The 144,179-nt window shown below is 40.9% G+C and overlaps 1 protein-coding gene across 1 annotated transcript; it reads right to left on the bottom strand.

Moving 5' to 3' along the window:
• Window positions 1-2,591: 2,591 nt before the first annotated feature.
• On the bottom strand, window positions 2,592-113,777 carry HMGA2 (high mobility group AT-hook 2; the record flags this gene model as incomplete). Its single annotated transcript, XM_082281206.1, has 5 exons — window positions 113,662-113,777; window positions 110,915-111,001; window positions 103,322-103,372; window positions 22,801-22,833; window positions 2,592-2,639 (listed from the first exon to the last, which is right to left on the bottom strand). Exons 1-5 carry the CDS (start codon window positions 113,770-113,772, stop codon window positions 2,592-2,594), a joined length of 330 nt encoding a protein of 109 aa, XP_082137332.1. The 5' UTR covers window positions 113,773-113,777.
• Window positions 113,778-144,179: the final 30,402 nt, after the last annotated feature.

Genomic DNA, 144,179 nt, shown 5'->3' on the forward strand with positions numbered 1-144,179 from the left:
CACACACAGAGCCACTATTTCTGTGTCATCCACTAAATACTGTGGTTTTAAAAAATGCAAAAAGCCCCTCAAACCCCAAAAGGGACTTGATAAGGCTTGATTTGATGCCCTTTGAAGTCAGCCAGATTCCTATTACTGCCTTCAAGTGACACTGGATTTGGCCTGTTAGAGATACTGTATAGCTAGGATTATTTCTCTTTCACTTGATATTATCATGTCTAGTTGTAATATTCCAATAAGCTCTTTCCCAGCAATTTCCATCACTGAACCCTCTGCAGTCTTTCGTGGAGGTCCATTTTTCTTAACACTGCCTCTTGGAAGAAGCCAGTAAGTCGTTATCTTTAACTGCATTTGGCTCCATACTAAAGCCATACCAACAGATGCCTTCCTGAGAAACTACCCCTGGCCCAGTTATTAATATAACGGTACAAAGTACTGACTAAGAAAGAGAGGAAGAAGGGAAATAAAACAGAAGTAGAGAAAATGAAATTGGAGGGGGGGGAGAGAGAGAGAGAAAGAACTACAAAAGTGAAAGAGGGGAGAATAAAAAACCTCTACATAAGAAGCATTTAAAATAAATCTGGCTGAAACATATTACAAAATCACATTTGTGTAAAATACACGAAAATACTTGTCAAGTATTTTCTTACAATCTACTAATTATTTTTTTAAAAACACATATTTGTGATTGCATTATGCAAAAGCTGAGCTTGTTGCTTCCCACCTACAAAGCTTCAAGTTTCTTTGAAGGTTTTTTTGTTCATTTTTTTATTTTTAATATGAAAGTAATTTAAAATGTGTTCATTTTCCACAAGTTATTTTACAAAAATAATTTTGAATTAGGGATTAGTTGCAGTCCTAACTGTTTCAAACTTCTCAAAACTAATGCTGAAAGTAACAAGTTCATTCCATTTAAAGTCTGGAGGTAGGTCTTTGTCAATCAATTAGTCCATTTCTTTAAACAATTCATTTGAGGTACAAACTTGGACAGTAATATTTAAATTTTACAGCTAAATTTTTTCTGTCATGTAGTGTCATTGAAGAAAATTATCCTCACAAACCTATTAGCAATTCAGTACAAAAATATATTCAAGTTAACAGTACATTACACAGAAGTCTAGCAGAGAATAGAATAAGTACATAAAATAAAACCAAACCAAAAAACCCACACAAAAAAAAGGGAAAAAATCAAACAAACCAAGTGAAAGAAAAACACATAGTCATGCTGAAACACAAAAAAGACATTGCTTCCTTAACTGCAGAAAATGTCGAAATAGAAATAAGGGGAAAATGCAGATACTCATGATTATCTACCCAGTAAAAATTTCCTGCATTGAATGCGTATAGCAGCATGTATTTATCAGTCTGTTGAGTTATTTGTAAAAATCAGAGGTAGTATTGAATAGTGGGGTAATATTGCATCTGGTGCTGAAAGTGCTGCTTTGAATGAAAAGATGGAGAAATGCCACTAGCACAGAGGTGCTCAGTGAACCATCCTATGTCAAAATACATTGCTTAAAGTACTGCATGAGCTGAGCTGAGGTACATGGTGTTCGTTCTTACATTGTGACTGATGAGTAATGAGGAACGATTCAATTCTTTCAAAATACTAGTATACAGGGCAAGTGGAATTAGTAGAAACTAAGAAAAAAATCTGGATTATTTTTGTTTAGAAAAATTTATGATTAATTTCTAGGTACCTTTCTGTATGTTTTAAAACAGTTTTATCAATAAAGACTTACTCATTAATGGCATAAGAGTGGTGTCAGTCATTTTTGTTTCCATAGAAAACGCCTGGCTCTAAGAAAGCCAACTCCCTGGCTTCCTATTACCCAGAAGATAAGGACTGTTCATTTTTTTTACTATTGCTTGTGCTGATATGTTTGTATCTGTAACTATACAATGTATCTTTGTCTTTCTTCCCTTTTGCAAAATGAAAGTACCTTTTTCATGTTTTCTTTCTTCTGATTATCAGCTGAATGAAGTGAAAGATCAGCTTTCTTTTTTTTTCCTGAAATAATAGTAAGTCTTAAAAAAAAAAAATCAAGTACAAGTCTACAAGAAGGTTATAAAAGAAAAAGAGTAGTATCTATCCCCTATCTTTGGTGTTCTAAAACAGGGAATTCACTAAGTAGGGAGTGAGTTGCTGGAAGTGTTGCAAGGCGTAAGTGTTACACACCCAGCCTTTCCTATTTCAATGCCCATCATAATGACTATGTTACAAGTTTCTTGTTTATATGCAGTGCAGTGAGTGACATAACCCTGATTTGGAGGTCTTCTTCACCCATTCACCCTTACTTAGCAGCTCAAACAAACTATTAGTAGGTTAGGAAAAAAGAAAACAGTAATTAAAAGTTGCATCATTAATCTGTGTCCCCTTTGTGTTACAGCAGTTTTTCACTAAACCTGGGACTGTGAAGGGATTACAAAGAAGTTGATTAGTCAAATCCTTTTTAAGGTTATGTGATTTTTTTTTCCCCCCAGGCAAAAGTGGAAAGACCATGGCAATAGAAAGTAAGTGGTCAAGGCAGTGTCTTCTCCCTTCAAAAGACCCAACTGCTGATGAGGTAGAAATTGCATGGTGTGATCTCCTAGTCTTCCTCTGCAGACTCTTGTGAGGACGTTTCTTCAGTCTCTTCCTAGAATACACAAATAGGAATAATAAATAGGAATAATAAATACTCTGGTGACCATGCATCTTAGGCTGTCACTTCAGTCATCTCTCACGCAGCTGACAATTACCTCTTGAGCTAACAAAATGCCCTTTACAGCTCCTGTGATATCTAAAGAAGCCACCATGGGGAGGAAGGGAAGGTACCCTGCTCTCTGAGCCCCCCACCTTGCCTTGCCAGGTTTTTCTTCTACTCCAGGAGATGTCCAGAAAAAGTATTCTGCGCCATGCTTTGTCATGGGCCTCTTACGGCCAGCACACATCGGCAGCTAGAAAAGGGAAGCATTTTGAGCACATATCCAATTTAAGCAGTTACTCTGGAAAGCCTTCTCCTCCTCATTGTCCCTAGTGCTGCTTTATGTCTGCCTTCAGCAAGCCTGACCAAATGTGATGTTCTTATGCTGCTTTTTTAACAAATGTGCAGTACTTTTCAGGACATGGATGGTGAACTGGGGGCAACTAACATTTCTAATAAAAGGGGCTGCCAGTGAAAAGTTGTTTTTTATCAAACACTGCACATCATCACCTAAAACGGCACGTGAAAAAGATCTAGGAAGAAGAGGAATTTACCCCCTCAGCCAAGTGAGACCTTTGAAGAATGACCAGCTTAAAACTGCTTATAACAGTCTTCATACTTAAATAGATTTGATTTTCCACATGGCTTCATTTTGTCTGGGTGGCTAACTGACACAATTTATAACTCTCTTCCTTTCCCAGGCCACTACAGTACACCATTCAGCAAAGCTTGCCTTAAAGCTTGCCTGCCTTATACGACCACACTTCCATTCATTAGTGTTTGAAACACCTCAGCTGTGAAGGGCTCCTAAATGCTACCATGTGTGACACTGCTGCGGAGGAGCAGCATCAAGGAAAAACACAGCGCTTTAATCATAGGCCACTGCTCACTGCAATCCCCTTTCAAAAGGGTTCGACCTCCCCCTGCACCTCCCTGCAAGAAAAGGCTGAAAAAAGCTGTAAATCCAGGGAATAAACATAACTATAAATGAATGGATGACAGCTTAAAAAATATAACCATAGCTGCATCAATCCATGAGATTTCACACTGGTTTTGTTTAGTCTGCTTTGGGTTATGTGGGAAAAGTGAAAAGCATGAAGGAAATGCTCCCCCCTCTTCCCTCATGCCCCCACCCCTGCTAAAGCTTGGGCCTCAGATATTTAGGCCAGTAGGTTTATACCTCTTGACAAGGAAACAGGCCATGACCCTGGGGTACTCTCTTGAGCACCAGGCACAAAGAAAGATGTAGCATGATCAAAGCCATGGACAGAGGAGAGAGAGCAAAATCACGTCAGCTACCCTCTGACCCTGGCTTTTCAATTCTTAAATTCCAGATTACACTCATCTATCATACAGATGAATTTTTTTTTTCCTCACAACAACTACTGTCCTCTTGTAGCTGGGTTATATTTGCAGTGCTGCAACAGAAATGATTCTTAACTCATGAAATGATCAAGTAAATTTTACTCTGTCTCTGGTGGCACTGGGGAATCCGAGCTCACACTCCATCGAATCCCATTAATGCATAATGCATTTTTCCTGCTTATCTTCTGTGCAGAACGGGACTGTTACAACATTTCAGTCAAGAAGAAAAATGGTATTTTCAGGCACCTACCAGAGGGCTGCCTGTGGAGAGACACTGCAAAATATGTTGGTTTGAGCCTTGGTAATTCAGAACTCAGGATAACTGCGGCAAACCCCGGCTTTGCCTCCAAGCCAAGTATTTCAGTTAAAAAATTACGACTGTGGGTTCTGTGCTCTTAACATAATACAGGTAGACTTGTTTTGGTATTTGATGATGATCACATGCTTAATTTCTTACAGCACTGTGGTCAGCCCTGAGCCTCTGATTATCATTTCCTGGAAGACGGCAGCACATGTGTGGGTGCGGAGAGGCAGCTCTCTTTGTTTTATGCTTGGCTTGTCAGGACACTACTGAAACCTGATGAACTCATTTTCCATGAAGGTAGACTTCCGATCACAGAGTAAGAAGGATGGGGGAGAGGCAAAGTATGTGAAAGGACATACTTCAAAGCTCAGCCAGGGTGGCCACAAGAGAGCTTTTTTCAGTTAAAAAGTTGTCCACTAGTGATTTTTACTGTGAATCTCACAGTGGTTTTTTTTCCTAGTAACTCTTGCTGTAGTGACCAAGAAAATTAATGAGAAGATCTTCCTTCATGCATATCTGTATGTTTGTGTAATGAAGGAAGTTTCTCTCACCTCCACATGTATGTGCAAATATGTGTACCTGCAGTACCTGGAAGGATGAGAAACTAAAAATCAAGCTAACACCCCCAAATATGTAGATAATAAACTAATTATTAAAAATATTTGAGACTGACAGACTTAAAATTCACATCAGTGTTGGGAAATGCTTTTTTTATGAACAAAAGTTTTTCAAAGGGATCAGATTGTTGTTCATTCCTTGCAAAAGCCTAAGATTGCTCAGTTACAGATGAGTGGTTCTAAGCCAACCTATCCTGTAAGTTTCTTGTCAAGACACAGATGGAGACATGATTGCTGCTCTGAAGTGCTTACAATTCAAACAAAGGGATAGTACAAGTCAGACATATATGCATGGAGGGACCCAAAGGAAGAAATGAGTAGAGGTTCTGAAAGATAAAATACAGAAGTATAATGCAGGAACAGAGAGGGAACTTTTTCACTTGTGAAAAACTGGTTGCAAATATCAGAAGGTTGTGCGGCTGTGACCCTCAACACAACCTCTGTCTCTACAGCATCCCCCCACCCCACACTTTCCAAAAGATGGAGGGTAGGGCAGGCATTTTGAAAACTGTGTAACCTTTAGAAGTTGAAAACTGGCTATATGCTGAGACATTTCAGCCAGAGATTCACTGAAGTGCATTGCTTGGCACTGTCAGGGCACTGGACACCTCAGGGGAAGGATGCTTACCAGTAGAAAGCACCCTCCAGGCACTTGCAAGTCCTCACAGACCTGCCAAGGTCAATGGCATAGCCATGTATCATATTCTCTGAGTCAAAAGTTGAAGGAGGAACTGGGGCTGGAATTAAATACTTTGTGAGTCCAGATGTGCTTCCAATAAAGTTGAAGAGAAGGGAAAAAATTAAGAAGGAAAGCATGGTCATTAGAGCAGACATTAGAAATCCAAGTCACTCAGAGTGTGATAGCCATGCAAAACATAAATTCAGCAACACCATCATAGGATGCACTCAGCCAAGAAGCAAAAGTTTCAGGTTACATGGCAGCTTTAATTCAGGTTGTTCTCACTTTCTAGGTACATTCACTGGAGTTGTGAAAGCAGAATGGTGACATGTGTTAATTGACCATAAATGTGCATTGACAATACACAGTTTTGCCTTGAATGGCTACTCCCCAGGTTATTTGTCTTCTGCTGCAGCAAGCTAGTGGAGAGGCTGGGCCAGCAGACTGCAAAAACAAACCTGAGAAAGCGTCAAACCAGGCTGGATCTGGCTAACAGGGAAGCCACAGCCATGAAGAGCTCAGGGTGAGTAGGACAAACACTCGAACGACAGGGTGAGTACTCATATGCATAGCTCAGGCTTTAGTCTTGCTGCTAAGACAATATCCCAGGTGACTCTCCATGAATCCGTGTGTACATCCCCATACATGTATCCTTGTGGACTGATTGGCACAGGGACATGCTGCAGATGCAGTTTTGCTTGGCACATGATGCCCTTGGTCCCATTCATGGGTCCCATGTATGGGTATGCTTATCCTGAGCTGCTGCAGGACACAGCATGATATTGCATGACAAACACAGCACACTGAGCTGTTTCCACCCTGAACTGCTGTAACTGCCCTGACAGGTGCAGAGTGATGGGGAGCTGCTGTGTCTCCCAGAACAGAGCTGCAAGGCGGCTTTCTCCAAAGCTCCTGTGTGCACAGATGCTTAACAGGTCTTTTCTTGAGGGGCATTACTGGTGAGGGGCATCGCTGGCAAGGGGCTGGCAGATGTGGACACTAGCCTGGACCCTCATCTCTCACCAAGGTTGGCTTCCAGCAGCAGAGGAAGGACAAATATTTTCCAATGACTCATAGCAGGTATCTGCCCTCAGAAGGGCAACTCTGCAGGGGATTGGTACCACAGTTTTTAGCCCTGTTTTAGCAGTGGTGAAGGTAACAAGAAAGGAACAGGAAGCAGGACAGCAGGTTTCAGTTAGAAGTGCCATCTGCAGCATGTTTATTCGGGCTGGCCAACACAGAATTTTAAAATATGACAACCGTGGTGGGATCTGGTTGCCTGAAGATAGCACCTGAGGCTGTTTTAGATGCCCTGGATATCTAATCTGGTAAGATAAGTCAGAAAGGTCTCCTTTATCATGCCCTCCTTCTCTGTGTGGATGCCTGTGACCCCCAGGAACACCCAATGGGCACAGAACATTTGTGTTGAGATGTGGACCCATGAACCCTCTCCAGAATGATGAAGTTGAATCTCTGCTTTGGAAGTCTTGCAGCTGTGGAAAAACAAACTGGTTTATACTGCAGGAATATGTGAAGTGGTAGCCACTAGCACGGGCACCTTATAGGGGTGCATCAGGAAGAGTGTGGCCAGCAGGTTGAGGGAGGTGATCCTCCCCCTCTACTCGGCCCTAGTGAGGCCACATCTGAAGTGCTGTGTCCAGTTCTGGGCTCCTCAGTAGAAGAAAGAGAAGGAGTTACTGGAGAGGGTCCAGCGGAGGGCAGCAAAGATGATTGAGGGGCTGGAGCATCTCTCTTATGAGGAGAGGCTGAGGGAGCTGGGCCTGTTTAGTCTGGAGAAGACTGAGAGGGGATCTCATTACTGCACATAAGCATCTCAAAGGCGGGTGTCAAGACGATGGTGCCAGACTCTTTTCAGTGCTGCCCAGCAACAGGATGAGGAGCAGCGGCCATAAACTAAACCACAGTAAGCTTCCCCTCAACCCGAGGAAGAACTACTTCACACGGAGGGTGGCAGAGCCCTGGAACAGACTGCCCATGGAGGTCATGGAGTCTCCCTCTCTAGAGACATTCCAAACCCACCTGGTTCCTGTGTCGCCTGCTCTAGGTGACCCTGTCTTGGCAGGGCAGTTGGACTGGATGATCTCCAGAGCTCCCTTCCAACCCAAATGATTCTGTGATTCATTGCTAAACCTCAGAGGTGGTACCATGCAGAATGGAGCTGTGCCATAAATGATTGTATTTAAACTTCAGCATCTTTTCAGATCAAAGTCACTCCCTTACCTCAAGAGACTTCTTTCCCACTACATCCCGTGCTGGTGAAATGTAAGTCTACCTGCTGCCCAAGACTTCTGTTTGGTGACCCACACTTGTTTGGTGCAGGCTATTTTTTCTGGAATTACAAGCAGCCAGTAGCATCCTAGTAGCCTGAAGAATAGACATACTTAGTTTGGTCTTTGTACATCCTCTGCATTATTTTTGGTGGACCCCCACAAATCGATAACAACAAAACCTGATGGTGAGACAATCATTGGTGTCTGAGAAGAGCATCTCCCACTTGCAGAAGAGTAACTGTGGTATTTTTGTAAAAATGTTTATTCTGTTCTAATACCCTAGGCAAAACTTCAAGGTTAAATGTCTTTGCCCCATGAAACTCACTGGCAGGTCAACTGGCAATTCAGTTTTTTCACCTTCTGCTCATGAATTTCTGAACAGCAGACTTCAAAACTAAAACCCATTTTGTGAAATAAACTGCAGGATCACAGTAATGCTGCATATGGAGCCTCTGAATTTGTTAGAGCTTTTATTTTATAATGAAGTATTAGCTATTGGCACAGATTTTGCTGGCTGCTTTCTAAGCCCAAGAGGGTATGCTTGAATAGATATGTCAAAAAGAACTGCTGACAAGAGCAGCTTGCAAACTGTGGGCCATTGTCTGCTGTTAACATGTCTGAAATCCCCTGGCATGCAAGCTAATATTTTCAGGAGTCCCTGAAATATAGGGATAGGAATAGATGGCTTCTAGAGCGGATGCCAGGGCCCAGACTCTGCCCAGCTGAGACAGTGCCATCCCAACTGCTCCACAGCCGACACACCAAACTGCTTGAGAAATTCTTACAGCACTAACAGGCACTCAGAGTAGGTTTGTTCTGTGTGAAGCTTAGGGTGGGACCTGCTGCTTTGAGCTCTGCACTCTCTGCAAAGCGCACTAGTGAGCTCAGTGACAGGTGCCACTCAGCAGTAAAATTTAACTCCAGAAGATGGATTCAGAACTCAAATTGCTGCAGGTATACTTCACATGTCACAGTGAAAGGATTTATTAGGGCAGAAGAGATCACTGTGACCATATACAGAAAAGGCCATACAACCCTTCTTACTGCTGGACTAAAAAAATATTTTAAGGAATTATTTCAGTACAAAAACTCTGTATCTAAACACATATAAGTCAGCCAGACCAGAAGCAAGCAATTTCTGTGCACTGCAGCTGTCAGCATGCTAGAAGGAGCACAAATCCTTTAGCTTGGTGCCTAAAAGGACAGTTAAAAACTGCCTACAGAGCAGTTCTGAGACGCCCTGCCTTCTCTCAGCACTGCTTCTGCAATCATAGACTAAGTCATGAGACAGCCCTGGGAGTAGTGAGCAGGTAGGTCTCCCCCAAGGAAGTAAAACTTTCAGTACTTAAATGACATTAAATATAAACAAAGAGACAAATAGAGAGATGGCAGCAGATGGGGCAGTTTTGGGTGGAGATGTAGGGACTGGAAGTCAACATTCTTGCTTTAAATGTGTAACTTCTTACTGACCTAGCCTCTAATACCCCACTTCATTATGTAAAGATGTTGGTCTTCAAAAGACCACAGATTTGGCCACAGCATGATGGCATAGCAATATTTAGATACCAGCAAGCAGCCTTGCTGAGCTGCTGGTTAACTTTCCCAATGCTCAAGTGCTTGCTGGTGGGCGTGTGCAGAGCAGCCTAATGCTCTTGGGAGCTGTCTAAGGGCTATAAAGTATCTTAAAGATTACTTTGACTTAGTGGTGTCATCAAAGTTTTCACACTCAGGAAGGCAATGTGTAACAGACAGCAAAAATAAGACTTATCTTTGAGTGTGCATATATGCAATAGCACTGGATTGGAAATTCACATGTGGACGTGTTTTGAAATCCCCATGCTCTCTGATTTGAAGCAGATATTTCAAGCTGGGTTTTCTACCTTCTAGGAAGAAGGCTCCCCGCTAAACTTCTGTCTATGGAAGATGCATCTTTCTTCTGTTAAAGTCACTCCACTTTTACATAAATAATCAATTATTCTGTGAAAGACAGAAAGGGAGCAGAGAAAATAAAGCAAAAATCTATGCTCTCCTGCAGGTCACCAGCCTGTGGTTTTTTAGCTGCATAGTTAGTAAGTGAATTAAGTGTGTCCTCTCCTTTAACTGCTGGAATAGCACTGCTTCACCAGCAAAAAGGCTGCTCATGGGGATTACTGGATAATACACACCCCCAGCTGTTGGAGGAAGCGAACTAGCTGAGGCAGCCAGAGTGAAGTTGCTGGGGCTGTGCTGGGACTCAGCTGGTAGAGGTCTGTGAGAGTTAACCATCCTTACACACACAGAAACCACTTCTACAGATCCCCTTCCTCTGCTGGAGAAAGTGTCTCGCCAGGCTTGGCCAAGTTTTGGTCCTTAAGCAACAGGTTCAGATAACTGGAGGGGACCAAGACATTGCCTAGGGGGATTCCCACAGGACAGGACAGGATATTCCTCTTTAAGTTAGAACAGCTTACTTAAAATAAAGATTCAAGTCTATTCTTCCTGTTAGATTAAGGGGGAATCAAAAACTTTTGTCTATCTCTTAGCTTATCTCCCACTAGGAGAACTGTTTGATATAATGGAGTGATAATGAGTCTCTCTGGTGACTTCGAGAGAAAGGGCTTATCTGACACAGGAGTTTTAAATCCAGGAGGGCTCACACTGAGAACTTCCAGAAACAGGAATTAGGCGGACTGACATTTAGTTAACCTAAAAAGTACCTGCCTTAGTTTCTGCCTCTCAATTTCTCTTACAGATGGTCTTGAACGAACCTCAGCTCTAGGTGCCCAAGTTTGCCATGGATTTTAAAGCAGGCCTGAAATTAACTCAACAATGAGGCTTCTGCAAGGCAGTAAGTTGCTCAGTGCCAAAGCCTGTGTGGCTGAAGCCTTTTGAAATTGAGACTCAGCTGCCTAAGTTACGTCAGGCCAGATTTCTTAAAACGCGTTTTGGCATCTGAGTACAGCAAGTGCCTTTTTGACCTCAGCAGGTCAAAACACTTTGAAAAAATCTGTTCCCCATGTGATTAAAAGGAGACTGAAAATCTTCAGCAAAATCTCAGTACTGGTCAGAAGAATTTTGCAGGAAACACCATTTAAAGTCTACAAAGCACAGCCCTAAAATGAAAATGGTGCTTGAAGCAATTGCGGGTGCTATGCAACACTGACAGAGATGTATTTTGTCTTGGAGAGCTTCAACCCTACAATATGTAAACATTTCTGGTGGGAAGGAAATAAAATATTAAGAAAAAGAAGGCAGCGGTGCTGCTAGAAACATATACAACTGAGCTGGACTGACCCCAACTTCGAGAAGCTGCTCTTACAAACCTCTTGTGGAGGCTGTAAACTGGAGGAGTGGTAAACTGCTCTGCATTCACAGCCAGAATCCAGACTGGAGCATAAGGCAAGCAGAGGTTCTAATAATAGTCTCTAATCACTAATATGTATGTCCACAATGAGATGAAAGAGCAAAAGAAGGTGGATGCCAACCTTAAAAATCCCTAGACTTGCCTAGTTCACTGAAATGCTGTGGGTGACTGTGTTAGCTCTGCTTTCTTGTGGCAATGGAGGTGGAAAAGCCCAAAAGGATACTGGACCCCACACAGGTAAACCTGAGCGAGTCTGCCTTCCCCCTGAGCCCTTGAAGTACTTGAAATAGCACCAGTTTCTCTGCGTATTTTATGCTGAATGGCAGAGGAAGGACTACAGCAACCGTCTCCCAGAACAGGGTAGGGAAACACTACCGAGGCTTTGAAATGGAGGTCAAACCCACATCATTTACCTTTTGCTCCTCCCTCCCACCCCCAAATTTAGAACATGAAAAGGAATGTAAAGTAAGGCCTGTTAGATTTCTATTCTCCTTTTTTCTCTCCCCCTAAAAACGACCACTTGTTACAGACAGGAAGCAACTGCCAAAAGTTGTTCACCTTCAATCCTTTATCACTTAAAAAAGCATTGCAGCTCTGACCACGAAGCCACTAGCAAGAGTAGTTTGGGAAGCGCTATCTATCTACAATGATAAATAATAAAATAAAACATCTTCCCCTTTGAATCCCAGCTGAGAGATTTTGCCAAGTGATCAAACTTGTCTGAACCTTGGAGCAGCAGCTTTGAAGTAATAAGAAAGAGATTGAAAACTTGCAGCCAAGAGCCGCACACACCTCATTAGGGTCCAGCCATGCGGGGAGGCCAAGCGGCAGCCGCTGGGCCCAGCCCCACGTACCCGCTGGAAAGGGGCTGTGGGAGGGGGAGATAAAAGCGCCTTTCACAGTGGAAGCGCACTGGTGACATTTTTACGAGCGCCAGCCCCGAGGCTGAGCGGCCCTTGCCACGCTGCCGGCCGCCGGTGCAGCCTCAGCAGGACAGGGCGCGTGGGCTCTGCCGCCGCCATTCTTCTTCCTCCGCGCTCTGCCCTGGTTTTTCTCATCCCTTGTTTTTTTGTTTCTGAAGGAGTGAATTTAATGTACAGGGCTCTACCTTGCCCTAGCCATTCTCAGAAAAGCCCTCCAAAATGAGAAACATATTTCTTAAAGATAGTGAGTCAGGCTTCCTGAGTTGGTTCAGCACAGTTCACATGAGACTTTCTAGTACAGTTCAGAAAACGATTCTTTTCTTCTCAAAAAAAAAAAAAAAAAAAAAAAGCCCAAACCAAAACAAAACAATAAAGCTTAACAGACTTGTAAAATGCTTTTAAAAATGTCTGAAGATTTTGATCACGGATCTTGCCACACAGACACTGGCAAGGCTGCGTGCTTCCAGCAATGGAGAGTATTTAACTTTGAGAGCTGAAGTTCTGGGTTTAATTTTCAGTTTCAGACTAAACAGCAGGTCTGCAGTGAAAGGCAGGCGACAGCTCCTGAGCACAATGGGGCAATGGAAATACTTCTCTCACAAACTTTACTGATACTGTAACCATGGAGTACCTCTTTGTGCAGACGAAAAAGCAAAATCAGAGAGGTTTGTGTTGGTTTTAATAAACTCCCCCCATCCCTGCCCCCATTTACTGCAAAGAATTCAGCTGCTATTTTATTATGTAATGCTTCAGGCTAAAAATATACCCCTAATTTAAGCCACCTTGCCAATAAATCTACAAATACCAGGTAATCCAAAAAGGGTAGTTATTGTTTAATGACATACTCTTCTTGTCATCTTAATATGTTGAACTTCTAAAGGATTTAGAGTGATGCATTTAAAGGGTTTTTTTCAACTTCTTGACTATCTCCACACAATCTGGTGGAAAGTGTTAAAAAGTTTGGTCCTCCTCAGTGTAGAGCAACAACCCAACTTTTCTAGATCCATCTGCACAATGATCCACAGCACAAAGCTTTTTATTTCTCTAAGCAAGATAACCTGATTCAAAGTGAGTGAGGCTCTCCAATTTAATAGATAGTGATGATTTCCTTTTGATTATAGAATCTTTTATGGGAATTTCTTTCCCAATTGAACACATCTACATTCTATAATCAAATCCGAGAAGGCATCCTGGTGGAAATGTGTGTTCAAAACATGTTTTCTTTTAGAACTGAGACAGATTTACTGCAATTTATACCTCAATGTTAATCTATTCTCCTCTTTCTAAACATAAAAAAATACTAATATAAATTACAGTTAATGCCTCACTATATAACACAGTTCTCAGGAGACTATTGAAGCTATGTGTAAGCCCCCTAACTTACTGTAACATGTCTTTGCTGTTCTGATTTAATTTTCCAGAATTTGCCTCAAAATAAGCATGAGAAACAGGGAAGGGGAGAGGGTGGAAGCCATTCACTACCCTGAATCTGATATCTCCGGGGTCCTAGAGCTCACATGTTCCTTCCTTCCAGACTCAAGTCTGGTTTCAATGGAGCTCTCATTTTTCTTCCCACTAATCCTGCCGTGAGATCAACCATTGGTAACTCTGTGGGAAATTAAATACCAGGATGTGGGAAATCTGAGATCTGAATTCAAGCAGAATGCGGGTGATTAATTTTTTTATTTCTCTCATTCTCTTTTCCCATGGTTGTTGTGTGGCAAATAACTCTTCAAACCTGAGATCAGAGATCGCCCCTGAATAATGTGGCTACATTGGCAGAGGAGAGGCAAAGCAAGAACTACACCGGCAATATTATATCCCTCTCTAATATAAGCGTTAGTCATTTCTAAAGAGAGATTTCAGCTAACGTTTTCTGAAAACATTCTGGAATTTCCAGAAATGCTTTACAGTGGGATCAGCAGCAGAACTTCATCATAGTGATGCTCACCATCTGCTGGAGCAGACTTCATAAAAAATTTAACATTTCTTGCATTGGGATCCCAGTGAAAAAGGATTCATGAGACAGTTTGCTATGACAATGTGAGTACTACAATGCCCAACAGTCAAGCAGTGGTTTTGAAGGGCTTTTCCTTCCTCAGTGTGAGAAAAGCACATTTTTTTATTTAGGTCCTGTAAGGATGAACTCAAGATGCTTACGAACACTAGGCTGCACAAAGATTTATATCCTTCATGCACTGTTTGGCCAAGTGTTGATGTCTGAAAACCACCTACGTACTTCTGTAGCCTTTAACACGAAGTGCCTAGGACCATAATTCTCACTGCATGGTCTACTATGAGGTTGTGATACTCCTATACTTCTTACTGTCTACTGTCACAGCAGTCCCATGCCTACAATATCCATTGAGCAATCAATGCTCATGAGCTCTGAATGGGCCCCCAAACTGGGCACCCAAAATGGGCACCCTGCCTGTCACAGATGGTGTTTGTCATCTGGGTTGCTTCACTCCATCTCAGCAGTAAGGAACAGTACAGTGAGAGCATCAAAGGAAGTGATATGGGATAGAAGCTCCTCCATGCAAAATGGTTTTAAAGTGTCTATCACAATTGTTTCACACTGATTATGAATCCTTCACCTGAGATGTCCTCTCTGAACTGCAAGGGAAGAGGCATGCTTATAGGTTCAGCCTGTCCATCCTAACCTTAGTGTTTGGCACAGGTGTCACAATCTGAGGGACTGCCCAGGGAGGTCAGATGTCACCCTAGTGTAGCGTGGCAGCACTGATTTCAAGGAACTAAATTCACAAAATACCACAAATGCCCCACAGAGTACTGACAGAGTACCCAAAAAATTCTCGTTATTCTTCTATTCTAAAACTGTTATTTTGGATGACAAGTGGACCTTATAAAATTCCCCAGATGTCAGGGAAAACCCAGAATAAAATAATACATTGTCTTCTTATTGCTTCCTTCCATAACATGTTTAAATATGTTAATAAGGGCCAAGTATACTGCTCCTTTCCCTAGCCAAACTTTATTAATGCTGGTATGTGAAGACTGTAAATATCTATCTGAGCAAATTATTTAACAGACAAAAACTGTATTTTCATTGATCTTAACTTTGATTTTATTTGTGTTTACCTTATTGCACATCCATCGCAGCATACTTAATTTTTAAAATAAAATTTGCAACGGAATTTATGTGGTCCTGAATTGGAACACCAAAGATAGAGCAATTTCCAAGAATGGTTACATAGGTTTGTTTCCCATGTTTTTCAGTGCAAAAAATGATCAAGGATATAACCCTGGAATATCTGTTAATAATATTTAAGTCAGGAAATAGGACACCTTTCAGTGGCTTCAGCTTGATGTGGAGAAGCAACAGCGATGCTGACTTTTGAAAATGCAGAGCCCTTTATGAGAAGCTCAGGAACCAAGCTCTCAGCAAAAAGCACTTTCTTCATGTGCAGCCTTCTGACACTCCTTTGCTAATTAGCATTTTGATTATTTTTATAGCTTTAAGTCCACAGAGCGATCATGCTGGTAATTTCATCTTTCTGGGTATCACTCAGGAAGTATCTTAAAATAATCCCTGTTTTCAGGGAGTAGCCATGTGCTGCTGAAAATCTTGTATGTCTTGTATGAAGGAAGATACCCAAGTGTTAGCAGCACTGACTCTTGCTACTCTTGAAAATCTCAGCCAAAATATGTAGCATGTGTATGCAAAAGCAGCACTGTTTAATTTACTCTTGACTGGCATTTTTTCAAACACTGCCCTTCCATGTTCCTCAATGGTGTTTCCCAAGTACACACCACAACCCTTTCTTTTCTGGCTACCATTAGTGAGATTTCAGATCCTGTCAAATCAGAGCCAAGTTCTGAACTGGGTGGAGTACCTCCCTAAACACCTTTTGTGGCCACAGCCACAGGGTCAAACACCAAGCCACCCTGCCCACAGATGTTGCCTGCCACAAGCAAGGAGTCAGGAGGGAAGAGGTAGGGAGACGTTGAAGATGAGCTTAGGGAAATGTTTCAGCTCACCCCTTCATCCTCTAGCCTTCTACCACCAACTGCAACTCCTACTCCCTGTGCTATGCATGGAGTGGCTCAACATCTGTAGACCCCAAAGTTTTACATCTCTGCTTTTAGGGTCAGCTCTTGCCCAGCACACTGGAAAAGAGCAGGGACCTGAAAGCTTGTCTGTGTTGAATGGGCAAATATGTGACCAGTGCTCCATTTAGAAAGCTGCCTGCTGCCCTAGAGTTTCCCTCAGAGGAATTAAATATTGTGTATTTGAGCTGTTAAGAATCCATTATTGTTCAGAGATGAAGGCTCCTCCTATGTTGAACTAAGTCATGGCACTCCTGCTCTGTGATTGACTCATAAACTGGCTGACAAGGACATGACATCTTCAAGTAGCACACTGCAGCAGGCAAGACTGAATTCCCTAGGTAGTCCTTGACAAGCCATAAAGAAAAAAAATCTTGCTAAATCTGATTCCTTTTTTTGTCACATCAGATTATAAGTGTGTGCACCTTGGTAACTCCCTTATGCAAGAAGGGATCATTAGCACCTCAGTTTTAGTGGAAGGGGAATCAAGACACTGTGAGACTTACCTAAAACGGAACTTACATGGCACAGTGCTCAGAAATAATGGTTTCAAAGGAAGCTGTGCTCTCCTGGCACAGTGCTGACTGGGGCACCTCTGCTCCTTAGGCGGTGTATGGGGCACAGTCACAGGCACCCCAGCCTGCCTTGTGGACCACAGGTGCATTAAGCAAGGGGATGCATAACTCAGTCAGCATTTACTGACAGAATCACGTATCTGAATTTAACAGATCCGTGGACTCAACCAAATCAAATCATGTTTCTCTTGCTTGATCACTCAGTGGCTCTTTGACCTTTGAATCCTGAGCTGCACTGTGTCTCAGGTTTAGGAAGCAGCACTAGGAACACTTCTCCCCTGGTAGCCTGGAGAGCTTGCTGGGACAGGAAATGGGGCTGCTGCTCAGGTATTTCCAATATTTGACTCTTTAAAAGTGACTGAATACCTGAATATACTCCTGCCTTGAAAGGGTTTTAAAATCCCTTTTCTTCCCTTCCTTCTGGTGATATAATATCTCAATTTAAAAAATTTATTTACAGGCAAACTTCTGGAAGCGGCCATCTCAAAAATGTTCCTCTATCATACCTCTGTAGTAAATGACAATCATAAGTATTTAAAACCTTGGGTACCTCAGTTTTACACTGATTTGGGTATTTAAGCATAGCATCATTGAATTACACTATCCAGAGTCTATTCAGAAGTTATATCATATAAGTAAGAAAATATTTTCTGTCAGAAATACCTGACCTCTTCTTCTAGCCCTCACTCTTTAGCCAAGGTTAGTGCTTCATCTGTTCATTGAACTGGTGATTGCTTCTAAATTTCTCCCAGATTCTTTTTCTTATTTTATTTCAAAAAACTGCTCTTTCTTTTTTTTTTTGATCATCAGAAAAATTATTCAGTGTTTTCCTGTCACAATAACACCATTATTAAAATTAAAAAAAAAAAAAAAAAAGGAAGACTGAATATGTCTTCTTTTGGAAACCACACCAGTTGCCACCATTTTGCCTTGAGAAGAAAAAGAAGGTAAGGATGTAAAGCCCAGTGCCCTCCATGAAATTCCATCTACTGCATCCATGAAGAAAGCAAGAGACTTTCCTGATTTCCCATGAGCCACAATATGCTTGCTTAGCATGTGTTCACAGGGTACCCAGAGCCTACGGTAAGTACAAGATGGCCCCTAGCGTTGTGTTTGGGAAAACATACAACATTTGCTTTAAAAAAGAAAAGCTATAATAAAAGAATGGTAACTCAGCCTTTATGAGGATGTTCTGGAGTGGTCTATGTAACACAAATGCATTTATCCTGTGCTAAAGTACAAAATTCCATGTATTATTGGAAAAGAAAGTTTTACCTCTCCAGGATCTGACTTTTTGGGGGTTGCCCTGGGAACTTTCTGACTCTCCATATCAGTAACACAAAGCCCATGAGACACAACACAGCTTGCTGAATGCAGTGGAAAGAGCAATGACACCCCAGGGCACTAGGTCAACTTCCAGGGCAGATTGTTCAATATTTCTACAGTTGAATATGACTGCAGTGTTCCTGGGTTCGCAGGACACAGGGTGGCCTTGGACAATGGCATTCACTCTCTTGGATGTGTATGTGCACCTGCTTGGATTTGCCATCCTGTTTGTGACACTGGAAGCTTCTTTTCAACCAGAGAAAATGGATCTCTGAAGTATTCCTACCACATTTCTGTCTGTGATTTCCCAGAAGGGAAAAAGGATGAATTCACACATGGTGGCTAGCACATAGACAGAACGCCTGAAGCCTGTGGAAGCGCAGATGTGTTGCACGGCACAGAGAGATGATGAAGGATGTGCACCCTGGGCCTACTGGCCGGGGTGTGCCGGCATGTCAGCCCTGCCACAAAGCCCCATGGGCCCCAGGCTCAGCTCTGCTCACAGTCTGCAACTCTGGCTGCAGGTGAATGTGTAAACCACAGGTGTAGCTCCTGGGCTGCAGAGCCTGTGTGATGCCTCTAGCATTGACTGTGTCCTACACTGAGTAGACATATGCAATAGATGCAAATTGAGGTGCAAATATATACTATGACTAATTCACATGCATAACTTTATTGATACCAACACTGAGAAACGAGTTAACAGGAAAACATATAGGAAATCCAGTTCTTCTTTCCCATACAAAATAACACTTTTCTTTTTAGCGTTTATTCTTGTTGGATTTGATTTTTTTGGACATTGTTTTAAAACTATCTACTACATTTAGTATTAGGTAGAGAAGTGTGCTTCACGTGTTCTTTTGGTGTATGTTTTCTGTACACTTTTTTGTGTATACTGTTCTGTGTACAGTTTACGTGTGCTCTTCTGACTGATACACTTTTATTCTGATCTATACACTGTCTTTCTGACTGGTATGCTCTCTTTCAGACTCAGATACAAAGGATTTTCAATGATTTTAGATTTTAAGAGAGATAATAAGATTTTCAAAGGGCTGGTCTATTTTATTATATGTCTTCTCTGCAGAAATGATAAAAATAAAACATGTCCTGTTTCCAGAAAATTTTGATAGCTTTCATTGTGTTTTTCTAAAAACATCTATTTCCTTCATATTACTTAAGAGTGTAACTCCCCCATATGGCTGAGTCAACAGCTGCTACAAATTGCTTAAAAATGAGGAAATGGAGAAATTTCTGTTTGGACTATGTATTTGCACACCTCAGTAAAAATATTACTACATCATGACCGTGAGATCTGGCTGTACTCTCTTTGGAGACAGAGCAGATTTCAAAGAGTCTTGTTCTGAGGTTTAGACAAATATCTACGTGAAAGTGCTAAACTTACCAAAGTCACACAGTTATGCTGGCTCTTTTCTTCATTTCCCCAAGGAAGTGTGAGAATGTGCGTCAGTGATCATCACAAAGATGTGAATAGACCACAGTATTCGAAGGTTTGTATTAATGATACAGGTGTGTAGATTTCCAGTGGGTTTTACTGTAGCTATTTACTGTCTGTGTGATGGTAAATCCTCAGAGCAATGTTTAAAGATATTGCTGAAGTTTACATAAACATCTGTATGGCCCTAAACTGGATAGCTGATATCCATAAAGAGATTTAGAGCATGGCAGAGCCATGTACGATGCTTAAAAGCTGGGAAATGGCAATAGGAACAGAGCTGTTATTTGCAAAATGAGAATTTTACTGGTCCTACTGCTCCTGTATTTTCAAAAGTGACACAAACACAAGAGACATACTTACTAGCAGCAATAACAAGAGTAACAGTGATGTAAACTAATATTCATAGAAATCTTTGAGAATACACCTAAAATTCAGAGCACAGGAGAGCACTCAGGGACCAAACCTGAGCAAGAGTTTCTGCTGCTTTTACCAAGGCAGGCTCACCAACACACAGCAGTTCTTGACTGTAACCTCTCACAGTCCCCACCAAAGAAGAAAGGATACATTTCTAACTTAATCCAGACTGCCACATGGTAAAGCCATCTGGGAGGATATTTTGAAGGAAACAGATGGAAAAGGAAGAGATTCCTCTGAATGTAGTATAAGATTTACATTATCCTCCATGAACTTCCATGTAGTCCCCATGTTTATATAATTTATCACTATTTCCTTAGACAGCTCAGATTAGAAAGCCTGCATGAGCTCATGTTCTTGTTGTTAATTCTGAGTCTGAACCTCCCTACTTTAAAGGGAAATTAGGTACTATAAAAAGAAATCAGAGAAAGGCAACCAGACCTGAGTGAAACCCAGCAGCATGAAGTTCTCATCCCAAGAAGTACACTGTTTTACCTCTCCTTCCTGAAGCCTCAGGAAGATAGTGTCACGAGCATTTGCTCACAGTGATAAATTTTTGTTCTTTGCCATGCACCTATACCAGCAAAACTGCAATGGTGTGGTCATGTAAGTGTGAGAGCAGGGCTGTTGAAACCAGGAAGGGTTCAAGAGAAGTTCAGTGATTTCATTGAACATCCTTTCGTCTAAGGATTAAAAACAGAAATGTTGTCTCTGTAAAGACATGGCATACAAATAATTTAAAGTGTTCTTTCACTACTCAGTTGTGGTAAATGGAGAGATCTAAACAGGCTTCTGTCTCCTTTCATGTATTCTTCTGTGCCTCCTCATGTTCTGCACAAACACTTCCATTATGGGAATGTCAAAGGGCTTTCTTTTCTCTCTCTCACTCTGACTACAGAGATGCTGCTGAGGCACCACTGCAGCAGTGGTGGCATCCAGCTGGTTGACACACGGTACAGCACCCCTACCAGAATCACTGCTTCAGCAAATGGATAGGAAAATCCATGTGGGGAACGCTGGTGCTTCAGTCCACACGCCTACATCATTTTGCCATCAATTAAATCTGTCATTACTTTGTTCTGCTACAAAACAACAGGGTCCAGGTCCACTCCTTGTCCTCCTACACCACAGCCCAGCTTCAGGACCAGGTATTCTTCCTCTCTTGCACCCAGGGTTGCACACGGTTATTGCGTAAACAAAACACTTGCAGCAGTCAGTGCTCGGGGAGCTTGGAGACCTGGCAACACCACACAGACCTTCTTCCTGCTGACCTCAGTAGGACTGAGCTTTGATACGTACCAGAGGAAAAGGCAACACTAACAGCCTCCCGGGAGCCTCTGCCTCCTGGATTTAGCCTCCTCTGTGCAGCAGGGTTTAGCCTCCCGGTCTCCCAGGTGCCACAGAGGAGATAGCTGGCTTTGTGCCCACCGGCAGATTTACTACCATGTTGTAGTAGGAATAGCCTGACTGTAGCAGTAACATTTGAAGGATATAAGCAAGACAGGGAGAGGAAATATCTTCTATTAGAACAGCTTGGTATGTTTTGAATTTTGTATAGTCAGATTATACAAAGTGAGTTGCTGGGGACTTAGGCTGTGTTTTTTGCATAAGCTGGCCTAACAAAAGACATTACCTCTCCTTGCAAAACTTAACCTTACTTGAAAGTACTGCTACATTCATCCTGTGTGTTATCTCCACCATTCAGAGACATTAATGTTATTAGCTGTGCCACGGATTCATCATTGCTGCAACTGTATTGATTTCTTTTGTAGAAATCTGTTTCCTGAACATGCTTTGGAGAGTCACATCATTTTACCCCTTCAACTCATGGCTAGGATGTTTTCTGTTTCTTATGCAACAGCTCCTAATTCAGACTGCAGTTGATACTATGATAATATACACTTTATAATAATGTACTAGAACCGTAAGGTGGAAAAAGGAAACTACTATTCCTTTCTGAAGGCAGACCTCTTTCCAGAAGAGCAATGGACCCTTTATGCTCTTGACTCAGAAATCATTTATGTACAGGGAGGTACAACAGCACAGCCAATGGACTCCGCTGAGCAGTGATGGACTTGCTCCCATTCCCACAGGTTTTTCTCTGTTGGTGCACATATAGCAAAGTGTCAGAGTTAGGTTCTTGGGGTTTTTAACACAGGGCAGGCTGGGAGAAGCAAATGAAGTGGATTGTAACTGCAGTGATTGACTGGTTTCATGACATCTTGTGGCTTGCATTTTGTTCAAAGTGTTAAAAAAGAATAACACTATCGAACACAAAAAGTTCAAATGTGTTAGTCTTTATGATGGATCCAGTCTAGTTACCAAGTTCAGCCTACTATATTTTGTGGATTTAGAGAACGCTTTAGAAAAGAAGAGAAATGGGTTTTATGCATATGCCCCTCCTTGCTGTAATGCAGTTCCCACCTATCCACATTCAGGACACACAGAAATATTACATGCTGGACTCACACCACGGAGGTGTGCATGTGTGTCTGCATTATCACTGCAAGGTGGCCAATGCAGAAAGAGGACAATTCTGAGCAGGCACTGTCCACTGCTTCCTCCTCTCTTTCCCAAGGGCCAACACATGAATTGTTCTGGTGGTTGTGCCCAGCAAGCCAATAGCTGTTCCCTAGCTCATATGATTGATGTATTTCCCTTCTTTCTTTACAGTAAAGGAGGTCAGTTGAAATACTGAAAAATTATTTCACTTAAAGTAGTCTAAATAATTTAAATTAGTTTTTCTTACCTGAGCAGGCTTCTTTTGAACCACTTGTTGAGGCTGAAAAGTAAAACAAAGGCACAGTGAGAAACAAAATTAACTGAGAGCTTAACTGTGATTTTAGGAGTGCTAGGAAAAATATTTTCAGCAATAGAAATAAAACACAGGAAAAGCTCACATTCAGAAATGGAGACATGAACATACCCAGCTCTCACACCCAGCCTCTCCTACGCATATGTACAACTTTGCTCTGAAGTACTTCACATTACTGTGGATGAAGAGGAGTATGTTAAGTTTGCACAATTAAAACCAAGGTGAAATCTAGTTTAGCATGTTACATCTTTCAGCTCTTCTATGGTACTGCTGCCTTAACTTATCAGACCATGGGACTGGCCTGATTTTATAACTAGATTTTGTTGTCTCCACTGCTGCTGCTCTCTTGTGACACTCTGAGCTGTGAGTGGAGTGTCCTGCTATGGGGAAGCCCTCCCCCCTCATCCAGAGCAGGATCAAAGCTCAGGCAGAGAGATGAAGGACGCATAACCCCATTACTGTGCCACAGCTTCCCACTTGACCAAAGCCAGCCTTGCCAAAATCAGGACACTGGGATGGACAGTGGTTCCAGCCCTTGGAAGCCCTGGTTTGAGACCTTCAGCTGCATGACACTGTGTTGACCCTTGCGAGCCTATTGGTGTGATTATGGGGATGCCCATCATTGGCCAGGTTGGGGGTGTCCACCTGCCTATGCAGGACCTGGTGGCACAGCTGTGGATTCTCAGCAAGTCTCCCTCCTGGCTGCTCACACCCAGGACTGGGAAACACAGTCCTCACATGAGTCAGGAGACCCACCAAGGTCATCCCCACCTGGGAGAAAAGGAGTACCAATTAAGGAACAAGTACAGACGTACTTAAAATACACCACCACTGCCCAGATGATGTGATGACCCTTGTGGGTGCTAGGAGCAGCACAGAACAATAAGACCACAGATAAAGGATGAAATCCTGACACAGAGAAGACAAAAAGGCTTTTCTTACTTCATTGGGACAAAGTTGCTGCCTGCCCCCTCCCCCAGATTTTCTGTTTTCAAAGTATATGAATTGCACCCAATGACTTTCTTCCTGCCCTTCCTTCCTGGTTTTTCCTAATCCCAGCCATGATTTTAGTGCCTTGCTTGGGCAGAAGCCAACATGCCATCCCTCTGCATGGCCAAAAACCTAATTTTCATGACAGTCCAGTAGGAAATAACTGGAATATTTCTGAATAAGCAGTTTAGTGTAACTGGCCTTTCAGAGCAATATTTCAGTGGGAAGGATCAATAAAAATGTAAATTAAATGTAACTGATTCAATTCAGACTGCCCACCACAAGCGTCCCATTTTAACAAGAGATGCTTTGTTTATTTTCAGTCTTTTTCTAACTCAGTGGAATCCTACTGCTCTTATATTTTCGTATGTAACAGGCTCCAAGTTCTGCTCTCAAATAAATATGAGAGAAAAAACTATGTGATGACTGGGTCTGTCTTTAAACTTCAGGGTGGACCCTTTCCTTTTCCATTAAATTCCGTTGCAATGGAGAAGCTATTATTAAGGCACACATTTTATTGATGCCTTCTCCAGGTGGACTGCAGGCCCTGAACTCATTAATGGATATTTTCTGCCCTTGGACAAAGGAATGATTTCTTTCAAAGGAATCTCTCATAATTACAGAACTCATTGAGCTCTTCTGTAATATTCCAATAGTGTTTTTTCACTTTACTTTCTTTTTTTTGCCTGTTGATTACACCTGTACATGTGTTTACTCCCAAACCACATGAAATCCACAGACTTTTTAAAGGCTGACTGTTTTCTCCAGCTCAGAAATCCTCATATATTTTTGGCTGTGCACTCCATGTTCATGTGACTCTCACTCACTACAGCTCAATGAAATCTTCTGAAAGAGCTGCCAACTCACCAAATTTCCCGTGAATTAGGTCCTGACACTTCAATGAGAGGAAAGACAATGTCTGAAACAAGGCCAGCTCTGGCTTTCTGCCTAGTATGTGTCACAGTAATTCTACCAGCTGCCCTTCTACATAGCAGTTCATACTTTTCAGACCACCAAAAAGCCCCTTGAATACTTTCAGTGATAGCTGGGGCTTGAGCTGCCAGCATGTTTTCCCAGCCTCTGGCACCCAGTGGCTCTGGACTGGACCTAGAAAGTTTTTTTGTGTGTGTTTGTTTTGTTTTGTTATTTTTATGAATGGCTTCCACAGGGGACTCTGACTCCAGCACAACCCTATCCAACCATTCATAAAAAGCAGAGGGAAAATATTGTACTTCGCCCAGTTGGAAATTGTCTCTGATACTGACCAAGGCTTTCAAGAATTTTAGTCATTCAAGACCTTTGCTATCGTAGTGCTTCATGTCGAGAGCTCCTTGGCAGCACTTGCTTACTGCCGGCTGGGTTTCCACTGGACTTGGGATCTGGAGTTCAGCATATGTTATGCTTTCTCCCTTAAATGGAAGAAGATCAGCTATGCAAGCCCAGAAGCAGGGCTCAGTTCCTCAGCCAGTATTAGTGGCACACACCACTGACACGCTGGGAGCTGTGCCCACTCACGTCACATCAAGGGCTCCAGCTTGTGGCAGCTGAATCACTTGAATCACTGCAAGTGCCAATATTCAAAGGCATTGCTTTTCCTGCTTCAGCCTGGCTGAGTGGGAAAGGTGGCTGGACATATAAATCCAGTAAGGTCCAGTCCTGTGAGGACTGTAGTGTCTGCTCACTTAGCTCACCCTGACCAGAAGAACTGAGGTGCTCAGGAATAACAAGAAATTTCCCAAGCATCCCTTTAATTTCTTTAACTGTTGTGGTTGTGATGCCTTTGGAACCATTTTGACACACTATAGATACTAATGCTTCAACTTTGTGTTCACTGAGCTAAGAGATCTTTTTGGGGCTTTGAAAGTGACACCTCTGATTCACAAGTGTTGCATCTGCATGTTCAATTAACTGGAAAGAAAGAGAATCTGCCTTGGTTACGGAAAAGACTGGAACTATAAAATAGCCATGGACAAGAGACTTTAAATAGGTGCTCTGGAGAAAAATAAAGTTGTAAGTAAGAAATGAAAGCTCTGAACTATTACGTATTGTCCCTGCCAGGAGCCTGCAGAGTAAGATGGCAGAACTTCTACTCTGTCAGAGGCTCTCTCACTTATGCCAGTGATCTTAAGAGGAGCTTTGTGCAATACAGCCCTTTCACATTTCATTTTTATCCTAGGTTTGAAAAACAGCTATTGACGTTCCATACACTCAAAAGCAAACTTCAGGGTTTTTTACATCATATGCAAGTACAAGCCAACATCAGGTATCTTTTTAAAATATATATATGAGACAGAAAGAACAAGTGACAGTGTTGGAAAAATCCTATGACCAGGTCATTTAAATGTCTATCAAACAAGAAAAAAATCCAAAATGCAGCAGTATTTCTTCTGCCATGCTTAAAATATTAAGTATGTGAGCTAAGGCAAAAGATAATAATTTAAAACTTGAGGATAATATTCCTAACTTTGAAAAGGAAAAACCCACAAAATGCCTGAAAAACTGAGTACACAAAGTTTTGATGGTTTTATCTTTGCTCTAAGTTTAGACTGTTCAAAGCCCAACTGTTTATCTTCTACATTTCTTCCACTCCTCCTCTGTCACACATCCCTCATTTTGTTTTTTTATTTTCAAATTCTGTTACTTTACTTTATGTCAATATCTTACATGTACCCTTACAGCTTATACTGGTCAAACAATTTCTTTGCTTTTTATATGAGAACAAAAGAGCAGCCTCATGTGATGAGTTCATATTCATCTTGTACCAGCAGCCTAAAGTTGTATCAAATTCAATTTGTCACACTTCTCATTCCCAGGAGTCCTTCTTGCCCTGTGACTTTTCCTAGTGTTATAAAGCTAAGGAAGGAAAATGGAAGGATAAGGGTAAGTCTATGTCAACTAGTATGAGCAATGCTGGAACACATTTTTAATGATCAGAAATAAAAGCATTGGTTTGAATGCAAATCATCCCCTGACTGCTAATCCTGAAGCTCCAAGGGCAAGCTGCACACGCACAGTGCACTTAGATTTTGTGTTCATGTCTTCCTCTTCAAACTGAGTATTATGAAGATGTCTGACTGATGCATCTTGGCAACAGTGACTCTTTGTTTTTTTCCAACAGCTTGACGCAGATAAGAGATTTGCATGGAGGTAGCTCTGCTGGTGAGACTAAATGACCATGATGGAAACTAATACCCAGTTAGGATGACATTTATAGTGCTGACAGCTCAGTGTTGTGCAGAGATCATTAAAATAATTTCATAGGTCATCCAAACACTTGTAGTTCTAAATTAAAAGATGAGTAAAACCATATTTAGTCTTTTTGTCTACATAGCCTTGAAAAATCAGGAAGTTCATATTATACCAGTCGAAACCAATATAATCCAAAATAAATCATGTCTTACAAGCAGTTCCATATGACAGCAGAGTAACTACCATTCTGCCCTACAGCTTTAATTGGTTTGAGTCCAGCCTTTCTCTCCCTCTTTCAGCACAGAATTATACAGTGCTGGGACCAGCAGCCCACACAGCCTGCCAGGAAACCCTCACCTTCCAGCAAAAACCAGTTGCAGCTTCCTGATCATCAGCAGAAATCTTTCTGAAATTGCATGGGACAATGTGCCTACCATTCACTCCTCAGGTCCAGGTATGCTCATGGTTTGCTTTAGTAATAATCTCCCTGTCAAGACAGTAGCAGAACTGCTTTTTTATCCCATCAGTAGTGAGGGGGCTTGTGTTTTGGAAGCACAGGTCATGATTTCTCCTGCCTCCATCACATGTTTGCAGTCAACTGGCAACCGTGGTGTCTGTGTATGCACACTGCTGTGGGTCATTAGAATCTAACAGCAAAACCATCTGGCCCTTAGAGTTCAAAGGAGATTTCACAGTTCTCTGTGCAGTCTCATAAAATAGGCTAATAGTAATCTGTGGAGAATTCTGGCAAAATCTGTGAAACTATTCTTTATTTTCTATCCTACTTGGCACTCCTCTGAGTTTTTAATACAAAGTCAGATCATTGCAAAAATATTTATTAGCTTTTAAACTGACTTTCCCTGACTGATGCTGGAAAAGTCTGCAACATGTCAGAAGCTGCAGAGTATTTCTATTCCACTTGCTGGGGAGAGCAGAGAGCATCAGCATTTTCCAAGTACACAAAGTGACTTTTAATAGTTATTTGACAGGCACAAAAATTTTATATTCAATTTGGCAAATTCAAAGCACACTGCTTCAAATTACTCTTTCGGTAGTCTTAAAATTCAGGCAGTGGCACATATATCCAGTTAGGTATGTATATATCCAATGGAAGTAAAGAAACTGACTTCATCAGGGTTAGGATTTCATATATTTTGTTTACAGAAAGCTACCCTCACTACAAAATATCTGTAAGCTGCTTCATTTGGAATGGTTTTATGTTCTGAAGGGAATAAAACAGTGAAAGAAATGTGTTTAAAAATCAAATTCTGTTTTCTTTTATGCTCACATAATCCATTATTTCTCTGTTGCTTTGACCCAACCTTGCTCCCACAATTACTGATCTTGACAAGTACAAATTTAATGGTTAGAACAGGAAGGGAAAACCCATAATTTTTATTCATCTGCTAGCTGAACTGTTAGTTCAAGCATAACAATATTCCAGTGAGTTTATCAAGGATATAATCAAAATTCAAAGCACAGTAGCAGTTAGTTCAGTGTTCTGGATAGATGCGTAGTAGGTTATTAATTTTTATGTTTCAGACAGTATTGGTTACATTTCCATAAAATATTTAGGGCGGTGCAGCTTATGAAATACCCATTTAATGGGCCTTGTATCTGTGTTTCAGTACAGTAAGCAAAGTTTAAACTGGTGTTCTCATCTAAAATCAATACAGCTTGTCAGCAGAAGGATCTGCTGTTGCTGACTGCTCTTCTTCAGAGCCACTGCTGCTCTGTGGGGTTTCCCTGTTACTTCATTATCATCTGTCACGTACTTGATAAGCTTTCCTCATGCATTTTGCTTAAGTTTAGTTTGGCACCCTGTGCATTTTTCTGCTAAACTATTAAAAAGTATTTTCTGTCTTTCAGAATAATTCTAGCACACAGTTCACCATTGAGGTTTCCTTGATATACACCTAAGGAAAAATAAGCTGGCTCTTTTGTCTGGCAAACGTCATATGTGTCTGTCTATTTATAACTCCCTACACAGACAGACTATTGAGAAAGCCAGAGGGGAGGTTTCAGTCATTCTTAGCTATAGTGCAAAGAAAAAACCTTATATTTTAGTAGACAGAAATAAATTATAAGTTATTTGCAAAGAAACCAAGCCCTCATTATTCAGGGATAAACTGATCAGAAATTATTTAGCTTTATACCTTGCATACCTGTCCAGACAAATAACTATTGTGCAACTGTTTATCTCCAGACTATCTTGTCTGTTTGGATACAGCAACTCCTATGTTCACCATGCATTTCTCTTGGCCCGCGTGGAAATGATTTTTGGTCATTGGTAAACAGGCTAGATTTGAATTGATGACCTAGAGGTGGAAAGCACTGTATCACATTACAGTCTGGTTCCAACTTTGGTTTTAGAGTCTTCTCTCTCTTCTTGCTCAGGCACCTCCCACCATACGGACTGAAAATCCAGGGCAGTTTCTGCTGCAGAGGTCATTCCCAGCGGAACCAGTGCATGGAGCTGATCAGAGCTGCAGGACTGTCAGCAGTGGACTCATCTCTGGACCTGACTGCCAGGAGCTCCCAAATCCTCTCAACCTTTGCACTGATTTCCAGTGAAGTAACAGAGTAAATAGCATAGGGAAGTCCCATACAAGCCAATCTGCTGCAAAATCCACTGCTGTTTGGAAGCTGGACTCTGAACGTCAGTGGTTTTGCTCAAAATGTAACTATAGTCAGATAACACTTCTCTTTATGGCCTCTGATGTTCACTCTTCTCAATTTTAAGGTCACAAAGACATCAACTCACTCAGTAAAGTGTCCTTGTGTCATTTAGAAACCTGAAATACGCGCAGCCCATTTTCCACAATATAGGCTTAGATACAAAAAAAAAAAAATCAAATTAATCAAATAGATACAAATCAAAAATCAAATTAATTTTCAGGCCTATGAAAGCTTCTGCCAACAACAGGTCCAAGCCTAGAAGCAGGAATGGAAAAAGAACTGAAGTGGCAGTGATGGAAAACAAAGGGTAAACTGCTCTGCTGGGCAGCCCTGGGATTACAGCAGTGTCCCAGCAGTATCAGGTGGTAACTCTGTCCCCCGCTATACACCTCCACCAAGGTGATGGTGCAAATGGCTATGCCACAGCCCCAACCTGTCCTTCTTAAGAAAGAGGATACTGATGAAAATACAGAATGCACTTCCCTTGTCCTTTTACCACTCTGGAAAGGCAGCCATTCAAGCTACCTTGAAGGTAATGAGTTCGAGCCGAGCAGCCTGTGACCTCCTTTGGATATTTCCCAGTGGCAGCCTGTGGCATGTCTCTTCAGTTTAGCTGCATACTACAAGAGCTGCTGCCTCCAGAGATTTGCACTTCTTGCTTTAGTGAGACGCATCTCAGCCAGAGGAGGACAGCATAAGAGTGGGCACTATGGGAAGGCAGGTGCAGGAGACTGTGATCTGCCTAGAAAACCTTAATACTTCACCAACAGGAGAAAACAATCCAGTCCAGGACCTCTGCCTGGCTTGTAGCTATACCACCTTTCCTCCAGACTGCCTAGAAGGAAGAGCCCTGTGTAGTGCTACTTCCTTAATAACATCTGTTACGTGGCAGAAGATGGTGAAGGAAAGAAAAGCTCCCAGCTGCACAGCACAGAAAACTGTAGGGCAGTGCTTGAGGCTCTCTGTGTTCAGGCACTGTTCAGCTCACTGAGCACAGACACAGCACTAGGTACTGGTAGCAAGAGCTATCTGCCCCCTCATCCACACAAACTGGGGTAAGGATACAAGGGATCTTAGGCAGCCATTTCTGCACAGCCATTTCTACTCCTTCAGGGATACAGAGCATCTTGTACAGAACTTACATGGTCAGCCCCAGGCACAGCCCTCAGCTCCCGCAGGAGCTTCCCCTTCCCATCCAACCCATTGTCTCCCTGACCTCCCATTGCCCTGCAATGGCTGGGCAGGGTTTTCCTCCAAAGAAAAAGCACACAGAGCAAGGAAGGCAAATCGACTGTGCCTGGCTGATTTTCTGCAGCTGAGGATCTGGCCTGAGGCATTTCTCTTGAACTTCTTTGTCTGAGCAGATCCATTGGTAGCCACATGGTTGGCTGGGGATGTTTTTGTATGTCTGGAATATACAGATGTCTGATAGCTGTCTGTCTATCGAATAGATTTGATAATTATTACTGCCTCCAGGACACTGATGCTGCTGAGAGTGTCTGTCAGAGTCCAAGCAGAGACTGCTGACATTCTGGCATAGTTTCATAAAGAAGTCAGTGTCCAAAATAGAAATACATTTTCCATGTACTTGAAATATACCAGGGGCTTGGTGGCAAGTTGTTGCAATTAATCCACTTCCTGGCTTGATATATTTTGGGATCATTCTGGTGTGTCTTGTGTTAAATACTGAACTCAGTTCATATTCTCATTTTTAAATGGAAATTGCATTCATTATGTCCAAAGGCATGATTTCTAGGTCCTTCTTGCAAAGCAGAAAAAAACCCCACCGCTCCATTGCATTTCTGGTGTGATTTTACTCATTAAGAGCGATTTCATCACATGCATCATTGTGAAATCCATGCAACACAGTAGTGCATTTTAAAAGACAGTAGCAAACAGCTTTTCTTTTTTATCTAGCTAGAACCCATTTAATAAAAGATTGGGAAGTCAACATCTATCCTATTGTCAATATCCTGTTGTCAGCCTCTTAACAGCAGCAGAAATATGAATAGCGTCTGAGTACACATGCTTCCCTTGGTCTGAAAGAGAGAGAAAAGAGGGGAAGAGAGGGAGGAAGAAAGAGATTCTGCTCTTTGTAATCCTGGTGTAAAGTTGGAGTTGTTCTATTTACATCCCTGGACAGACTCTGAATTTAACCCAGTCTAGGAGAGAAGAATTTGACTGTAATTTTGTAGGACAATTACCAGACTGTCTAGCTATAGTTATTTAATAGTCTTTTAGAAGCTACATGTGACCTAAAGATCCTATTTGTTGCTTGGATCTAACAATGTGAACATCAAAGGTATGTGTGTAAGGTATGCCTGCAAATCCCCTGCAGATTTTTTCACAATAGTACTGAAACCTGACACCACATCAAGAATGCAGCGCCTGGAGCACCCTACTACAGCCCCACTCCCCTGTAAAGTTTAACGCAGTTTCCTTGCTCCCAGAGCTCCATCCACCACTTGGAAAGCAGCCTGCTTTCAAATGTTAGGGATGCTAGGGAGAGCTTGTGAACATTTTAGCAAATGCAGGTCATTTCAGAGAATAGGACTGATGGATATTGACCCTCAGTTCCCGAAAACTCAGCCATATTTTGTTGCTTCTGTTGCTGAAGTGACAAAACCTAATTTTTTGTGCTGCCAAAAACACAGCTAAATCCTGTCCTTGGCTAAATTGTGTCCTTAGTTTAGTCTACCGAAAGAGCTAAATGCTTCCATCTTCCAATTAGTTACATTTTATTGTGCTTGGAACCTGTGTGGTTTGGGACATGCCAAAAATATACCAGTTGGTAGTATCCGTGGCTAGGTGGTCCTGGCAGCAGGGGTGAAAGCAGCTTGCTGGATGAAAGAAGGAGGAGAGCTGGCCTCCAAATGCTGCTGTAATTGGCACAGACAGGCATACCCTGTCTGGGAATTAGGTGCACTGGGTAGATAAAAGCTTGTTTTGCAGCTGAACATAATCCACCTTGGTGAGATCAGGTATTATGTCAACACCAGATCACTTACCAGCAGCTGCAAAATCATTCTAATATTGGTAGCGATGTGGCCAAGGATACTCTGAGACTCTAGATATTGACAGGTAAGGGTGATGGTGTGAAGCAAGGTCCTTCTGCTGCTCCCAGGCATCTAAATATCCCCACATTCCATGGCTGTGACTGCCCAATCACAAGCAAGACTTTCTCTTGAGAAAGGACCCTGGGAACACAACAGTGTGCCTTAAGGCAAGCGCCATGGACACCAGAGCTGCTGTGAGCTCACTGCTCTCCCAGGCCATCCCCATGGCCAGCAAAGAGGTCACCAGCTAAGGAAGGACAACAGTTGGAGGAGGAGTGAGGAAACAACAGTATTGCTTGTATCATCATGTGTAAACCTAGGAGCTTCTGGAAATCTTTGGCTAGTAACAGCACTGGAACAGTGCTGGGAAGTTTTGGTAGGGTTGCATAGTGGGAAAGATGCAAAGGGAGGGGATGGAGGAATGAAAGCGGCAAGGAGAGATGTCAGGAAAGAGTGGGACCAACACATACCACTTTCCCTGTTTACACACAAATGGGAACAAGGTCTCTGCACTGACATTTATGTGCAAGGAACTGAGAGAAAAAACAGAAACACATTGTTCATATTTCTATTCCTCCACCGAGCTCACAAGATGGCTGTATTGTTGTCATACTTTTGGCTTTTTCCATGCTCTGAAAGTGTGTGCGTTACTGACATACTTTGAGGGTTCTGTGGCATTTTTAAAGAGAGCAATTGGGAAGTCTGGTTAGAAAGAAATCTTTTTAGGTACCAGTGGGTTTTTCAGATTTTAGAATCAGATGCATTTTGGTAGGCTTTATGGTAGTGCTTCATCTTCTCAGATCACAAAAAAGGACAGCAGAAATACAAAGGTCCTGGAGCTGTACTTCCCTGGGGAGTGGAGGATTTCACCCCACCCGCAAGGCTGATGACAGCAGAATCCACAGGAGGATGTGCTCTTCCTGAAGAACTCCAGCCATCTCTCCGCACAGCCGTCCGTGCAGGAGAGGGTCTGCTTCAGCTTTTTGGCTGGATGCACTGGCAACAGGACAGCCAGGACATTCACTGTTTATTGTATGAGCACTTAAAAAGGGTGGGAGACAGTGATGGGATAAGGAGTTGCCCATGCCACTTTGCCTTTCATCACCTCTCAGGAATGTCTGCCTTTGGGGCTAATTTAGATGCATTTACATAATAAATGTGTGGCCTTTTCAGCCACATTTTTCCACTTTAATTTCTGCCTGCCCTTGCTGACACGTGCCCTTGGCAATTTGTGGTTATTTTCCTCATTCTGCACTGTAGAATTGTCCTCTATTACGGTTTTTTCTTTCATAGATAAGCAAATACATAGCTCATGAAAGTGACATAGTCTAGCTCTATTTTACTTAGCAAATACTGTGGGGTTTTATTTTCTTTTTTTTTTTTATTCTCTATTGAAAAGACAATGCTTTGCTGACTTTAAACTGGTTTGCAAGCCCAAAACAGATGATATCATGAGTCTTCCAGATGCATCAGCACAGTTTCAGACAGCTTCCTGACTGACAAGAAAGCCAGACCTCTCATGAGATCTCCACAATGGGATATTATTAATAAACATTCTGTACCTCAGAGGCAACCCATCCAATAAGTAAATTCTATATGGCTCTTAGAAGCATGAGTCCTCCCTCTTCTTACTCCTAAGTGTGATGGGCTCAGCTCTTGGGCTGGGATTGGTTGAATGGTCCCTTACAGAGGTACTAGAGGGCTTTAGGCTCAACACTAACCATGACTTAATACATGATGACAAATCTTTCACATCTATGCTCATCCCATGACATGATGATGTCTGTTTAGACCAACTGACAGACATCAGATCAGATGTCTGATGAAGAGCAGAATCTACACATCCTTGAAGGTATGGCACAGTGAAAAGGGCCTTCAGAAAAGAGAATGCAGGATAATTCTGCACTGTTGAGAATTTTGGAAGATCCAGCCTAGATTTAGGATCTTTAGATTAACCTACCCTCCCCCAGAAAACAGTCCAGTTAAAATTTTGCACAGTGACTTATAGCACTGGCCAGTAATACCTGGGAGTGCCCTTTTCCTCTGCTTGTCTCAACCATGATACACTCCAGCTACAGGGCTGCCAACGTCCTGGGAGTCTTTAGTGTGTAGGTGTTATGTTCCTCGAAGATTAGATGCCAAGGAACCACAGAGACTTTATGAGCAAAATGTCTAATACAATCCCTGAATAGCATCCTGTACTAAGACAAATATAGACAAGGAGACTGAAGACTATAGAAATAATCACAATCTGAACCTGATCTATTAGTGAATAGTAGACAATGGCAAACTTCAAGTGAAAAAACATGGGAAGTGCCTGGACACCACCAGGACAACCATGTTTGTGTATCTTCTCAGTGGTACCACTCAGGTGGATTTCTTTTGGTTTTCTTTTCCTCAAGAATATTTTCCTTAACCCTCAGTGTTCCTTTAGAAATGGAAATGAACTCATTACCAGTCAGTGAGTCCTGTGTGATAGGTCATACCAATACTACTCAATTCAACATGCACTTTCCTATCAAAAGCTTAGGAATAGACAACTAAAAGCAATCACAATATTTGAATATGTAATTTTATATCTGAGTATCCTTTTCATCTCTCCAGATCCTAAAGTGATTTGCACACTTGAAGTCACATAAGAACATTATAAAGGGATCTCTTTCACTCTGCTCTGCAAAGGAGCCATTTCTGGGATGAGGTGTGGCAGCACATTTAACAGCACAAGACAGTGTTACATACAGTTCAGACTGTATGAGGTGATGAGTAGCATATTCAGTGTACCTGGCAGGGAAGGTAGGATGTAATTATCCAAACTGGACTTTGACTAGTACACCAGGATCAAAACTCCAGTGCCATGGGGACTCTGATGACCACAAGTGGTCAGGGCCTTGATTTTACATCTCATCTGAAAAGCAGCACCTCCAACAGCAACTTTCTTGAGTACCATACAAAATCATTCTTTCTAAGTGAATCAGAAATAAAAGAGCATCCCAGCACAGCAGCTAGGGATCCCTGGAGGTATTCACTTTGTTTCTCAGTTAGCCTGTATAATCTGATAGCTCAGAGGACACATACAACCCCATTCACATCACTGGTGTACAGACAAAACAGCACACTGCTTCTGTTCTGCAGAAACATCCACAAAGGAGTTCCAGAGAAATCAAACAGTAAGTTATGAGCAAGAAAAAACTGAAGAAGTTGACACAAAATCCACTAAGACAACATGCACAAAACTAGAAATCTCAAATTTGTTTGAGCAAACTTAGAGAATTGGACCCAGCTTAAATCCATTGTGCTGGTAGCATGAGTAGGTAGCTCCAGGCAGGAGAGTGCAGGACTGTGGCAGTAAAAAAAAAAAAATCTTGGAGGTTCTACAGCGTGAGCCAATATTTATGTCATTCAGCTATAAAGTTATACATAATGTATGACTATGCTGCAATACATGTTCAGAATCTTTTTAAATCAGTTATCAGTCTTTGCTTTAGGTAGGTGCTGGTTTTGAACACACTTGAGGAAACAACATTACATATGTAAGATCATATAAAATGGATTTCACTCAAATGAGATACAAATGACACTACATGAAGTGAGGACCAGCAAACCTAATATCTTGTCTCCTTTATATGAAATCAGAAACCGAATTGTGAGTTTTGACTGACAGTAACAGATTGTCCTATTTTCAAAGAAAAATCTAGTTAGCAGAAACATAGGCATGTTTTCTCCAGATCTCATTTTAGAAGCTCAAGTGAACACCTGTCTGCCTTGCTGGACTTATAAGTGTTAGTTAACTCATCACTCAGCTATTTTTTACTTCTTTAATAATATTAATGCTATGAATGATTACATACTATTTGCTTATGCCCTTAGAAGCAATTGAATTTAAACATTTTCTCCTATTTCCACTCTGCTGCTGCCTATTCTGTAAAAAGAGGATTTCTGCATCTTAACTACACTCAGTGCCTACAGCATTAGGAAAATCAGCAACGAATATACAAAATCCAAGCCTTCTTTTGCTTGTTCCCTTTATTTAGTTCACTATGCTCTCATTGTTTTATTTTAATGGCTGGAGCTTGATACCATAATCATTTTCCTCAGTCAGTTCATAATATCAATTCCCCTGTAGGTCAGAAACAATACCTCAGGAAATACCACCTGCTATTCAGGGATATTGCAGGAAATTTGCATTTCCACTTTGTAAAGTGTTATTATTTTGGACTGACAACCTAACATTGATTTCATTATCCCAAAGTCTTTGGATCCCTGAAAGCAAGAGAGAGAACGGGTGTCCTGGCTGGCCTCCCACTAGCTTTTCATGGTCATTAACAATCAAGAGTGAGAAGACAAACAACTCACTGCTGAAAGATGTGTGTCTCACAGGCAGCTCTCCTCCCTGTCACCTCCTCTGGAGTATGAGAGCAATTCAGCTGTTTCATCAGTCTACTCCTGCTTTTCCAGCTCTCCTTTGAAGCAGGGCTGCTGCCTGAGTGCATCTTTCCCTCCTCTGCAAACAGCACTGAAGAATGGGGTGGCAGATGCAGCCAGAGGATTTATTCCTCTGAAGGGATACAGGATGCTTGAGCATGGTTTCTGCAGGGAGTTTGAAGTCTCCCATCCACCCTTTTATTCATTGGGTGTGAGAATGTGGTATTTTGGGACCAGCTGGCGAAGGAAAGTGGTCCTCAGTTAGATGCTTGCAAGCCTTGCCACCTTTACAACAGCTGTAGGAAGCATCCCCAAAAAACTTCAGCCTCTCAGCACTTTTTCCTCCAGACAGGCATTTTGAGATGACCACCAATTCAAACCCCAGCAATTGTATTCCCTCAGCATTCTCAGCACAGCCATGAGGTTGGGCACGAAGGAGGAGACCTGTTAAGAGGGAAGCTGCAATCCTACACAGTTCTGATGCATTTCTACACAATATGGAGTACATTCAGCTCTAGTAGTCTTCTTCCCACCACATCAAACTTATGTTTGACTGTTTTGTTTTCTCCTCCCAAGCTTACATTGGTGGGGAAGAGCCATGCCCAGCAGAGCACAGCAGCACCTACTTTGAAGAGCTAGTGAGGCTGCACATTGCATCCCATCATGCACGACAGGGAGCATGTGCTGCTTGAAATGTCAAGTGACAGAAGGTTACTCACTGCCCATCACTTCTCCCAAGGCGATCGCCCTGCCACCCAGAAACACACCTAACAGCCAGCATGAGGCAACTGCGGAAATATCCCTAAAAATGGCTTTATTTGTGGAGATCTGTCCAAATCCTGCTCCATGGCTCAAGAGGAAGCGTGACTGTGGGAACTTTCTTGCACAGTTTGCTCCTTCTTGGCTGACCAAACATATGCCAGAGAATTCACTTCTGGGAGGAATGCCTTGAAGCAATTTTTTGTGTGATGACACTGCTTCATGACGTAGCTCTATTTCAAGCAGCAGCACTGGAGACTGCTGAGGGAGGGCAGTGAGTATTACTGGCTGATTGAAAGGAAAAAGGAAACTTTCTGTTTGGCTGGTTGCACGGAAGGGCACAGATGAGACACAGAGTAGGTAAGAGTGCACTCACCACCAGCTTCCCTGAGTCAACTTCCCTGAGCCCCACCCATGCTGCACCGTCATGGCCAAGCCATCCTGCTGCCGGGGAGCTCTGTGTTACGCAATGCCGGGGTAATCCAGGCTCCTCTCTCGCGGTGCAGGGGCAGGACTGAAAGCTGCTGCTACACTATCAGGTCCAAACTGCCGATGCGGCACTGGCACAAGCAGCTCCAAAGCTATTCAAACTTACATGAGATTGGTTTGCTCCTCTTGCCCAAGAAGATAAAAATGCAAAGAGGCATACAGTCACCATTTCCTTTTCCATATGTGAGGACTATCACAAACCAACTGGGAAGTCCCCCTCCCAGGGAGTCCTGCTCACGTATTTGGATTCAGCAGCCAGTGTCAACGGTGAGGTCCTGCTGGCAGAAGTGAGCTGTGAGCTGGCACTGACTCAGAGGTTGTTTGTACAAGGGCTGTCTTTTAAAACTTCATACTGATAAAACTTATTACTGTGTTGAGAGATGCTCATAAAACACTGAGTCACCTCTTATTCAATTAAGGAAGCTGTCACTGAACTTTCAAGGAGGCCTGAGTGGGTTACTCCCCTCCATGCTGTGCTGAACTCAGAAATATCAATCTGCATGACACTTTGGATGACCTGGGCTGCCAGTCAGAAAGTTCAAAAGGTGAGGAACACCTCTCAACAGGAGTAAACAGTGACGCACATTTGAAAATAACCCTTGTGAATACAATTAGCTATTTTGTACCCTCTCCTGCCTGGAAGCTTTTGTGCTATTAAAAAGCTGCCTAGAAGGGGTGGCAAGAAATGACTGCAAACCAGCTGACAGTCACCTTCAGGGCTTATTTAAAAGTCAGGAGAAGAGAAATGCCAATGTTTAATATTTAAACAGAAAAATGTTTAATTTTAAAACATTTATATTCCTTTTATGATTGCAAAATCAATATTAATACAGAATGTAAACCATTTTATAGACTCCACACAGGACTCCACTGTTGCTCCCTGCCCAAGAAGTCTGGTTTTTGGGCAGATGAGAACTGCCAGTGGGAGGTTCACAAATGCTTGTCCTAATATATAACACCAGGGCAAGACCTTCTGCCCTTCCTCTGACAAACTGCCTAATGACTTCAGTGAGAGTTCTGCCTGAGTAAAAATACCAGGTTTTGGCCCATTACCTTCAAATGGATAGAAGAGTTTATTTGTGGTTTGAGGTGCTTCCTCCTGTCTGAACTTTCAGTTTTCCAGACTGAGTCTGAGAGGGACAAAGGGGGTTTCCCACAATCCCCTCGACTGTATGTTGCTGGGGATCCCAAATTATTCTCTTGAATTTTGTGGCCTGAGTTTGCGCTTGCAACCCCTGCATTCACTGAGCAGAAGCAGCAGTGCAGGTAGAGATGAGATGTCTTGACAATGAGCTTTAACTGAGTTGAAAAATAGTCTTTCTCAAATGCTAGTCTCCAAAGACAAAAAGATTTCTCTAACATTCTTTAGCATTTATTCCCTCTGCAAATTATATACACTAAGATATGCTGTGTTTCTAAAAGGCTCTTACAACCCATAGGTGAAAACCAGAATGGTGCAGAAAAGCAGGAGTAGAAACAACAGCCAATGGCCAAGCTTCCACCATTTATTTCCATGAGGTCACTGCAAAAAACCCTCCAAAGAGCAGGAACTATATATTCATGAGCAAACCTCACACCAGTCCACCAGATCCTGCTAACATCACACGGCTGCTGCCCTGTCCATTCACCTCCTCACAAGTCTGAACTTCATTCATTCGTTCATTTGGGAGAAGGCAGTTCCTCTCCACCCTCCTCAAGCCCATTTCCTTTCTAGGGAGCACCCCAGTGCTGAGGTCTGCAAAGCAGCCCCCCAGCTCCACTCCTTAGTGTCCCCCCACTGTGATCCTGGGAAGGGGGCATGGAGAGGAAGTGGTTCTGACATGTATTTTACTGATGTTTTAAAGCATATGGTCTGAATGCTCTGAATGCCACGGAAGATTACTGTCACATGTTTTAACATTGCCTATCTGTTGACACAGTATCACCTTTCATAAATTGCTGGTACCATTTTCCCACCAGCACTGTTCCAAACACAGGAATTACAGGCAGAACACAAATCCAAACAACCCTTATGTGCTTAATAAAATAAATAACAATCAGTCCCTTAAACAATTCCCCTTTAAAGGAATTTTCCTTATTTTAGATCAAACACTTCCTTAGGATCCATGCTAATTTGTACTTTCCAGTGTCATAAATAACTAGCACACAAAAAACCCCAAAAACAAAACCCCCAGCACATTCAAAATCAGCCAGATTTCTATTTTTGAATTCTAATATATATGCTCATGTCATGTTTTGGATACTGGCATAATTTCTGAATGAACGCAAACAAAGCAAGACACGCTTGAATGCATCTGACCCCCTAATGCATACTTAGCATAGCTCCAGGTCACTGGAGCCAGACCAATTTACACCACTTCAGCAGTTGGCCTTCAGGTTCGAATGAGCATGGTATCTCTGTGAGTATCTCCTTCCTGCCCTCTATCTCAAACCTGTGAATGGGTTAGTGCTCTGTATCTCGGTACACCACTGAATAGTTTGGGTTTGGTTCAGGTCTTGGGCTGTTCAATCAAGCTGGAAAATGCACATGCACCTCTGTCTCCTCCCCCTGCTTCACACACACTTCCACAGACACTTCCTCTCACTGAAGGAGACCTAACATCGCCTTTTCATACAAAAACTGATTACTGATATGTTAGCCCAGCATGGACTATAAAATGTTACATTTTGGGGTTTTCCATGAAGAAAATATCTTCTGAAGTTACCAGGTAGTTTCAGCTCAAAATTTAATTGTCACCTGAAACACTATTTTCTGATGAGAATATTTCAACAGAAATAGTCCTTGTCAGAAGATAACAAAGTTTCATACTCTGCTGTAACAGCTCACCTCTCTGTGCTTCCACTCCTGAAACCTCAATCCCTACACATTTACACTTTCAGTATGGCCTGCAGGTCCATGAATGGACACTTCACTGATTTGGACCCCTGACAGCCCTGCTTTTATCTGCTCATCACCTAAGCGAAGAGGAGGTTACCTCATATTAAACCATCGATTTATTTGCTCACAAATATTCTGGGCACCAGTACATTGCCGTGCTCCAGGGTTTAGACTGTGTCACTGCTGCAACCCCCAAACGCCCTACAGCTAGAGAGTGGTCTGTGGAGGCTGTATGAGGTGTCTGTGGGGGCATCATCCTACTTGTGGGTCATTTATTTACGTCATATTATCCAAAGTAGCTATAGAAACTAAAGAATGGACAAAAACGAAGAAGTGGATTAGTGTCATTTGACATCTTCATCCTTGTTTTTCAAGGCATCTGACAAGCATTAAAGGCCTGTAAGTCAGACTTGCAGGCTTCCTTTGTTAATGACTATCTATTAGGAGACAGTTTGCATCCTTTTCTGGTGTTGGCTACTATATACAGGACATTGGATTTGTGAATCCATGATCTAAAAATGTATTGTACATGTATTTTTTTTAATAAGTAGATGCCTACATGTTACTTGCAGAGTGTAACTGTTGTGGTTTAACTCCAGTAAGAAATAAAGTACCACACAGCCAGCCTGTCACACACCCTAATCCCAGTGGAATGGAGAGGAGAATCAGAAAGAAGGTAAAGCCCACGGGTTGAGACAGGAAGAGCTTAATAATTGATATATTATAATAATAATAATAATAATACTAACAACAATGACAACAATAACAATAATAATAATGTTATAATAATAATTGCAATGAAAAGGGGTACAACAAAGAGAGAGAAATAAACTCCTACCAGAAAGACAAGTGATGCACAATACAATTTCTCACCACCCATTGACCAGTGCCCAGCCAGTGCCCCAGCAGTGATCAGCCCTGCTTGTCCAGTTTCCCCCCACCTTATATACTGAACAAGACATTCTGACCAGTTTGGGTCAGCTGTCCTGGCCATGCTCCCTCTGGCTTCTTGTGCACCTCCTCACTGGCAGAGCATGGAAAGCTGAAAAGTCCTTGACTTAAAGTAGGCACTGCTCAGAAACAACTAGAACACTAGTGTGTTATCAACACTGTTCTCATACTAAATTGAAAAAGACAGCACTGTACCAACTACTAGGAATAAAACTAACTGCATTAATTAACTTCCCAGATGAAGCCAGGACAGTAACAATCCCTATACCCTCATTGCCAGCTGTAAAACAGAATCCCCTTGCTGAGGAGATGGGAAATTATGCCATATTTTCACATGTGGAAAGCCAGTTAAATTGTACACAAAGTCTTTTTACTGTCTAATTCCTTAATTTTGTTATATATAAAAAACCAGTAAAGAATATGATTGCCTATAAAATGTTTGCTTCTGTTTCAGTGAAAGAAATGTAAAATATGCCCCAAATCCTTTTATCTGATTCTAATGAAACCATAGCCAAAACAATTTCCTTCAAAATTTAGGGAGAAGAGAAATGTTCTTGGATCTCAGCTGAGAACTTGCTCACTATATTTCAATCTAGACAGAATTTTTATAGCTGATTTATTACTAATAAACAAAGTTTATAATAGAAACATTGACAGGACTTCTACCAAAAGGATACCAGCAGGAGTAATAAATTCAGCTAACATCTAATAGGAACTCTGATCTCATCACATGCCAGCTAACATTATGCTCAGAAAAAAATTAAACCAGTGTGGACTGTCTGCTGTCAGTTCTTGAAGACTGCCATCCTCAAATTCCTCCCACAGAACAACAGGATTTATAAAATGATGCATCTTCTTCAAATCAACAGAAACTACCAATGCTAGACCAGACTGCCTCTTCATTTGAGCTGATTACACTCCTTTAAAACCTAGAATATCCTGGCTGGCTGCACAAGACCTCAGCCTCTTTACTGAAGTTATGACTACAGCTGACTTTGGCTCAGTAGCTGTTGAAAAGATTAAACAAAAATTAGCAGTTCCTGTAAAACAAAATATTTGGATATTAACCAGAGTTAAAAGTCAAGCCTTAGTTTGCTTCCTGCCTGTCGGACATGCTACACTGAACATCCTTTTTAAATTCCACAGGTAATAAACTTGCACTAAATGAGGCCGCTCTTGGCTCAAGTCTGTACTTATGCCAGCCCCAGCAATCCCTTTCATCTGTGCTGCTTGGCAAACACTGAGGCTGCAAGGCATGGGGGTTCATGAAAAGACACTGCTTTATATGTTCACCAATAACTTGATAGAGCTAATAATGCAATTATTGCTTTCCAGGAGCCCACAAAGTTAAACAGATTTTTGCAGTAGTGGCAGACTAGTACCAGAAATGAGCAGGAAAAACAAGGACAGTACAATGCACAGGATGTGAACTTCTGTTTCCTAGACGAGTAAATAAAACAAATCCTCCTCAAAAGGATGTGCCTGTAACGCAGGCTTGGTCTGGTAGCGGTGCAGTCCAGATAATAACAGTGGAATTCAGGTAGGGACCAAGTGTGTGCAAATATGGCAACAAAAGACCTCATGCTATGAGATAATTAGACATGTAATAAAAGAAGCCTTATCATCCCTTCCTGATGAGACAGTCTCCAAGGTGGGAAGTGAGCAGTGGAGAGGAAAAGTGAGAGCCAGCTTTGAATCTGAGGACACGCATCCTTTTCCTGCAGGACGGCACTGCTTCCAGCTGAGAATGTGAGAGCTGCCACTCTCACCGCTCTGCCACCAGCATGCATTGTGGCACATCTTCCCACCACTTCAGACCAAAGTGACCAGGCTTGCTCCGATCAACCATTTAAACTGACTGAACTAATTCAGCTGATTTTGCTTGGAGCAGATTAGGAAGTGCTCACAGACAGCACCTGGCTGCAGCTGGGCAAGGTCACTAATCTCCGGGTGGGAGGTTGTGACAAGCAGCCGAAGGCAGTGACCTCTTCCACCAGTACAGCTGGAGCTCCATGGGGACATTTTCCTACAGCTTAACTATGTGGGGTCCTCCACCAGCAATGGCCAGCTAGGACAACTCGGCCTCTGTCCTTCACTGACCTCACCTTCTCTGTACCCAGGCAATCAGTTCTTGCTAGCACACAGCTCTGGAAAGGAAGAAGCTTTGCTTTCAGAGAAGTTTTGCTGCTACAGCAATGTGAACAGTCTTCATGGTGCTGCCAGGTGCATCTGGCCAAATAAAGAATTCCTGCTTCCTAATACTACATTGGTGTTAAGGAGTTTTTTATTTTTATTGATTTTTGGTAACAATGGTAACACCAAACTGTATAAAACACTGAACTGAGGCAGTGTACATGTCGAAGCAATTAATAAATCCCCAAGCACACCCAACAGACACCAGTAAGACCAGAAAGTACCATTGCCATTACCTACTCTGACCTTTTCCACAGCACAAGTCACAGAGCTTTGCCCAGCAATTCTTGCATCAACATCATAATTTCAGGTTGAAGTATTGCATATCTTCTAGAAAAACATCCAACTGTGATTTAAAGACTGCAAGTCTTGAAGAATTCACCACATCCCCTGAGCAAGCTGTTCCCATGATCAATTGCCTTCATTCTTCATGTATACCTCATATGCACATGGGAACTGAAAACACAAAAGGTGAGGAGCCAAGTTTTGGTCCCCTTGGCAGGAGTGAAGAATGAACCTCCTGTCAGTTTTATGAGGTTAATATAACTGTACAAGAAGCTATACTATCTTTCTGGAAGATTTGTGCAGAATTTAGCACAAGAAGAACATTTTTCCTTGCTTTGTGAGAACTTTTCAGACTGTGTTTCCTTCTAAAGACTAAAACGGACTTGACAAATTGCATGACTTTTGCACAAGGTACATCTGCAACAGTCACCATGATATTAGCAATACCGTGACTCTTTTCTGGCCACCACACTGGCTTGCCTGCCAAGCAGCTGGGGCTGAAAAGTCAGCTCCTGAAGTTAAAAGAGACTACAATGATATCAAAGAGCTTTCCAGCTACAGCTCTGGTTCCTCCAGAATAACCCAGACAGAGGATGTGCCACTGACATGAAACCAAAGTGAATTTGCCTTGCAATCTGACAATTGTCAGGCTAAGGATCAGAGAAGTGGAAGTCGCTTGATGTGGCAACTGGTATTTCAAAGACTGAGGAAGAAAAGTTTAGTAGATATCCTTTAAAAATAAAACATAAAGGGTTCATGAAACAGAAACATCAATACAATTAATCAACTGGACTTTCTCATTCCATTGGTTTTAAGTGAGATGGGAAATTTCTTGAAATAGACCTTTTGTCTTAGGAATTTCTGATTCAACAATTTAGTGTTTCTGGAAAAAAAAATTCCAGAAATTCCAAATAAGTTCTAGTAAACTTTTACCCAAGCTGAAACCCACACCAGTGCATCTCAAATTTTGCTACGGTTGTAATCACAGCCCTGTGTATAACACAGAGAGAACACCTTCAGGAGAACATCTCACCTTCAGTAGGTGTTGCTCATGAGCTACACCTCTGCAACCGAGAGGAAAAGCAGAGGTGCTGCTGTGAACTCACAGCAATGGTGGGACAGGGCTGCTTACAGCCCAGCTGTGCAGCAGCTGTGGGCAGGAGGAAAGCAATGAGAGTAAGGGACACCTTTTTTGGGGGAAATAAGTGTTGCACATGTTTTGTTTTCTTAACTTGGAATGAAGTCCAAAACAAGCGCTTAGGTATGCTGTCATCTGTTCCTCCCTTGAAGAGGACCTCAACCCTTTAGCATCACTGAGATCTAAGGAGACAATTGTCATTGTGCTCTTTCTATAATGCCAGGTTTTCCCCAATGTAAATCTTACCTCCTACACAGAGCACATATTCTCCTTCAAGTTTTTTTCACCTGGAGGAATCAGACCACTCAAGAGTTTTTCTATGGAGAAGACCTTCAGCAGACCCTCATCTGCTAGTTCACTTCATCCAGCAGAGACAAAGGTCCATTACCTTTTTTCAATGAGCTCAAAGAGGCCAACTGGCCTAAGGAGGCACAGCCTTCCCCCTCCTCATGCCAATATTTCCTATATTTGATAGGAAGGACAGTATTTTACTTGAGTCACCACAGTTTTCAGAGACTTATTCTTACCCTTTCTTGGTCAAATACATAGAAAATAGTTTTGCAGAAAATGTGAGCTTGTTGTTGGAAACTGACCTCTGGAGTGACCCCTTCATGACTCTAGTCTTCAAGTGAACATGAGAAGGACTTCACCTTCAATCACTGTTAACTGTGACCTCATAACTATATTTACCTGCATCAGTTTAGCTGCTGGCCTATTTCTTAAAGTTCAACTGTATAAAACCCCAGATTATTAGACACAATCAAGAATTAGACTTCAAAGACCTTTAGACTGTCACACGGAATTAGCATACTGAATCACAATTAAACCACAATTGGCATTTTACAGCACTAGTTCTTTGAGGACAGCAAAGCTAATTTTTTACCAATAGACTTTGAGAAAAAAAGACTCCATTATTTAAAGGTGCCTCTAATTTCTATACCATTCAAGTTATTCTCAGAAGGTATGAAACATGTAATTTTGAACATAAAGTTACTGTCTCATTATTTCATTATCCCTATGGTATTTTTGGCAATGAGTGTTTGGAAGGTGAATTTAAAAAGAGAAAAAACACAAAATAAAGTTGTCAGTGCACAACTGGAATTATGACTATGCATCCTTTAATCATGTGTCCCACTCAGACCCTGCAACTCCGAGTTCCCATGGCCCGCAGCTGAATCTCCCACCGTGGGCATTAAATGCTGTAATATGTTTAATTAATACACTAAAATGCACGAAGGTCCTTGGATACCAGAGTGACCGGTGCCAAGTAAGTGTTTATAGTTATAGCAACTGTTAATAAAACATCGTGCACTTCAGGTTTGGAAGCTGATATGGAAGAGCTGAGGGGCTGTGGGGCCTTGAGGTCATTCGTATCTTCTGTCTCCTTACAGCTGAGGAGACTGAATTTTTGTCAAGCCAGTGCCTTGAGTCCTTTCTGTACTCTCCCAACTCTCTGTAGCTGCCAAATTTCCACAAGCACACACTAACAGGTGTGGTCCCCTTGGAAACACAGCACATGGAAACTAGTGAAACACACCCAACAGGTCCTGGCTGTGGCATGACCGGGGCAGGTGTTCCACCAGGTGTCCATCATGTCCAGGCCACCCAGCCTGGTTATCTTACACAGCACCATAGTCATTCTCAGCCTGTTTTTCCCTTAATCTGTCAAAGATGCAACCTCGTACTCTCATTCACCTTCATTCTACCTTCGGAGCTGTCAGCTGGATCTATGGGTGCTTTCCATTCCAGTGACTGTCAGCTCAGGCAGCCTTTCTTGTCTCCCAAGTACATCAGAAAAGCCCTGCCTTCCCTGGCAGTTTTGCAAGGAGATGGATAGATGGATAACCAGACGGACTGAGGGAGGAACAAAGGAAGATTTAGGGAGATTTCCCAAAAGAGCTACAACTAGGCCAAATTTCAGCAAATATGTTTTCTTCAACCTAAGCAATCCCATCAGTGCTTAATTTTAAAGCTCTTATCTGAAAAACCAGGAGGGTCTCCAGGATACCAAAAAGAGGAGATACTGACTGCAATGCTTTCACACGTAGCCTGTTGACCTAAGTCTAAGAAGCTCTCTCACATACAGTACATAAAGCTTTTCCCTCCAACAGTTTCCAAACACAGTGCTGTTCAGCAGGATATAAGTGTGAGAAGTCATGTGCAGCACATGAAAGAAAAGGAGGTCATTTCCCTTCTGTCTGATTCCCCCTCTTTTAGGGAAGAAGATTCCAGCAAAAAAATTCTTTTTTCTGAAAAAAGATTGGGCAACTTCAGTAAATTCTGAAACAAAACCAGCTCTTTATGTCCACTCAAGCAATTCATTATCGGCTTTAAACATAGATAATTTAACAAATTAAAGTGGTGAATGTGAAAATTACTTGGTTTAAAACTGACAGTTAGAAACGCAGCATTTTTCAAACTCAGAAATTTAAAATGAAAGGATTATTTTAAGAAAAGTCTTGCAATTTTTATTTTCTCAGAAGGAGCTATACTGCTTACCCAAGCCCAAGAGTGATACTTCATCAGAAAGCATGTGAGATATTTCAGTGAAAGGAGGTGGTAGAAAGAGCAGTATATTGTTTACATTTTATTGGGTAGCATCACCCCACAAATCAGAGCAGAAACAGCTTCAAAACAGAGATGCAGTTCTGCTTTATTTTTGGTTGCTGAGTTTATTTTTTATAAGCTGTTGTGTCACCTCCAAGTATGTTGCTTTTTACAAGGTATCCATTACTAGGACAGTGTAGCACTCTCTAGTCATTTTAAAAGTGACAAGAGAAAAACCTGCACATATGTTGTCTAAAAGACTACAAAATCACCATTACAAATGGACTTAAAAAGCAGAGGCAACTTTGGCTTTTATTTCAATACAAAAGTTAGTCCTTCTACAACTTTTCCCTCCCCTCATTTAAACACTGGTCATTCATTGACAGAAGTAAAACCCATTGATAGGAATGAAACCCACAGGAGCGAAGATGGGATTTAGGGTCTACGCATGCCTCTGCTCTGAAGGTGTATAAGACTCTTGGAGAAAACACCAAACTGCTAAAGCTGTTTGTATGGGTTTATTGTACCTCCTGGGGCCAAGCACAGGCAGTGAGCTAGCCCACTGTCTCCTGAGGTGAAGAGATCTGGGAAGATCTGCCACTAAAAATGGTCCCAGAGACAAAAAAGAATGCATGTTGATAAAAGCAAGGAAATGATAAGGAAAAAAAATGAAAGGAAAATGGAGAACAGAGTGGAACAGAGAGAGAACGGAGAGAGAAAGAACCACACTGCCCTACAAGAGCAGCTTTGTGATTCCTCCAGTAATGTTACTCTGTTTTGTTTATCATGAAAAGACCCCATTAATGCTTCAGCCCCATCAAACAGCAGACCAAGTTCATGAATGGCACCTATCAGAGCCCAGGGTAAATCCAATGATTAGAGGGAATTTGCCAAAAGGCCATTGTAGCTGAGAAAAATGCCTACTCCAGAGAGGAATGCAGAAAATTCCTGGGAGGACAAGCCCTCCTTTGTTGGCAGTCCAGCGGCATTCTGGAGCAAATAAAGGCACACAAAAAATGGGATCTTAGATGCAATGAACATTTGAAGAAATGTTCAAAGACCTCCTTGAAACATTCACACCTCCCCCCTTTTCCCAACTGTACTAACTCTGTTTAGGATGTCTGAACGGGCTATACTCAAAACACTACTACTTCAGGGTTACATAATAGAAATGTCTCTCGACAGCAACAGCTTCACTTAGTTTTTTCTACTGCTTTCTCCCCAGTTAAAACTTTTGTTGACACAAGCTTTTAGGGGCCAAATTCCCAGCCAGTGCAAATTGCTACAGATCCACTGCAATAAAAGGATCTCTGCTGGCTTACAGCAGTACAGAATCCGACCTCAGATTTAGCCTGTAAAATAGAATAAAATGCACCCAAACACCAGAATGGACCTACAGTCAGCGGAGAAGGTACATGGATTCCTCCTCTCTGATTCATCCTATGTTGTGGGATGTCCCATGTCTGTGCCAAACAAATATGCATCACCTGTAAGCTATGCAGGGGCAGCTAAGATTGTGCTGTGGAACAAAAGATTTGCTTGGATAGATTCATTTTAAGAGTATAAACACATCCTGACAGAAGTTAAATCCACAAGATTGGACAAGACAAGCATTCACTTAACAACTGAAAGGGATATGACATGTGATTTCAGACTCACCCACTGGATGATTTTTATTTCTCTTAAGTTAATAACTTGTTCATAAGAAACACATTTAAAACAGCAAAATTATACAGAGATCCAAAGAACTCCGCCAAATATCAGCAAAATTATATTAAAGCTGCAAATTGTTATATAACATTGGTCTTTATTTGCTCACCATGATCTTTTCAACTACATTACAGCAACACAGTTTTTGTATTAAAAGAGCCCCAAACCATACTAGATGTACAGAGACTATATTCTGTCTGCCACAGGCAAGGTTCTAATCTCACTTACATCAGTGTAAATCCAGCATATTTCCAACAATTTTACTGAACACCAGTGAAAGTGAGATCAGAATTTGGCCCTATGCCTCCTTCAGTCTCTTTTCCTCCAGAGAAAACAAAACCATTTTTTGTTATTTCTTTGGTGTGAAAAATCAGATACAAATTTTATGGCTGATTTAAAAGACCTTATCTGCTTCTGAAATCTTGAATTGCATAAACTGCATGTAATCCTCACATAAACACATTCAACAAACACAATTTCCTCCCTCCTCACTTCCTATGCTCTGAACAATCTTAACACCCTTTTTTCTTCACAATGTGCACTTAAATAAATATGCTTCCTCATAAACATTGTTAATTACTTTTATTTTATGTCCTGCATTAAAGAATTTGTTGTGATGATGGAGGAGTGAAGGAACACTCATGCAGATGGAAGTGGGCTCTGTAGGTGGGCATATGTTGCATCTGCTTGTGTGTGTGCATCTGAAACCTAACAAAAATATTATTTGCCACTCTGGAGGCTGATACTCTAAGGTTTTTCAAAATGGGAGTGAATTGTTTGAAAAGGTGTTTCCTCTATTGCTCTTTGTTTTAAATGATCTTTTGCTGGTCCAAGGGGGTCTATATCCACATGGCAGTGCGGTGGCAGTGAAGGGATAAAGACCTGGCTGCACAAAGCAAGCTGGTCTGTGCAGAGCACGACCACGTTCTGCAGTCATGTGTAAAAAAACCAGTGGTGTTAAAAGAGCTCTCCTCCTTTGTTTTTTAATGAATGAAAGCAACCAAACCTTTTTGCTAACCCTAGATTCTGCTTTCTCCTGAATATCAATGCCCCCAAGGGAGGTGGTTAGGGAGCTCTAGCTGCAGCATAGGTGGGAACATTGCCACTGTAACTGACTGCAAACTTGGGACAGTATCTCCTCAGCCGGTAGGAAAGGGAGTGCTGCAGTCTCTCACCCTCATTCTTGCTGGCCTATTTTCTTCAATGGGATTCCTTTGAGAGTAGGATACCACACTGCTCTCACGGGTGAGCTGTCTGAGAATGGGGCCTTGAGAACAAAAATGGCTTAGAGGCAGACAGGCTGGAAGGGCTGCTCGAGCCACTCCACCCCAGGCCCAGTCTTAATGAAGACACTGAGTGAAACAACAGATCTGAACATACATCATTCCTCCAGCAAAGGTATACAACACCTACAGTGACAATTAAATGCAATGGGAAGTGCAGCTTCCAAGGTTAGACAGTTGGCTGTAGTGAAAAAAGAAACAGACTGAGAGATAATCTCCCGAGCATAGTCCTCTAATTGCCACCAGCTGCATAAATCCTAGGAGCATCTTCTGCAAAATAAGTATCAACTTAGAAAACTGGTCATTGGAGAAGTATGCAAAGCCTGCAGAACACAGATGCACACGTGTGCACACTAACCTCCTCCTGCAACCTTGATTTATCGAGCCTCTGCCTAGCAGATGGCTGACATTTTAAAGTAGCCTCCTAAAACTACAGATCTGTTTGTCTGTTTGTTTGATTGTTTGTTTTCCACCAAACGGACCGTAACAACTTCAGCCATAATCCATTAAAATCCAGGCTAGTAGGGTAAATGACTGTCACTGGAAGCCTGACTTGTCACGCTGCCATGGAGCAGTATGAAGCCTTGGGCTTTTCCTCTGAAGCCAGGGTGACATCATCTCACACATGCTCCTTTTACTAGCTGGTGTTTTGAGCTCCCTTCAAAAAAGTCCACAAACAAGGACAGAGATTTGCTTGTTGCTCGGCACCGTCAGGGTCCCTCCCCCGAGAGCAGTTCCTTCTCTACCACAGACTTCTTCTGTGTCTTTCAGAAGACACACACACAGGCATTTAAAGATTTGTTAGGAACCTAAAGGCACAGACAGATGTTTGCAGTAGTATGTCAGTCCAAAAAACCTGTGTTAAACCTGTGCAGACACCTTGACCACTCAGATGGCCCAGCTTAGACAGAAGCACAACCTTTGGCGCAAGGGGTGACAGAGGCTTGGGTAGGAACAATGTGAAACCACCCTGCATTAGGTGGCTGATGGGTGAATCATGGCAAACACAGACAACAACGTGCCAGTGATTTTTGCTCTAAAGTTGAAAATAAAGATGGGCTGTTTAAAGTGGGGGTTTGGTTCAGAAGATTTTGAACTCTCCTTTCAATCAAAGGTTGAGCTATTTGCCACTGCAAACAATTATTAAGTCCTAAGCCATAAAATCCTGTAGTGAAACAAGAATTGAAGCAAGAAATAACTGACCAGCCTAGATTCAGAAGCTGGTACAGGTGACAAGAGAAGTGGATAGGCACCCTGGAGGCATTTTTGCACCCCATGATTTCTGGGATTGGTTCAGCTTCTTTGACAGTCTCTTTAAGGAGTTAGGTTCTGCTCATGTCCATGCTTCTCCTCCAGTCTTTTGGCAAAGCAACCAGAGCCCACAATAACAAGTTAAATTGAAAGGAAGTTTGTTCAACAAAAAAGAAGCAAAAACATTTACAGAGGAAAGAGGAATGGGCAAGATGTCGCTGCCTCTTTCTGGTAACAGCTCAGCATTGCCTCCTGGTTCCCAATTTAGACTTACAACTGAAAAGGAACTATTCCAATTGAAACAGTGGTGCCAAATCAATATGAGACCATGGAGAGGACTGTGGTTTATCAGGGCAGCTTCACAAAAAGGTTCTTCAAAGCCCCAAAGACACTGGCACCACTCCTAAAATCCACTGGGAACCTCTGAAACCCTTACTTGTAAACATCAGATTTTTCTTCCTCTTCTGTCATAGGGAAACAGGGAGACAGCAGAGGGGAAGGAGGAGGAGATGAAGGAGTATCTGGTCCTAGAATACTCTGGCACAGCTGAACTTGACATTGGTTTGGCTTTGGCTTTCATAGCTGTGGCTGGTGTTCACACCCAGACTCATCTGCTGAGTCCAGTGCAGGAGGCAGGAGGAAGCAGTCACCATCAGGGTCAGACAGAGGATGTGGTGATTGCCCCTCTGAGCTGCCCCGGAGTTCATCAGGATATGAATGTCTGTGCAGGAGTAGGCACTGCTTCCAAAATGAAATCTGGACAGTGTTAATTTATCGTGTCTAAGCCTGAGGCCTGAAATAACAGTTACCAGCATTTGTGTTTTTGTATACACTTTGAAAGTTCTGAGTAGCTGAAACTGGCTGGCTTTCTTCAAGAATAAAAGCACTTCTGACCTTCCTTTCAAATATCCTTTGTAAACATAGGGAGATATATAGGCACACATTTACTGTTTTTTGTAGGGGGAAAAAATGTGAACTTAACATAAAGTGAACTGGTAAAGAGAGGGCAGGGGTAGCTCCGAACACAAAAGGTCTTGCTCTATTTCTTAAAGGTTCTCCTGTGCTAACACAATTAGAAAGCTCAGCTGTAATTTCACCCCTCATTCATATAGGACCTTGTCTCACCTTCAGCAGGAAACAGGGACTGAGTTAGGAGAGCCTGAATATAATAGACGTTTGTGGCTGTGTACACTGCTGCCATCAATATAAATCTGTCATAAACACACTCAGGGAGGAAAAGGAACTTCCATACACTGTGGCCTCTACATTTTTGGATGAAAATGCAGATTTATGGTGCATGAGAAGCAATCAGCCTTTGAGCCAATGTGGGCCTTGCGAGTGTGTGGGACTGTGCAGACTGGTGTTCCTCAGCTGAACTGCACTTCCACAGCTGCATTTGTAACCACCTTCTGCTGGAAGAAAGAGCTGGGCCGAAATGAGGCTAAAGAGATGGTCTTATTACGCTGGATTTTCACAAAATGTGGCCTACAAAAGGAAAGCCAGAATTTTTAAGCTCTATTGGAACTGATTTACTAAATGGTCTTCAAACTGCCACCCTGCACTTTCATGCACATTAAATGACCTCTTCTGTTGTTCTCATTCCTACGTGGTATGTCAATGGGACACACATGCAACCCAGGGCTAAGGGGCTGTCCCAGATGAGGAAAGGTAGAAGAATCAGGCCCCAAAGTCATCATGATTCCCATACAACCTTGTTCTCCTTTCCAGCAAACTTCTAACTCCTGATAAAAACTAGAGCCTTATCTAGAAGGAAGTTATATCAAGTGACTGGATTAAGGTGATTACTGTTCTGAACCATGGTATATTAGGAGTGTTTTTGCAAAAGGAGACCTACAAATGAAAGCAGTTTTGACCAAATTGAAAAACAGCTCAGTGTCATTATTAATTAATGAAAAACAATTTTTCCAAGTCAGCCTAATAGAAGGCTTCCTACATGCAACCAGTAACTGATTAAGTGAGTGACTCAAGCAGTAAAATCACAGGCCTATTTTCTTCATCCTGGAAGGCCAAGTTCAATATTTTTCCTATGAGACATGCCTTACTATAAAAAGAATGTGATGTTTGAACGTGAATATCTCTGCTCTCAGTGCTGGCACATGAAGCCTTTCCTATCCCTCCTGCCACATTTCAAGAGTGCAGAATGAATCACAATCATGTGGTTCACCTCCCTGCCAAATTCTTTTCTTCTGCTACCACTGTGAGTTCCTCCCAGACTGCTGCCAGCAGTGGCTGTCCCCTAGCCAAGACCTTGGAGGCGAGTGTCAGTGGGAGAGACGGGACTCCCTCCCTCCCTCCCTCCCTCTCTTCCTCTTTCTCCTGTGAGAATACAAGCAAGCGCAGCCAGAGTTAGAGCTGTAATCACAGGACTGACTAACTAAATAGATGGTGGAGTAAGTCAAGAAGGAGGCTGAAATGGGGGGAGAGAGGGAAAGGGAGATGTGTGAGGCTGGCTGAACGCTGCAACCTGCAGAGCAGCACTGTGAGGTGGCCGAGCACCACATCCTCCCACCCACTCAGAGACACACTCTTCATCTGTCCATCCTGCAGCCATCAGTACAACACTGCTTCCAACCAGGCAGATCTGTGAGGCTGCCTAACTCTATCATGAGCTATTTTCTGTACCATCAGGACCCATTCTACAGTGAATGGGAGAGTGGGAAGAAAAGTACTAACAGAGGAGTCTGAGGAATGTGAGCGCATAGGTCATATCATTTCACTTTGCTAAAGGAGAGAAAAGAGGATATCGTGTCATGCTGTTTTGTGTGCCAAGTTCAGGCTTACAGCTGAGGCAAGAATAAATACACTTCACATGTGAAGGAGGGGGGGCAGGATGCAAGTAAAGCACATGAGCTGGTGGATGCTTCAACAAGCAGCAGACATGTACAGAAACTTGCAGATCCAAAGACAGGAGTTTTTTCTTCATTTCCAAAAGTTGTCAGCCCTGTCACTGGGGGCTGAGGGTATCTTGCAAGAACAGCAAGCACCCTCAGCAAGGTGCAAGAGCATCTCTCACAGCCTCACCTGAGCTGGCCAGCCACCAGCTCAAAATCTTGTGCCTTTAACAAAGATTTTTACCTCATCTGCAGAGATGAATGAGAGGTTTTGTGCCTTTCTCTAGGTTCTTTGCTACTGGCACTGATTCTATGCAGAATGCATCCAGGAACTGCAGTAAGGGTTGAAAACGTAATTCTGAAATAGGGTTTTAAGCAAAGTAAAAAAGGTAGTGCATAGCACTTGCAAGTCATCATCAGCTGAATGTACCCACTAGCTGCTATTGAGTAACTACAGCAGAAAAAATAGAGTAAGTACTCCTGGTAAAAATATAATAATGGAAAATCCATGTACTCATTAATACGGAGCTTTCAGACAAAAGAATCCTGCCTTTCAGATGCTTTTCAAATAACATGCTGGTCTTATCTAGCAGTGCAAAAATCAATGCCCATCTTAGAGAAAATACTTCCTTTTCATACAAAGAATGGCAGTGACAGCCCAGAACACTAGACATATGGGCAAAACTGGAGATTCAGGATCATAAAAGGTTTACAGCACAACTGAAAGCATCTCTACTGGGCCTTAGAGATTACTAGCTTGCTTCTAAACGATTGGAAAATGACCAAGATGAATGCTCGGCCACAGGAAAAGACTTACTAATCTTGGATGTTTTTACGTGCTTTAAGGTAATGAAAATGTTCTAGTTCAATAATGCTGAACTAGCTATATTTTTTTTCCAAATTATTCTGCCCTGATTCTTACATACAAGAACTGTCTCAATCTCTTTGATGGCACTACACTGATTTACACAGAGCAGAAATCTTGAACTTTTACACCTTACCTTGTACCATAAAGAATATGAGACTTAAAATGTTTACAGTAAATCTAGACTTACATTATTCTCCCAGGTTTATTTGTTGTCCATAAAATCAAGGAAGGAAAAGCACACCAAAGGATATTAAACTCTGGAATCTCTGAGCTCCAGTGTTTTGTTCTGCGTACGCAGCAGTATTCCCACACCCAGATACCCTTGGCTCAGGGACATCCCATAAGTGAATGTCCACCTTCCCCAGACATTGCAGCTATGCTGACAATCCCCTTTTTTCTAAGCCTGTTCCCATACCATAATTTTTAAATTAAATTTAATACCCAAATCACATACTCATATCTTAAACTTCCCTTGACAAATGTTTCTAAGGTAGGTTTTTACTACCAACCAACTGCCTCTGGGTCAGTTCAAAACAGGAATTGCAGGCACACAATCAAGTTCCTGACCACATGTTGGCTCACTGATAGCAGTTTAAGTGATGCCGTTTGCCTTCCATCTGCAGCAAGCTAACCACACACATGTGGCTGGTTACTGCAGGTCAGCCAACAGGCAAAACCAACCCTAGCTTCCACTCCTTTGGTGAGTTTTCTCTATGAAATAACACACAAATAATCACAGCTCCAACTGGCTTTGCTGAGAAAAGATACTGAGTAGGAACATGTGAAATGCCCGGGGTCATCTCTTGCTCTTTTCTGTAACATGAGCAGCCCCTTGACTAGATTTTCCATTTTCAAAGTATTCCTTAGTACAGACCTGAGGCAGAAACCACTGACTCACCACATAAGAAAAAGGACAAACTTTGACAAAACGTGCTGTTAGTTTCTGAAACACCTTCATGATAATCTTTTCTTCCAGCTAAGGGATAAAACTTTTCAAAATGCATTGTTTTTCTTGCAAACAATAAGAAAATATAGTATGGGGTTTACAATAAAATATAAACTCCTAAAACACACTTATAGGTAACAGAAACAGTGAAGTCTATCAGGCAGGGAATGTAGCATAGGAATATGCCACCAATTCACTTTCTGCTGCCTAATTTCCCACATGTAACAACAGCATTCTCCTTTATACAATGCCCAAAACGTTTACACATTAAAAATATGGTACATGCAGAGGATATTCAATTTTTCACTTTTGTAATAAGTACTTCCCCAATGAAAGCTCCAGAGGACCAAAACCAAAAATATCAGTGACTTTAGAAGAAAAGGAAACTATTTAAAATGTGGGTCAGTCCATTTAAAATAAATGACTATCAACTTTGCCTAACTACATTACTTAATCCTAATCTAGACTTTTCACAAAGCTGAAATCGTCGTTACCTCTGTCTTAAAGGGAGAAAGCAGTATTTGTAGGTACCAATAAAAGTTCTGACTACAACAAAATCATACTACTCATATTAGAAGTATTCCCTTCTATCATTATTAACAGCAAGTTGCTTGAAAACATAATAGACTGATCTGAGTCTTCGAACTAAAGCTAGTCAGTGGTTCTACAGGGTTAGCACAGGACACAGCACCTTGGGTATACCTTGACTCCCATGGTCATCACATAATTTGGTAGTTCAGAATGAGTGGGTGAAAGAAAAATTGAAAGATTGTTTTTCAGTGAGACGCCCAGAGCAGAATTCAGTTCCAGTATCAGTAGATCCTACTACCAGTGGGGAAGGCTGAGACAAGCCTGTTTCTATCAGCATGTATCCTTTCAAATCAACCCATCCCAAAATGAGGACTACCTTGACAAAAGTCTTTGTGGTAGGAATTGCATTCATATTGCCAGCTCACATTCAGCATCCCAAATGTCATTTCTTGGCTACTTCTCTGGAGGATGTTTTCAATTACTTGGCTGTTTTTCTTGCTTGCCTACCCCCTCTACTTCTCCCAACTATTATTCAGACCCTGTAAAACTATTTCTCTTGAGGCTGTAACTTGGGCATGAGACACATAAGTGTATTTGCACATGCAAATTAATGACTCAGATTCTCTCATTACAGGCTGTTTATAAGATGCTTTTACCGTTTCCCAGTCAGAAGACATATCTGGTTTTTTGCTGTACCAAAGCTCAATTAAACCATCTAATCAACTTGATCAGTTCAGATTGAACTAATTCATCTCCCCCTACATTTGAGTAGTAAGCATCTCAGAGTTTTCCTTCTGGTGTTTTTTGTTTGTTTGTTTTGTTGTGTGGGGTCTTTTTTTGTCTAACAAAATAGCTATTCAGGTTTAGTGAAACATATGCCACATTTTCTTTGGGCAGTAAATAAATTTAATGCCTTTACTGCAGCTGAAGTGGAAGGGAGGGTCTGGGACACTGCTCCAAAACTATTCAATGAACCTATTCGTTAGCACAAACAGCTGATGTGATGGGGTTGCTTTGTGCTTTGTTTTGTTGCTGGATCCACTACAAATACAAGCCATTGGCAGCTCAGTCAGCAACATATGAGAAGGGGCTTCCTCTCCCGCTGTAGTGTTCCTGGCCGTTTGAGCACGAATAGAAAAGGTGGATGAATGCCAATTGGCAAAACAGATAGAAATAGCACTGCATGATTCTAATATAAGCAGCAAAAAGACCAAGCACAAAACATTTCTCTCTCTCCCATTGACTAAGGTTCCTTTTGGCAAACAGCAGCAGGCTTTTGCATGCTTATTTCCCTCTGGTCAGGGAAGATAGCTTTAATTATATGGCCATGCAAGGTAATATCGTTCAGCCTCTGGCGCTGTTCATTTACTAGGGTAATAAATAGAGGGCTAAAGGACTGATTAGCTGCTAGTCAGCTCACAGACACTCCCCACCTCAATTTTCAAATGAAAATCCACATAAGAGACATAACGGAAGGACTACTCACACCACTTACATGCACTGCAGAAATGCATGGGGAAGGGTGTGTCCCTACAGGCAAAGGAAATGTGTCAACAGTAGTGACACAGTAATCCCTGCACATTTATGAAAGGCAAGCTCACTAGGATTCGTATCCTTTCTTCATCAACAGATCTTCATTAACAACTGCATGGAACTTGTACAGAGTAGGGCAGAGGGTGGACAATATTATTTTAACAGTTTTCTTTCTTTCATTCTCTTTTTGAGTGTCCCGCAGGATACTGGAAGCTAAAAAGTAATGCAGACCAAGGCTGAATTTTTAATCACTTTGCAATAAATACTTGAAGGGTTTTTTTTCATAAACTATTCTTAAGATTATGATTGTTATTATTCTTATGACTGTGAATATGACTATGACTATTACTCTTTGCTTTTAAGGATTCTCTGCCCACCCCAACATTTACACTGCGACCAGTGTAAACGGCCAGTTCAGGGACTCTACCTCTGCTTGTCCTAGAACAGGCTACTACTGATTTTATTTGATTCCTCTCACTCCAGTTTTAGGAAAAACTAGTCAAGAGCCAATCCCTACCAGCTCTCTCCACGCCTCTCATGACTTTGCAGACTCTTCTAAATCTCTTCCAGGCTGAAGAGTCCCAGTTTACTCAGTCATTCCTCACAGGGCAGCCTCCTCAGTTACCCATTGGGCTGTCTTCTGTTCTACCACTCACTTTCTAGGATGAACAGACTGGAACCACATGCCTTATTTCTAACAAGAAGCAAAACAGTTTACAGACTCCAACTTACTTTCAACTTGCATGCAATAATTTGTTGGGGAGCTCATACACGGGGAGTCTAATCATAGGAAATGGTACCCTACAGAACCAGAAGTACACAACCTTAATAAAAAGTTTTCTCTGAAAGACAAGACAAATTCAAATACGTCTCTACTACTACCTTGTTGTAGTGGAAATGACTTCAAAGAAATAGTTGGCTAATAAAAAAAGGCTGCACTACACGTACAGAAATCCCATGGTTTTTGCTTGGTTGTGTGGGCAGGTGGGGAAGAAGGATCAGGGTGGACTAACAGAGGGGAGAATGGTGTGGTTTTTTTACAACTTGAGCGATTTGGAAGTGTATGTTTTCCTGTGGGAAGTCCTGAGCTCTATCTCTAGTGATCTAAAATCAGTGCCAAAGGTTTGTGAATGGGTTACAAAATCAGCAGTGGCACCTCCCATTGTTAGCTGTCTACATTTTTGTAACCACTTGCATACTTTTGGTCAACCACTGTAAAATAAATAGTCCTTCCCAAATGTTTTTGTTTTCTTTGACAGCACAGCAATAATTCACATGGAATGCTGCAGAATGTAAGAGCATTTTAAAGCTGTTGTAAAGCTGCATTTTTATGATTTATGCTTGAGTGGTTTTCAAACAAAAAAGATGCCAGAGCTACAAAAATATATGAAATTAGAAGATGTATCATGTGTGCATGTACCTGATATAGATGTAGGCATGTGTGGGCTCAAATGGGAGACACTATTTCAAATAATTCTCATCTTCTGGGGAAGATCTGATAATTTTCCTGTGTCTTTGAAAAATGACTCAATGCAACAGCCAGAGTAACTTCTGCAACTACCAAAATTGGATTAAGATGACCAAAACGAGTCTCTTTCAACATGAACTCTTAGGATCTCATGCTTGCTGTGCCCCTTGAGTAGAAAAACACTCCCAACTAGTCATTCCATCTGACCTGAAGAAACATTTCACAGATGGATCATTGTATGACTGCAAATACAACTGGGTATTATACTCCAGGCTAGAGCAGAAACCTGTGAAAATGACACCTGTGTCTGTTATAGTGCACTAGCAGGGAGCGAGTCTGCGTGACCACAGATGTTTCTGTTCACCAAGTATCACCCTATTTATTGCTCTCATCTTTCTGAAAACTCTTGTCTCCAGCCTGCACGACAGAGACCTTAAACAGTGCTGTAGGAGGAACAGGAATAAGCTATATGTTAAGTTTGCTCTTGAAGGCTCAGAGGTTATCGGTTTGGCCATCACACCTGCATTCCTGACAAACAGCTGGAGACCCAGAAAGGCCTGGCCCAGCTGAGTGCTTCTCCAGCAGAGAGCAGTGATACACTGTCAGTGAATGCAGTCCTGGAAAGCAGGGCAGCTTCCAAGCTGGAGAAAAGGCAAAGCTCAAAGCTGGCAAGCTTGCCAATGTGAATGTCAGAGGAGCTGAACTTGGAGAAAAAGACGACAGTGTGGGGTCATCTGAAGAGAAAATCGTTAAGAGCACCTACAAAGGCAGTGCCTGAGCCAGCGGACCCCACTTCAGGAGGAATACTCACATGAGATCAGAGATGCAATCCTTGCAGCATTTTGCACTGTAACCCCAATGTAGGGGACCTTTGCACCACAAACTCCATCCACCTTCAAATTAATGTCAAATACTCCCTGGTAACCGTTGTTGAAGTTGCATATACCTGTTCAAGTGACATCAAGAAGAAGATGCCAGCCTGCCAACAGAAGAGCACCTCTTTATTAGACCTGTCAATACGGACTTAAAAAGCCAAACAAGCTTGTCTCAATCTTCGTTCTGTATCAAGCTGCTTCATGTATTTCAAAGACTGGCTTACATATATACACAGGCACATGCACACACACTGGCACTTCTCCATTTACACCTCCTGTGTATTTTATCCTTGTGTGTATTCTCTGTATAGCCACTACTAGTAATAAAGTCAAAATGTGAACCCCTCTTAGGCAATAAAAGGTACTGAATGTTAAATTGCGATCTAATTGCTGTGGTCTAAGCAACAGGTAGATGATGGCCCTTTGTATGCCAACCCCAGATGAACTGATCAGTACCCCTAGAAGAAGGCTTACCTAGGTAGAAAGGTTTTCCTTTGTCTCATGAGCTAATAAAATAAATGTTTGGCTTTTCACCTAAAGATACTAAAACATTTCCTAAAGTGAAAGACTGGAGTAACCATTCCTACTTTACACATGATGAAAACTAAAGCACACAAAGTACACTGTCTGGGCTAAGGGCTTGAAGCTGGGCAGGCAGGCTTTGCATTGCACACTGATGCTTCCCAACCTGCTTGTAACCAGGACACCTTGTCACTGCTTTTTTGCCCATCATATGATCTCGGCTTTCTGCCATTGCCACCTCAACATCCCACACCACTTTACTCTTTCCCTTCTGTCCTGTCAACATCAACCGGCTCTGTCCTCCCTGTTTGGTGCCTCATTTCTCCCCCACCCTCCTGTGAGAGCAGCATTGGTGGGGATGCTCATACTCAGTGCTCCCCACAGTGCCCTGACTAGTGAGAGCCACTTCCTTGGGTGACAGAAGCTGATTTAAATCATAACTCATCTCTTCAGGCTTTGTTTCCACAGGTAGATACAAGTCTGCTCTTAACAGTGAAAAAAACCCCACAAAGCATCCAACATATCACACAAATTTTAGCTCTGAAAAGCATTTTTAGCTCAGCCTTAATGTTTGAACTATAACAGAATTTACAATATGGGTGAGGCTGGAAGGGACCACAGTGGGTCGTCTGGTCCAAACTCCCTGCTCAAGCAGAGCACGTGGCACAGGACTGCCTCCAGACAGTTCTTGAATATCTTCAGTAAGGGAAACTCCACAACATCTCTGGGCAAACACCACTGTGTTGGTGCTCGGTCACCTGCACAGTAAAGAAGTTCTTTCTCATGTTCAGCTGGAACTTCTGTGCATCAGTTTCTGCCTGTTGCCTCTTGTCCTACTGCTGGGCACTGATGGCAAGCACCTGGCTCCCTGTTTTTGGCACCCTCCCTTCGCATACTCATAGGCATTGATGAGGTCCCTTCTCAGTCGTCTCTTCATGAGGCTGAACAGGCCCAGCTCCCTCAGCCTTTCCTTATATGAGAGATGTTCCTGCAGCAACTTTCTCCATCAGCCTATGCTGATGGCATGTTTTACCTATGGATCACTCCAGGTGGTCCTGTAGATCATCACATCAGTTGCCTAAATGGTAAGAATAATAACCATGAAAGCAAAAACTAAGGGCTTTATTGCAAAGATCTTTTGCCACACACTGACCCTATGTGCTCCCCTTGCAGGCAACATCTTGGGTTCTACTTGAATTTAAAAATTATAAAAATCTCTCTAATTGTTATCAGTGTCCTGAAATTAAGTTTGGCCCCACCTAAAAAGGTAAAGAGCTTTTTTTTTTTTAATTGTTATTATTATTACAAAGAGAGTTGATATTATTTCAAGGACAGCCTCTGTATGAGGCTGTTGAGAGGGTATCCTCTCAACAAGAGAGCTATAGGAGGCTTCACAGGTACCTGGAAGACATAACAGAAGCAAAACACTCCTCTGTGCACATTGCAGGAAAAAAGCTTTGGAGCAGATGGTTGTCTGCTCTGGAAAAACTCTGGGCTTGATTGGTACTTTCTGTAGTTCGCTGCTCATCAGTACCAGTACAGTTCATACTGGCACATCCTTGTAAGTCTCAAGCTCTTGTGGTGACATTTTCTCCTTTCAGGATAAGCAAGAAAACAAATCTTTTTCATAATGTTGAGGACATTTGAAAGAAATCACCCAAAGTTCAGCTAGAGTTTTAGTTCAGGATAGTGACCCCCAGGACAGTGATGAGATACTCTGTCTGTGACAGCGCTTGTTACAAAGCCTCTAAGAAGCAAAGCAATGCTCTCAATAACCATAACATGTTCCACCTTCAAGGAATGGTTCTGGAACCAAGAACTCAGTTCACCTTCTTAAGTGGAGCATTCAAGGATAAAGTGGAGGAAGAAGAATCGGGGTGGTATATTTCCCAAACAGCACACACAGAGCAAGGTGATTTTCTGGAGGACTGGCTCTTCTCCTGGATCAGGTCCCAGCGGAGGGCTATGAAAATGATTAAGAGAGTGAAGCATCTGTCTTAGGAGGATAGGATGAGGGAGCTGAGTCTGTTCAGCCTTGAGAAGAGACAGCTGAGAGGGGACATGATCAATGTCTATCAGTATCTGAAGCGAGGGAGCCAAGAGGATGGAGCCAGGCTCTTCTTAGTGGTGCTGAGCAATAGGACAAGAGGCAACAGGCAGAAACTGATGCACAGAAGTTCCACCTGAACATGAGGAAGAACTTCTTTACTGTGCAGGTGACTGAGCCCTGGAACAGACTGCCCTCGCTGGAGATACTCAAGAACTGTCTGAATGCAATCCTGTGCAATGTGCTCTGGGATGACCCTGCTTGAGCAGGGAGTTTGGACCAGATGACCCACTGTGGTCCCTTCCAACCTGACCCATTCTGTAATTCTGTGATATTAAGCAACACTCTATGCTACACATTCATCCTTGCAGTCATGACTTCCTGCTGCTATGATTCTCTTTGAAGGGTTCCTACCCCAGGGCCACATTTTTGGGCAGCAGCAGCTTGGAGTCCTACCCCAGGGCTATGCTTTTGGGCAGTAGCAGCCAGGAAATGGTGCTTATCACACCTCCACCCGGGCTCCCCAGCCAGGGAAGAATTCAGGCTGCTGCCTGGGCTGAAAGGCTTGGGAAAGTGCAGCCCTGCTGTTTCATGTCAACATTCCTCCCCCTCTGCCTTTCCCAAGGTCTCGGCAGAAAATCCTTTTTTGTTCTTATCAGTTCAAACAAGAACAATGAATTCCTCAAGCCCACAAGAATGTGACAAGGTGCCAACAAAGCCAACCAGGAAGGTGATGTATGGTCTATAGGCTGTAGCTCAAATAAATCACTTCACACACCCATGCTGCATGGAGAGAATTCAAACAGCTCAGAGCCTCTATTTCTAGTTCTCCCTTTCAGATATTCACCTGCCGACTATCCTGGATAAAAGCAATACGTGTGATGCTAAAATTCCACATGCCCTTTGCTTTTATTACCAGGAATAACTGATTGAACAAAGTGTCTAATCAAATCAAAATTACAGCAGTATGTCTATACAGCCTTGCTGAAAGGCAGCATTGCATTTTCCATTACAAACCCCTATATGCAAGTTTACAATTGGCTCACTGAGCACAACTTGGTGCACACAGTTGTCAGCCAGGGACCAAATTCTTTTAAACCACATTTAAGAAATAATTGTTTGGCTCTCTTAAAATCATACTAATGTTTTGTAAAAAACATTAAGTTACCACATCTGATTGCTTTTTAGTATATATCTTCAGTTTCTACACAGAAACACTGATCTCCTAGTCAACTAGTCTGATTGGGAAAATAAAATAATAATGACCAACACATTCAGTCGTAAAAAGGCAGCTTAGGAGGTGCATATTCTGGTTGTGCAAGGATTCACATGTCTCGTTCCTTGCTTGAACAACATGCCTTCTCACCAGAATTCAGCCCAACACTGAAGAAATTACAATTGTTTCATACTAAATTACATATATGATGGTGAAAATTCACAGCCCAGACAGAATGGCAAGCAGGTGTCTACACATGGGCTCTTCACGAGCCAGAGGGTGAAACAAAGCATGCCTAGCCTTGCTGTGAGGTAGGAGCTCCTTAGCTTGGTTTTCCCTGTGCATTCCTACTGCACAGATGCAGCTCCCAGCCCCATGCAGGCACACTGCATGTGCAGGAGCTGCTCAGCAGTGCAGGCAGCAACTGGCTAGTTCTCTGGAAGAGCCTGGATACTACTGCTGGTATGTAGAGCATAGATCTGGTCATAGGGAGAAAACTTTCTGGAACAACCATCCATGGTTCTCCATAAAACTTTCTGATGTACCACTAGAGTTGTAATATCAAACCAATCATTGGAAAAATAACAGGTGTTTAAAACGGTTCACACTGTGAAACCTTTTCTTGACCAGAGACTTGCATGTTCTTCATGGGGTCAGCTCAGTGTGGAAGGAGCACAGACTGACTGGAAAGGGGGAATACACCTGCCACAGCCAAGGTTCCCCATGGGCAACAATCCTGCACCACTGTTCTCACCTAAGGCAGAGGGGAATAAAGGCTTACAGCTTGCCAGTCCTACCTCCTCAACCCTGTGCCACATCTGTCTGCCCCAGGTGCAGCACCAACAAAATCTTTCATACTTAATATAGTTTAGTGCTGTCTGCCTGCAGCTCCTCAACATAACCGCGATATGGTGCCTCATTGATGCAGACAGCGTCTTCATCACAGATGGATGTTTGCTATTTTACATCACCTAAGCTCAGGAGATGCACTGCTTGGTAGACACTCCAGTACTGCTCCTGCTCCATCACCTACTCCATCTACATCCTGCCCCACCAGTACACATACCACTGGGATGCCAGCTGCAACAGGCACACTAAATCTGTGCTTCCCTGTCTTGCCTGTGTATCTTCAGAAAAGAAAGCACCACTGTACCTCCTGCTATTAGCCTCTGGCAACCAGACTTTGCTGGATTTGCTAGGTCTAATTTGGCTGTACTTGCCATCTAGTGAATAAGAAACACAGTAAGGATGAGGAAATAATGTATCTGCCTGATGGAGCATGATGCTTTTCAGATGAACTTTTACTGCTTGTGCAAATAACTGATAATGCACCAGCAAATGGTCTGCAGAATACTGAAAAAGCCATGGCATCTCTATAATGAGAAATCTTAGTACAGCTTTGGATAACTACATTTCTCCTACCAAATAGGAAGAGTGGCATTGTGTGAGGTTCCTGCCTACTGCTCACCTCTTAAAATGGCTTTGGTTGAAGCAGGACTTGGTCTTCCACCTTTAATAGACAGACTTGTACATATCTGAAGAAGCAGCTTTATTTAACTACACACACATGTTCCCCCACCCCCTAAAAAAAGATCCCTGCCCTAAATTCATATTTTGTACAACATACCAAAGCATTCAAGTAAGTAATTTATATGCTGGATTGAAATGGCTTATTTGGAACTACTGCAGTCTGCTGAGAATGTTGTATGGGTCAGGAAAATGTTCTCTTCAGAGATTCCCATGTAAAAATTATTCTAGTAGAATGGGAAATGTTCCATTCTGACATTCACCTTTCCACTTATACTGACTGGAGTAGTACTTTTAGGCACAGATCTAAGCCTGGAAATACTCATGAATAGGAATACCGCTGGATGATGCCAATCAAAATCATCATTCCAGAAATGCAGCATTTCTGATGAGTGAGGTGTAGCAACAACAGAGGTGAGACGTGGCACGGAGCCCAAGCTCATTCCCTGACACATCATGATCAGGCTGAGCGCTGTGCTGCCTTGGTAGGACTTGGTAAGAGGCAGAGAAGGGAGGAAGAGAGGAAATGATACTGGGGCCAGCAAGGCAGGTTAAGAAGGCAGCAGTTGTGGCTGGGAGCGGACAGGATGCTGAAGAGGAGAGAGGATGGCAATGAACACTGATAGAGGCACAGCTGGGAGCTGCCAGCTTGAAAGACTGGGGCACTAAATTCTGTGATGGGTCCTGTGGTACTTGGAGAGTTTCTTAAACCCTTAGATGCTGGAGCCAAATGCATATATAAAACATTAAAATACATCACCATTAAATTACTTTTAAAGGAAAAGTTTAAAATCCAGAAGGCAAATATAAATACAGCTCCCCTTTTAAATCTCTTACGATTTTCAGCCATTCTTATAAAGACTGGTGTATACGTTCTTTTTGAGAAGAACTTCTGTACAGAAATTGCATACAAAAGGCACTGAGGTACCTTTCAAAATCACATTTATAGGTTTTATACGGGAGAGCTTTTGATGTTTTAAGAGAAATTACAACTAAGGGGCAAAGAAGAGAATAACCAAGGAAGAGAGTTTGCATATTATCACTGTACATTTACATTTTACATTACTTGAGTGTCTCTATTTGCTCTAGAGTCTGCTGGCCCAGCTAAATGGAAATTTCAAAAACATAGAGCCCTTTCAAACAAAATATATAATTTTATTGTACTCAACTCCCTTTTGTCTTTTAGTTGTCATTTAGACCTTACTAAATTCTTCATCTACACCACTTAAAGATAAAAAGAGCCTAACCTCTGAAGTTAGCTCCAGTTTTCTATTAAATCCCTTCTTTTCCTATATCAAGCTTCAAGAACACTGAGGGCATTTTAGCTAACAGACAGTATGTTAATCCATTTCACATCAACTGCACAAGGTCTTAACACATATTACAAGCAGAGATACTCTTTGGCATCGTCTATTCTCAACCTGGCACAAACCTCCCAGCTCAAGAAAGGCTCCAAATGACAAAAACCCAGATGTCATAGGCTGGGGTTGAATTATAAGCAACCTCCTATCATGAACATTATCCCCTGCACCTAACATGGGCATAATTCTGCTGCAGCATCTTACTCAAATAAATATTTGATAGCAAATGAATGCACATTTTTATTATAAACAAATGATGCAGTATGATTAATTACCAATTTTCTCCACTGAAATGGTGTCAAAGAATGTCAACGGACCACCTAGCAAAATTACAACTCCAAAGTAACATTTAACAAAATTCTGTATGCAGTTTATCATGTAGCATTTTTGTGGCATCTGTTAAAGGAGAAACTAATTTTCCATGTGACCTAAATAAGCACTTTCATCTGAGGGGAAGGGGGATAAATGATGTAATCCTGCTTGTTGCCAGTTTGAAATCACTGTGCTCTCAGATGGACTTCCTTCACTGACAACTGACTCTGCAAAGCACTTGGAGCTCAGGGACCTCACAGAGTTTCCAAACAGCTGGAGCAGGGCTGCAAAGGTCTCTCATGATGAAAATGAGTGACTGGTAATATGGTGTGCTTGATCCTCTCCTTTCAGTTACAGTAATACCTTGTTTAGTTGATTACTAGTATCCTGTTATTAGTAAAATGTCTGCATCATTATTCAGATCTCAAATACTATTTTTAATCCATTACCTCTTTCCTAGAAAGATGAGAATGGGCATTTCTGCTACACTATTGAGGCCAGTGTCCTTCTGAAACAGGAGCAACTTAGGGAAGAGCATATGAGTAAGACGAGCACACAGTGGTATTTCCCATAATGGTACCTCAGTTTTCAACTATTTATGGCTCTGGGACCTCCTGAACCTAAGCTGTGGTATTGAATAGCCCAAGAAAAAAATCACATTCTTTGAACCTATGCAAATAATGTTTGAATTTCCATAAAAACTTTCAGTTTTTGCAACATAAGGTGCTTCAATATGCCCTATATGATAAAGCATCTTCTTTTGTTTCTTTCAGCCCTAATAGATACTACTTCCATTAAATGACTCACCGTTCTGCTGCCACAAGAATGAATAAACATTTCCCTTTCTCTGTGCCACAACTGACTTGTGAGATTCCCTAAATGCATCCTACCCACAGTCATGTTCCCTCCTGGCCAAAGAGCTCTGCTCTGTTAGATTCATCACCTGAAATTCATTCTACACCTCCAACTGTTTGGGTTAGTAATAATTCCTGTTGCTCTGAGGTCATGCAACACATGCAAAGTCACCCTGACTTTGCCCTTTACAACTCAATGAAGCTGTGATGCTTTTCTGATGATAGTGTGAACTCAGGCATCCTAAAAACCCAGTGTGCCCTTTCAGCACACTGCTGAAGGAAGAAGCCTGTTGCTGTCTCAACTTCCCTATGTCAGCCACATAACTTTGCCCCAAAGATGGGATAAACTGTTTAGCAATGGCTTGAAACCTGGTGCAGACTGATTCCTTTTGTCTCTTTCCTCCTCTGGCTTGTTGACCACAACCCTTTCCTGTGACCATACAGAACATAGCACATTTTGGAAACAGCTGCCCTGGAATTGCCACACACCAAGTCTCTGTCCATCCCTGTAAAACACCAGCTCAACTGCAACCTTTCCTGGGGACCCCTGGCTTCCCCAAAAGTGCAGTGTGCAGAAGGCAAGGGAGATGAGACAAAACTGCAGACAAGTATGCAGGTTTTATCTTGATCTCTTTATAGGTCTACGGAGATTAACCAGGGGAAAAAAAAATACAGCCTGTGGCTGTTTCACTGAGTCACCAGAGTTTCCAAGACTCTTATTAAGCATGAAGAGTTCATATTCTACCTATTTTATTTTTGTTTATGGTTTCTTTGCTTTTTAAGCAAAGCTAAATTAGTTTTGCAGCAACATACCTTTGCCCTGAGTTGCTCTAAATTGCTTCTCACAATATTTCAGTTGTTTTGGGAAACCCAGGATCTGTCAAATGGTAACAGTCCTCCTGCTGTTAAACTGTTCCCTTCAGCCAAGGGGACAGGAACCTGAAGGATCTGGTTCCTCTTCTGACAGCTGCAGTAACTGGACCTAAATCGGAATTGGAGTAGAATTTTGTGGTGAAAATGGAATCACTGTCATCACATTGTCTCTGCATAGAACTCTGGGCAGATTTGGGCACTTGATAGATTTTTATGTCCACTGAACATCTGCTATTCTCCAAAGAGGTAAAAAAATGGGGAAATCAAACCATTGAGCTATACGAACATGACAGAGGCAGGCACTGCAGAGTTTGGCAACTGTTTTTAAGTCTTGAATTAACCTGATTACAAACATATTTTTAAAAATGTGCAACTGATCCCCCAACTTTATCTGGAAGCTCTGTAAAATATTACATAAATCTACCTTGGCGTGTGCTCAGTTTCACAAATCACTATTCAAGGTTTCATGATTACGATGCAGAAGTTGATGCAGGAGGAAGGACCCTGTAGGAAGCAGGACTGAGAGATTTCAATGCTGTTCCTCATTGTGCTTTAAGACTTTCTATACTCCTCTGAGCAAAACAGTGAATATATTTTTTGCTTACTATAAAAAGAGATAGTACTGCCTTGTATCTATTGCACTTTAGGTCACAAACTTCTATAGAAGTGCTCGGACTTTACTGCAATAGGTAAAGACCATGTTTTCAAATGTTATATGGCATAAAGAGTCTGGCAGCATTTATTAGAAAACATCTCTAATTCATTCAACATTCCACTGACATAAACCAGAGAAAAAGGGAAAGAAACCCAGCCTTCCTATCAGGTGGGAACAGTAACTGTGTCATACTGCAGAACATGCTCTAACCCAACCCTTTCCTGCTGTCCCTGCTGCCAGCAGGATTTAGCCTCTGCAAAGGGAAGTTGCTGCTGCCCTCCCTGTAAGTCCTGGAGGAGAGCTACCCCAGAGATACCTCTCTACCCCATCTGCATGGGAACCTACGCATTGGTTTTGGGGTGGATTTTCGGTTTTTTGTTTGTTTGTTTTTGTAAGTGGAAGAATAAAGTCATAGAATCATTTTAGGTTGGAAAAAACCTTTAGGATTATTGAGTCAAACCATAAAGGACAGCAGTGCAGTAGGTATTTTCTTGTTATGCCTGTATTTATTACATCTCACCTCATGCTGTTGGGATGAAATTCAGTGAATCCCAGTGTAATTTCTACTGAAATATGAAATCCAGTATGTCCACAAGTCTTTCTATGTAATAAGTATGCTTTATTATATTTACCTAACGCTCAACATTTGGAAATGTTTGAGTATTAATACAAAAAGTTTTTCACCTACTGAACTTATTTGCAGTATGCTGAAGGTTATTCTCTCTCACAGACACATATATGTGGGTGTATATATATATATATATATATATATATATATATGTAGGATAATGGAAAAAGAGATATAGATACATTGCTATGGAATTGAAGATGTGCTGATATAGGACAAATCATCCTACACTCATGTTCATTAAAAATACTAATATTTCAATTCAGTGCTCAGAAGGCTTCTCCAGCAGCACACTAACATATACTGGCATATCTAAAGCAGGTAAAGAACAGACAGAAAGCACACAGAAACAACTGTATTTTCTCTGTATATAACAGAAATTATAATCTTGATTTTTGTCACATAAAAAGGTACCAAAGTTGGGAGATACAACTCCAATATAGGGGTCCCAGATACTTTATAGCCATCAAAACATATTCTTTATTGTAGGATATGTTAGAATTACTATTTCAGCTGAGATTTCTTATTATTTAAATATTAACTATAATATAGAAGCATATTGAACTAAAAATTAAGACCTAAAGAGCAGTGAGTCAGAATACAAATATATTTCTAGAGTGATGCCAGCTCAGACAGCAGCTAATAATGGTTGCTGAGGAAAAAATGCGTGGCAAATATGGAATGACATTTCCTGCACTTTTAAAGTGGGAGATGCCATTAGGTCTACTGAGTTTAAAAACACTTTCTGTACGAGGCCTGTAAAAATCGTTTTCCTGTATCTTACTTTTTTCTTTTAATTTGGCTAACAGTTTTGGAAACCAATTTACACATCTGACATGAAGAACTTCTGTGCTAATGAACTTGACAATTTAAATGTGTTGTGTGAAAAAAATACTTCTTCTTGCTTGTTTTACCTAAACAATTTCTGTTGATCTTCTACCTGTTATATTTCAGAAAACAAAAACTAGTTATTTTCCATTCATGTTCTATACAGAATTAATTAGATGTACAGGTCTAGGTCCTATTTCTTCTTAGTTTCTCTCCTCTTTTCAGTTAAGAAGACCTGGTCTGCTTATCTCCTCTTGTGGGGAAATAATTCTGTACCTTTGAACAACCTAACATTCATCTGCACTTCTTTAGATTTATTATTATGTGTAGTGTTCAAATCCATTAAAAATCTAAGTGTGCCACTGAGTTATCCATGCCAGAAGTATATCTGACATTTTGTTCTCTTTCCCTTTTGCAACAGTTGTTAATATTTTATTCCTTCTTCTGACCACTGCCATCACAAAACTGACGGTCTGTAAGAACTATTCCTCATGACTCCAAGTTCCCTTTCCTGTTTGGCAATAGCTGCCTCAGGGCAGAGGGATCTTCTCATCCCCTTGAAGGCAACACAAAGCATTGCCTGCCATTGCATTGCCAGGCCTTTCGGTACCTTCTTCACCTGCTCACCATCTACTTTAGTATTAACTAATTTTTTTTTTATCTTTGCCAGTGCATAACTTTGCATAACAATTAGTTCCAATATCTCTAATTTTGAGCAGCATAGGCCCCATCACAAGTCCTGCTGGAAATATACAGGTATCTCCCCTCCACTGTCGAAATAGCCCAGGACAGGACCTTCTCTCTCATTCCCTGACCATTTATTTCCTTTAAGGCACTCTATGAATAACACTGAAATTAACTATTTTGGAAAACAAGACACATCACATTGATTGAACTGTCCTGAGCCACACACTCAGTAGTTTTCTTTCAGAGAATTCCAATAGGTTTGTGACATACAATTTCTTTCTAAGAAAAGCTTACTGCTTTTCCTATTTTTTTCTTATTTACCTATAAATATTATACTTATCCAAGTCTCAACAATTTTTTTCTGCTCAAGCTTATACCTATTTGCCTGGAGTGGTGATCAGACCTACTGGCATGCAGTTCCAGGAGCTCTCTTGGTGTCCTAATGGCTGCCAACACCTTCTCTGAGGCTAAGTCACTTGTCCTATGACCTACCGCTAGGGCTTTACTGTAGGAAGTTCAGAAATTTTGTATTTCAGTTTGATCTGACTTCTTTGGAGAACAGTGTTTGTTCCTGACAATTTGTCACTACTGATTTATGGATCTGCTTGCAAACTCCTTCACCTGCATTCCAACACTAGACAGCTCCCCCAAATCCTTCCCTGTAATGAAAGGTACTGGTGTGGAAATCTTAAATTCTTCTAAGATGCCTAGAATTTGTATCTTTCTACTGCTGCGGCCTTACCTTACTTGAGCTCTTCTTTAATTTGTTCGAGTCATTGTCTCTATACACTCTTCAATGACCTCCTGTTTCCAGCATGTATTAAAATGGTTTTTTATTAGTACTTCCAAGTCCTTAATGGGTTATTCCTCAGCACATTTTTAGTCCTCTTTCATCAATGCTTCCCATTTAACAATGCTTCATGTTTAATGTAAATTTTCTTTTCACCCTCATTTGGATACGACTTCTACTTTTTGAGAACTATTTATTTAACATTTTCCTGTCCGCTCATCTCCTTAAAAATGGCAACCTCTTCATAATCCTTCTAAAGCAATTTTGATAGCTGGTATATACATACTTGGAACACTTAAGATGTCTGTAAGCAGTCTTCTTGCTGAGTGAAAGCCACTTCACCCTACTGACCCTCCTTTTTAACCTCAGTGTTATGTTGTACCTGCTTATGAACTCAGATATGACTATGGAGAAATTACAGTGAAGCAGAAGAACAAGGATGATTTGGTAGGACATCTTTGCCCAATATGACTATTACTGTATAAATTTTATATATGGTCTTTCTACATAAGTGAATTCGAGGTTCCTTTTCCAAAGGACAAATAAAATGCTCTTTGCTCTGGAATCATACATTTGCATACAGACCCAATGATGAGTGACTGAGTATTGCTGGGCTTTAAACATTGGCTGACTGGCTTCCATTAAATTAGTCTGTGGTATTAAATTCAGCTCCTTGTGGATACTGTTTCTCGGTTCAAGTACATGTTTTTGAGGATTTCAGAGAAAAGACTCCAGAGCCTGTATTAAATCTACCCTTCAACAGCTTTAGACAAACAAGTGCAGCAGTGTGGGCCAACCTGCAATTCTTCTAGCCACGATCAAATTTCTATTTCCCTGCAGAACACTATTTCAGAGGCCATTTATCCATCACCTTTAATTAATACTGTTAGTTTAATTAAGATATCTATATTCTAAACGAAGTTTTTGTCAATACTGGTAATCATCATGTTAGGTCATTGCTTTTCTATATTAGTCAAATATTAGTACCATCATTCACCTAACAAAAACTGTGGCAATAACTGTTCTGCAATAAACCTGATTTAGTGGCTTTGGGCTTTTTGCTGTTACTGAAAGACCATGACCTAATTAATTCTTTGGTTAGAATTCAGCTTCCAGGAATACCTGTAAGGATTATTTCAGGGGTTGATTTTCTAGTTCTTAGATGTTTAACTGTCTAATTTGTAGATGCGATGAGGTAGTTAGCGTTCTAAGTACCATAAATGGCAAACACAATTATTTCCTGAAGTGAATTTCCAGGCAAAAAAAATGAAGGCCATTTTTAAAAACCATACTAGAAATGTGTTTTTAATTGTAGATAAAAGCATCCTCAGCAGTACTAAAATAAAACTAGAGGTAACATATCTGAAGTGGCAAAGGTTAGGTTCACAATTGTTAGATATTGGCTATGTTTAATAAAGCTGTAAATGTTATGTGATGACAAGTATTACTTTAGGCTTGGCCCTTTCAAACCTAAATTATTATGGACTGAAAAAAATCTGAGCAAATGCACCTAAGATCTGTTTGCCTATTTGTTCTTCACTGCATAGTGTCTTTTGCATAACGGGAATAAAAGTGCAGCCTCCACTTCTAATTACATGAGGTTTGAAGACAATGAATCTGGGACAAATGCTACTCTTGAGTCACTCCCTTTCAACTTCTGGCAATTTCAATAGCATCATAAGCTCTGGCCTATCATCCTCAGGTCTTTATATTCTGTAGATTAAAAGAATAAAAGGCAAAGAGCATGCAAGATGGACAAATATAGTCATATAGGTCAGATATATAGATATATACATTGTTACAGCCTTCCTTCTACAGAATATTTGGGCTGCACATGGCATAATGCTTTGGTTATGGGAACTGACTAGTGACCCTGCCAGCAGCACCTACTACAGTCCTGGTAGACCTCAGCATTTCTGCTCTTCAGTTTTCTGATGATTTATTCCAACTTGTAAAAAAATCCCAAAACACAAAAACCAATTCTATTTTTAAATAATGAGTGCACTATGCTGGAATCCTCAATTAGTATAAAAAGTAACACCTTATCAGTTATTGCAGCTTGCTTCAGCTAAGAAATCTTACTCAAATCCTTCTCTACCTCCACTCACTTACAACCTGGCTTCTGCTCACAGAACTTAGCACCTCTGCAAAAAGAAGGTCAGAGTAACATAGACCTCTAGATTATCTTAAAACATTAAACTGTGTCTATAAAATCTTTCCATGGGAATAAAAATCCACAAAAGACAAAGGGCATTTTGCATAGTTTTGCCCTGGATAGCAAGGAAATTACAGAATCAACACTTGAACACAGAGGCAAAGCTTTGTTTAACTTTCATTTCTTTAACACACAGTCTCATCTGTGGAATGTTGGAACTGGAAAACTGAAAGTCTGATTCAATGTAAAGTACTTAATTGTAATTAGATGTGAAAGTGAGGGGTATCTCTACTATGCTTCCTGTCCTGCAACTTTAAATGGAACATATGGCGCAAGTGGGTGGAGAGCTGGTATGTGAAAACACAGATACAGTTCTCTTTCAGAAAAGACCATGAAGAGGAACTTACTGATCAAATGATGGTAGAAACTCACAGCATACCAGATATGGTCAAGGAATGTCAGAGTTTTAGCTATTGTTGATTAGTTGCAGAGACCTAAACTTGCTTACAATTGGTGCTTATCTGGTATCCATTACGGTTAAACACATTATAAAGAATCAACCCATCTCTCTTGAAAGGGAAGGAAACAAATTCAAACTGGAAAATAGTATCTAGACTCTTAGTCAGCCTTTCTAGCTGATATTATTAAGGGGCAGAAGTATGTTGCACTGTTGAGTACCTAAGATAGGAATGCCATCTAAACACTCCTTGAGTGATACTCATGTCTGGTTTGTTGGGTGACGATGCTTGAACAAGTTCTGAGTTACTTCCTTTACCCCTTTTTTCCTTTACCAGGGACACTAATAGCAGAAAAATTCTGTCTCATTGCTCTTATATAGAGTTCTCCTCCTACACCAACAATTTAGTCAGAGGGCAGGTCAGTGGGCAATACATGCTCATGACTACTTCCTTTGCTTCAGAAACACTTGCCAAATTGTAATGGCAAAAGTTCTGCATTTGCCTTTTGGACTGACTGGTCAGAGACTCTGGAAACAAGCCAATGTACAGTGGGACAGCTCTGCTGACCACACTGAGCTCCTGATGAGGCTGTGAGCATTGTCTTCAGGACTGCTCAGTACAGCTTTCCACAGAAATAGTCTTAAACAGTGGATGAATCTCCATTCAAATGTACAAGTATAAACGCAAGAATTGTGTGAGTTTTACTCATAAACTATAAGGCTTCCTCTAGAATTTTGCCTTTTTTATGCCACTCAATCAGTTATTTAATCCATCCCTCCTTTTAGCTCCCCTCCTTCCTTCTGCTTCCTCAGTGTCACAAAACAAGGGTCTGCACTGTGGAAGACTCCTCATCTCCTCTGGTCCCCTGACTGCAGGAAAGCCCAATGACTTTCTAATACATTTTTGTATAATGCAATGTAATCTTTTGCTTTTTCTTACCCCCTCTGTCCTTGCTCCACTTTTCCTTTCTTTTATGTTGTACAGTAGATTACAGCCTATCTTTCTTTCCATTTGTCATTGCTGTCTGTTTCCTCTTTCCTTTTCATCCACCTGTTTTTTCCTCTTTTTCTTTCTGTGATGCCTTTTCTATGCTACCCCTGCATTTTCTCTTCTTCTCTTTCTCACACAATCTTTGCCACTCAATCCTATTTTATCATCCCATCTTCATACCCTAGGGCTCAGTCTCCTAACCAAATACACAGAGGAAAGAGCCCCTGGAACCCCAAGTATTACAGTGATTACTTTTATGTACTTTCTTCAGGTTTTTAACCGTCTAAAGAATACAACTCTGTCTATCCTTTCAGCCTCTCTTTCTCTGAAAGCACATTCCTGTTCACCCCTTTTCTTTTTGTGCATGCTTAGTCCCACCGTCCATGGACTTTTCAGAATGGTCCATAATCACTGTCAGATGCTCTTTCTTACTCTACTTCTCAATCAGATTTTTTTCCAGTTTCTGAGAAGAAACACAGGTCTGAAGAAGAAGAAACATAACAAAAGAAACTAAGTGTTGGGAAAAGCTCTTAAAAATAAGAAAGTGAGTGAGACAGGGACAGGTCTCACACAAACAGCGGGCTTTAGCAGGAAAGAGAAGCATGCTTTCCTAGAGGGGAAAATGTCTCACTGCTGAACTAGCTGAGGCAGATAGAAATTGCCTACCAAAAAGAAAGTGACTCTATGATCAGAAGAGAACAGAAGCACCAGAAAGCACATCATAGACTTCTTACATTCTCTTTCCCCATAAATCTAAGAAGAAACTGAAACAGGGAAATATGTGTAGACATTCTTATTTTGCTTAGGTCTCCATAAGCTAGGTCATCTTATGATACTTTATGTTTAGAAACCCTTATATGTCAATTTTCTTTCATAAAGCATGTGATGAGAATGTCACACTGCTGGCAGGACTGGCCCTCTGGGGTATCATGAATCTGAGAAAGAGTAAGGGGGACTGGTGGTTGCAGGAGCCATCTGGCTTCACATCCGTGAAAAGCTGCAGCTGTAATGCCAGGAGAGACTCAGGCAGACCTCGAGACAGCGCTGTGATGCCTTCTTCCTAGATTGAGAACCTGTGGGACTGCGCCTGCGGCAGCATCAACACTGCAACCTGGCACACTTCTAGGGGAGTGACTGATGGGCAGCAGGAGGAAAAAAAGCACTTCAGATACTCTTCTCCATATTGGCACTCAAGCCCCTGATGAAAAAAATCCCACCTTTAATTACTTTGCACCATGAATTCCCTTATTGTTAAAAAAAAATACCAATAGCAGCAAAAGGAACAAACCCTGCAAAGCTAGTGAACCAAATAAATCATTGTATCTTTGCAGCTGCATTATACATTGTACTTTAAAAGAACATGTTTTTCTATTATTTGTAGTTCTTTTAGAAAAAAAAACAAACTAAATAAACAAATTAAACTCTATAGTTGCATCAGTTTCTACTATAATCCATCATTAATGACTTTCCAATGAGAGTGAGTTTTCAGGCCTGCTTATTTAGCATGTGCAAAATTCCTTCCTGGGAAAGAAAACCGCAAAAATCACTGAAAAAGAAGTACTGAAAAGCAACTACACACCCATTGGGGGTTTTCTGCATTAATTTTGTGACTCATTACTATTAGTGCATCTATTCCTGTTGTTATACTCATTTTTAACACCTAGAAAAAAATTTAAAGACATTAAATTCTGTTACTACTATGTGAAGGAAGTGATTTTAATTGCAACAGGCTAAGATATCTTGGCAGTACTTCTGTCTGACCTACAAATGCCACTCAAAAACAGACAAAAAAAACACTTGGAAGTCTGCCTGAAGGGAAATGGTTTTCTTGTGAAAGACCTTGTCAAACATATTAAAATCAAAGTTTTGGGCTTTAGCTGAACAAACAGCTTTTATTGCTTTGCTCTGCTAACTGCATTCTAATACTAAGGAGACATTTGGTAGTAACAGCAAACTGACAATTTTACATCAGCACCTCATGACTATTCACAAATCTCCACTGACCACCACAGAAGTCAATGTTACTAAAGGTCAAAATTACCATCTATCTACATAATCTCCTATAAGAACCATGCTGTAAAGGATCAACCAGTCTTAATTGTTTAATGTATTTGCAAAAATCTGATTAACCCACACTAAAGTCATTGAAAACACTTCTACAGTTTTTAAATACTTGATTCAAGCCTGAGAGATGAAGGTACAATAGGTTCTTTATCAAATATTTTAGTCTGATATTAAATTATTTCCATTCCTTTCAAGAGTACATTAGCTGACTTATTAAATCCACTAGTTACTCATTTCAAATTACTTCCTCAGTTTGTGGTACTGGGAAATGACTCTTTAACAAGTATTCTTGAAAGAGTATCATTGCTCATTCACTTGGTAAGATAAGTTCATGCCTTTTAAAGCAGCATATCAACTTGCAACTTTTAAAGTAAAAACCGAGGCAGCAATTAGTACTATAAGCATGCAAACAAGTGAAAGACAGGATTGTTCAATTTTGATTATCTACCTAACCTTAACTCTTCTCACTAACCCTGCCAAACATTTACTTTTCATATTTATTTTGTAAAGTGCTACACTATCATTGTTTTCCTGAAAGAGATTAGTTGCAGCAAAACTTCCTTTTCCCAAGCACTTCGAGAAAACCAGTGCATATATCAGCAAACTAAATGGAAAAGTCACAGGGAGCTGAATGCCACATGTAGGACATGCCACATTAAACGCAGCCCGAGCTGCGTGCAGGGAGAGTGAGATCGTCTGTGAAATCATTAAATGTTGTTCTTAGTGCATTCGATACATTTTATGCACTTTGAACATAACATTCCATTTTTTTTATTTCATCATTTAAGGATTTGTATCACATCATTTTCTATTTAGAAAGACAATATTTTGATGACTAAGGACTCAGAACTAAGCAATGATCAATGCTTTTTGGTTGTGTAGGACTTCAGGAACAAGACGGACTCCTTTTTTTGGTAAAAATTATGAAATTAAGTGATTTTGCTATCACTAGGTACAAAACAATGATGCCTTCCTCACAACCTGCAGGCTGAACTTAATCTACAGACAACTCAGTCCCCAGACCTGAGCACGCTCCCCACACAGCTGGGCATCAACAGACAAAACATAATCCATCAGATGAAATGGAGCCAGAAGGTTGGCCAGCTCTCTTTAAATGATACCCCTGCATGCATTTCAGATTGAAAGACAAGCTATTTAAGGATGAAGTAAAAATCACAATTAAAAAGAGAGAAAGAAAAACATCACCATTAAAAAGATAAAAAGAACCAAGTGATTTCATTGGGGAGGTTAACATTTTGCCCCTACTGATGTCTGTCAGAGTTGTCATGAAAAGTAACTTATTGAAAAAAATGGTTTTAGCATTAGGGGTCTCTACAAGAAGAGTCTCTACAAGAAAGGTTACTAAAGTTCTGGTTGTGAGGAAAGGGACATCAGGAGGAGACAAAGCCAACTGACCTTGACTGTTGTAAATGTTCATATAATTTTCCAGCTTTCAGAAATAGTATATGGTCACATTTTGACGTTTTTATTGGGCACATTTTTCCAAATATAACCTGAATTTTCAGTTTTTCGGTCTTAAAAGCATTAGATTGCAGAGTTTTAACTGCAATATTATTTTCTATATTATTTAGTATTTTCTATTTGTATACAATAAAATTTAATTTTATGTACAATTTAATATTATCTATTTCTGTTATATTAATATTTTCTGTTCTCAACATTAAAAGGTGTTTGCTTTGGAACTTCTTTTGTTTGAATGCCTGAATGTATCTGTATATAGAAAAATTGCTCAAATACAGGCACTTCAAAGGACCTCACAAGCTACATACTGGTCAATCTGTTCTTTCTCAGATGGCATCCAATTCACACAAAGGGTATCTCTTTCTGACTTCTCATTCACCATTTCATTCTGACCAAATCAGATCTGACTGATCCTTACACAACTCCTCACCACAGCCACTCATAACCTCCTGACTCCTTCAAACAAAGGCATTATTCAGGTGTTACAAAAAGACTGAGGGCCCTTAAGTATTTTTGCAAGTTACATAAATATACTATAGTGCACTCTCAGCCATGGTGGTTTTACATATGTAACATTTGAAGAATATTTAACTGAATGACAACTAAAATACGTTCCCATCAGTCTCTGGAAGTTCTCCTCCCCAAGGCTAACAGAATGTCATACTCATTGAAGAAAGAGAATCAGTTAAGGAGAGACTAAAAAAAAAAAAGTCAAACCCAGAACATGAGACTAATCTCAATTTTTTTAATACTTAAACCTCCTAGTGAATGTGTTTGTCTCCAATCCTAGCTCCACAAGCTTCAGGAAATTCAGTTTCTATTTTAGCAGAGATATTCTGGTGCTCAAAATTAAATGGAAGCTACTTACTTGGAGGCTGTGAGTTAAGTACTCCCAGCTGTGGGAAGCCCCGATGTGCAGCCAGGCTGCAGCAGAGGTGGGGTATGGAAGATTCTGGCCTACTGCCCCCCATTGCTGCTGTTTGCATTAAGAGGTTTCACATTGTTGCTGGCGTAATCATTCCAGGTACAGTTACTGTGAAACTGAGACTAAAATAACCATCCACAGCATGTCTAAAATATGGCTCAGTGCATATAAATGTGAGTGACTTCACAACAACTGCAGCAGGATTTCAGTGTGCTTCCAGACCAGGAATGCAAAGAGTGTGTGTTTTCATTTATCCACCGACAACCCTAGATTTTCTAGGTACCTGATAAATGCAACAGGTTTTTATCCATTTTGTTCTTTCTGGCATACAAAAACCTCAGCAGACACCAACTGTTGATGTCTGTACACTTCCTCTCAAAGCTGAAGGATTTGCTCTTTTGTCTACAAGGCCCAGGGAAACCAGTGTCTACTAGGGTAAAAATTTCTAGGAGCACCATTCCCATACATCAGGTTTACTTAACTGAACGGGAACTGGAAAGAGAGGCCTACAGCAACCTGCAGCAGGCTGGAAGACGTGGCTCAGAGGACAAAAGGGACAACATGATAGGCAACAGGAGAATGAAGAATAAAACAAGAATCTTACAACTAATCTTCTCATTTCTTCATGGCATGGCTTTATATTTGGACCACAGAGACAGCTCAAGGGATGGCTGACCACCTCTCATTTTGACTCATTACTCATTGAGGAAAAGAGATTAATGACCTCAATTATAAATCTATCCTAGTTAGCTGAATATCACCCACACAAACTGAATACTCCAAATCCCTGAAAAGCTGTCAGTATCTCTGCAACAATCTAGTACATTCACCTTTACACAAACTTAATTTTCAAGCACCTGAAGAAACTGCACAAGGGACAGAGTTACCAAAAATGCCTTACTGTTCAAAAGGGAAAAGGAATCATCTTGACAAATAATCATAAAGTTTACACAAGAAATATGACTTAAATGTTATGCACAATACATCCCACTTCCCAGAACAACTGTTCTCATCTCATCAAAATGAAGAGCAAACCTACACTGGTCGTTTCCTCAGGATGGATAAATCAAGAGTCAGCAGCCCCTCCCAACCAGTCCTGCTGCTCAGGAAAATCCCAAGGCATTTGTTGTTCTTACTCCAATACCAGTTGTGAGAAGACTTTCTGCTCTTTTGGGAGCAGCAAACAGAAAATTTCTGTAAGAAAACCAGTGCACATGACTCCATTAGCAGGCCATGGCTGGGCACAGAGGATGTAATTATTAAAACTCCAGGAAGCAGAGAATCCCTGTCCAAACTTTGAAATGCTAGGGGAAAAAAAGAGACAAATCCTAGGGGAAGTATTTCAGAGAAACTAAGAAATAGCGCCTGTGGGAAACTATAAGGAAAAGGAAATTTGGAAAGTACTTAGAGTTAGAACAAGTGGCTCACACAGAAATCCCTCCTGTTGTTATGAGAAGAGGGAAACAAGAGCAAGACAAAGATGCCTGAAGAACACAAACACAATTAAATAAAGCAAGACCTACTGTAACTTTATTAATTGACATGCCAATAAATATGAAACCTGTCTTGAGCTCTGATATGTCAAGAAGCTAAAGAAAAAGTGTGGAGAGAGGAAAGCTCCACACAGGATATGCTGCCCATTTAATGAAATCTCCACAAACTTGCTATTCCTTTTCAGATGCTTTTTGATAAAAAATGCCCATAGACAGGGAAGGGGGAGAAGGTTGCTACCACAGGGAGATGAAGTGATTGAAGGGTGACGGGTACTCGTCTGAAGTGAGCAGAGGTCATGAACTCTGCACAGAGTCTTCACCCAATGCCAAAGCGTGGACATGGAATGTGGTGGCCGGTGAACACACCTTACAAGGGACAGAGAGTTCTCAGTAAGACAAGTCCCTAGTACCACAAGAACCACTTTATGTTAGGGTGACCAGAAAGGCTCCTCCCAGGATGCTTGTTCTGTTATGTGAATCTATCCCAGTTCGGATTCCCCGGTTGGCTCTCAGCCTCTACCCCTCATCGCTCCCCCAGAGCTTCCCCATTGGTCCCCATTCCCTAGTCCCGCCTTTTTCCCACCCCCAGATAAAACTGTGAGCTTTGGGATCACGTTGGTATTTGCCTCTGCAGCCTTCGGCAGTGTAGCAGCAATAAATGCTGCTGCTGGAACACACGCAAATGCCCTTCTCGACTCTTTGCTACCCACTGTAATACTGAACCCACCCGTGCTTCTGTGAGGGCACGTGGGACCCCACAGAGCCAAACAGGGACAGTATTAATGGACAGGTTCCCATCTCTGTCAGGCACCAGGAAGAAGCATAAGAAACAAGCTCACAAAGTTGCTGTGATTTGTAAGGTTTCCCAACACATTGTCCAAGAAGGAAGAACAAGGACTACAGGGATATGAACATAAAAGCATAGCTCCAGAAACTACTTGGTTGTTGTGAACTCAGTCCTGCATGTCCTGTCTTGTTTAAACTAACAACTCCAGCGTATTGGGGAGGAATTAAAACCCGTCTGCTTGGTGGGGACGTGAGGGGGACAGTCTTCAACACTGAGGACTGTCATTACTATTTCAAATAGGGTTTATGAGTCCCACTAAGCAGCAGAAGGGGAAGAAGAGCTGTAAATCCAAAAGTGGAGTTGAATGTAGGAAACATCATCAAATGTAAAATTACTGCTAGTAGAATTCCTTCACCATGTCCCTTCATTCCAACTGTGAATACATTGAAGTTCATCAGAAATGTCTGCTGCTGATAATCTGAGGAAGCTTTTGCAAGAAACTCATCATGGCTCTCACCTACACATGGATCACATGCACAACAAAGTCCTGGAGGAATCCTTTTTTTTTTCCCCCTTGAGGAAAATAGTGTCTTTTTCAATAATAGTTATACCTTGGAGGCTCCTGTTGTTTTGAAACAACACAAGAGGTCAAGAGGTAACTTTGTTCTGACAAACAGCAGCTTTAAATAGCAACTTGAGCATTTCTAAAGAGATGAAAAAATAATTTCTTGCAGATTCATGTATTTTTTATGTCATTCAAACAACACTATAGCCTCACAGGAAATCCTAACAACTGTTCAGCTTGAATCACCTCTGTCGGTACTGCACATCATCTGTTTGGGGATTTTTACCCAACCCTCTTATTCTTTAGTAATAGGGTCATTTGTCTGAAAACCTGTTTCTTAAGAGTTTGTCTGTTCATTCTGCACCTGAAGTCATAACCCTTTGTTTGCAATCTCACAACTGGTTGCTGTGGAAATCATTATGATGTCACAAAAAATAAGGATTAGTAAAACTGCAAGTAGGGAATAAACAAGTTGAACAGATGAACTGTTAAAAAAGTTTTACTGCAAGTATTCACAGAAATAAAAAAAAGGAAAACAAAAACTTTCCTCCAGACCTGATCTATGACATATGTTCACACAGTGCTCACACAGACCAGGGACAGAAGAATTTTCCTTCACAACTTTTGGTCCAGGGGCAACATTCAGGAAAATCTACTGGGTGGGGATGTATTTGCTATGTTTTGATAAGATACAGAACACAGGACCTTACTTTCAAACTACTGTGAACCACATGCTTCTCTTTCTTTCTAAAAAGAGAACAAAATAACTATTCTGTGGCTAATCTATGGATGGATAATTTTCCCCTAGAAAACAGTGCATTTGGCCTAGTGGTAAAAATAAGCTCCTTGATGGACTTCAGATCAAACTAAAACCGACTCCTCGTTGTGCCTACCTGCTGCAACATCTATCAGAGCAACTGCTGCCCACACATCTTGGCCATGAAACACCCTAATGATCAGACTGGTGAACTCTCTCCCTTTGGCAAGTCACATGGCTGCAGTAAGTCACAGGACACAGCAAAGCTAGCCAGCTGCAGGGTCAACATGGCAGTACAGGCATAAGCTTTCAGCTGAAACTTTTGCCTGATAGGGCCTGAGCAAGGACCTTTCTATCAGATCACTGACCACTGCAACCTCTCTGTCCCAGTCTGGCAGCAGCCACCTGCAGCAGTGGAGTGGCAGATCCGTCAGTCAGCTGTAGCAGGCGAGGTCAGAGCAGCGGAGAGAGGTTGTGGCTATGCATGATCAGTATGGGGTGTGCAGCCCCACATGGGAGCACTTCCCCTCTGAAGGCCTAAAGTGCTGTGGCCAACAGAGATCCCAGAGCTAACTGTGCCTTGATTGCCACCCAGACAGCTCCTGGATCGCTGCAGCTTGGTGTGTAGCCATGCCAGTTCACACTCCCCTGATGCAATGACAAGCTGCCCCTCTCTTGCACAACAGACACAGAAGTGTAGCCTGTCATTGGACATACATGGGATACCTCAACAAGTGCCGTAGAGGAACAAGAATAGTATAAGTTGTCTACTACCTTTATAGCTGATCCTTTTACAGGCAGAGATCCGTGCTGTTTTCCCATTTTCACAGTCCATCCATGTGCTGCCCCCAGGTTCTTCCCCTCACAGACCTCCAGTAGGACTGCCAGGAGCACAGCTTTCTGGCATGTGCCCTGCCTTACCACTCGCAGAACAAGCACAGGGTGCTTGGATAGATTTTTGTCCCCTGGTTCTACTCTTCTACTTAACACAGCAGAAACACAGATGAAATTGCCTTTCGCCTTTGTTTAAGACAAAGAACAGCAGATTCTAAGCACAAGGGGTAAAAATCCACTTAATAATGGGGAGAAATCTCTTTCTCTCAGAAGCAAAGAGCACACACAGTACTGGGATACCGTCTGGCTCTCACCAGAACTTTCCAGAATTAAGGTTATTAGTCCTCCTCCCTTCACTTAGCACTGAGATGGTCAGTTAAAGCAAAGCTGGGGCAACTCTACTATTCATTCCAGGATTGATCTGCCACAAAAGAAAACCTTTAAGTAGCCAAAGCTCAAATACCTGCCATTTCACTACTGGTGAGGAAAGAAGAACACCTTGGTGGCATTTTCAGTCATTAAAATATTTGAGATACAATAGGCTCAAATACATTGACAGGTATGGCATAAAATCATCTAAATTTTGTTTTGAAAGGTGCCTGGAGCTTATCTCATCCAACCTTCTAATCAAAGCTAGGCTGACTTCTAAATCAAAAGTTAGATCCGATTGGCCTGGGCTTTCTTCAAGGAGGGATATTCCTCAGCCTCTCTACAGACGATGTACCCTGCTTACCCCCTTCTGTGGTGGATTTCTTTTCCTCGCTCCATGGGAATTTCCCTTGCTGAAACTTGTGGCCCTTGCCCCTTGTCCTCTTACACCATGACATAACTGGGGAAATGCCGTGGACTCAGGAGACCATGCAAGCAAGGGAGAACCAAGTTCTGTTTCTGTTAGGAATTTGGCTTGTGCATAAATAACACCCTTCATTCACTTGCATCCTCAAAAGCCTCCACTCCCCATGACCTGACTGTACATTATCTCTGACTCCCACCAGGCTTCTAACAGGGAATTCTGTTATCTTCTGAATAAGGGTGAGAAACTTGTGTATCGGTACAACATGTAACATCCCATTTTTCCACGTGTCTTACAAATAATTATTTGTCAAGGTTTGACAAGCACAATGTATTGATGTTCTATTCATACTGTAGATCACTAATTTTAAGGGGTTATGAGCACTCTGCATATAGAGTTGGTGAGGCATTCCTTTGGTAAAAAAAGTAAAAATTGCAGTAATATTTAGCCTTGGAAAAGAGGTGCTAAAATGTTCTTTAAGAGATACTTGCATCTTATTGAAATGAATGTTTCAGCCACACAAGTAACAACCACCCATCTGAAAAAAGGAGACACCTTGCACTTGGTAGCTATTCAGTGTTCATGAAAGCTTTGCAACCTCCTTAATGGAAGACAGCTTTTGCTTTCATTAAATACATATATATTATAACCCCAGTAAAAACCACTCAAAAGACATCAAACACCAGAAAAAATACATTGAAATAACATTAAAGATCTAATATAAATCTATAAAAGCCAGGAAATTCAGAGATAAAGAAAGACTTTCAGACAAGGGAAAACTTTCCAATGTATTAAACTGGAGCATAAATTCACTTCCTCCCTATGCTTGCCATCAAGTCATTCCAGACGTGCGGGTAAGTTCCTCCCTGGGGTAACTCAAGTGCCTTCGGCAGTACTACACCAAAAATCAGTTTGGCCCTACAGAACTACATCTTATTACTTTCTCTGTTTCTGATAATTGCCATTGATTTGAGTTTAAACAGCAGCTTCCTGTCTTACAGCTCATTTTCCCATCGTTCAGAGACTGCATTTGTGAGATCGCAATACTTTCCATGATTACAGACTATGATGTCAGCTGCAGGGTTATGACTTCACTGACAGACTGGCTAAAAGGAGAAACCCTGTGCGAAGGAGAAAATCCACACTCAAACACAAATATATCTGAGATTAGCAAAGACAACACTGCACCTCAGCAGGCATGGACGTTTCCATCTGCACAAATAATATTCTCTACTTTTCACTTGAGCCAAGTATGAAAATGTCCCTTAAAATTTCTGTTTAATTTGTAAGTTATTCATGGTGCTGATGTGTTGCCACCCAAACTCAAGCTTGATGTCAGCAGCAGTTTAAATCATAAGCTGTGGGTCCAACTCTTTGCACTCTCTGGAAGTGCAAAATCATACAGCTTAAGACAGGATATTAAGGGAATGAAGTTATTTTGAACTGCCTTCAAACTTCCCATGATTCTGCCCTCCTCCTCAAGCTGACATGGCTTTTGTCTCTGGGGTCTGCTATTCCATCTCCAATGAAGCAAGATGACCATAATGGACCAGTTACTAGGAGATCCCCAGGTATCTGGCTGAGCAACAAAATCCAAAAAGAGGAATGTAACCTCCTGAACTGTATCTTTCCACATCTAACCCAGGTACTAAGAGAGTTACCCCGAGCCTGGATATACAGAGCATAAACATTGTAAACAAAAGAGCTTTACATACCACTTTTGTTTCTGAAGGAAGAAAAATTATTTTTCCTTTCAGTCTCCTAGACTGCAAGAGGCAGAGGGGCTATGATAGGCATGCAAAGTAAGAGCTGGATAACTTAGGCACTCGCTCTCCTTACACTGAAAACTCTAATGCCAGCATATGGGACACAATTGAGCTGACAGCTGGTGAAATCAAATTCAATCTAAGAATCCAGAAGTGACAATTCCTCACTACTCTAGATCTTACAGAGATTTGGGCTCTTTGTTCCTTCTTTTTGCCTGTCTTCTACTCTGTAAGATTTTCTCAAAGGTTACATGAAATTTCTCATATTTCTCATATTCTCAGTTAGTCTTGGACTAGATGTTTATTTTGTTAGATATCTTCCAAATAAACCCTCAGACATTTTTCTTAATTAACATAATGCTCTTTTCAATTTTTCAACAGCCTGATCATGTTCAAATTACTCAAAATGAGAACTTTTCCAAAGTTTCTATACATGGCATTTATGTAGCCCTGAATGAGGAGAGCAGGTAAGTTAAGGATTCAAATGCTGACTCAGAGAAGACAAACACAGAATGGATACAGCTATGTTCACCCCTGCTTCTATACTTATGCAAAGTGTCTGGAATGCTCACACCACAAGTGCAAAGAAAGGACAGAATTTCTCCACTTTTTTTTGTTTTTAGGTCACTAAAAGCTTTTCTGAAAACTAACAATTCCAAAAAAAGAGAAAGCTAAATAAATCACTAGAGTTCTGCTTCCCATTTATTATATACTCAAGATAATGACTTCAGGGATGTGAAGAAAGGTGTACAGAGCTTTGCAACGCACAAAGCTTGCAAAGAAAACCACTGTGACTTATAATTATGCGAAAAGATCATGATGACTCTAACTTCTCCCTTAAATAGCTTTTTTTAGTGATTTGGCACAATGGAATTAACAACCTCTTTCTTGGAAAGTGATTGCATCTGGTTTGCCTGCAAAGGTTCTGAGACCTACTTCCTGAAATGAACAATGAAAGAGATAAAGTAGCTTTCTGCTTGGAGCAAAATTATTATTAAGGACATAACTTTGAACCATTTCTGTGCTCATGTGTGAACTTCAGCTATAGCATAATTTCTCTTTGTTGTTCTCTGTGCAATGAATATTGTCTTTACCTAAAAGATTTGTTCTAGTTTAAGCAAAAAATACAATGTGCAAACCCTTCTCCCTCAAGATATACTGCAGATTAAAGGGCAAATTCTTTCCCTTATGCAAAACCATAATAGGTGAGTTTTTGTTAACATAACTAAGAAAGGGTTTCCAATTTACATGTTGCCATTTACAAGCTTTTGGAGAGCGAAATCCTGGCTACAACCAAGTAAGTTGGAGTCTTGCTATTAGATTCACTTCAGTGGAGGCACTGCTTTACACAGACTCACCTTGAAAGGAATTTGTTTCAGTGACTCATATACTCTCAGTATGTATCTACCTGTGACCACAGCTTAATGAAAGTTATGCATGTGGAAAAAGCAAGATAATTCAGGCATTTTGAAAACCATATCTTTATATATCTTTGAAAAATTTGCTGAAGGTTACAGTACAGAGGTGTTCATATTTCACTTTTCAAATAGCCCGCAGAAATTATTAAAGAAGAAAAATGCTCTCCTTTTAAGTATTACTGTTTATGTGGCACACAAGTTGCTTTATTATTAAAAAAGCAAAAATAAAAATCTTCTCTGTGTATCTCTGTACAAGTCTAGTCCCCTTGTTACTTGTGCAGTGGCTGTTCAAAACTTAGCTGACATTAATAACAAATTTATCGTATTCACAGATTTAGTCAAATATTGTTCTTGTTATGTAAGAATCACCATAAAGTTTCTGTTGAACATGTATAGATGGTCTTCCCCAAATTGCCTGAGTTTTGTGCAAATATGGTTACTCACACAATTCATAGAGCTTGTAACCAAGCAGCAGACACAGACATATATCACATTAGTGGTAGAGGCAGAGGGGCTGGGCTGAAATCCAGTCAAGGGATTTCATTAGGAGTTTGGCCATTGACTTCAACAAACCTGAAATTTTATCATGCATCTCCTGGCTATGTATACAATCTACTTGACCAGGGGCATCATGTCTCACTGGCAGACCATTTGTCAGTCTACCTACCTCAATCAGACTTATGTGTAAAGCTTGATAAAACAATTGCTAGAATGGTCATTCCTGACTTGAATGGGAAGGTTGCAGAAGTACCTCAAAAACTTCATACACTTCTGATGCCTCCACATAGTTTATGAATGTTAATGAACATTAATGAATAATGCAGTGCATGCCATGTCAGAGGGCACCTTGTCTCCTCTACATATTTAATACTTTGATCCAAGTACTGTACATACTCTGTCAATTGTGTGAGATGTTTCTTTCAAAACCCCAATACACAGTTGTACATGGAAGGAGGGTCCCCAAGCAGATTTCTCAAGGCATTTAACATCATTAACAGGAAACAAAGCAGGAGAAGCAGCCAGAGCCTGAACGGGTTCTCTGTGAATACTGAGGAAACCCCAAGAATATGTTAGCACAATGCAATTTTGGTAAGATCATAACAGTGAAGCTCACAGATGTGTTTCTACTGCATCTTGTAAAAGGCTCCAATTGCTGTCTATTAGGATAATTGATAACAGTCAAAATGGATTTGGGTAATATATTAAGTAAAGTCATGAATTCTGCTGCATACAGAAACTACCAGTCTGACTGTTTTTAAGCTCTCAACAGTTACACTAAACAGACAGGATGTAAAAACCCTAAATTGTGCCAATTCACTCATAATCTTAAGAATCCCCAAAATGGGGACTGCCACCATTAGCAAATCACTGTTAATCAAAGCAAACCAACCTCTGCGGACCAAACACCATTCCCATTGACACCAATACAGATATATAATCAAACTTAATTTATCAGTACTATTATTTAAATCATCGTAAGTAGCACCAAAACCTGACCCTGCAGTTCCACAGTTCAATAGTTGTCAGGACTGGCAGAACAGAATAAAACAAACTGAAAATAGAGAGTTTATTTTAAAGAAGTGGGAAAAAAAAGGAGAATAAAGACATACATTATTCATTACTAGTCTCCTAAAACTGCTATGGAAATAGCACTCACACAGATATATAACCAAACTGCCAAAAAAACCCCCTGAAACTCTACAATACTTGCAATAATAACAGGGAATACAATTTTAACTGGCAAGAGAAGGAATTAAAATCACATGCAAATAGATTGCAGCAAGCTGTTGCCAGCAAAATTCTAGCATCCATGCTATAAAACACACAAATAACATCTTAGGTATGTGGAGATTTCACTAGAGTGACGTTTGATCCATCTATTCTCTGCAGCTATTTCTGGAAGTTCTCTAAGTGCCTAGTATTTTCTTACTAACCTTCAAGCCCTCTTAGTTTAATTAGCTGAACATGCTTAAAATTGATAATCTAAGGCATCAAGCCTTACCTCCCTACTAAAACTCCTTTCCAGGTTTCACCCAACAGCCATCCAAAATCTAGCTCCATCCCTGGAGAAGCCTTCAGAGCTATGTATTACCAGGACAGAGCATAGCACCATTCACAGGGCTCAGGTCCAGCCTGGACATCAGCATCTCTGAGCAAGACTTTTCACAGGGGTCTATCTATTAGCAAATGTGACAAAGGTTTAAATCCACACCTCCTATATAAGTGTCCCAATCACAAGTTCCTGTGTTTTCCTGGATGAGAAGCATTCTCCAGCCCTCCTCTTGAAGCTGAAATGCCATGCAGAGGAGATGCTACAGAATTTTTGAGTATTAATTAAGGCCAGTTTTCAACATTTTGGTTGGAAAAGACTTCTAAGGTCATCAAGTCCAACCATTAATCTGGCACTGTGAAGTCCACCACTAAAAGATGTTCCTAAGGACCACATCTACATGTCTTTTAAGTATCTCCAGGGATAATAAACAGACTTTTAAAATATTTTAGGAGCCTGTCCTGGAAGGGAATGGATGATAGAATCTAAAACCCTAGTGAGACAGGCTGTAGCTTGGGCGTAATGGATTGCCTGCAGTGTCATGCCATGAAAGAAAAGAGATGAAACTGAGATGCCTGTGCTTAGGAAATAAACCCACCTTTTCCTCGCGTGAGCACAGGGTGGCTGGTAGTTGCCCTTGTGCAGAAGCAAGACTTCCTTCCTGAAATGAAATCACTGCAACATCAAAACAACCTAGAAGCAGCCTCCTTGTCTCACTGTACTGTGAAGAAGGAAATCATATCCCACCAACAGCCTACAGTAACAGCAAGGCTAATTATCATTTTCTGTGCAACCAGAACCATTCTGAACAGAGAGCAACACAGGAATGCAAAACAAACACTGCTCTCAGCATTATCAGCCTCCATTCCACAGTTACATGCTTTTCAACATATGACTTTTTCATTCAGACTGTTGTCTTCCCAGGCCTCCATGTTTCCCATTTCAGGGTTCCCCCAAGACTGAAAATATCTGGATTCTCTTGGACCTGAAATGATTTCTTCCTCTTCTAGCAGCAGTGTTACTACTGCATCTTTAAATCATTAAACTGCATATCCCAATCTGACTATTTAAGCAATACAGCTTGTGAAGTCACAATTTTCAAATGTCAGGGTCTTGTCCCTCTACTTTTATTTTGGTTTCCCTTTGCAGTCTGATGAATATCTCACACAGGGACAGAAAAACAGGTGGACTTGTAAATGCTATTGTAAACTATGCTTCTTTTGTATTTTAAATGGGAACTAGCACAAAAGGAATTCAAAACAGCAGAGACAAAAACAAAATATTTTTCTTCACTGGGTGTTGTGTGTTACAGAATTAGAAGACGATTCCTGGTGAGGATATTTTGCAGCTATTTAATGAAGGAAGCCCACTTTCTTGTTGAAAATCTAGCCTCATACCTAAAAGGTAACACTGAACTGTAATTTGATGTGAGGCTTAGACTCAGGATTAAGGAAGAAAAATAACAATACTTGCACTTAAAGCATATAATGACTTTCATTCAAACACCTGGAAGTACTCTCCAAATATTAATTATCACAGTATCAGCATCTCCCCAAGTCTTCCAGAAGAGGATCAACCCTGCATTCCTTTGCCATCCACATTGCCTGCTTCAGTCTGTACAGAATGCAGAACAAAGCCAAAAATATTGCCCATCTTTAATTATTATGGTAACTCTTAATTGACAGGAGTAAATTCACCCACACAGGGACCGAGTGTCATTTATAAGATGGCCTCTTCTTGCAGAGAAAAAATGTGATATCTTCCTGTAGGGCTACAGCACTATGGGGGCTTGCAGTGTTAAGCAGAATTAAATTAAATTAAATTATGTTGAACAAGTGGCACAACTAGTCAGAAATTTTAAGAAAACCTAGGAGTCTTGACTCCAAATCTTCTCTCCTGAATTGTTGGGGAAGATGAAACAGGAAAGCCTTATAAATATGATTGCCTGACAAAAGATTTTGGGAATATGAAAACTATAAGCGACATCGAAATGAAAGCCACCTTTTGAGATACCAAGTCTTAGTTACTGAACAACTGGAAAACAATGGTATGGCCGACTGAAGGTAATCCCCTCTTGATTGAACAATACCCTCTGCTTGCAGGCAGGTCCAAGGGTCAGAGCAGACCCTACTAGCTCAGCAGAAGGGGTCCAAAGAGTAGTTTTTAGAAGTTAAGATGTAACACTCTATGGTAATATAAGAACTCTTATAGGCTGTATGTAAATGCTATAGGATTTGTATCTTGTATTAGATTGGTTAGTGACAATTAGAATATTCAGTACAGAAGATGATTTATTGTATTGTAACCAGGACTTCAGACACTCTTACTATACACTCTCTTACTATTCTCTCTTACTATACACTCTTACTATACTCTACTTCCATTCTCTCTCACTACTTCTTCACCCTCATTCCTCTCTCTCCCCCTCTCTCTCTTTACTTACCCGCTTACTCTCTTGCTCTCTTGGGCCTGCTCCGAGCTGCCAGCTGCAGCTCTAAGCAGTGCCCCTGTACCCACGCCCTTTGCAATAAACCGCATGTTCCAAGATCTGACTACAGAGATCTCTCGTCTCCATCCGTCACCGTCCCGACCGTCCGAACCCGCACCGAGCACCCCCCAGACAAAGCTCCCGCACTGAATCACACATTAAAACATGGGTTTTCATTCCTTCTGCAGCACTACCTTTCAAGAAGACAGGGTATGGAAATACCATCTCTAGATGAGGTGACTTGGAATGGCCCTGTCCCACAGCCTTGGCTCAGATTGGCTAATGCTCAAAATCAGAGTAAGCATATCCCAAATATTCAAGGAACCAGGCATCTTGTTTTGGTGACAATATCTGTCATTTAATCAGTCAGTATTGGACTTCTATGTAATCAAGGTACAAAGATGAGAAAATATCATCAATATCCATCAAATACCCTTCAGGCTTGTATTTGGGATCAGTTAAAAACCCTTCTGGTCCTAAATCTCTTCATTCTATCCTGTATATAGAATCACATAATCACAGAATTATTTAGGTTGGAAAAGACTTCTAAGATCATCAAGTCCAACCATTAATCCAGCACTGCCAAAGCCACCACTAAACCATGTCCCTAAGGACCACATCTACTTGTCTTTTAAATATCTCCAGGGATGATATATAGACTTTTAAAATAACTTACTCCTACTCCTCACTGCCCACCAGCTAGACATATGCTAGAGATACTGAAATAGTCACACCTGAATTTACAGAAACAGGTAAAAAACATCTATTAGTTTAAGATACAAGACTGAAAAGTGTGTTTCCCTCCCTGCCTCATCCAGTGTGCTCTCAAGCAAGCTTTACTGGAGGAGGATGGCCTTGAGCTGAAGGCGCAGGGCAGGCTGCCAGGAAATCCGAGTTCTATTCCTGGCTCTCCTACAGATTTCCTTGGGCAAGGCAATTAACCTTGTGGAGTACACTTTCAATGGAGGTGAGGCCCAGCTTCTCTTTCTGCATTCATAACATTTTCAATGGTGAAAATGGAATTGTAAGGGCAAGAATGAGTGCCTGCACTTTTCTTTACCTGATACATTTTCTCTGTCAGGTATTTCGATGCACAATTACTGATAACTGCTAGTAAAAAACCCCAAGAATTCAAACATTGCAGGTGTAAAAATGCCTCCTGATGTTGCCACAAACAGCCTCAGTGCTCAGTTTCCTCGTAGGTAAAATGAGCAGTGAGGCTAATAAAATCAAAGTACACAGCCAGATGGAAAACTAATTTTTAAAGTTCTTGAACACCTGTTATCTGAGATCATAAAAAGAAAATAGCTAAGAATTTCAGTTTGCCTTTCACTAGAGGTGCTCTAATTTTACTTTATGCATCTTTTACCTGATAAAATTTCCTCTTTGGACCTCAAACAGAATAAAAGGTTTTCCTTTAAGGAGTCTGAAATGTCAGATGAAGTCAAAATATTTTTTTAGCTAAGATGATATCTTTTAATATACCTCAACAGAAGTGAAAGTGAATTAGAGAATGAGTGGAATATACTTTTGCTAATATAAATGCATTTTAGAAAAGAAATATCATGGCTAAATTTTCTGTTATGGTCTCTTTCAAATAAATGCTGCCACATCCACTTATCGCAGCAAAGAACAGGACTCTGAAATTCCAAGGAAGGACGGTGTTTGCTTAGACAAACATCTAAAGAAATGAAGACGAATACCTCTCTGATCACTGGGGAGTCAGAACATATTTTTAGTGATTTTTTAATGCATTTGGTACAAGCATGTAAGATGATTTTTTTCCTTTCGTAGAATGTTGAACAGAAAAGAAAAAAAAAGCAAACAACCAAAAATTGGCAAAGAAAAAAAAAAGAGCATCTGTTAGAGCAGAAAATTTCAACAATCACTGCCTTTGTCAAAATGTCCATGTTTTGAGAGATGATTTCTTTTACAGGTCGTCTGAACTGGAAAGTAAGTGTATAGGTATAAAGATTTTAAGCCTTTTAATTCATGTCCTTCATCCATTTCTTAAGTTTTGGAATTTTAAAGGAAAGAGGTCAACAGTCCTTTTTTCATAATTATAAAAGCCCCTTCAAGCTCTTTAGACCACTGAAACAATGAACACTCTCAGGTGACCTTCTTGCCCACACAGGCATAGAACATGTTCAAGAAAGAAGGTATTTTATATTGCCAAATTATAAAATAGTATCTATGACCTTCAGAGAGAAGCTAAGGTCGTTTGGCAGATTAAAGTAACAGCAACATAGGCAAATTTTCATGATGTGCTTCACATGAAGCAATAACACCACAGATACAGCAGTCAAAAGCTGTAAAGACTCAAAGTAACTGAAATTATGTTCTTCTTGCAAGAATAAGAAACTGAATTTTTATCTGTGCTATCTTCTATAATTACATAAGTAGTAACTTTTTCATTCATCATCCAACATATGCACTTAAATTTTATCTCAATCATGGCTTGCTGCAAATGGACCTGGTAGTACTTAATTTAAACAAATATATGTTCTCGTAACAGCAGAATCTCTAGCCTAGCTTAGGGATACACTGGCAAGCACCACATCAAAGGGAGGAAAGTCTCACACTAACCTAAAAGTCAATTATGTGTCTTATTTTATTGTCAAGGTTGTCTTCATTAATGCCAAAAGATTAATATCTCTAGATGAGAATTCACCACTACTATAACAAAGCCTTCTTTGGAGCAGGATGGACTATGATCGCAGAACATTCTTCTCTCTCTACCTCCCAGTGAAGAAGCCTGCAAATTTAAGCACCTCTTAGACCATTACTTCATATTAAACAAAAGTGACTGCCTGCATGAAAAGTAAGAAAAATTAGTTAAATGACTTCACAGGGTATGTCACTATCAGGCAGAAACTTGACTTAGAAACTTGACTTAGGTGTGGAAAGGCTCAGCGTTCACAGATTCACAGGATATTTTGAATTGGAAGGGACCCACAAGAATCATCACGTCCAGCTCTTAAGTGAATGTCTGTATGGGCATTGAATCCACAACCTTGTTTTTATTAACACCATGCTCTGACCAACTGAGCTAATATGGGCAAGAAATATCCTCAAAACATTGATGATTCCTCTAAGGCAATGGGATTTCCTTGGTATGTATTTCTTCAAAATTCAGAAACTAATTTTCAAAATCTTAATGACCATTAGGAGTCCTTGCCCTGACACAGGAACTGCTGGCACAGAAACATCTCACCAATTCCATGTTTAAGGTTTTGTATCTCAGCTATGTCAGAATTGCGCTGGGAAATAATCTGAAGAAAAAGTTATTATGAAAAATCACTTTCGTAATGATTTTTTAAAATGTGGTTTGACACTGCTTGAACTGGCATTCTGTATAAAGTGAAACTCTGCCCTCATTAAAAAAGTACTATAATCATCAATCATATAATCATCAAATGGTTTAGGTTGGAAGGGACCTGGAAGATCACCTCATTCCGACACCCTGCCATGGGCAAAGATACTTTCCACTAGACCAGGTTGCTCAAAGCCCCATCCACCTTGGCCTTGAGCACTCCCAGGGGTGGGACATTCACAATTTCTCTGAACAACTGTTCCATTGTCTCACCACCCTCACAGTAAGCAATTTCCTCTTAATATCTAACCTAAACTACTCTCTTCCAGTTTAAAGCCATTTCCCCTTGTCCTATCACTACTGGTCCTTGACTACAGGTCCTTGTAAAAAGTCCATCTCCATTTTTCTTGTAGCTCCCTTTGGGTATTGGGATGCCACAATGGTCTGTCTGAAGCCTTCTCCAGGCTGAACAGCCCCTACCCACTCAGCTTGTCTAGATGACCATGACTAGATCAGATTAAAAATCTGCTTAAGGAAATTAATTTCCTATTACCTCTTATCTCCTACCAAACTGAAATGTGCTATCTATACTACCTAGCAGAAAACAAAATTGTTGCAAGTTTTCTGAACAATTCACAGTTCGTACTTGGGCTTCAGTGATGAGATGCGCAAGCAGATTCTTCACATGCATCCTGCATGTCCCTGGTCAGAAGGTCACCAACTATCTTCTACTGTTACAATCATGCAAATTCTAGAATTCTGTCTCTCCATCTTTTAAAACAGCTATATGGAATAGAATCAGCCATCTCTGCTCCTCACCAAAGTCCTGCTCAAGGCTGTAAAAAACTCTGGGCGGTTCCCTGAACATTTGGAACAACTCTGCCATGCCACACAGAGAGTCTGTTGTTCAAGTTAAACAATTTGGAAATGCAAAAATATTTCTACCTAAAGACTCAACAAAAACAATGGAAATTAAAAACAAATACCATTTTAAGCATCAACTTCAAAACTGGGTTTCAGATTCCTCTATTAAACTGATGTCTGAGAGCACTAGAAGACTATGAAATTTCCAGGGCTTTTCAATGCAGTTCTTTGGAACAAACAGCAAGACAATTGATTACATAGTCCTCTGCTCTACTCAAAAACCTTCAGTCCCTTCCTTTCAGTCAAATTATAGGTATACAGAAATTAAAGAAATAAAATAAAAAACCTTTGATAGCTCTTTAAAAAGGGCTATCTGAAGCCATGAGCAAAACCATCGCTGAGTCCATGAGCAGCAGCATCAGGCCTCAATGGCAAACACATGGCCCTGATGAAGTTAATGACAAACCTTTCACTGACTTTTGTGAATGTGAATTTGACTTTATGCCTGTGCTACATAAAATAATTCTGCTAATAAAAACAGGTTGCTTCATAGCCTTTTTTAAGCATCAAAAGCTGTGTCTGCAATCTGGACCACAGGATGGTGCCAAGGACCTAAGGTCCAAACCACACACCTTTCAAGAGGTTTTTATTTCACTCTAGCCTAGTCCTGTGAGTTGAACGTCTACCAGACTGCACTTCTGCAGCACATCTTCCAATTTGGTTTCATTTGAAAGGAGTCCAACCAATGAGCTCTGTGACTGCTACAAAACGCATACACTAAGTGGGGAAAACTAGGAGATGCATTTCCAAAGCATACTCCTGATTTGACCTAACACACTAATGTACATGCATCCAAGGAGCTTAGAATATGTTTGTGCAATAAAACCTCTAAAATTAAGGAGTACTGAGGCCCCCATGAAGAGTGTTAATAGGTAGTGGACTCACAGCACTCAAGGTGTTCCACATGCGTGCAGCAACCTACGGTGAAGATGAGTTTTACAGCAGCAGGCACTGTGTTTCTGATTTCAGCTATGTTCATGTCTCACCTGCTTGACCTTGTTATCTTCAGGACTTTCATTCAATTAGCTCTCCACATTTAGAAAGCTTTTCTATGTGGCTGAATATTTTATTTTCAGAAGATTTTGTTTAGTCTTTACTGTCTGTTCTATTGAAAAGGGTCTTCTTTCCTTTGACAACTTTGCAAAGTACACATTATTGAGTTAAAAAGATCATCTGATGTCTCATATGCTTGCGATAAACTGGGCTTCTAGCCCTCTTCTCTTGGGCTCTCCCTCCCCCTCTCAGTTTTATACTAGTCAGAAAAAATTTACTTCTCTTCTAAAAAATAATATATAAATAAATACACTGTGAGTCACAAACATTAAATACTTAATTTGAACCAGCAGAAAGAGCAGCTACCAGAATTCTACAATGGTCTGTTAGCTCGTATGTCTCTGCATGTGCATATTGAAGGAAACAGCAGAAATAATACTTTACAATTTGATGAACAACATATGACACAGAACCTCTAGACTCCCAAAAAAAGGGTTACAAACTTATGAAAATGTAGAATTCTGCCCTTTCCAAGAAAAAAACCCTACACACTCCTTAATTGCACAGATACTGAACCATCATCATTAAGGCTTCGTAATAAGTAAATTGGATTAAGGAAGAATATAATCATTAAGGACTAAACTGAAGTATGGGTGATATAAAAAGGACGTTTTTGACTACATGTTGGAGGTCTAAACAAAGGATGCTGCTGTACCATCTGCTTTCAGGCAGACTCCTCCCTTGATTTCAACTATAAGCTTTGCTTATAGCTGGTACCATAATGATGGATAATAATTGAATCACGTTTCTTTTTGGAAAAAAATACAACATTACTCTCCATTTCATCATGCACAGAGAAAGAACCCATAAACTTAATTTAAACTGGAAAGACAGGAAAAAAGAGAAGGAGAAAAAATGGCATATTTGATTCTCATGGTCTATAGAATTATCTCAGTGCAAGCTGCAGATTGGAGCATTATCTCTGAAGATTGCAAGAAGCAATCATATCATCGGAATAAGCAAATGAAAATACTATGCTTTCAAGAGGCACAACAGCAAAGTAATATCAAGTTTCAAAATAAGCATTAATTTAAAAAAAATAAGTGAAACTGTTGTAAGTATTGGTCTCATAATAAAGGAATGCATACAACCATATTTCAGTAATTCCCATTTCTGAAAATCAGATTCTTGACCTGACAAATGGCCCATTCCATACTGAATCCTCCACTGATACTGCCTATTCTTTCTTCCCCATAAAGACCAAACACAGAAGGGAAACATTGTAGCCTACAAGATGCCAGAAGTGCTATGTTATCCTTTTTCACTGAAAACTCACCTTAGTTTCTGACTATGAATACTTGGAAGAGAAAATCTTTTTAACATTTCAGGCTGCTGCCTTTTCCCCAAACTCTTCAACCATCCCTATTCGCCTGTCACACCTTCCTGATTCAGTGGGGATGGACTGACTGTTATAAATTAATTACTCTCATAAACCAGGTATTTTTGCTGTTTCCCAAGGATTGCACCCAAGGTGAGGATCAAGCAAGCAACACTCATTATCCACATACGCAAGGTTCAAGCCAGGAGGAAGCAGACAGGAACAGATCCATGTTTTACTGCACTTGGCATTTGCCTTCTCCAAGTGGCTTTTGAGAAGATCACCAGCATAGGCATGTTTCAAAAAGGCACATTTTTTTTTAATGCCAGTGAGCTTCCTAATGTACCTGAAAACTGCCTGACTTAAAAACTACAGGTATAAAGCACTCATCTAGTATGCAGCAGTCTGTTTTCTCCAATGAAATATCCTGTGTTACATTCACTAGACAGTGCAATAGAACTAGTTCTGAAAGTGGCTGCTAAAGCCAACTTTCCTGTGTTTAGTGGCTGATACTCTGGAGAACCTTAGCTGTAGTTTTTGGTACCTTCTGGTGCTGTTTGAGCTTTTGCAAGCATATACTTTCACAACTCTTAACAGCTATGCAAAAGAACTGAACAAAATGGAGGGAAAAATGACAGGACTGACAAGAGGAAAGAGAATACAGAGTGAAATAAGGGGTTGAAATTGAGATGGTGGGGGTGGATTTGAAAAAGAAGTTTAAAGAAAGATGTTGAGCAGGTAAAGAGAAAGGGAAGTGGAAAAGGGAAATCAGAAATGTTAACTTGTGATGAAGCACACAGTTACACATTTATATCTTTTAATACTCAATATCATTTCCCCAGTGACTTCCCAATCACTTTTCTTATGAAAGCCCAAGCACAAGTGAAAAACATGCAGATGAGAGGTGCACCAGGCAGACCCTCATTAGCTATAAATGTCAGTGAGAACACAAAATTTCAAGTACCTAAGACTGAAACACTTCCATAGCTGAAGAACAAAAATGCACATCTGATAGACACATCTAAAGACTAAATGGGGTCAGGAAAAGCAGAAATTTTTAATGTAATATATTACTGGTCACTACACATATATGAGGCATGGTAATTACTCTGAATGGGAAAACTGAATTCTAAGTGCAAGTATCCTGCTATTCATCTGTAGTCTTTCTCACTGGATTTAACGAAAATATGCATGTTTCCAGGCAATGTAGAACAAAAGCATTTCGGTTTTTAAACTTTATCTCGTGCACCCTACCTCCGAGTCTTATCACCCTCTGATGTCTGATAGTGTCCCTTTAACCTTTGTTACTCAATTACTGAACAAGTTATCTCATTGTTACTCTCTTTTGAAGGAAGAGTTGAGCCTCTTTTCATGCTGATAAGATACACATAAATATTCACCTGCAGCAAACATTTAATTGTAAAGTGTCTTGAGCAAACTACCAGAGTCTAAAGGTAGGAAGCCATGATCGACTTCTTTGCTCTCTTAACCCTTTAGTCAATCCACCAGAACAAAGAGACACAGAAGATGAATGCTTTTTTTTACAAATGAAATTACTGTTCTCTAAAAGAATGGACTTTATAACAGTCTTTATAACACAGTAAATAAATCCGGAAGTAAAATACCTACCCATTTTCTGGGCCGGCCTCTAGGTCGCTTTTCACCGGTGGCTTCTGCTTTCTGTAAAAGGAAAAGAAACACAACATATTTTATACCTCGGCATTACTTAACAGCCTCAGTAACCAGGAACTCCTTTCCTGTAACATTAGCTACAGTTATACCTCTTGGGTGGCACCAGGCCCCCTAGCTAATCTATGTGCTTTCTGATAGAATGTGATTATGTTGCTTTTTCTGACGTTTCCTAGCCAGTGTGGCTAGGCAGTGCCACCCCTGCACCCAAGGGTGTCCCCAGCCTTGATCCACACTCTGTCCAGGGGCATGGAGGAGTGTGCCCACACACCCCCAGCTGCTCAGGGCCCTCAGCAGAGCCTGGGGTGCCCTGGCCTAGACCAGCCATCTGACATGCAGGCTGACGGTAGGAACATGGGACAACTGGGAAACCTGAGAACCTCCAATAACATCAAATCTAGTCTTTCACAGGCCATCAAAAAGTACTTGAAGATTCTAAACTAAAAATACAGCCTGTTTCAAGTTTATCAAAGCAGTTTATAGCAGCTACAATTCCTTTTTTTAGTCTCATTATATTCACGCATGAAATTAATTAGGACAGAATATCACCATGAACATGTCTGTGTTATTATTGGGAAACAATTTTCCCTACTTTTCACTTGAAGTGTTCCAGGTAAAAGCACATCCTTAAGCTGTAAGTAAACCTTTTATGGCCCAAAACACACCTTCCCTGTCCAGGTTTAAGGAAACAAGTGGAAGAGGCCCTAAAAGTGACAGCTATATTTCTGTGAGTCCAGCAGTTGTTCCTGGAGCTCAGCTCAAAGTTCTTTTACAGGCTCTTCCACTAATTCCACTGTGTGACATTGTGAATACTACTACTAACAGTATTTATGCAGTACACTAAAAAATTTACAGAGTTTAAAATGAAAAATTCAGGTTATTCTCTCTAACTAGACTATGCCCATCCATTCACTTCACCAGGTAAAAAATCCTGTTCCACTTAGGGTGATGAGGATTTTGCCACCATCTGTAGTCAGGGCAGGACTTGCCACATACAAAGTCCCCAAGAGTGAAGACTTTTAGTACACATGAATTGTGTTGTTTTGGCTTCCCCCCCCCCCCCCCCCCCCAGTTAACTGTATGTGTATTTGATTTGCCCTTAGAAATCAACTGTGAAATCACTTGCTGGTCAATCGCTGTAACATATACTGTAACCTAATGCTGTGTAAATCGGATCTCTCTAAAAGAGAACTTGAGCTGAGGAACTAGCGGAGGAATCTCTACAAAAAAACCTGCCCTGTGAGTTAAATGCAATTACTTTGAAATAAATACCTTGCCAATAAGAAAGCTGTGAAAAATAAAATTCACACTCCTAAAGGGCAAAATTATCACTCAGACTTGTTAAAAGAGTAAACTTGAGCTTTAATCGTTTATACGGACATTACATGTAAGGTGAAACCCTCTTAAGAGAATACTTGTTAAAGTGCATTTGCTATATCCTGTAGCTGTCTATTTCAGACTTTTGTTTCCCTTAAGTATTCAATTTCTTCATACCTTGTAACCTGAAGGATGCAAAAAACCAGATATGGTTTTGTTTTGATAAGCTGTAGCCCCCTGCTTCTATGTTTACTTCATTAAACACTGGTCATAAATCTTATAAAGAAAATATTGGTTAAAATTGTTCTTAACAAATCAACACTTGACAGTTATTATAGCACTAATGCTATTTATTTTCTTCTGTGTATTACTACATCTGAAGGAAAGACCCTTTTCCAAAACTCAATTCAAAAAGAATTAACTTTTTGAAAACAAAAACTGCTTTGGTATTGTAATTAAAGTCCCTACAAACCTGACACAAATTTAAACTACAATGTATCATGAACGTGAGAGATTTCGTTGAAAAACTAATCTTTGCTCCCTGCCATAAACTGCCACAGTGCGGCCACTTGCCATGAGCGGTGCTGAGCTCTGCCATCACTGAAGGTCCGAGTCAGAAGTGGCTAGTGTTCCTGCTGACTAGTTTGGGTAATGGTTTGTCAAGTGCTTGGGGACCTTGCAGATTGAAAGGCACTATATTCCTGCAGTATACGACTTCCACCTCATGTTAGAAGAAAAACATTTCCACAGTTCTTATCAAAACCAAATCTTTCCCAGAGGTGAGCTGAGCAAACATCCAGGCATACCAGAGGTGATGTTTTGGTACAGAAAGATTCTGTAAGTAAATAGCAAGGTTTTCACAGATTAAACTGCAGAAAATGAATGACAAGAACCTCCAAAGTGGAAGTTTTAATCTCCTTTCCAAGAGAAGAGAAAGACAAAACACTTCTGGAACAAACAAAAGGAGTAGTAGCAGCACAGTGGTCATGATAAATACATGACGTTTAGGAAAATATTCCGCCTCCTTCCCTCTGGACTTTTTTTAGCTTGCATTTTGCTAAAATACAGCTTGTATTTTCTCCAACAGCTTAAGACTTTCTTGTAATTGAAGCCCTGAAGAAATGTTTTACTGTGTATCACATCAGTAATACAATGTTTCTCCATGAAAGTGCTAAAACACTGCCTTTCCTCTGAACCGGTTCTTGCATCATCAGAAACTCTCCAGTTTGTTGGCTCTTGCCTTTATTTGATGTGTTGCCTCTAAAGTAGGGGCAAATGAAGAGAGAGCTCCAGGCCACCCAGAGGTGGTGTCTGCTCAGGGGGGTTTTAACATTTGGTGGCTACTATGCTATGAGGCGTGACCTTGCTTTTTACAGCTAAGACATGAAATCACCAAACTTAAAGAAGGGTCAGGTATGTTATCAAACACAAAGCATATTTCATTAAAAATATGAAATTTCTTATAAACAATAATATGAATACACCATTTTTGCAATGTCACACTTGAAGAACAGAACCAAAACTCATGTTTAAAAGCATGATCTGTATGAGAAATGCTTTTTATTTATCACAGGTGACAAAGATCACCATTCCAGTCACTGCTACCAGGAAGCCAGCTAACAGTCCTCAGGAAGATTTGCAATCCACTTAAGCCCTGTACCACAGGGCCATAAAACCCTGCTTCCAAACAGCATCTCTCAGCAACTCTAAGACTTGACTGCCCATGATCTCTGCCTCCCTATTGCAAAAATATGCTGTACCTGGACAGAAACTGAGACTGTACTACTGAAAGCAATTAACAAGACAAGACAAATATAAATAATTGAATGGCTATGAAGTCCTCTTTGGGCATCTATGTATTGTCAAGGAAGACCTCAAATGCAACAGAAGCCAGATTTGAAGAACTCTATCTACTTTGCAGAATGATCTGCTGGAGATCTCAGATAAAATGTGTCAGAGCTGTAAGTCAGGTGAAACAAGTGATAGTTCTCAGGAGGAAGATCACTGTTGTCAAACAGTGTCAAAAGACCTTGCCCAGGAATGTATCCCTCTCAAAAAAACCACCCAATTATTCAGTCAAAAAGTACTCTTTAAAAAACCTTAGGCATTGACTAAGTACAAAAACATCACACTTTCCGTGTTCTGTTTTATCCATTTTAGTTCTAAACAAAAGCCAGTCTTCTGCTTTTCCTATCTTGATCAAAACACCTGATTTTGAGGTCTCTTACTTTTTCAGTGAAATAACCATGCAACAATCACTTGATAAATTTGATCTTGTTTTTCCTTTAAGCCTGTAATGACTGGTGTTGGTGAAAATGAATGAAGCATGCATGGAGAAGCCAACTAGATTTTCGTGAACCAATTCAGGGCAGAGTCCTGATCACATGCGCTTTTCAGGTTGTTTTTTTTTTTTTTTTTTTTTTTACCTTTGGACTGCTTACCCCAGGGACATGCCTTTCTACATACCAAACACTGGCCATGTAATGTAGAGACAATAGCAAGTGTAGTCACACACAGAATCACAAGTTCTAGTTTTCAGAGGATGATGCATCAAGCTCTGTAGGCATTTGCAATGAATCTCACTACACCAGTAACTACAACAAAACTCAACATATTTTAGCTGAAGGTAAATTTTACCAAAGAACTTTTACCATTGTGTATTCCTGGGATATCGGTTGACAATTTCTTTAAAGACAATCATATAGTAGCTACTACTCCTTTTTTAATGTCACAAATGTGTTTCCTGCTCCCAAACAGGAAACTATTTATGTCTATACAGTATTTTTGTCAAGCCAAACTACAGGAGCTTAACAAAAAAAAAAAAAAAAAAAAAAAAAAAAAAAAAAAAAAGCTCTAGAAAGGGAAATGTGACGGGCTGGGAACACAGGTCACCAAACAAAACTCAACCACAGAACACCCAGGAAATTGAAAAGGAAGATCCCTACTACGATCTTCCTGAAAAAAAATAGTTGTGCTTTAGGGAGAAAAAACCCCAAAACTCACTTCACATCTTGCTATTTTTTTTTTCAAATATTTTAAATGAATAACAGAATAACTAGTTTAAAGATGCAGCCTGCATAACAACAACCTAATTGTTGGGACTCAAGTGCAAGGGGATCAGGAGTCTTTTCTGTCTTTACCTCTTCTTATCTGGTAACACATTGTGTTCCTCCTGTTTGTGAAAATTAAACAATTGAGAAATGGTTTGGTCTTCTATAAAGCATAGTTTATTCTTGTGTCTAGTTTATAAAAACTTAGGCATATGTGATATGCAAGGCTTTAAGAAAAAAGCATATTACCCAAAATTAGAGTAATTGCCACATTATTAGCTGTTCAGTTAGTTTTGCAACATTCTGTATGCATTGTCAAGTTTCACATTGCTAATTTCCTAACAAGCACAGTTTGTTTTCAGATGCCCCAAGGCCAGTTTACTAAGACCAAACACAAGCTCTGAACACTAAAAAAAAAAAAAAAAAAAAGAAATTATATAAAAAATTCCTGCAAACCAAGAAATTTTAAATATACAACACAACCACAATTCCAGGGTAAATTGTCCATCAACTGATTTACAAGTATTTCCTTCTTGAAGTATAACAAAACAAAGCTCCAGTTCTGGAGTGTTTTTAACTCACTGCCAGTTTGTGCAATACATTTTTAATTGTGATGTGTAATGCTTTGCAAGAGAACACCCAATCAATTAATCATGAATGCCTTCTCATGGCTGCTCCGTGGGTTCTCCTGGTCGACGTTTATCTAACATGTTGGGAGCACTCTGAAGCATTTCAATGAGCTCCCTTTGAAACACACAGGGCACGCACTATTCTTTAGAAATTCCAGCAAATTCCAGTTGGGTGTATAGTACCCAGGTTCACATGTAGAGTGGCTTAAGCTACGATAGCCAGTTCTCTTCCTGAGAGCTGAGACAGGCTGGAGAAAGACTTAATAAATGTATGTATGCATATGGATGTGTAAATATGTTTACCACAAATTCGAACATATAGCTCACTCCTTTTAGAGGTGATAGCCTCACCACCAAATGAAGCTTTCTTACAGTGCCAAAACCTTCCCACCTCTGTTACAGTTAGAAAAACTACTGGAAACAATATTACATTAAAAGATACTCTGAAATACCTGGTGAGAAGCTGAACCATTTTAGAGAAGGTTAATTATCAATTTGGAAAAAGGGCTAAAATATTTATTTGAAATGTGATATGTCTCTTTCTTCTAGTAAGGCTTTATAAGTGTTTTATGTTTTAGAGCATTTATCAAACATTTATATACTTTATCTATAAACCAAGAAACCAGTAAGACTTGTAATTAAATACCCCTCAAAGGGTATTTTATTATAAAAAAAGACATGTGGTCTTTGGTCAATTTTTTACATTAGCAACACCCAAAAGCTTTAATTAGAGCAGTAACTTGATGCATTCTGAAAATCAAAATGTTACAATGAAATTGCTCAGTTTGCAAATTAGATGAAGAAAGCACAACTATGTACCAGAATCATCTGGAAAACCCTTGATTGGATAAATCTACACAAATAGAAATATTTAAAAATTATTTTCCATTTATACTGATTTCCAAATCACTCATGTAAATGAAATAATGTTAATACTTCTTTTAGAAGCATCTTTTTAAAACACATTTTTACAAAATACTTAAAATGTAATGTTATTATGAATGTTTCTCCTAGGAAAGCCAACACTCCTAGGAGTAATATTTAAAATACTAAAGCTCACATTTGGATTTGCTGGACTAATAAAAAACTGCTCTCTCTCTTTTGAAGAGTGACATATAAACTATTTTAACATGAATCTGAGGAATGCTTTTACTGTATAAAGAAAAAAAATCAACATTTTAAGCACATTACCTTGCAGAATGGCTTTGATAGATTTTTAAATACTTAACCTGTAAAGCATTTTTTACTAATTCATGGATTTCTTGACAGAACATGCTGCTTTTTTTCCAGCCCATAAAGTAAAAAAAAAAAAAACCAAACAAAAAAACCAACCAATTTTGAATTTAAAGACAGTTGGAAAAGTACCTCAAACAAATGTTGAAAACACTTTAAACAAAGCAGACATGAAACCATAGTCACCTTCTAATGATTTAATATTTATCAGTAGTTGCTATAGCAATTTATAACACTGAAAATTATCAAACTTAATATGGTCAGTACCATAGGCATATTGAAAAATGAACCATAATTAGATGAGGACACAAATACCTTCCACAAGTTTTGTCACAAACCTCCTTAAAAGATACTGATACACTTAAGCACTACATTCACTACCAGATTTTGTAAGTTTTGTTTCTAATTTAGTACCTGTAAACTAGTGCTAACTGCTGTATAACCATCAACATAAACAAATCTCTCATATTTGTTTTCAAGCCTATACACAACTATTTGCCTTCACTAAAATATTTCCTACAGAAGGGTATGCATGATTTGCCTTGATAACTCAGCTTTTTAATACTGTGCTTTGTCCAATTCAAATAAAATTCAGTCACATTTTCATGTTGTATTTGTGATGTGAAGTCCATGCACTAAATGCAGTGACTTCAGGGAACTTCTCTTATATCTAAAGGCAGTCAGAACCACCAGAATAAAAGTTTGCTCCCACCACCAAGCAGAAACAGTGATTCAGAAGACTAATAGCACTTCTAGTAAAAGTCCCTTTGAAACTGATTACTAAACAAGATATAACAGGCTTTTACTGTAACTCAAAGTTTACCATCACATTTTAAAGCTGTAAATTTCAATATATGCACTTATTTCCATCAACACATAATTGGATTTACTTCTAATTAACTTATGTTTGACAAAGCACTTAGCTTTAATATACAGATTTGGTCTGTAGTAGTAACAACTGTAAGTGGGCAAGAAATTAATCTTCCTCTTACAAAAATCTTAATGAAGAAAATAATATTCTTAACATTGATTTCCTTACTAGATACAAGACATCTCATGGTTTCTCATGAAATACATTGTTATTTCGCTAATCTGTAGACTACTAAAAAACCAAGATGCCCTTATAGGTTCCGTACTTAGGGTCTTCAGGTTAATTCTAATTTTAAAAAGGTGAAATTCATTCTTTATGTAGCTTCCATTGTTAAAAGTTCCAACCCCACAGTTCACAGCCTAAATGGTTGGATTTTTTGCTACCAGCTGATGAAAAAACAGCATTAGTAATTCTTTCTCTTCAACAATCTCACCTTCTGAGCTGCTTTAGAGGGACTCTTGTTTTTGCTTCCTTTGGGTCGTCCTCTTGGTCTTTTAGGAGATGGTTCACCAGTTGGTTCCTAAATACAGGAAAACATGCTATTGTGGCAAGAGGCTACACATGATCTAAAGGATAAACTAAACTGAGAAATTGCTTAAAACATATGAATTAATAGTATCAATAAATAACATAATATTAATAATGCAACATGAAAAATTTAACAACTCCAGGCAAAGGAAAAAATGTATTTTGCACAACAAAGGAGTTTAACTTCTCTTGCAATTACATAAAAAAAAACCTTTGAAAAGTGTGCGTATTCTAACATGTAAGTTAAAGCAGGAAGCACATTTTTTAAAGATGGCTATGCTTTCCCTCATATAAGAGCAGCTATTCAAAAAATAATACAGTTACCCATTTAATTTCAATTGCATTTCATTATAACGAGATACAATTATCATATGTAGTTTCTAGCATAAACTTTTTTGGGGAAAAAAAAGTTAACTACCAGAATATTGTAAAGTAAGATGAGACTACTTCTCTCTCAAGGGGGCAATTTTTTTTCTGTTGTTCTGCAGTCGGCTTTATATTCACACCTATTCTAAAGATAATTGATTTGCATTAAAATGCAAATGTAAACGCTTATTCAAATAGAACACTAGTAAGCCAAAAAAACTCAACCGAAGAAAAACCTGAGACAAAACCCCAACTCGAAAATGAGTCGATACTGATTATTTTAGCTATTTTCTTAACTAGTTCCTTTGCCTGACAGTAAATAACCAGTCCTTAAAACTGAGTATGAATTACTAAGAGTTCAGATTCCAAATATTTATTCAGTGAATCATAAACACTAAAACTCTTCTAGTCTTGAATATTATACATTTCATTCAGATTACAGGATGTGGTAGAACTAATTAAATGCAGTTTGTTAACTTAAACCAGTTTAAACCCCTTCAGCTTTTATAATTCCCGGGTAGGTTAAGGGGAGGCTGGCGAGGGGACTCCCCAAGTGCTGCAGCTCAGGGGCGAGCCCCGCAGGCACTGCACATCTGGGCTGAGCACGTTGAAGGAGACGCGTTTTTCTTTCACTTCCATACATTCAAATGGTATAGGAGAAAAAAAAATAAGGAAAAAAAAAAAAAAGTAAGGGAATCCTGGCACAAGCCCGCAGGGTCGGTGGGTGCCGGCTGCCGGGGCTGGGCGAGGGCAACCAGGGGGTGAAGCAGGAAGGGGGAGAAGGGGGACAGAGCCCGCAGTCACCGGACCGATGGAATGAGTGTCACCGAGGGCAGAGCGAGAAAACGGGGGGCTCTGCTTTTATGGCTTTCCAAAAAGTACTTTCTGTGCAATTTACAGGACCATATCGGGGCGGGGGAGGGGAAGGAAGCAAAGCAGCCGGGTTTCCCCCAGCTCGGGGCTCTGCTGCTCAGCTCTCTCCATGTTTCCAGCCCCTCGAAGGCTCTCGTGGCAGTGGGGCTGATGCCAAATGAATGGGAGTAAACACGTTTAAAGCCCGCGGAAGCTCGCTTTAAAATGAGCTCCACGGGCAGCCCTACTGCTCAATCGTGACTTCCGAGGGAGGCAGGGAAAAGGCTACGGGCGGCTCCGCGCTGCCCCCGCCGAGCTGCGGGATTAATTGGTTGCATCCGCAGGCAAAATCCTCCTTCGGCGGCGCCGGCGGAGGGGCTGCAGAGCGCGGGGGCTCCCCCCAGGCCCCTCGCCCGGCGGCAGGGGCTGAGCGCGGCTCGGCAGCTCCAGGCGATGCGACAATGGCACTTCGGGAAAGGAAGAGAAGGGGGTGGGGGTGGGAATAACGCACGGATCTAGCAACCTTAGCTCGAATTCAGGTCTTGCAAGTCAGAAAGAGGAGCCCGGCGCGTCCCTTTCGGGGCCCAGGTGGAGGCTGTGGGTGTGGGTGGAAAGGAGCACAGGGCTACGCTCCCCGCGCCCAGACACGGCAGCGTTCCCGTCGCCTCGACCTGCCTGGGAAAGCGTCGGAGCAAAGGCAAAAGGTGTTGCAAATGCAGGGCAAGCCCCCTCCGGCTACCTCCCCCACCTCCGTCGGCAACGGGGGCACCTCTCTCCATACGATGACGGGGGCGAGGGGGGGAGGTGGGGAAGGGGGGAAAGCCGGGGGGGGGGGGGGAGGAAAAAGGCGAAAAAAACTATGCGACTTTCTAGACACCCTCCTCCCCCCCAGCCCCAGCATCTAGGGGCAGTTCAGGGGCCGGGCTGGTCAAGATCGGAGGCGGCAGCAGCGCCCGGTGGGACCCGACACATGCACACACACACACACACGCGCGCATACAGATTGAGATATTGCGAGGGCTGAGAGAGGAGGGAGACAGGAGAGCCCCGTTCCCTGCTCCTCGCTTTCGCAATTTCAAAATCAGCTCGAAATGACCCAGCGAGCGCTGGTTGGTCGGAGCCGCGCTGCTCCATATTCCCCATTTACATTGAAAAGCCGCAGCTCACTCCCTGCACAATAGTGAAAGTCCCGAGGAAGCTCCTCGGCTCAGCCACGGGCAGGCAGCGCCCCGTCGCTCCGGGCTCCGGGGTCCCCCGGCCGGGGCGCCCGACTGAGCCCCTCGCTACGCCTCTGCACCACCTCGCCGGGAAGCAGCGCACAACAAAGCCCCCCCCGCCCCGTCGCCAGGACTGCTTCACTTGCAGCACAATACGTACATGTACATGCCTATAACACTATAGATCTGCGGCTCTACGTATCTATACGATACTGACTTGTGGTTGTTTCCTGGGTCTGCCTCGTCCTCTCTTCTGAGGCTCTGCGGTTGCAGGTTGCTCCTGGGCAGCAGTGGAAGGCTGACCGGGTCCCTCACCTTGTGCACTCATCGTGACTTCTGCTGCTCAGCCTGAAACCAGTCTCTCCAAAGCACCTTGGATGGGGGGGAATCAAAACGAGCTCTTGCTGCTTTTGCTGCTCGCTGCCACCACCACACCGGACGTCCTGGTGCTGCCAAAAAGGAGAAGAGAAGGGGAGGAGGAGGAGGAGGAGGTGATGGTGGTAGTGGTGTTGGTGGTGGTGGAAGAGGAGGGGGAATGAATCTCTCTTACAATTTAGGAATGGTTAGTAACACGAAGCAATTCAAAAGAGGGGAGGTTAAGAAAAAAAAAAAAGGCAGAGTAAATTGCAACCCTGGAAATGCAAGGAGAGAGGGAAATAGTCCGAGGGTAGTCGGGAGCACACCAAGAAGAGGAAAAAAGTCCTACAAATTGAAAGCAAGTGGTGGCTATCGCGCTTAGATCGGATCAGGACAAATTAAGATAAGACACACTGAAAATGGACTGAGAACACTGCACAATCTTGCCAGAAGCATGCACCCTGGGAAGACGGGGATTTCGGCAGCAGCGGGAGCAGCGCGCAAAAGGAGCGATCATTTAAAAATAATAATAATAAAACGATTTGGGAGATTGGGAGGAAAAAAAAAAGGGGGGGGGAGGGCGGTCCTGGGTTCGTGTCTGTGATGCGAGCTGCTGGGACTGGAAATATTATTATGTGAGTCCTGCCCACGGACTAAACTAGGATGAGGGTTAACGGAGGAAAAAAAAACCCAAAAAACACAACAAAAAAAACCCCCAAACTAAAAACCAAGGAAAAGAAAAGAAAAGCCACCTTTACCCGTGAGTGGAAAAACCAAGAGGGGGCTGTAGGGGGAAAGAAAAAAAAGAGAGAGAGAGGAGGAGGCAGAGCGAAAACCCGGCGATGGGGGGCTGGCGGCCGGCCAGATAAAACACGAGCAGCACGGCAGCCGGGGCAGCGGCGGCAGAGCGCGCCGCCGCCTCACGTGTCCCGCACCGGCCCGGCCGCGCCGCCGCCGCGGCTTTAAAGGGCCAGGCCGGGCCCGGCGCTCGCCGCTCCGCACGCGCCCGCGGCCACCGCGCGGGGCTGCGCGGCCGCTGCACGTGCACGCCCCGCGGCCGCGCCGAACAAAGGCGGCCGGGCCGGGCCGGGCCGGGCCGGGGCTGCCCCGGGACGCGGCTGCCCCGGGACGCGGCTGCCCCGGGACGCGCCCGCCGGGCTCCATCCGCGGTGCGGCCGCCGGGAGCGCGGCTCCCTCGCCGGCGGTGCGGCCGCCGGGAGCGCGGCTCCCTCGCCGGCGGTGCGGCCGCCGGGCAGGCGCTGCCATCGCGGCGCGGGCTCGGCGCCTCGCGAGACGGCCGCCGCCGGGGTAAGATGTGGGCGGTGTAACCCGACAGCGGGTCGGAGCTGTCCTGCCGGGAGGGTGACGGCACGGGGAATGACCTCCTGCGGAGAGCCCTGCCCCGACATTGTTCTTCCCATGAGCATGGCGGGGCCGCAGACTGCACCTCTCCCCAGACTCCGTAGGCAGCTTGTCCCGCACAGCCCGCTCCCTCCGCCGGTGTTCGTTCCTCTCTCGTGCAAACCGTGGTTAGGCGCCCCTCCACTATGGCACAAGGAGATGGCCACAAAGGCCAGGGAAGACCCCGCTGTCTGTGCGTCCCCAAAGAAAACGTTCACACCTGGGCTTCATGTGCGACTTGGGCATTTCCTCCAGTCCCACTCCTCCCACAAGGTCTTGCACTTCGGCTGAGAGCCACCCCTGTAACTGTCTGGTGACATCCTTTCTCCCCTGCTCGGGGGTGGACAAGCGCAGGAGAGCGCTCAGAAGGAAAAGTTGCATTATCGTATGTAATACTGAAGAGGGCAGAGAGACTGCTGCAACACTCCTTGTGCTAGCTATCGAAACACAGCCAGTTGTCTTGACACCTTATAAATTCTTATGATTGATAAATGATTACTGATAAATAACGAAGCAGGCAAAAAGTTACTGCAATCAAACATATGCAGTCATTGACCAGCAAGGACTGTGCTGAGGAGACAGCTGAGTTATTTTCTGTGGAACAGAAAAAGTACACTGCAGACAGATGGGCTAAAGAAAGAGTAATCCTAGAACATTTCTTAAGGCTGAAAATATTGCCAAAGTGTTCTTAATCCAATCACAAGACTCCCAAAGCCTGCTTCACTCCCATCCCCAAAAACAACCAGCTATGGAAGATAGACACAGTCCACCTGTTAAATCTAACAGCTATCAGAAAAGCCTTGTAGTCCCACTGCATTTTGTAAAATATTCAGTTCCCATCACACCATGAAGAAATCCATAGGGCTCTACACCTATTCTATACATCAAAAGAATAAGCTGCTGTATGCAATCAGGATTCCAAGCTGAGGTTGTGAAGTCTATAGCTTAAAGTGCAGCAGCACATAACTTTTATAACATCCATTAATCTCTTTAAAGCATATTCATGTATCCATTTCTCCGGAAGAAAATCTTGCATGCAATTGGTAAAAGCCTGTTGCTCTAAAACATCAGTCTCTATAGAATCATCCTATATGGGCTATTAATTGTTCCACTAGTCTTCCCTTGACAGTTCTAGTAAAAATGCTAAAGTTCAAAGACTTTTTACATACAGCCATAAGCAAACAATTTCCACATAAGACCAATATTCTTAAACTCACTGTTTGAAAGCTGTTCTGGTCAAGAAAAGCCTTGACACTTGCACTGTGCCCAGCACAATGGAGTTTGGGTCTTTCTACAATCTGACTACAGATTCACCATCATAAGAATCAGTATCCAAGATCTAAACAACTATGGGTCTTTCATTTATTTGTAACTGTCCTGATTCCCTCCTTAACCAAAAGTCCTTAGATAATAAATCAATGTAATATTCCTTATGGCAATTCTGTGGACACAAAGCTGTCTAGATTAATAAAATCCCCTTGTTCTTATATCATTTATATACCAACTACCTTAGCACAGGTAAGCAAGATGATATCCAGAACCCAGAAAGCCTCACTTCCTCAAGTGGCTGATGGAAGCTGAGAAACCAGAAATAGCTATTGGTTTTGTTCCAGGTTCCTTCCCAAAAGAGATGTGGTAACTGTTCCTTCCACTGTTCCAATACATCCTCTGACAGTATAGCTGTATTTGCACAATATTCAGTGCAAACACCAGTGAATACAACTGTAAAATTAATTGAAGAGACTACTGCAAAGTTACTGGAGTAGACATGGCCTACTTTCCACCAGCTTTGGTCCGAGATTTAAGTATTAAATCTACTGACAGAAGTATTAATTATCAGTCCTTTTATTTTTTTGTTTTCTGGAACCATACATAATAGGGTAGAAAATTTATAGACATAAAATCTGGCCTTGTTTCTACTGTCCATGAGTCTTAAACTCAGGACATTTCCAATGAAACTAGAGGAACTTCCTAGAAGATTAAGAAGAAGACAATGAAAAATAATGTGCAGATTTTACTGCCAACCCAGAACACTTATAAAGAGGTCATTTGTTATTCTGTAATCAGTGTGATGGCTTGTAGAGGGTTAATTTGCCTCTCTTCCCAGAGGAGTTTTTTTAGACTATGCATTCTAATAGCAGCAGTAATATCTTGCATCAGAGCAAAGAACCAAGGTTGCAGGAAAGTATCTTTTAGAAAGACAGAAAATTACAGGTTAAATAGGCCTTGAAGATTATAAATAGCAGCAATAAATAGCTTTCCTTGCTCACTTCATCTATTTCCTTTCTCAAAAGCCCACAGATGCAGAAGAAACCGTGCTGTGTATGGTCACGGGGAGATGTCACCTATAGATAGCAACCTAACACAACCCGTACATAAGTATAACTAACTCCCACCAGTGGAAGTCTGTGAGCTCAGATGGTCTCAGCTGGTAGTGCTTTACACGAGGAGAGAACTTTTTGATTTTTTACAAGTTGCAACTGAAGGTCTGTGATGCGAATTGTGTGATAGGATGTGTGTCACCAACTTTATAATGCCCACTCAACCGTGTACATAGGAGGGCAGAGTCAGGGCACCCCTCTGTTTTGCTTAAGGGGGTCCTGTTTTCTCCACCCTCATTCTCATGGAGGGCAAACTACTCAAAACGGGCAGTGACTGTAAGTTTAAGGCCTTAGCTCGGGGGAAGCAGCAATGTTTTAGCTCTGAAAGAGATCTCTTGCCAGGAATGGGAGAGCAGATGGTAAAATTCAGAATTTTTTTGACTGTTTCCGCAGTATTTCAAGAAGCTTACAGCTCTGCACTGCCCCAGAAAACTCCTTAGAGGAACAGCCTTGGCCTACCAGGACTAGAGGCTGCCATGTCTAGAGGGTTATGTTTTGAGTGGGTATTTCACTTTTGTGGCCAACAAGAGAAGCCAAAGATATTTATGTAGTTAAAGGCTACAGTGGGTACTCAGGGACCTGGGAATCCTGATACTCTCCTTCTAGAGAACCAGTCAGTGCAGGAGAAGTACCTCTTGCAAACACTGTATATATTTGTGGAAAAAGTTAATTTTTGTTTACCCTGATTCTTTTAGAATGTGCTGCCTCTGGGGATACAAGAGAGAGGAGAAGAGCAGACACAGGAACCTTGAGTGCGTCTATGAGATGGGCCAGGGTGTATCACCGTTCTTCCACTCTTTTCATCCAGCTGGTGGGACCAACAGTGGTTGCTGGTTATGAAGCTGGAGATAGCTCTGAGAATGCTTTAGGGAAGCATGACTGTGACTGACGAAAAAGACCCAGAAAAGAACATTAAGGCTCACACACAGGCCTTGTCTGCACTGGGGAATTTCTTCCCTCCTCCAAATTCCCACCACTGCCAATATGAATGCAGCTGCACAATTGTTAGAGATGTTGGGAGCCATAATATATGAGTTTTCATCTAGTCAGCCATTTGCAGCACTGTGTCAATTAACCCTCCTCAGAGCAGGGTTAACTGATACAGTGCTGAAAACGGCTGCTGGAACTGAAAGCTGTCTATACTAAGGTTCCCATTGTTGCTAACTCTGGTGCAGCTGCAGTGGAATCAGTCCACATGGGATTATTTGGTAACAATTCTCCAGCCTAAAAACTGCTTCAAAATGCAACACAGCCACCTAATGGGCCAAAACACACTTCCGCCGTACCTCAACAGCTATGCACCCAGGCTGCTGCCACTCATAATGGAGTTTCTTTCAGTCCAGAAGGTACTTTTTGCATTTCTGTATGAAATACTCAGTACTTCATCTAAGCAAACTGGTGTTCCTGTCACCCCCATAGAATTGCCTCTGCTCATTAGTTCTTACTAGTTCTGGACTTGAAGATGTGTGCTGGAAGAGCCAATTTTCTGTTAGTGTCTTTTCATTGATTCATACATTCAATAATTCAAAATTTGTCCTTTCATATGTGGAAACTTTGTAGTTGATTTTTGGTTTTAATTTCTTTATGCAGGTTCAGTTTTTAATTTATGGCTGGAGTTTCTGGTTCACTAGAATTTTGCTTTTTTTACTGTTAACAAGTAAAGCCTTATTTATGCAGAGCAGCACCATGAAGATTCAAGCTGACTTTTGAGGGAGTAAAGTTCTATTTTGAATGGGCAGAGTTGGCAGAATCAGTCCCACTTATTTCCATGTGCTTTAGGAAGCAGTTATGAAACAGGCTGGTGAAATGGGTATTTCACCCTCTGCTGAGTAAGACTAATACCTCTAAAAAGCCCCTCTCTATCCTTCTCCTACATCCATGTCCAACACTAACTAAAACAAGGAAGTGTTGTTTGGCATTTTTTACACTTTTGAACCACTATTTATCAGACAGATGCTGGCAGTCAGGTTTTTTTAAGTGCGATTTACAAGTGTGAAAATGTTGAAGCCTAGGCTCGGCAAAAATCTCAGTGAAAAACTCTAACTCACTAAAGCCCCTGATTAATGACAAGCAGGTTTCAGTTCATGCATGGCATTTTATGCAAATACAGAACACAGCTATTTGCAGAATTTTGGGCGACTTCATATGCCTATCTACAGAGGCTCAACATACCTGCCCAGGGAAATGGCAACAGGGCAGACCCAGAGGAGATGCAGTCCACAGCTTCCCAGCTATAGCAGTGAACACTAGAGCTTAGCTCAGGGTGTTGGGATGTGGAGCAAAACTGATTTGGCAGAAACTTGGATACAGCTGAGTATTTTGAGAAAGGGGAAAGGAAGTGGCTCACTCTTCCTTCATTCCTGATACTGCTGTGGTGGCTGTTTCTCTCTCCCAGAGATCCCTTTGGACAAAGGGAGTGGGCACAGTAACTGAGTTGCCTGCAAAGCAGGTGTGACAGCTGTCTGTGGAAGGAAGGAGTAGCTCCATACTGACTACCCTTTTAGCTCAGATTGAGCTGTGGGGATGCATGATTACAATTGTCATACAACTTGGTAAACATGTTTATATGTTTGCTTAAACAGATTTCATTAATCTCCTGAAGGATTCTTATAAAAATGCTAGAACTCCCATACCAAATCCCAGTGGAACTGGATTTCTCCTCTCCCTTACCCCTTTCCCTTTTCCCTTCAATATTAGGCTCAGTATCTGCATATGGTTTTATATAAAACTCAGTGATTAAAACTACTTAAGACTTGCTCATTTTTCTCTGCAATGAGTTCAGTTATTTCCTTTTTATACCTTCCAGAATTTACTATACCATATCTAAATATTGGCTGCAGTCCACGTGTTTTAGATCATTCTCTATAATGGTTCTGTTGTTACAGAATCCTTTGTGTGTGTGAGAAAGAGAGAACATGCATATGTGTTGGAAGAAAGACAGGGTGCACAGAATTGTTTGGAAAGAGAAATCAGGGTATACCAGTTCCATAAGGGATTTCTGAACTGATATCATAAAAGAGATAAAAATAGAGAGCACTGAAATTATAGACCTCCAGTTCATTAGCTTCTATGTGTGGTAAGTAATATTTCTGATCCCAACATGTTACTCTACTATATCTATTCTACCAATATATCACTCATGCAACTTTTGTTGCTATATAATTTTACAGATCAGATTCATTGTTGTCACATTTACTCATTTTTACTTGTATTCTAAATGTAGATCCTTTGACCTGAGTCATACGTGTGAGTCAATGGTAAGCTGCATGAAGACAAAACTAAGGCAGCAGCTGAAAGTCCTTACTCATTATACTAAAAACTCATTACCTACTGAAGACTGTACAGAGAACATACATATGTAGGATAAATAAGTGAGCTAAGGGAAAAGCAGAATTTGATGCTTCATTTGACAAATCATAAGCTTTAACCAAAACAAAAAAACCCCTCACATTGTCCTAATGTATGGCTAGAAGTTGTGAGGATGTAACTAAGAAATGCCTCTCTACTCGCAGGACAAAATGAAATCAGTTGTCCTCTTGCAGTGGGTGCCTTTGACTGTTGCCTGTTACTCCACATGTAGGGGATGCATTTAAATGGCAAGCAGACAGACATGGACTGATTTTGTGTCCAGCAAGTGTGCCCTACCTCACAACCCATCAGATAAACCAGTTCACGCTCACAGCAGGCTGGGCATCCTCACAGATGCACGCATGGAGTCACAAAAGTGTGGCAAATTTGCTCTCAAATTTCTTTCAACTTCTCATTGTGGACAAGTCTTAAGACAGCCTGTCAGTGCTGTAAATTCAGACTTCTTTCCCACGTGGAGAAGTTTTCAACCACCCAGAACAGAACAGATGCAAAAACCCCTGCACTAGCTACTCCACTCATGTCTCATCCTTGTAGTGCCCTAGGCTGGAGATTAGGCAGTTAGAGGGCTGAGTGGATATCATTTTCTGCTGGAATGAATTTCACCCAAAGACAGTATACTTAGTTTCTGTAATTTTTTTTTCCCCCACAAGCTAAAGACAAATTTCTTCTTTGGTCCATTAACAATACTTGTATTTTTAGTCAGAATTATTTTGTACTGTATTTTCTTTGGAAATAACAGTAATACCGTTTATGTGAAATACAAACAAATGAGGGAACCATTTTTACCTAAATGTATGAATAGCATTTTGCAATTTGTCATTGTGATATATTTATCTTTTGAACTCTAAGTGAGCTCAGCTGAAAAAAATGCTTCTCTTCATCACATGACTGGAAAATATATTACACCAGAGAAGAATATTGCTGTTTTAGTTTAGAAATTAGAGGCTAAATATAATTTTCCACTATACTTACTTTCACAAAGTATGGAGTAAATTATTTACACTACAGTAAATTCTTAGTACATATTCCAAAAGGTGGTAAATTCAGCATTCTCACTTAAATTAATAGACATTTTGTGAAAGTGCATTAAAACTAAGACCCTTAAGATCTTGTGTTGCACACTGATGCATTAAAACCACTCTAATATAGCTAGAAGAAAACAAATTTTCAACAAAATGAAGGCTGGAGGAAGGAAAAGAAACTAGTATGGAACAGAGAGACACGGACTGGCCAGTGGAGTGTCAACAGAGAAGCAGCTGAAGATTTGGGTTTGCTACCTGCGTGACACCCATCCCCTTCTAGAGGTGCAGGGTATGCTAGTCACTACATGTAGTCTTTCTAACCAAAACTTTGCACAAAGCCCAAGATGCCTATGGTTTCCAGGCAGGCGTGCTGCATCACTGGCCGCAGCGGGAGCAGGACAGCGCAGAAGCTCCATGCCCAGGCTCCCCGGCCACACTGGCTTCCCTGCACATCGACACACTTAAGTCGCTCCCTGCTTCTGAGCTGCCCCAGCAACCAGGGCTGCAGGGAGCAAGCTGCAGCCACAGCAGCAGAGAGTCCCTCAGCCTGTGCCTCGCTGCCTGAGCTCCCCTGCATGGCCCAGGAACCAGGAGGACAGCCGGCTGCACCCCAGAGGAGCACTTCCAGCAATGGCAGCTGCTCCCAGCCGCCATTTTGCCCAGGGGTCATTTGCCTGTCACATCCCAGACATGAAACCCTCTTGTGATGGGAGAGCAGCCAAACAGCCATCAGCAAAGGCTGGGGCCGGGTGGGAGTTGTGGCTGCTGCCAGAACAATTCATCTGACACACAGCCTGTTCCTTACATGCTCCAGAGCTGTACCCAGGGAAGAAGGCTATGGGAACAGGCTCTGGGCCTGATAAATTGTCCCACCTGCCACAAAAGCTGGCACTCCATAGGATGAGAACCTGTTTCCTACAGTGTATGGTCATCACGTTTCAAATCTGTTGGGTTTCTTTGATAATTGGGTTGCTTTTTGTCCATTTTCCCAATGTGAATATATGGAGTGCAAAGGAAGGTCCAGGGTTTATAGCATCAGTTGGCAGCTCAGGAAATGGAGACAATTCCTGTTCATTCTTGTCTGACCTAGGGCAAACCACATACACACAACAACTTGGAAATGTTTGGATACCTACCTCCCACTTAGCCGAGCAAGAATGAAAATCTGTGCCCTATCAGGAAAACACAGATGTGAGTATTCCCTATCTACCAGGGCCATTATGAAGATGAAGGCATTTCTGGTCTACAGAAACCAAGGTAATGGCAGTCATTCAAAAACCATTCATATGAGAGAGGGTAGTGCAAACACTGAGGAAAAGTTGCATGGTTACCTAAGGCAAAGAAACATTTTTAGATGTTTTCAGTTGTGGCTCAGAATTGGAAAAAAGATGTTTAACAAATCTTTATACTTAAAAGCTCTGTCTGAAAACATTCCTAGTATTTTATTTATTTTTTTGAATAATGATATCAGTAAGAGACCATTATATAATCACAAGAAAATTAAAACTCTCCAGGGCATGATCTTAGCTGTGTAATTAATGAAGGTGGTTAAAAGTACAAAGTGAACCTGAAGCAAAATTTGTACAAGAACCACACCTCATTACGTTTTGCTGCTTAAGTCTGTCATAAATAGAGATGTTTATTACGCATCTGCCATTTAAAGTACATATTACACGCAGTGTTATATTTTATTTAGATTTAAAAATTTAAAAGCACATGATGATAAGCTGTGTTACTATTAACACATGCCTGAGGGGCCAGGCTGCACATGCACATTGTGCCGTAGGTTATATTACAGTTCATTCACTTCAGAGTTACAAATCATTTACAGAAGTATATTGTGTCATTAGTGTGCCTAATTTCAGTCCATGGAGTTTCATTGGTGTGAAAGAACAATCAAGCCCTGTATATCCATTCACATTTATTAGGCCAAACTTTGTAGTTTGTCCTTAGAGCATCATTCCTTCCTCTGCTTTCAACAGCAAATGGCATTAAAATCTCCAGAACTTCCCAAAGCAAAAGCAGTTATTTGCGTTTCTTAGGATTTTTTTTCCCCTTTGATTCAGTACTGACTCCAATGTATGGGCAGAAAGGGCAAGAGATGGTGCACCAGTTACATCCTTCATAATTCTCTCTTCTTCAGGTTTGTTTTCCTGAACAGACTGCCCTCCTGGATTAGCTCCAGGGCTGGCTTTGAAGAAATCTTTCACAGAAAATCATCTTGTCCAGGATCTGCATGGAATTAAGTCCCTCTCTAAGCATGTGAGTTATTTCCAGCAGATCCTGAGCACTTTATTTGGCCAGTGAGGAAAAACAAATATAGTTTCTCCCATGCAAAAGCTTTGATGAAGAAAAGCGCCACCTACTAGTCAACGTTTCTTTGTAAGCTGTTTATCCAAATCATTCACTATCGCAATTTTTTAGTTGTCATGTATATTAACTGTGTGTTGGGGTAGGACACATTTATATACATATCTAAGATATATATCTGGATCATGAACACTTGATATTGTGACGCTCTGGATAATGTTACTCAGAACACTGGCAAAGAAAATTAACCTTTAATATCAGCCCTCTCAGACTTTTCTGTAGTGTTTCATAGTATGGATCACCTGGCAGTCCTGACTGATTTCTAAAAAGCTGAAGTAGCAAATCTGAATGCTCCAAAATGAGCCAGGACCGTCCCTTCAGACCAAATCCAGGGAACTACAAAGTACAGTAGCACCTTGAGTGGTTACTTGATAAGTCTTTCAAAGTTTAGTTTTTGACTGATCAATCAATCTGCAAGACCTAGTGAAAGAGTGAAATGCTAGCAATTCATGAAGTCTGTCCATCTGTATACTTCTCCTGATGAAATATAAACACAGTTACCTACATTCCTCAATACCACACTGCAAGCCAGAGCTGTATAAAAGGTAACTGGCAAAAACTGAACACAAGCCATCAGGTGCTAGAAAGGGGCATACATTTAAACAATTTCCATAACAGCAACTTTCTCTACCATGGAAACCTCTGTCCTCAGGTTTTTAACTTAGTTCACAATCTTAGGGTCACTTAAGACACCAAATCATTCCAACAGAAGAAAAAAAATTAAAATACTATCTGAGCTTAACAGCAGAAGATGGAGATGTCCTCACTGGTAGAAAAGCAGCAGTGGGAGCTCAGCAGTCCTCTTCCTATTTTGTCTGTCATCACCCCTTTGAGTGTGCTCCCACTGGTCAGGCAGTAAACATACACATAGAATGCAACCACAGCATATATAGCCCCTTGTCCATTTGATTGTTAGGGTTATGGGGGGAGCTGGGCCAACCACACACACATGGGAGTGAGAGAATATTGAGGGAGAGAGAAAAAGGAGTAGGGAACAGAAGAGGGAAGGGACTACATCTGTGGTCAGGGGTGCTGAGAAGGGCATTTCAAGCACAATGCAGAAAATTGTGTAATTTATCCCACTGATGGCACTACTTGGGATTTATTGACAATATTTTTCAAGCATTTTTTCCTTGCACTTTTGAAGTAGTACTTAGTACCATGGGTCTAACTACCTAACTACTTTACATACTGATGGAAGGAAAAACCCACATATTAACACAATATAATCCTCTTAATATTATCCAAAATAACTTTTCCATACAGCAGTTTAATACACAGAAGTCCAGTGGCAGTTCAAGAGTATATTTCTGTGTGACTGAATATGTATAACAACTAATGCCTTAAGAGATTCTCAGCTCACCTGTAGAATAAAGTTCTACATTACCTGATAGGTTAAAATGGATACCAGAAATTTAACATAGATTGAGGCAGAGCATTGTTTATCCTACCCATTGAAGGACAATATTCCATATATACGGAAAAAGATGAGTGTTTTAATGTGGGAAGGTGTTTTCACCTTCCATGGATATATTTACTTGCAAGGGTATATCTACTTGATTTTGGTCCACTTTCAGTACAGAATAGCCAAAAGCAAGCCACTCCAAACAAGAACTGGTAAAGTATATGCAACATACACAGTCTTTAGTGTCTAAATGTATAGTCTGTAAAGATAAATATCACTACAAAAATATGAACTCTGAGTTTAAGAAACAGAAAGTTTTTCTTCATCCTCAAAGCCAAATGTTTAAACTTCTGTCAGTCTAGTAATGAATGTTTTAAATAGAAGCATAGAAATCACAATTTCATATAGAATTATTTTATAACAGGATATCTTATCTTTACTAAAGGTTAGAATAGGTGCTACATCCATATTAGAACTGGACAAGTAGTAACTGTTTTCTGATTTCTGACAATGTATAAGGTAATATTTGTGCAGTAACATCAGTACAGATGCTTCCATTGAATTGAGCTGGATTCTTGGAGTGTAAATTGTAAAGAAATCCCAAAAATCTAGATGCCAGATGTTTGAATGTTGGTTTATTGCAAGAGTGTATGTCCTTTAAAACAGAATATAATTATCTGACATTATACTCTTCAACAGATTGAACACTTTTGTAAATGCATGTACTTTGTCTGAAGTGAAAAAAAAAAAAAAACAACAAAAAATTGATGGAACATTCATGCATTAATTGGTATAACTAAATAATGGAATAACAGAGCTGCATGAAATATAATACTCTCCTATTTCCAAAAGTCTCTCTCACTCCAACCAAGACAGCTTATTTTCACTGAGAATTCAATTCTTCATAGGCTCAGTACTTTGGCCAGGACCCAGCTGAGTAGGTAATTCTGTTCTTTTCACTGGAGTTACTCACATGCCTAAAATTAAGAAGGAGATTAAGTACTTTGATGAACAGAATACAGAATACTCCAGTTCTTTTCAGAGTCTCATCAGCAGGCTGCATATATTGACACTTTGAATTTTGTTTTGCTGTAAAAAGCTGCATAGATTTGAAAAGTAGAATCAAGAGGGAAACTAGTGAGATTAGAAATAAGGAGTTGAAATTAGTCTCAGTTTTGATCCAAAACTGACCACCAGACTGTTTTTGCAAGATTCTGCCACTGATTGAGAAATCAACTGAAACCATCCTAGTTTTGAAGGTAAGTGCTATCTGTATCACACATTACATTAACATTTAGAGCAAGCTGCAAGGCTCTACATATTTTGCAGGGACTTACTACAGAGAGTGTGGGGAAGACAGCAGAGTACAGGAATATTTGGGAAAGACAATTTGATTCTGGTGTCATGATTTGAAAATTGATTTTGTTCTGTGGGAAGAACAAGCTTCTCAGAATTGTACGCTTTTAAAAGAAATCTCTAGTATGCCCTGCAAAATGGATGGTACTCCACCAGCAATCATGTTAAGCCTGTCCTTCTAAGGAAAAAATCCACTAATTTCAACCATACTTGAAAGAACGAAGTCTCAAAAATAATTAGGCTCCTACAAGTAGCTAAGGGGGATCTAAATGACTGCTCCAACAGAAGGAAACTTGGGCAGAATTCAGGTGTAATGTGTTAAATTTGAGAGTAGCCCTTTATCTAATCAGTACAGATGATTGACTGATCATTCAGAACACCTTCCAAACTTGCTGCAAAACTCCTCTTTTTATCTGGTAGGGAAAGTCAAATGCAGGACTGTTCCCAGCAAAAGGGAGGATGCAGACCAGAGGATAACCAATAACCACAGGGAGTGTGTCCAGGCTTCATTAGATGCTCATAGAACAGTGTATGTGGTTGCTCCCAATTCAGCTGTCATTTAAGACTTTAGAGGGCAGGTGGATAGATATAGAACCCAGTAGTAAACAGAGAGTGTGGGAAACAGTATGAATGAAGCAAAATGGGATTCAAGTGATCAGTGTTTATGGGTAGGAACTCCAGTTATAGAAAGTACATTTTTTTCACACTGAAAACAATAGAACAATACACACTGAAGAAACACTTATTAGATACAAGAAATATGATGCAAAAATAATAAAAAGGAGATATAGGGAGTTATTAAAATGGAATATTAAGAGAAGATGAACCATGTTTATGTGCTAATTTCCTCTAAGAAATTTTACAGTGTTTGAAAATTAAGAATTGCCTTTTGAAAACAACAATCAAGTGTTCTCATGGATTTCCACAGAACAATACTCTGGGACATGATGGACAAGTACAGCGTAGTAAAAGGGTAGACAGACACAGGTGCAGAGTTACTGGCAGCTCTGCTCTGGAAGTCCAGCAGATTCTTCATGACAGGTCTCACTGTGGAATTATCATTAATATGCGTTCTCCCTTTCCAATCAGTTTTGCATTTTTAGGTATTTCTGGAACGCTGCTCGTGTTCCTGAGATATTCTTTTGAAAGAAGATGCCTCAAATTCAAGCAGGGGGATGGTAGCCCAAAGACATGTTCTTTTGGATGTTTGTCTTCTCTGCTTTGCAGAAAGAGGCATGTGCAAGAAGAGCTGAGATTCTTTCCTTCAATAATAATGCCAAGGGTTTCAGCAAAACAGTGGAACAAATTCCTTAGATAAAAATATACTGTGTCTCTCCTGACAGTTTAGATGTTAATATCTTGGGGTCAAAATTTAAAGTTTTAACTTGATTATTCCATTACTTGGGTAGAACTCCATTTATTTTAACAGCTTTGCCTGAGGCAAAACCTCAGGATTCAAATCTTAGAGAATACTGAGTATCTTAAAAATAATCCTAAATGCAACTAAGATCCTTCAGGCCCAAGCCATTCCAGGGTCTACAGGAGACATCATCATAAGTCTTTAAGCAAAAAAACTGAAACATCATTATTTAAGCCTGGGAACGCTGTTTTAAAGCAACAGTCTGTGGTGTTCTAGAAAAATGTAAACAAAAGATGTAATTTGTGAGGTTGATAATTGATCAAGTTTTCAGAGTGCAAAATAGCCCTACAGGAATCTCGTAGAAGTATCTGAAATTACTGTAGGGAAGAAATTTGATCTTATTTTAAACATAATTAAAGCCTTATGCATCTCCACAAAAACCTCCAAAACCCTGGAGATCTATGATGGTTTACCCTCTGGGGAGAACACACAGATATGAATTTTAATAGTGTCTTTTGGTAATGTGGTGGATAAAGACAAATTGATTACAGCAGTCTGGAAAAAAGCAGGTGATGCGTTACCAGGGCCATTGGGTTCACGTTTTCCCAGACATGGTGAAGGCCACCCAGACTGTAAAAGAAAGCTGCTATCTTTAAAAATTTGATTTGGGGCTTGATATGGCTTCCTTATTTCCGGATACACTGGATTATATCAAAAGAAAAATAAGATGTATGGTACAGATTCTGTTCCCATGTACACAAAACCAAATCTAGGATAAAATTTCTGACACCAATGGATCCGCATCAGATTTGTGCCCAGTGGAAGAACAGTGCTGTCCTTCTGATTATAATGTCTATCATTATTTAGTATCTGACAAGCACTGTGAAACCAAAAGAGAGTAAAAGTCTGAGAAATCTGAATTCTGAGATAAGTGTTTCTACATATTTGCATGAAATACCAAACATAATGGTCTTGTAGAAGTCCCTTGTGAAGGTATTTATGCCTGGTCTCAGAGGACATGGTTATTTAAATATTGATTCCAAGAGAAACCAGGGGTGCATTCTGATGGGACATAAAGTGAGTGTGTGGTGATAACCATAGGCTCCTTGCACTCTTATTTCTTTCCAGACCATTTGGATTTATACTAAGACAATTAGAGACAGATGTATGAACTGAAAGGACAATTCACTGCCATGCATGAATATCACAGCAGATGGAAAGTCAGATGACTATCTTATTGTTCAATTATCTATCCTTGAACTTTGTCTAATTTTGCTGATTAATATTTGGTACATGTGGGTATTCACACACCAAGTTTGCACATATGCATCAGGTTGACATTAGATTTGCTTTCAGATCTAGCCACTTTTCAGTACCATAGCTATCCTGCAGCCCACCACAGAGCCATGAACTTGGTGTGCTGGGGAGCCTCATTCATTCCAGTGTTCCATATTAGCCTATATTTGAAAAGAATATGGACTCAATACAAGTAAAAACTAATTGTCCATACAGATGTGTGGCTCCGGAAAGCTCTGCTTAGCTGCATCTAACTGAAAAAAATAAGACACCTCTCTCTGTGCCATGGGAAATCCAGAAACTTCTGCTTTTTCAGATGTGCAGGGTTGTCCTTCAACAGGGCTAGAAATGAAGTAAATCTTTTAAAACATGCATAAAGAGAGAAATCCTGAGTTGTCATCCAGTCTGTCAAGACCATTCATATTTCTAAGTGAATGTTAAGTAGTCCTCACCTAAACCACTGCACCTATACTGAAAACAGTAAGTAGAACTTTCTCATCCACTAGAACAAAGTCATGATTGGCCTTAGACTCTTACTTACATTTTGCAGTGGAAGAACCCTTACAGAAAGAATAGAGAAAGCCCATCTTCTCCTTCATTCCAGTAGCCTTTCTTCTAGCAGTTGAATAGCCCTGCTGGGAAGCAATTCTCTTGGATGTGAAACCTCTCCAGCAGAACTGGGGATTGACCCAGGTCGTCTGTGTTGAAGGCGTGTGCTCAAACCACTATATCAAAGGCAAGATGGCAAGGCTACCAGAACTGGAGCCTCGTTTCAGAAGAGAAATGAGCTATGCTGAGTCCTGACAGAAAGGACCCTGAAAACCTCCTTCAAAAAGTGCCAGGCTGCAGATGCAGAGTGAATAGAAACAGCTCCTACAGGCTTTATGAGATCCACTGGGAGTAGGTGTACAGTATTACCTATGCCCTTAAAATTCCTCAGCTGGCCAAATCCAAGCTTCTAGCACAGCTCAACTTGTCAGCTGTTTTGAAAGCCGGCTCTTCCCCTACTGCAGAGGGAGTGCATGCGTCCAGCACAGAGCACTGAGGAGCAGATGTCAGAAGACTGGTGTTGCAAGAATTAACTTTTAGGCACCTAAGTCCTCACTGGATCTAACCTTCTGCATCTGTGAACCATTTTGAACATGAAACCACTAGCCTAAATTCTTCAGGTCTTGCTCAGCACAATGGTGACTGCATGGCTAAAAAGATCTAGGTCATTCAGCTTGCATTTACAAAGGTGTGCTCGCTTAGCTGCCCATGTCTGCAAGCTGTAGGTATCCCAGTAGTCTGGTTGTATTCTTTTGTCTACCCAAGGAACCTGAGATACAAACAGGCAGACATTTAATTTTATTTGGTTTGGGGTTTTCCATGCAACGTCTGAGATTACACAGGTCTGTAATGGGGATTTTTCTTCTGAGTTACAAGCGAATGACATGCCTTTATATAAATCCTACTTTTTTATCCAAATAGGAGCTAGAGGCTTAGCTGGTATGATGCAAGTTAGTATCAATCTTTTGATCCAAAGCTCCCATTGTTGTATATTTTAAAATAATATTCCATTATGCAATGCTCAATCTGCATCAATCTTACTCCTCAATAAAATATAATGTAGTAACTCACCTCTAGAATAGCAGAATGTTTTCGTCTTGTAATAAGCATCAGTGCATGGTAAACTAGGAGATGATGGCTTTTTCCTACACAACAGAGTGAGTCTTTAACATAAGAAACCAGACTGGAAGAGGACACTGCTTACACACACAAAAATTGTGTAAGAACAGTTGTCGATGTCTCTTCTGATAGATTTAAAAGACTTACTGGCTTCAGAGAGTGACTCAAAAAACAATCAAGACTAACTGAAGCGATACTATGTAATATCTGTTTGTCATATACATATATATCATGGTATGCTTTTACAGCTTATTTGCAACCTAGCAGAGTTTATACAGTTAAAACAGTGATCAGTTAATATAGCATGACAACAAAAAACAACATAATGAAAGTGTCTCCATGACTTAAAGACACAAGGATATGGGTTTCCCACAGAGTCTGTAAACTACAGTGGTTTTTTTCCTTCTTTCTTATTTTGCTGTTGAGATCAAACATTGACTAGTTTCTCCTATCCCATTCCAGCCCTGGATAGCTAGCGTCTAGGCTGTCATTGTTCAAGGCTGTTGCCGGAAACACTGACAAGAACTGCCATACTGTGGCTTTAAACTAGCAGGAAGTTACTAAGGAGCATGCATATTGATGTGGAGTACAATCCCATCTCCCAGAAGGTCATCGACTGATGAAGGATCCCAAACCCAAACAGAAGGAAGCTTGGTGTCATTTTACTGGCATGTAATGCTCTCTGTGCCTAACTGTTTAGGTCAACCACTGATAACTTCCAACAGAATAAGTTCAGCTTCACAAGTTGAGGGTTTGTATTTCTACAGCTCTCATTCTTTGTTCACTGTTTTAAACTGAATATATATGGTTGCAACAATCTAGTTGCTTTCTTTGTGTTTGCTAAGTTCATAGTCTGAAACTTGCAGCAATCAGTTCCTTTACCTAGCTGTTTACCATGTTAAGTCATATTGCAAAATCCATTCACGGTTGAGTGATGTTCAGTTACACTGGAAGCATAAGTATCATATTTGTCTTCCGTGCATTGTTCACTACTGCATACAGCCCTTAAAAAGACACACAATAAACAGTTCCTATCTTGTCATTTGCCTTAGATGGATCTCCCATCTTACAGACATTCCAATGAAATACCCATCTATGCCCTGCTTTCTTGCCTTTATAGCTCAGAGTTCAGATTTGATTGACCTATCAGTTGCTTTGACAAGCTACCATAAAGGAGAAAAAAAAGTCACACACCTATAATTACACATTGCTCTTTCAAAAATGTGTCCAGCTTTCAAAAGCTATCCAACACTGTGAGAAATTCACTGATGTAACAGTACTGCAGCCAGAAAACTAGGGGGAGCAAAATCAGCCAACTGAGAATATTCATGAACTTAAGAGAGAGAACCAGAGACCTGTCTTCGAAGAGAGCAGCAGAAATAATACAATTCTGTAGTATGGTTTTCCTGTGGTGAACTAGCTGTTCCAAAAGCCAGTACACTTTCATAGTCTGCCAAGGCTGACTGAAGGAAACATCCAGTCAAAGCCTGTAACTTAGGACCAAGTTTTCCTATTGCTTGGGCAGTTTCTGACTTGTACAGGTAGCAGTAAAGAGCACTGGATTCATATTTCACAGAGCTCAGGTTAAATGCAAACATCGATGATTCCTGAGAATAATTTGAGGGGTTTGCATGTACTTTTTTTTCTCTTTGACAATACTGGCAGTAATCTGCAAGGAGTTCTTTCTTTGCTCCCTGTGGAAATTTTTGACTGGTTTATGTTTGCAGAATCAAGATCAGAATTGGTGAGGAGAGATAGGGAAAGCATGAAAACTGAGCAAGCAGCAAACAGGTAATTACCAAACTTTGTGGGTACCAAACAAAACCTTACCCATTAGCTTTTGTTTACTCCCCCCATGTAGTATGTGCTCTGTCTCTCATTTTTTACAATCCTACAGATGAGTTAACTGAGAGGGTCTATCTCGACAAAATAGGGAATCCATTTTAGTAGGTTGACTGAATTAGTTGGCTAGTCCTCCCATTGGAGCAATTTGCTAACAGCAGGAGTGTATCCAGCAAAATATAGCTCTTCACACAGACCTCCCAAGTTGTCCCATCTCTCCATCAGAGAAACTTTTGTGAGGCCTAGGGAAGGGAGGGTCCTTCTGTAAAAATAAAAATAAAAATGCCATGTCTAGGTGGAACCCTGGAAAAATTCCATGGAAGACTATCTCATTGTGAACTCCTTCCCTACACACTGTATGCTAATCTGAAATATTAAAGAGCAAGACAGAATATTAGCTGGGAAAGCAAAGAGGCTTCAAGTAAGTGGGATCTGGAATAATTTGCTTTTGCTTTTTCAGATTGTCTAGGAGATCTTGGGTGAGAGACAGCTGCCGTGCCTCACTTTCTCCTCAGAAAATAAAAATTAACTAATTCTAGTGATGTGCCTCCCAAAACCATCTGGAGAGATTATTTACTAGGGTTTATAAAAATCTTGTAAGGAGGAGCAATGTATTTTTTAAATAAGTAAGTGTGGCCCACACTCCAAATGGCTAGTGCAATACACAGAACAAGGATTAACCTGTAAGCATAATCCTTAACATTATTCTGTATGATGTGCATTTCTGCTCGGAAATGCTATCTTGCTGTCTGCATCTTTTCTTCAAAATAGTTACACGATAAAATCTATCTCAAATCAGCTGACTGAGCAGAAATTGAATGTGTTTGATTGGCAATTGTTTTGAAGGTTTCTAAACCTTGACAGTTCCCCCAGAGAATTGCATTAACTTTAGGTAATCCTTAAAGCTAGCAAGAGAAGAGATACACAAAGGCAGATTTGATGCAGTTAAAATGGTTATATTGGGCTGTGCATTCGACTTAGCTTTCAGGAGAATAAAATGGTTTATATGGGCGTGGGTGAGAGAATGACTTAAAAGTGCAAGTTATGCACCTGGACTATTAAGCTATTTGTCTCTGTGTTCCTTAATACCTGGTTTCTGTCTCCAAAAATGCACACAGGAGTATTTTCAGCCTAAGGTCATATTATAGTCTCTCATCAGTTACACAAGTGGGACTGAAAAATACCAGGTTCTCACTGTTTCTTTGCTCTAAAGCCTGTTTCAATAGAGATATGGGTTCTGGGAGCACTGTATAACTTCATGCTTTCTTTTCCAGAAGTAATGATAAAGAAGTAACATGAAAGACTAGCCCAAACAAAATCTTTGAACTAGAAGATGAACCAGATAAAAGATATACATTTCCCAATTCATTGCTATTTGTGCTCGTGAAGCTTTGGCAAAGCAAGTGCTCCCTTGAGTTCCCAGATGCCCTATTCCATTTGAAATCTTAAAGGCACAACCTAAAGTATGGGTGATGTTTCATGAACCAAGGAAATGGGAAAATAGCATCTAAGAATCACCATTTCTGAGTGCAAAGACCTTTTAAATTCATTTTGGTTTGTATTTAAGAAAACAATTTGCATACACACTTGCCAGGATGTATGTTAGTCAAAACGTATTGTGCTTCCCTAGAATGAGCCAGGGAGGGAGAATATGAACTGCATTCCCTGGGCCTCTGCAATATTGCAGCTGCTCTCAATAAAAGTGAGAGGTGGTTTCTAGGGACTGTATCTATGGCATTTATCTTACAACCATTTAAAAAATTATTTTGCAATGATTTTATGAATTGCAATTGCAGCTTAAATAAAGGGGCGTTACAGTAGTGATCATATTGTCTGTATATTCCTTCTGTTGAGAATCCCAATACATATCATGTTAGTGTTAAAGATTTAAGGTACAGCTATCTATGAAGTACCAGGACATGAAGAAGACTTAAATCCATTACATCCACACAAGACACTCTCTGTTGAGGAACAAAAGGAGAGAAAATGTATGTGCTTTCAAAAGCCTAGAGAAGAATACCTAGCAAACTACTGTCACTACGTTCTGCACAGTGGAATACAAACACAAATAAGCCTTGAACTTAAAACTCTTAAGTTTTAAGTGCATAAAATGGGGTTTCTTCCTGCTGCATAATTTTTTCCATCCCCCTTCCTCTGAAGCCAATGGGGAACTTCCATCCTACTTAGTGACCAGCTCAAGCATTAATATTCAAAGACTATAAAAGCACATTCTGGTTAAGAAGAATAAAATCTACTAATCAATTCCGATTAAATCCCAAATAGTTCCCAGAAACAGGTCAATTCATATTTGTCACGTGAAATCACAGCTCATAGCATATGGTCAGCTATCAGATGACCTGTGTTGTAGCATGTTTCTGCTTTTCCCTGACTCTGGATGGTTTTTTAACATTTACCAGCTTTTTTTGTGTGAAAGGGATGGTCATGGCCAAAATTCATTCCCACTGCCCTTTCTCTCATCAGCACTGGCAAGTTGCTACCCCTCCTGTCTGGTGTATGGTACAACCAGGTAGCTCTGTTAACTGCTGAGCACGGTGAAAACACCCACCTCATGCTTATGATGTGCAGTAAAAAAGGAGGCCTCAAACCAAGTATTTTGAGTTCCATTATCCACCCACAGCATCATCCCAAACTTCCGGATGTTGTCCTCTCAGGTATTATCCTGCAGCTCAAAGCATTCATAGGGTCTTGTCCAGGTATAGCATGCTCAGCCCCACGCACAGAAACTGGACTATATGAACAGAAACTAGACAATGTGAGTTCTTGAAGACTCAGGAGGGCATAGGTACTTCTGATGAAGTGACCTTTACAGGCAGACATGAAGGTCCAGAATGAGCATGGTTGGGGAGTCAGTTTGACAGCCAGCTCATCTTGTTCTTTGGACAGATCACAGACGTGTCCCAAGAATCTAATCAGGCTAATCCTCTGCCAGGAATATAATGTGGATTACAGAATATGAAACATAAAAATCAAGTCTCCAAAGCTCTAATAGGTGCAGTAACAGAGGAAAAAAATACTTTCTGTTCTGATCTGCTTTTAAGGAATAATCCTGCCAGCAGAACCACAGAAATGTCAACAAGCCCATCATTTAACAAATACAAGCTTTGCAAAACTGTACTAGTTTAATTCACAGAGTTTTAAAGAAAAGGGTTAGTCCAGAAATGTTTCCCCAATAGAAGCATAAATGATCCAGAATATTTAGTTAGAAGACAGCACAGTAGACATGCCTGTATAATCAGGGATTCCCATTTCTGAATGGTTGAAAACACTTTCTTTTCATATAGCAGCCACTACAGAGAAAAAGGTAGTGACCACAGGTTACTGGTCAGTGTGAAAGAGAGTACTCTTTCCAAACCCAGAAGTCCAAGGTGACTATCGCTAGCCAACTTAATATGAAAAGGATCATTTCTCAAAGCTGCATGCTGCATTATTCTATATTAATATTGAAATAATAACCTCTAATTACAGCACAGCATATTACAGTTGCTCCTGTGCTGTAACTAAATATTTTGGAAGATGAAATAGTTGAGAATTTCTATATTGCAGAGAAAGTGCCAAAGAGCAGAAAAGGCAGGCAGAAGTCTGTGGTTTCAGATGGCCCTGCCCACTTTAAGTACCTAACACTTTTGCAGCCAGCCCTTATTAACATTAACAGACTACAGTAGTATACTACACTGATGTCGCAGAAGAAAAGCATCAGCATCTCTAAAGCAGCTGAAGTGGTGAAAAAAAGAGAAAAAAATGGACAAATTAGTGTCAACAGATGTATTTTACCACTAATGATCATGAAGCCATGATAGTTTTAATTACCCAGACTTCCCCTTATAATAATGGCCCCCATAAAATGTTGACTAAATAAAAAATAACATCAATATACATAAAACAGAAAGCAGATGACTGAGATTTTTGAACCAGAAGCCATTGCTGGAAAAGGACAAATGCTTTTGAGAGTCGGTCACCTCTTTGGCTAGATATATTGTTCTAAAATTAAATCTACAGTTCATGGCAACCAGACAATTTCTTTCAAAGACCTGAATGTGCTCCTACCAATTTGTAAAGAGTGGTCCTATACTGAAATTGGCCACTGACAGAAAGCAAAATGAGAGACAATTCAGCAGCTTCTAGAGCACCGGTTTAACGAACCAAGTAAGTTCTCTCATATGGCCAGTCTTGCAAGAACCTAAGAGTAATCAAACCCTGCTCTCAACAGAATTTGAGGAGGATAAGCACCATGAAGGTTCGGTCCTTAAGACAAAAGGTAAGTCAGAAGCCATTCCTAAAAAACTTTTATGGGGATCTATGAAGATCTTAAAAACATTTAGCAAAATGTGCAGCAATTAGGAAGATATAGAAGAGCACTGCAAATATTTCTTGTCACAGTAAAGAAGTCACCCATTCACATTTAAAGTATTCACTGATTTTGCTGCTTCTTTTCTCCATTGAGGTTTTAGCAGTCTCAAGTGGATGCCACAACTGGCAGACTTCTAAAACTAGTGGATTTACCAAAATTATAGCCCCAGAATGTTTCCCCTTCCTCCCTAGTTTGTAAAAATTACAGCAGACAGACAGCAACATATTTGTATGTTTGTTAGATTTATTAAATCTTAATCTCTTGTTATATTCTCTTCATACTCTGGCAATTGACATACCTGTAATGTATCCTACTTTGCCACAGTGACAAGAGACTGACTGGACCAGACAAACTTTTTAAAGGCAATAAACCAGATCATATTAATTTAAGAAGCTCTCTTCCACTTGAGACTTTCATACAGTAAAGAAAAAAATCATGCCTCTGAAATCTATATACTTAATGTGTTCCACAAAAGCCACCAACAAGAAGCTTCTTTATAAACAATCTAAATGAGTGGCTTCACTTTAACTAGTTAACATATCCTAGTGATAGGGTAGAACCTTAAACAGCAAGCACATTTGCAAGATTTTTGTAATGGATTATAACAAAGTGTCTACATATGTACAGTTGTGCTGTGGCACTGAACAGCCTGCAGTTCGCAGCCAAGGATTAGAAAAGAAAATTTACTTTGTACAGTCCTTTTTTCTTATAGAATGTATTATGTTAGTCTTCTCTTTTCAGATTTCTTTATGTTTACTTGAAAATTGCTAAGCTGTATGTACATGGATAATGAGTTATTATCATTACAAATGCATTCCATTATTAGACAAGTGGCTGCTAACTACCATTTGCATTTCTCTATGACTATGCTTTCAAAACCTGCTCTAATGCAGAGCCCTAACCACCCTTTAAAACCGAGGGGAGAAATAAATCATGAGCAGGTAAGACCTTAGTTCATCTGTTCAGGATTCTATCTCACTTTTTGGGGTCTCAGAAGGAAATGGCAGGGTGACAATCCTACTAAGAGGATTCAGCTTCTGAGATCCCAGGTTATTCAATGCTCAGCAACAGGTCTTTTAGTTGTTTACTATAGGAAAAAATGACGTTGATCAGTTTGTGATTTTTTTTTTAGATAACCACAATAGAGTTATGCCAGGAATTACACACTTTTCAGTGCCTACACATATAGTCATGGAAATGGCTATAATGAACGGTTTTTCCCAATACCCTTCCTTTACCCTTTCTATATCTTCCACCTTCCAACTCTGGCCTTCCAGTTTCTCGTGGCCATCCCCTCAAAGCCGTCAGAAAACTGGGAGACGCATGACTATGCTGACTCTTATTTTCTGCTCATTTCTTCTGAAAGCATGCTCTTCATTTGATTAGGAGTGAGCAAGAACAGACAACCCTCTAAAGTTGCTAAAAGGAAAGTTGCTGTAATGAGAAGAGAAAATAAAGCTACATGAGCATTCAGCTGTACACAGGCTGTGGAGCAATGTTAAACTGCACCATTTGTGGCTTTGTTTGATTATCATTTCACAAGGGCCTGAGGAGGGGACTGGAATTACTAGCGAAAAGGCATAGCATGAAAAATGGGAATAACAGGTGCATGTTTTAATAGCATTAGCTGGCAACACCTGTAACTGATAGACCAGAGTATGGGACTTGTAAAAAATGGACACTGTCCATTTTTTTAATTATATGCTGGAAAATTTCATTTCTAAAATCTGTAATAAATTACTACAGAATGGAAGGCATGCTGGCACCTCTCCAGTCACTGAGCTCTTACCCTCATTTCAGACTTTGCCCAAAGGACCTGCATTAGATAAGCAAAAGATTAGGGTGGATGCATCTGGACAGAATGTGAATGAGGATGGAATACAGACGGCTTGTGTATCTGAAGCAACATCACTATGGAAGGAATTGTGGTTCCCACAGACTAGTGAATATCAAGGCTGATAAATGCATTGAGAAAATGGGGGACAGTGATTTTCTGAGGATAATGCAATGAAGACAAAGATAGTGCAGGGTTAGGAAATTGGTATTAAATGAGAAATATATGTGGACCAATCACAAACATAATTTCCCTTGAGACTAAGCGAGTGTGAGGATAAATATCTGGAAGTAGTCTCTGCACTAGGGTTTGGAAGAATGAAGAACAAGGAAGCAAAGCAAAGTTGTATGAAAAAGGAACAGAGCAGTCCTATAGGATACTTCCAAGCAATTCCATTAAAAAAGGATTTTCTCCCATCCCACAGAGGTTTAACTGTCAGAAGCATATGATTTTACACTAGACTTCCAAGTAAGTACAATTGATCTCAGCACATTTCAAGAATATTTGTTAGGCCATTTTAAAAGTTGGAAGACAGTTGTAGTTTGGGAGCTGTTTTGTAGCTGAACACCAGCTGGTTTTTGTTTTATAAAACCAGTCCATAATGGTGATTAGCCTCTTCGAAAACCATTTATGTAATAAGAATTGAGAAGTATAATATTTTCAAACTGACTACTAAATAGATGTAATACTTTCATATCTAAAAAATGTTGTGGGTGAATTTGGTGCATGTAAAGACAAAGGACAAACCACACTGGCATGAGTCAAGAACTGCATGCAGATACTGCTCAAGCTTTCACATGCAGCTATCACTGCATTCAAGTTCTTATCTGCAATACTTCAATGTGAGACATGGGCAAAGACCTTGCAAATGGTGACACCTCTGTGTGGTTCTGATCACAACTCTTTCTCCTCCCATGAGTATTCCCACTGCCATCATTCAGTCCAGTTGGACTACTCAAAGTCATAAGAGTCAAAAGAATAAAGTTATTTCTTCCTCTAGGACACAATCCAAAAATCTCATTAATTTCAGACTTACAAATCATGTGATCGTGTCTGGAGTTGATGAAAAAAAATGTTGCAACAGAGTATTTTGATACTGTCAATAACTGCTTTCAGGGAAAATTCTACTCAGTTAAAGTTTTAATATCTCATGCTTGCTCTGGCTGTAAACACACATCAAAATATTGGAGTTTCCTGCTGAATTAATGTTTCCTTCTCCAATCTATATGACTCATTTCAACTTTAGAATGCAAAGTATTTTATTCCATTTTATGAATTTGAATCTGTAAGATAAAGACTATTCATTCAATACCATTCCATCTCCCTCTGAGACATGCAATAAACCTGGGTAGTGTACTGGTTGTAAGTTCTACTCTTCTTTATAGCCCTTGTCTGCGTACCTACAGCTGAACTAGACATCCAAAGAAGAATCCAGCTCAGAGACACCATCAGCCTATATTTAGTGAACTCTAGTTCAGATTACTTCATGTGTTCCCTTCTAAATCAATTTTTCTCAAGAAAGTTAGACTTCACCTAACACCATTTTTCTGAACCTGTAGTTAAACTTAGATATAAGTTCTTTCTGGATTGTGCTACTGACAGCCCACAAGATTTTGTTCTAATTGTACAAACTCAGTTTCTGCCCTTATAAAATCAGAATCATATCTATTTGTCAAATATATTGTCTGTAAGGGGATGAGATTTCCAGTAAGACTGTGTCTTACTGCAGATTTAATATACTGTGCACAGATAGCTGGGCACAGATGTCATAGAACATTATTAATTTTCTTAAGATTTCCCCAAAGCATGACAAAATTACTTCAGTATTTGAAAGTGCCATCACATGATAATTTAAGCTATCTGTAAAAAAAGGAAGCTATTCAAGTCTTTCTTTGTGCTCTTATTGGTCAGTGGTTGCAATAAGTTCAGAAAGCCTCTCTTGACATTGTAACATGCTACTTGTGTGTTTCCAGCACTGCACAAACTGCCCTGTGAAAGAAGGCAATTTTAGTAGGCGTGATTTTGCTAAACTTTCAGCATGTGCATGTCCTGGGTAGCTTGTCAGGTCCATAAAATCTCACAGAATTAAAACCGAGCACAAAATGACCTGCAAGAAGCTGGTACACTGGCTGTCTGGTGCTGTCTGTAGCTTGATAGCTAGAAAATCAATCCACTAGGCAAGGAAGCATCTTTCTGATTTCTCAAAGTTGACAGTGTGAAGCAAAATGCAATGCAACATAGCCTGAGGTCACAAGACCACTCCTGTAAATTGAAACCAAGGAAAAAATTGTCCTGTGGATGGGATCTACCTCTAATTTCTTCAAAGGACATCTGGTCTGTCTGTCAAAGGACATTCTTTAGGAGTCTGGCCATAAAGTTGCGATTCTGAACTTGTTAACAAACAACAGTGCTGGAAGCTTGAGAACTCAAACTCAAAGAGCAAGATCTCCTGTATTTGACAAGAAAAAATAAATCTTTTACTGCTCAATCAATTTGAGTCATTTGTTCTGAGCAAAGAAGTATAGGAGAGGATCCTTTCAGTCAGATAAGTCTTTCTCTCCTTGATCAGAAGGAGATGTCTGCCATGGTAATTTCACTGCACAGATATTCCTTCACATGTGCTATTACTCTATCTGTTCCTAGGACTTCTAGCAAACACTCTTTAATTAAAGCAGTAGTGCACAGAAAGGCAGAAAGTCTTTCCTACTAACAGTTCTTACATCCAAGAGGAATTTCCTACCCTGTAAATCTTCACAATGCTTAGACAAGGTAAGAAAACAAAGGGAATTCAAAATTCACATCTCCACCCATAAATTAATCTCTTAAAAAAAATAGTCCCATGAAAAAATGGAGGAAAAATTCACTAACTTTATTCCTCAACTTTCTGAGGGATCTTTCCGTGTGAGGAGGCTGTATGACTTCCTGATTAACCAGGGAGTGAAACATTCACAGAATATGCACCAGAGCCCCAGCTTTGGTACCCAGTGCTCAAAATACAGGTGGAAGATACATGTAACAGCACAAGTAACTGATAGAACCCTGCTGGCTACGGCTGAGGCAGCTCAGAATATACATTAGTCCTTCCAAAGCCAATTCAAACCTTTTGGCTGAAACTCTAGTTGCTTTGGACAAGAGCACATACTAAAGCTTTCTGTTCAAATTGCCAAATTTAGACCAAACCACAATCCTTTTGAAAACTTACAATCATAAAAGTTGAAGATGTGGGTATGAAGAACAATGCTTTCAAGAGGAAGGTAAGATAAAGTTGGTTGGTAATTAAAATTCAGAGGTTACTTCAGTCCTTCAGTCACTTCAAAAACTGAACTCTCCCACACATTTTGAAGATATCTGGTTCAGGTCTAACACTGTTTTCCTTTTTTTCAACTGACATTCCACTGTGTTCCAGCATTGACTTCTGACTATATTTATTGTAATCAACATTACAGTTGTTGATAATGTGAGGGCACTAAGTGGTCCCAAAGAAGGATTTGGATCCCCCCAAATACAAAGCCATGTCTCCCTCTTTTTGCTTATACACAGCAATAGAGAACCATATTTGAGACCTGCCTGGCCCAGGAAGTCGTGTCAACTGGTTCTGTCACTTAGCTGCTACAAATCCTTTCTAGGTAGCTGCGGGATAGTCTGCCCTCATGAGATCGCAATCTAACCCCTAAAAATCCGCCTTAAACTATAAGTCATAATGAAGTATGAAGTACCAGATTTTATTCTCTACTCAAATTATTCATCTTTTAAGCCAGTAACTGTAACAGGGCATGTTTTTATTGTTGTGTTTATCTCACTTGGAATATTTTGCTGTATTCTTCACTGAAAAATTTTGGAGAAGTCTCAAGTGTCTCAGTCAATATCTCCTTGGATAAGAAAATATTTTCTTGGGCTGATTTTCAGTTTGCCATCTTTCTCTGGAAACACCCCTTGCAAAAGAGGGATCCCAGACTAATATGAGATTATATTTACAATTTTTGGGAGGTTTTTATTATAACCCTTCTTATTTGTCTTCTGATGGATATGTTCCAATCATTCCAGTCTCACTTCAGTCTTCCCATTGTCACATCTCCATAATAGACATTTTCTTTTGGAAATTGCATTACTAGAACAACATACAATAATTTCATTGAAGAAGAAAAGGGTGCTGTTTTTTCTAATGGTATAAAACACTTTTGGCATTGTTCTCCAGACCATTCTTTACTCAACCTAAAAAGCCCCCTCCTTGAAGACTTTACAGACTAATTCAAAACAAGTCCTTTCCCTGTCAAACACACATGGAAGGTAGGAAGGAAAAATGTGATGTTCAAGTGAACTCATTAAGATGACAAATTCTAATGCTATGTTATTTCTGTAATTTTCTTTAACAGAATTGCTTTATTTATTCTGGAAATTCTTAGGGAATGATTCTCTATCACCTTTGTACCATAACAGGGCAGCTGGGCATTCCCTGATGTAGGAAATCCCTGCACAAAATAAGGCAGTGTAGGAGGCCTTCATAGGTGGCCAAGGCGGAAAGGAGCAAGTGGCATAGGATAGGCCCTTGGGAACTGTTCTAACTAGTGTAATTTAGAGCATTCCTGCTCTCAGTTATGCCAGGGGCCACTTTGGCATCAATTCAACCTAGAATCCAGGGAGATGAAAAATGGCTTAGAGCCACTTTCCCCCTCCCTATACCCTGGGCCTGCACCATGTGTGGTTT

This window comes from Coloeus monedula, assembly GCF_965178545.1.
Source record: "Coloeus monedula genome assembly, chromosome: 4".
Classification (NCBI taxonomy): Eukaryota; Metazoa; Chordata; class Aves; order Passeriformes; family Corvidae; genus Coloeus; species Coloeus monedula.